At 35.8% G+C, this 144,179-nt stretch overlaps 10 protein-coding genes, 1 non-coding gene and 1 pseudogene across 18 annotated transcripts; 7 read left to right on the top strand and 5 right to left on the bottom strand.

Moving 5' to 3' along the window:
* The first annotated feature begins 8,010 nt into the window (after nt 1–8,010).
* On the top strand, nt 8,011–9,137 carry LOC126702782 ((+)-cis,trans-nepetalactol synthase NEPS1-like). The gene has a single exon (XM_050401636.1). It carries the CDS (start codon nt 8,180–8,182, stop codon nt 8,975–8,977), a length of 798 nt encoding a protein of 265 aa, XP_050257593.1. The 5' UTR covers nt 8,011–8,179; the 3' UTR covers nt 8,978–9,137.
* Nucleotides 9,138–19,808: 10,671 nt separating this feature from the next.
* Nucleotides 19,809–21,670, top strand: LOC126702784 ((+)-cis,trans-nepetalactol synthase NEPS1-like). 2 transcript variants are annotated; one of them, XM_050401639.1, is made up of 2 exons: nt 19,809–19,973; nt 20,767–21,670. In XM_050401639.1, exon 2 carries the CDS (start codon nt 20,778–20,780, stop codon nt 21,561–21,563), a length of 786 nt encoding a protein of 261 aa, XP_050257596.1. In that variant the 5' UTR covers nt 19,809–19,973; nt 20,767–20,777; the 3' UTR covers nt 21,564–21,670. The 2 variants fall into 2 exon arrangements, with proteins under 2 accessions (XP_050257596.1, XP_050257595.1); XM_050401638.1 differs by having other exon boundaries at nt 19,810–19,973; nt 20,752–21,670.
* Nucleotides 21,671–26,027: 4,357 nt separating this feature from the next.
* Nucleotides 26,028–27,124, top strand: LOC126702783 ((-)-isopiperitenol/(-)-carveol dehydrogenase, mitochondrial-like). The gene has a single exon (XM_050401637.1). The coding sequence runs from the start codon at nt 26,267–26,269 to the stop codon at nt 27,062–27,064; it is 798 nt and encodes a 265-aa protein (XP_050257594.1). The 5' UTR covers nt 26,028–26,266; the 3' UTR covers nt 27,065–27,124.
* Nucleotides 27,125–28,659: 1,535 nt separating this feature from the next.
* Nucleotides 28,660–32,593, top strand: LOC126702781 (uncharacterized). 3 transcript variants are annotated; one of them, XM_050401634.1, is made up of 5 exons: nt 28,660–29,140; nt 29,337–29,470; nt 31,197–31,344; nt 31,457–31,563; nt 31,890–32,273. In XM_050401634.1, exons 1-5 carry the CDS (start codon nt 28,825–28,827, stop codon nt 31,974–31,976), a joined length of 792 nt encoding a protein of 263 aa, XP_050257591.1. In that variant the 5' UTR covers nt 28,660–28,824; the 3' UTR covers nt 31,977–32,273. The 3 variants fall into 3 exon arrangements, with proteins under 3 accessions (XP_050257591.1, XP_050257590.1, XP_050257592.1); XM_050401635.1 differs by having other exon boundaries at nt 28,665–29,140; nt 31,977–32,593; XM_050401633.1 differs by lacking the exon at nt 31,890–32,273 and having other exon boundaries at nt 28,661–29,140; nt 31,457–31,680.
* A 16,960-nt stretch (nt 32,594–49,553) lies between these two features.
* On the bottom strand, nt 49,554–51,889 carry LOC126701421 (homeobox-leucine zipper protein HAT5-like). Its single transcript, XM_050399510.1, has 3 exons — nt 51,361–51,889; nt 50,548–50,942; nt 49,554–50,314 (listed from the first exon to the last, which is right to left on the bottom strand). Exons 1-3 carry the CDS (start codon nt 51,503–51,505, stop codon nt 49,865–49,867), a joined length of 990 nt encoding a protein of 329 aa, XP_050255467.1. The 5' UTR covers nt 51,506–51,889; the 3' UTR covers nt 49,554–49,864.
* An 18,270-nt stretch (nt 51,890–70,159) lies between these two features.
* On the top strand, nt 70,160–73,896 carry LOC126702686 (protein NRT1/ PTR FAMILY 4.6-like). 3 transcript variants are annotated; one of them, XM_050401504.1, is made up of 5 exons: nt 70,160–70,315; nt 70,424–70,526; nt 70,983–71,200; nt 72,180–72,620; nt 72,711–73,896. In XM_050401504.1, the coding sequence occupies exons 1-5, from the start codon at nt 70,313–70,315 to the stop codon at nt 73,680–73,682; spliced, it is 1,737 nt and encodes a 578-aa protein (XP_050257461.1). In that variant the 5' UTR covers nt 70,160–70,312; the 3' UTR covers nt 73,683–73,896. The 3 variants fall into 3 exon arrangements, with proteins under 3 accessions (XP_050257461.1, XP_050257463.1, XP_050257462.1); XM_050401506.1 differs by lacking the exon at nt 70,983–71,200; XM_050401505.1 differs by lacking the exon at nt 70,160–70,315 and having other exon boundaries at nt 70,418–70,526; nt 71,074–71,200.
* Nucleotides 73,897–75,530: 1,634 nt separating this feature from the next.
* TRNAA-AGC (transfer RNA alanine (anticodon AGC)) lies at nt 75,531–75,603 on the top strand. The gene has a single exon. It is a non-coding gene; the product is annotated as a tRNA-Ala (tRNA).
* Nucleotides 75,604–85,765: 10,162 nt separating this feature from the next.
* On the bottom strand, nt 85,766–86,911 carry LOC126702608 (uncharacterized). Its single transcript, XM_050401356.1, has 2 exons — nt 86,626–86,911; nt 85,766–86,325 (listed from the first exon to the last, which is right to left on the bottom strand). The coding sequence occupies exons 1-2, from the start codon at nt 86,773–86,775 to the stop codon at nt 85,882–85,884; spliced, it is 594 nt and encodes a 197-aa protein (XP_050257313.1). The 5' UTR covers nt 86,776–86,911; the 3' UTR covers nt 85,766–85,881.
* Nucleotides 86,912–105,568: 18,657 nt separating this feature from the next.
* Nucleotides 105,569–110,036, top strand: LOC126701640 (hypersensitive-induced response protein 1). Of its 3 annotated transcripts, XM_050399929.1 has the most exons (7): nt 105,569–105,827; nt 107,153–107,236; nt 107,520–107,732; nt 108,347–108,467; nt 108,659–108,750; nt 108,828–108,924; nt 109,459–110,036. In XM_050399929.1, the coding sequence occupies exons 3-7, from the start codon at nt 107,544–107,546 to the stop codon at nt 109,815–109,817; spliced, it is 858 nt and encodes a 285-aa protein (XP_050255886.1). In that variant the 5' UTR covers nt 105,569–105,827; nt 107,153–107,236; nt 107,520–107,543; the 3' UTR covers nt 109,818–110,036. The 3 variants fall into 3 exon arrangements, with proteins under 3 accessions (XP_050255886.1, XP_050255885.1, XP_050255887.1); XM_050399928.1 differs by lacking the exon at nt 107,153–107,236 and having other exon boundaries at nt 105,572–105,827; XM_050399930.1 differs by lacking the exons at nt 105,569–105,827; nt 107,153–107,236 and adding an exon at nt 106,617–106,763.
* Nucleotides 110,037–110,219: 183 nt separating this feature from the next.
* Nucleotides 110,220–113,171, bottom strand: LOC126701641 (mitochondrial outer membrane protein porin of 36 kDa-like). The gene is made up of 5 exons (XM_050399931.1): nt 113,059–113,171; nt 112,862–112,948; nt 111,440–111,501; nt 111,052–111,278; nt 110,220–110,859 (listed from the first exon to the last, which is right to left on the bottom strand). Exons 1-5 carry the CDS (start codon nt 113,102–113,104, stop codon nt 110,553–110,555), a joined length of 729 nt encoding a protein of 242 aa, XP_050255888.1. The 5' UTR covers nt 113,105–113,171; the 3' UTR covers nt 110,220–110,552.
* A 4,459-nt stretch (nt 113,172–117,630) lies between these two features.
* LOC126704184 (uncharacterized) lies at nt 117,631–118,189 on the bottom strand. The gene has a single exon (XM_050403208.1). It carries the CDS (start codon nt 118,187–118,189, stop codon nt 117,707–117,709), a length of 483 nt encoding a protein of 160 aa, XP_050259165.1. The 3' UTR covers nt 117,631–117,706.
* A 3,470-nt stretch (nt 118,190–121,659) lies between these two features.
* On the bottom strand, nt 121,660–128,926 carry LOC126704183 (heat shock cognate 70 kDa protein-like; annotated as a pseudogene).
* Nucleotides 128,927–144,179: the final 15,253 nt, after the last annotated feature.

Below are 144,179 nucleotides of genomic sequence, written 5' to 3'. Positions count from 1 at the left end.
CAATGATGTCTCTCTTAAAATAAAATTATGTATGTTTCTCCCTTTATAACTAACTGATTATCCAATTGGGTTTTAGTGTGTGACTTGGAGTGGGACCAAAAGGGACCAATAAGACACTAGTTCCAATGGGTCTTGGGCTTTTCTGTCAACTCTTGACAAGTCCAAAGTTACCATTAATTATATTTAATACCACTATATAAATATAATTGCACTCTAGGCCTTATTAATAAATTATATCCCAAGACTTTATTATACATGCAACCCCTTCATAAAATATTCATAGTAATTCAAAGGCATGAATGTAGACTGCCTCTTTGAAGATTACTACATCTTAATCCTTGAGTACCCAGTTTAATCCTTTAAGTTATTCATTATATATTTATGAAATCCAATTTCATAAATATATATTTTAGTAATTTCTTACTAAAGTGATTAGACCTAACTCTCTGAATAACTGAATCCATGAAACTTATCTTAAGGGAATATTTTATATCTCTGTTAAGAGACTATGAATCTCATCTTGAGAATATATGTTCCATTAATACTAAATGTAGCTGCCCAATATACTAAGGTTTTGACCGTTACTTTAGATCTCACTCCTGATATATCAAAGCAATCTATACTCTATGATCAGGTCCATTTTTCTCTTAGGATTAAGAGTTCATGCAAATAGAAGTCGTGAGATTTATTATTTATTTAGCAGTCGTTAGGAGAATAATAAATCTCACAGCGGTCCAGTTCAATATGTCTTAACTCTTAAAACATATCAACTAGAAGTCTCCACTTGGATGAAGCTCTATTGACACACTTTGGGGCAAATTTCTCTAAAAAGGTATGGGTTTTTCTCATTGAGATTTTAGGGTTTTTTTTTTTTTTTTTTTTGGGTTTCGAGCAAGATTCTTGGGAGTTTCTCTAAACTAATTTTTTAGGGTTTCCTATTAGTTCAAGCCTTAAAAACGGCGTAAATTAAAAGATTGTTCTACTCTAAAATTTTGAGTACCAGGAACTGAATAATGTGAACCTATAATTCAAGTGAGGGCATGCATGAAAGTGTTAATTTTGGGACTCATTGGAATTCTGTTTGTAGTGTGTTATGACTCTGTCTTATTGTTTTGTTCTGGAAGTTGTGGTTTATTATGACTCTGTTTTTTATGTCTTGGTTGATGTCTCTGTGCTACACGTTTATTAGCTATCAATAAAATCCTCTTTAATGAAAAAAAAAAAGTTAGAATTTGTACCGATACAGTTAGTCTTTTTATTTATAATAGAATTTGTAATATAATTAGTTCGTTCAAGGTTTTTTTTTATATATAATAGAATTTGTATAGATACAAAATTTGAAATACAAGAGTATTGTGAAATACAAAGGTATTTGAAAAGGAAACAACTTTATCCTATTTTATCACAATCCTAGAGTTGTTAGGATTTGTATCTTGTATTCTATGTTATCACTTGATCATAACCGTATTCTATGTTATCACCTTCAAGTGGTTTCTTCATTGCTCTCTTATCCATTAATTGTGGCTCTTGTTTTGTTGAAACATCAAGAATTTTAATTCAGATCCATGAGTTGGTGGCTGTAGTTTAATGTCTTAATGCAAAATTGAAAAAAGCCAAGACATTTTTTATATGGACTTTCAATTAAAGTAATGATGTTCTCAATTGTTTCGGTGATTTTGTACTTGATTTAAGGTAGACTTTACTGAGAAGATTGTCAATTGTGAATGCAATCTTAAATTTTCCCTTGCATTATCTAGTAGATAAATTTCAACTTCAATTATGTTGCTTCTAGAAAGTGGTTTGTGATATCTTCACAAAGACAATATAAAGTACTTATGCTATTTTGGTGAGACTGAACTATTGGTAGGTAATGTAGGTTCGTAAGATCTTCTACTATGGGTACCTAAATTCGGCTTGGGATCTGCTGTTATTTTTCTTACTGGACCCTGCTTCTTATATCATTGACTGAATGTTCATTGAGTCTAATGCACAATTTACAACAACTATGCTTTGGCTGCTGTGCTTGACTTTCTTGGCTGCTGTGCTTATCTCGCACTTGATAGAGTTGTGTTATTATATAGTTGGCAATGACTTGATCTTATCTTGCACTTGATAGAATTTTCAGTTTTAGCATTAGATAGTACCCCCCCCCCCCCCCCCCCCAAAATTACTTTGGTTGCTTATTAGTGCTAGTTCTAAATTACTTTGGTGTTTGTTAGGTGATGGACTCGCAAAATCCCTTCTTCCTTGACATTTTACAATACAAGGAACAAGGTTTTGAGTCTTTTGACAAAAGTATTTTGATGTCCACTCCACATTTAGACGTGAATGTCCATCAATCTCCACCCCAAGTTGAAATGGGACAATCTACACCCCCCCCCCCCCCAATTGCAAAAAAAAAATCAACTACTAAGAGAAGTCAACGGAGAAACAACTTCACCTTAGATGAAGACATTAAGCTAGTGTCAGCGTGGCTCAATGTTAGCTTAGATGCCGTGACATCGATGGACCAAAAACACACAATATTTTGGGATAAAATTTGGTCCACCTTCCACAATGACAAGAAATTTAACTACTCCAAGGATTCTTTAAATAGTCGGTGGTCAACAATTCAAAAGGAGACCAACAAGTTTTGTGAATACTTGGCCCAAATTGAGAATTGGAATGAAAGTGGTAAAACTGAGCATGATAAGGTATTTCAACTCAACATCTAATATGTATTGTACATCAATGCACTTTTAGTTTTATGATTCTCATTATTTTCAATTTTTTACTTTTGTAGATTAATTATGCAAAAACTATGTATAAAAGTAATAGCAAAAATGCATTTCTATTGGAACATTGTTGGAGAATTTGAGGAATGAAGCTAAGTGGTTGAATCTAAGATATAATGTGAAGGTCTGCACAAGACAACCAGCCACACAATCTTATCAAACTTTTGCAAACTCAATAAATCTAGATGAAGATAATGATGAGATGAACTTCGGCAAAACCTTGGAGAGACCCATAGGCAAGAAGGCGAAAAGGAGAAATTAAAGAAAAGAAAGAATTGCGATGATGTGGTCCCAATACTTTCCTCCCAATTGGATGAAATCAAGGAAGAAAAGAGGAGAATGCATGAGGAGAAAATGGAAAGTATACGCATTGCATTAGAAGAACGAAGAGAGTTAATGCGCATTGCATCCGAAAAACAAAGAGAGTTGATTTGTATCAAAAAAGAGAAGAATGAAGTAGAAAAGAGGAAAGTGGAAGATGAAATTATAATGAAAGATACAAAAACCATGGATCATAAGCAAAAAGAATATATTCATCTACGTCGTTTGGAATTCTTGGGGAGGTTAAGGTCTAAATTTCCATCATAACTTGTATATTATTATTGACAATATCTAATCAAGTAATTTTTTGTATAGTGCAAAGATACTAGCACATGGTTGACATAGATGATTTGATATTAGACATCTTTTTTGTAGTATTTACTTGTGTAGAGAACATGATTATTCAATCTCTAATCATGTTAGATATATTTTTATAGACTTCACTTGTGCAAGGAAAATAGCAATGTGGTAAATTTTGTATTGTGCACGGACAATAGCACTTGATTATTCAATTTAATTTGTGATTCTGTTATTGTCATTCTGTTTTGGGTGAAGCAATGTCTCTGTTTTTGTCATTCTATACAAGACAATTTGTGTAAGGATAATAGCACTTGAATAATTTGTCATTCTCTTTGCTTGTTGAAGGTGGCTATACTTGTACTTGCTGCCATGGTTTATGGTTTGTGTACGTCTGGCTATACTTGTACTTGTATGTTGGCTGAATTCTTGCAATTGAAGCCATTGATGAAGACTGTTTGTTTTGCTTGTGTAGCCGTTGGGCAAGTGTCCTGGAGATTATCAAAATCTGCTAAGCAGATATATTCCATGCAAATGAAGATGAAAATACATATGAGAACATCAAAGGAATGCAATTTGAAAATTTTAGTCATGTCTTTTTATTTTTTATTTTTTTATGTTGTTGATGGTTCCCTATGTTTCTTTAGAATTAATTAATGATTCCCTTAGTAAGGTGAGGTAATTAAACTTGGCTTCGTGTTAAAGGTCAGCTTGTTTAATTTCTAATCTCATTGACTAATAGCCAGGTGGTGTCTTGAGGATATATATAAGAAATAATGTTTGGGAAAAATAGCATTTTGCATGCATGTGTGGAATAAACACTGCCCATAATGTTTTTTCACAAGTCTGTTTAAAAATTAGAAGTCTCCCCTAACTTGGAAGATTGGTGGCTGAACTTTATTAGTCATGTCTTTTTTTTTAATTTGTTAATGGTTCCCTGTGTTTCTTTAGAACTAATGATTCCTTGTATTTCTTTTATCATTGCCGGCTTGGTGAGGTAATTAAACTTAGCTTCTCATGTTGAAGAATAAAGATAGAAACCTGCCCCGTTCCCAACTTGGAAGAGGTGGCTATAACTTTAGTGATTTTTCTCGTTGATGATTCCCTATGTTAATTTATTTAGAATTGATAACTTTTTTTTTTTTTTGAAATTTTAATGCTATATATATATATATATATTCCGGCAGTCGTCAGAGCCACTATTCTAGCAGTTCGATCACCGATTCTAGCAGTACGATGGTCGAAGACATCAATTCGGTAGTAGTCGTCGAAACCACTATTACAATAGTCGGCCCACTGATGATGACGATACGATGGTCAAACACACCAATCTGCCGATGGTCACCAAAGCCACTATTTTGGTAGTTTGGGCACCGGCAACATTCGTCGAAGCCACTATTTTAACAATCCACCCACTAGTCGGTCACTATTCGACAGTACGGTGGGTGGCAAGACCAATCCGGCGGCATTCATTAGAGCCACTATTTCGGCGATTTGGCCATCAAACCTCCACCACAGGCAGCTTCATTGGCCGAGCCACCGGTGTTGGTAGTTTACTTAAAATGTAAGTTTAAATTAAAAAAGTATAACTATTAGGGAAAATATTAAAAAATTGATGAAAAATGAATATTTTATTGAAATATTTTGTAAAATAGATAAACTGATGTTGATGTTTTATAAAAGTAATGGTATACAATAGAAAAAATAGGTTTTTTGTGTAAAATAAACGGAATTTTTTAGAAAAACTGATGTGGTTGCCCTTAATTATCTCGAATGGGTATATGTGCTCATTGTTGTTGAGATAGGTGGCGGAAGTTTTATCAAAATAGTATATTTAACACTTAAGAAAGAAGAAAGTATCTTTTATCAGATACTTTATAATTAATCTCATCACACTCAAATAAAATACACAAAAAAAAATTCTTAAAGATACTTATAACATTACTCACCATTCATCACTATTTTGCTCTTTTACTTTTCTTTTTCCTTACACGTGCATTTACTTTCTTGCTTTTTGTTGGATTCTATTCTTATGGGATACTTCAACAAGTAAGAATAATTATATAGAATAAAAAGGAGACAAGCTCCTAAATTCTATAAAATTAAGGAAATGCCAATAAAAGCACACGATAATACAAAAATGGAAAACTTTTTGCTATAAGTGTAGAAAAAAAAAATTAAGCTAGCTAAATAGTACAATGGGACCTATAAATAATATCAAAATGTGCAATAGACCCATGAATAATACTAAAAAGAAATTAAAAACTTAAATAAGCTAAACTTTTCATCACATTCCAAACAAACTCTAAGGGTCTGTTTGGATACAGCTTATTACTGAAAACTGAAAACATTGTAGTAAAATAATTTTTAAATGTATTAATAGTGTCGTGGGACCCAATTTTAACTTAACATTTGCGTTTTTCCATACTTTCGGATCTCGTGAACAGTGCATGGGACCCACAGAAAAAAGGTCCAACGCTCCAACTTTCATTTTGCAGTGCAATCCAAACTCAACCTAAGTCTTTTCTTAAAAGCAAAAGAAAGCTACATAAACATTTCAATTTTGATAGTCAAAGATAAGAACTTACCTACTAAAGAAAAAAAAAATTCCTGCAAAACACAAAAGAAAACACACAAACAACATGTTAGTCGATAATGACTCTTACAATTGCGACTTTCACCTCACTGAGAATAACAGATTAACTTCTTTGGAAATGGGCATTGAATCAAAATTTTGAAGGGTCTCTTTGCTTTCCTAGAGAGGTGACCCTTGTTTATATTCTTGTTGCCTTACTTTGTTTAATGAAGAGGTGGCAATTCATGTAAACAGGTTGTATTCAACTATTCATGTTGTATGAAGGTAAGGGTATTCGAATATATAACTTAACTCTAACTTATTTAATAATCATGTCAAAACCATTCATCCTTAACACAACCAAATTTATTGAACGGATGGACACGACAAAGCTCATTCTAACTCATCTAATACATAGTAAAAAAATAAATAAAGTGAAGAAGTTCAATGTGTTTGGTAACTTTGGTTGTGACAATTTTGCTATGGTGATCGCAATTGAACCTGGTAGGTTGTGAATTGGATTGCAAATAAACAAAGAACTTATATGTTCAAGCATCAACTATTGATGCTGCTTGTGGCATGGATGCCTTGGTGTGTTCCAAGATGTCTTGGTCTGTGTAGAAATGCCTTAGGAAGTAGGGCCGGCCCTAGGTTTAGGCCACTTAGGCAATCGCCTAGGGCCCCCTACTAGAGAAAGGCCCCCAAATTTTGGGGCAAAAATTGAGATATATATATATATATATTTTTTTTTTTTTTAAATTGAGATATAGGAAAAAAAATTAATTTTACATTTTTTTTTTTTAACTTTTAAGAAGTATCAAAGAATTGAGTAATGCTAGAGATATTACAATTTTAAATACATAGGGCTTACAAATATGTGTCACTAATTACAATAAATAATTTAGATAGGAAAATACTATAAATACTATAAATTTTACTTTAAAACTTTTATACAAATTGATGTGATAATTAATATGATTTGTAGATGTCAACAACCTATTAAATGCATTTTTAAATTACTTAGTGATACATCTTTATAAGCATCATGTTGTAAAATTTATAATATCCCTAACATCATTCATTCAAATACTTATTTATTATCTTCTTGAAGTGTCATTAATCACATTCATTACTACAGCATTTGTATGTTTTTTTTAGTAAAATTTGTTATAGTTTTAGCATTTCTTCAAAATATATATAAATATATATATATATATATATATTACAACACAAAAAAATGCATTTTTGTTATATAAAAATTATAATATTGAAAACTAGTTAAATATTATTTAATTAATAACAAAAAAGCCCCATTTAAATATATCACCTTAGGCCTCAAAGTTTGTTGGGCCGCCCCCGAGAAAGGCTTCTATTTATAGGAGTTTGGGAGTGGGTGAGCTACACATGGCGGAGTCTGATTGGTGACGTGTTACAATCTGATTGGAGGAACTTTAAGACTTATTCTCCAAGACACATGGCATCTTTCAATTGGCCAAAATGACTTGATTTTGAAGGTAACACATGTCAAAACCCGATTGGACTGTTCATGTCATTGCTTACACACATCAGACTGCTTACGTCATTGCTTACACGCATATTGGCATTTTGCATGCTTTTTATTTTTTATTTCATGACACTTGACAAATTTCAGTTGGTTCTGAATGGTGATGGTAGAACCTAGTTGTAGTACATGGCACTTATATGTGTTAAACTGCTTACGTCATTGCTTACACGCGTATTGGCATTATGCAGCATGCTTTTTATGTTTTTATTTCATAACACTTAGCAAATTTCTGTTCGTTCCTGAATGGTGATGGTAGAACCTAGTTGTAGCTAATACATGGCACTTTGTAATTGACCGTATTTGGTAGACTCGGTAGTATGTGTCAACTTGTCATAGGTTGGAAATTTTCCTCTCTACATATGTGTTCAAAAAACCAATTTTCTTAATTATCTTATTAAAAAAAAAAATTTATTTGGTGACACTAATGTCAAAATAATGATAACATTGAGAGGTTTAGAACTGACTAACTATAAATTATGGATCAAATTTTGCAATTTTACGGGTCCTAGCATTATTCACGTACTATTCCCCATGGCACCAACCATATCGATATTATTGTCCCATCTGATTTGATAGATTGTCCAATATCAATCATCTTCCAATAAAAGCTGTCATCTCACTGGTTTGCCCATTATTGCTAAGTTTGCAATGACAGACTCCTCCAACAAGAAGTTACAAGGCAAAGTAGCCATAATCACTGGTGGTGCAAGCGGCATAGGCGAGGCTACGGCTCACCTTTTTGCCCAACATGGTGCACGCATGGTTGTGATCGCCGATATCCAAGACCAATTGGGTCACCAAGTAGCCATATCAATTGGTATAAACAAGTGCCAATACGTGCACTGTGATGTTTCTGATGAAGACCAGGTCAAGAACATGATTGAATCAACAGTCCAGAAACATGGTCAGCTCGACATCATGTTCAGCAACGCTGGGATTGTGAGTGGCTCTGATCAGACAATCCTCGAGCTCGACCTTTCAGGGTTCGACAAAGTGATCAAAACCAACACGCGGGGCATGGCTTTGTGTGTGAAACACGCGGCGCGTGTGATGGTTGAGAGGCGCGTAAAGGGGAGCATCTTATGCACAGGAAGCATAGCCGCTAGCAAAGGTACTCAGCTACTCACAGATTATTGTATGGCAAAGCATGCAGTGCTGGGTCTGGTTCGATCAGCAAGTTTGCAGCTTGGGCAGCATGGGATTAGAGTGAACTGTGTATCACCCTCTACGGTGGCTACACCAATGTCATGTGATGCATTAGGAATGGATGCAGAGCAAGTGGAGAAGATTTTTGAGCCAACTTCAAGCTTAAAAGGGGTTGTGTTGAAGGTGAGAGATGTTGCCAATGCTGTGCTCTTTCTTGCATCTGAAGATTCTGGTTTTGTCACTGGACTTGACTTGAAGGTTGATGGAGGCAACTTAGGGAGTCTGAACAAGCCCCAATGAGTATTGTTTTGAGATGGAAAACAAAGGATTCAAGTTTTAATAATATTTTCTTGAACAAAATAAGTTGAAGGAAAAGGTATGTATACCTTGTTTAAGTTCTGGGTGTAGGTTCTACTTTATATTTCACAAATATTGAATACAAATCATATGTTTTACTTTATATTTCACCAAAATAACTGATTTTATTTTAGAAAATAGATCATGTAAGAAGAAATAAGTTGTCTACTATTTCTTATCTGGTAAACATTTGTAAATATAAAATTAAATGCTTTAAAGAAGAGCACATGAACCTTTGTAAAGAATAAGGGCAAGCTTTTAGGCAACTTACATGTATGTACGAAAAGATTTCTTCCCTTGCTTGGTCTAAGGTAGTACCCTTCGCGTGTTCAGGAAGTGTGCTTCAGTAGTTTAAATATACATTTGGTCTAAGGCTTGTAACATAAATTATCTAAGTCACGTTTGTCTCCTCATATTTGCTAGTGTCCTCTGACAAGGTCCAAGGCCCAACTCATTACTTTGGGCCATAGCCCCCCCCCCCCCCCCCCACCCACAATAACTATAAGATCTTATTTGTTACATTTTGAAAGCTAAAAAGTTTAATTTGTTAATTATTATTACCCCTAAACAATAGAGTTAAAGTAAAAAAAAAAAAAAAAAAAAAAAAAATCTTTATATATCTTATCATGTAAGATATTAGATTTAAGATAGATCAGATAATAAATATAAGATTAGATCAGATCAGATAGAAATGATCCTCCTATCAAGTAAACGGTCTAACAAAATATATGTTTTAAAAAACCGATTTTCTATTTCTGGTTCATTTGGTGACACCAATGTCAAAATAATGATGACACTGTGATGTCGCAGAAGCCTAAAGATAGCACACACGATACTCTCTTAATAAAACAAAAACTAAACTATTAGTTCCTAGTAGTAAACCTTAAATCCACGAGAGGTTTTCCTAAATCCACAAGGAGAAGAAAACTGGAATCCACTAGAGAAAAAGTCTGTATTTATTGATAATAGTCTGATTTGCCTTTGACGGCTACAAAACATATAAATACTGAGAAAAACGTCTAAAACCCTAATTCATACTAATTTGTTTAGGTGACAAAATACCAAAATTTACCAAAAATGGCAAAATTGAGTTAAATGCAAAATCATAAACTATTGATCTTAAAGGTAGTCCCAAAACAGACGGGACCTTATTCTGACTTTTAAACTAAAAGTTATTAAGGAAAAACAAATATTACTATAAATAGCAAAAAAACTATTTTCGGGGCCTTAATGAAGGAATTCGTCTAAATTTTGGCAATGTTCATGATAACATGAATCTTAATCAGAACATCGTTTCCCTTCAACCTACCAAATTTAATGCAATTTCGACACTGTCACCCCGATTTCCTCTATTGGCACCCCCTTTGATCTTCCATTATGACTTCTTGCGCCCCTGCTGCTCGTTGTCTGTTCTACATCACATTGAGAAGTTTAGAACTTATGTAGAACAGACCTTTATGGCCTTTCTAGAACATTAAGAGTGCTTGAAATCACGGCATAAGGTAGAAAGACACTAGTAGAAATCATTTGGGTGACAGAGTCGGATTTGCATGAAATTTGGCAACCTGTATGGAAACGATTTTCTGATCAACAGTTGTCACTTTGCCATAAGGTGCACCCTAATTTTGGTGAATTTGTTACCCTTTTTAGTAATTTTTGTTTCCTTAATAATTTTTTGCTCAAAAGTCATAATAAGATCCCACTTGTTTTAGAAGGACCTTTAAGGTTAGTAGTTTATAATTTTGTATTTAACTCAATTTTACCATTTTTGGTAAAATTCAATATTTTACCACCTAATCTCATGATTAGTGTGAATTAGGGTTTCCGATGGTTTCCTAGTCATCCTAGAGTTTTACTTCTTTAGTATTTACACGTTTTGTAGTCTCTAAAGACAAATCAGATTTTTAAAAAAATAAAATTTAGATTTTTTCCTTGTTGTTTTCTATTCCATAAAAAAGAGTATCATTTGTACTTTCTTAAGGCTTAAGCAATATCAAAAACTGACCAACTATAAATTATGGATCAAAATTTGCCTATGCTAGATCTTACTCTTTTCCTCAATTATTCTATCTACATAACATTCCACCATCCATATGAGAGCATCCACAATAGTGGAGCTAAAAATATAGCTATTTAGCATCTACAAAAGTCACTTTATCTATTTTACCTCTTCACACCCAATATCAATGGATCTATATTTTTAGCTATTTGATTAAAATAATACAAATAACTCATTAGAATAATAATAAAAACATCCACAGCAACACCAAAAAAATAAAAAATAAAAACCCACCAACCCAAATCCTCAATCTTTTTCCTCAACCCATGACCAAACAAAATCAAAAATACCAATCACAAACAAAATCAAAAATCACCAACACAACACAGACATTACGTGGGTCGGCGGAAACCCAGCTTAGATGAAGATGAAGATGAAGATCAGCGATGGGGCACAGATGAAGATAAAGATCAACGGAAACCCAGCACAGATGAAGACTAAGATGAAGATCGGCGGAAACCCAGCAGTTGGGTCGACGGAAACCCAAAAATCAAGCTCCAATAGAGCTGAGGGATAAGGGAGATGAGGGAGGCACTAGACAGCTAGAGAGAGAAAAAAAATAAGGAGGAAAAAAGAAGAAACAAGGAAAGCCAGAGAGAGAGAGAAAAAGAAAGAAAAGAGAAAATATTTGTTTGATGAGAGAAGAGAGAGAAGTTAATAATATATATATATATATATATATATTTTAGCTTCTTGCTACAATGCACAACCATAAATAGATGTACATTGTAGCAAGAAGCTAAAAAATTTTACCTATAGCACCACTACTCATAGTTTTCAAACACGAACCGTATATTGAACCGTAAAAAGAAGAAGTTCAATGTTTTTAAGGTCGAGCAGAGGTCAAACCGTGATTATATCATAATTAATTTAATAATTATTTAAATATAGATAAATATATTAAATCATACTAAATAGAAAAATTAAATTAAATGACCCAATTAAATATAGAAATCTATCTTTCAAATCTATTTTTTCACATCATAACTTTCCGGAGACAAAAATAAGAAATATCATATCCTAAGCATACATAGATATAATATTTATTTATTTATTTATATGTTGATTAGTTAAACTAGTGACAGTATTATTGTTATAATATAGGAATTAGAAGGACACTTTGTAATTTTAAATTAAAATATTTATTATATACTTAATTGTATGTAATAATGAGTGCACATGCTTGTGCTAAGTCCTCAATAACAAGTGGAGGCCTTATATGTTTTTATTTTATTTTAATTTTTTTACTCAATTTGATTTTCCTTTTGTATTCACCGGTGGGCTGGGTTGACAGTCATCAAATGCTTGTCACATATCAATCTATCAATAGTCACATCACGGGCTCAGCAGCAAAAATCTAATGGATGAAACATTTTGCCATCTTTAATTCAAAAATTAAAAGTTTTCTTCTTACCCAATACATGTCACATGAAAGGGCCTTGGAAATATAAAAAAGAATTCAAAAGAATCAACACCAACAGAAAAAGAGAGAAGGTGAGAAACAGAAACCGCAGCAGTGGCGACAGAAAGCACAAAGAGAAGAAGGATAAAAAGAAGTAAGAAGAAGAAATAGAAGCAAAAGACGAAGATGAAGATGAAGCTGAAGATGAAGATGAAGGCACCTGAGTACACCTGGGTGTGCCAAGTCCTCAATTACTAGTGGAGGCCTTATATGTTTTTGTTTTTTGTTTTACTCAATATCATTTTTCTTATGTATTCACGGGGGGGCTGGATTGACAATCATCAAATGCTTATCATATGAATCTATCAATAGTCACATCACGGGCTCAGTAGCAAAAATCTAATGGCTGAAACATTTTGCCATCTTTAATTCAATAATTAAAAGTTTTCTTCTTACCCAATGCAAGTCATGTGAAAGGGCCTTGGAAACATAAAAAAGAATTCAAAAGAATCAACACCAACACATACAGAGAAAAGGTGAGAAATGGAAATCACAGCAATGGAGACAGAAAGAAGAAAGAGAAGAAGGAGAAAAAGAAATAGAAGCGAAAGACGAAGATGAAGATAAAGATGAAAGCATATGAGTGCACCTGAGTGTGCCAAGTCCTCAATAACTAGTGGTGGCCTTTTCTGTTTTTTTTTTTTTTTTTTTACTCAATTTGATTTTTCTTTTTTATTCACCAATGGACTAGGTTGACAGTCATCAAATGCTTGTCACATATTAATCTATCAATAGTCACATCACGGGCTCAGCTGCAAAAATCTAATGGCAGAAACATTTTGCGATCTTTAATTCAAAAATTAAAGGTTTTCTTCTTACCCAATGCAAGTCATGTGAAAGGGCCTTGGAAACATAAAAAAGAATTCCAAAGAATCAACACCAACACAAACAGAAGGAAGGTGAGAAATGGAAACCACAGTAGTGGAAACGGAAAGAAGAAAGAGAACAAGGAGAAAAAGAAGTAAGAAAAAGAAATAGAAGCAAAAGACAAAGATCAAGATGAAGATGAAGGCACCTGAGTGCACCTGAGTGTGCCAAGTCCTCAATAACTAGTGGTGTCCTTATCTGTTTTTATTTATTTTTATTTTTTACTCAATTTTATTTTTCTTTTGTAGTCATCGATGGACTGGGTTGACAGTCATCAAATGCTTGTCACATATCAATCTTTAAATAGTCACATCACGGGCTCAGCTGCAAAAATCTAATGGCTGAAACATTTTGCCATCTTTAATTCAAAAATTAAAAGTTTTCTTCTTACCCAATGCAAGTCACGTGAAAGATCCTTGGAAACGTAAAAAAAAAAAAAAATTCAAAAGAATCAACACCAACACAAACAGAGAGAAGGTGAGAAATGGAAACCACAGCAGTGGAGATGGAAAGAAGAAAGAGAAGAAGGAGAAAAAGAAGTAAGAAGAAGAAATTGAAGCAGAAGACGAAGATGAAGATGAAGATGAAGACGAAGATGAAGATGAAGGCACCTGAGTGCACCTGAGTGTGTCAAGTCCTCAATAACTAGTGGAGGCCTTATATGTTTTTATTTTTTATTTTTTTTTTTTTTTGTTTTACTCAATTTGATTTTTCTTTTGTATTCACCGGTGGGCTAGGTTGACAGTCATCAAATCCTTGTCACATATCAATCTATCAATAGTCACAACACAGGCTCAGTTGCAAAAATCTAATGGCTGAAACATTTTGCCATATTTAATTCAAAAATTAAAAGTTTTCTTCTTACCCAATACATGTCACATGAAAGGGCCTTGAAAATATAAAAAAGAATTCAAAAGAATCAACACCAACACAAAAAGAGAGAAGGTGAGAGACAGAAACTGCAGCAGTGGCGACGGAAAGCACAAAGAGAGGAAGGATAAAAAGAAGTAAGAAGAAGAAATAGAAGAAAAAGACGAAGATGAAGATGAAGCTGAAGATGAAGATGAAGGCACCTGAGTACACCTGAGTGTGCCAAGTCCTCAATTACTAGTGGAGGCCTTATATGTTTTTATTTTTATTTTTTATTTTACTCAATATCATTTTTCTTATGTATTCACGGGGGGCCTGGGTTGACAATCATCAAATGCTTATCATATGAATCTATCAATAGTCACATCACAGGCTCAGCAGCAAAAATCTAATGGCTGAAACATTTTGCCATCTTTAATTCAATAATTAAAAGTTTTCTTCTTACCCAATGCAAGTCATGTGAAAGGGCCTTGGAAACATAAAAAAAGAATTCAAAAGAATCAACACCAACACATACAGAGAAAAGGTGAGAAATGGAAACCACAACAATGGAGACGGAAACAAGAAAGAGAAGAAGGAGAAAAAGAAATAGAAGCGAAAGACGAAGATGAAGATAAAGATGAACGCACATGAGTGCACCTGAGTGTGCCAAGTCCTTAATAACTAGTGGTGGCCTTTTCTTTTCTTTTTCTTTTTTTTTACTCAATTTTATTTTTCTTTTGTATTCACCAGTGGACTAGGTTGACAGTCATCAAATGCTTGTCACATATTAATGTATCAATAGTTATATCACGGGCTCAGCTGCAAAAATCTAATGGCAGAAACATTTTGCGATCTTTAATTCAAAAATTAAAGGTTTTCTTCTTACCCAATGCAAGTCATGTGAAAGGGCCTTGGAAACATAAAAAAGAATTCAAAAGAATCAACACCAACACAAACAGAGAGAAGGTGAGAAACAGAAACCACAGCAGTGGAAACGGAAAGAAGAAAGAGAACAAGGAGAAAAAGAAGTAAGAAAAAGAAATAGAAGCAAAAGACAAAGATGAAGATGAAGATGAAGGCACCTGAGTGCACCTGAGTGTGCCAAGTCCTCAATAACTAGTGGTGTCCTTATCTGTTTTTATTTATTTTTATTTTTTACTCAATTTTATTTTTCTTTTGTAGTCATCGATGGACTGGGTTGACAGTCATCAAATGCTTGTCACATATCAATCTATCAATAGTCACATCACGGGCTCAGCTGCAAAAATCTAATGGCTGAAACATTTTGCCATCTTTAATTCAAAACTTAAAAGTTTTCTTCTTACCCAATGCAAGTCACGTGAAAGATCCTTGGAAACATAAAAAAGAATTCAAAAGAATCAACACCAACACAAACAGAGAGAAGGTGAGAAATGGAAACCACAGCAGTGGAGATGGAAAGAAGAAAGGGAAGAAGGAGAAAATGAAGTAAGAAGAAGAAATTGAAGCAAAAGACGAAGACGAAGATGAAGGCACCTGAGTGCACCTAAGTGTGTCAAGTCCTCAATAACTAGTGGAGGCCTTATATGTTTTTGTTTTTATTTTTATTTTTTTTGTTTTACTCAATTTGATTTTTCTTTTGTATTCACCGATGGGCTAGGTTGACAGTCATCAAATACTTGTCAAATAACAATCTATCAATAGTCACATCACAGGCTCAGTTGCAAAAATCTAATGGCTTAAACATTTGCCATCTTTAATTTAAAAATTAAAAGTTTTCTTCTTACCCAATGCATGTCACGTGAAAGGGCCTTGGAAATATAAAAAAGAATTCAAAAGAATCAACACCAACACAAAAAGAGAGAAGGCGAGAAACAGTAACCAGAGCAGTGGAGATGGAAAGCACAAAGAGAAGAAGGATATAAAGATGTAAGGAGAAGAAATAGAAGCAGAAGACGAAGTTGAAGATGAAGATGAAGGCACCTGAGTGAACCTGAGTGTACCATGTCCTCAATTACTAGTGGAGGCCTTATATGTTTTTATTTTATTTTTATTTTTTTACTCAATTTGATTTTCTTTTGTATTTGACAGTCATCAAATGCTTGTCACATATCAATCTTTCAATAGTCACATCACGGGCTCAGCTGCAAAAATCTATTGGCTGAAACATTTTGCCATCTTTAATTCAAAAATTAAAAGTTTTCTTCTTACCCAATGCAAGTCATGTGAAAGGGCCTTGGAAATATAAAAAAGAATTCAAAAGAATCAACACCAACACATACAGAGAAAAGGTGATAAACGAAAACCACTGCAGTGGAGATGGAAAGAAGAAAGAGAAGAAGGAGAAAAAGAAGTAAGAAAAAGAAATAGAAGCAAAAGACGAAGATGAAGGTGAAGGCACCTGAGTGTGCCAAGTCCTCAATAACTAGTGGTGGCCTTATCTATTTTTTTTTTACTCAATATGATTTTTCTTTTGTATTCACTGATGGACTGGGTTGACAATCATCAAATGCTTGTCACATATCAATCTATCAATAGTCACATCACGGGCTCAGCTGCAAAAATCTAATGGCTGAAACATTTTGCCATCTTTAATTCAAAAATTAAAAGTTTTTTTCTTACACAATGCAGGTCACGTGAAAGATCCTTGGAAACATAAAAAAGAATTCAAAAGAATCAACACCAACACAAATAGAGAGAAGGTGAGAAATGGAACCCACAGCAATGGAGATGGAAAGAAGAAAGAGAAGAAGTAGAGAAAGAAGTAAGAAGTAGAAATAGAAGTAGAAGACGAAGATGAAGATGAAAATGAAGGCTCCTGAGTGCACCTAAGTGTGTCAAGTCCTCAATAACTAGTGGAGGCCTTATATGTTTTTATTTTTTTTGTTTTACTCAATTTGATTCTGCTTTTGTATTCACCGGTGGGCTAGGTTGACAGTCATCAAATACTTGTCACATATCAATCTATCAATAGTCACATCACGAGCTCAGTTGCAAAAATCTAATGGCTAAAACATTTTGCCATCTTTAATTCAAAAATTAAAAGTTTTCTTCTTACCCAATGCAAGTCACGTGAAAGGGCCTTGGAAACATAAAAAGGAATTCAAAAGAATCAACAACACCAACAAAAACAGAAAGAAGGTGAGAAACAAAAACCATAGTGGTGGAGACGGAAAGAAGAAAGATAAGGTGGAGAAAAAGAAGTAAGAAGAAGAAATAGAAGCAGAAGACGAAGATGAAGATGAAGATGAAGGCCGTGATTGGCAATCTATGCTAGGTTACTAGCTTGCTACTTCAACTTCACACAGCCCCTACTTTGTCATCTTCTTCTTCGCAGTTTGTTTTCTTTTTCTCTCACAAGTCTTTTGGTTCCAAATCTGATAAAAAAAAAAATCCGAAGTGCATGCCAGCCAAATCTTTAATTTCAACCGGTATTTGCTAAAAGAAAGGAACCGTGAGAACTGTTCACGGTTTTAAGAACCGTGCGGTTCAACTACGATTCGCACGGGTCCATGCTTTTCTTGCATAGAGAGGTTCTTAAGGCTAAAAGAACCATAAAAACAAGGGCATGTATGGCATGTTTCTTTAATTGTGAATCGGTTAACATGGTTGGACCGTACCTAATTCACAATTAACCGAGTCGAAAAGTAGAGTCCGGTTTGGGCGGACCGTATGCCATGTATTTTTGTGTTTTTGTGAAACTAAAATAGCTAATATATAAGTATTTAGCTTCAATGCTACTCAGGGGCGGCCCTAGACATTTTGGGGCCTAAGGTAAGAACTAAAAATTAGGCCTTTTTTATACTTATATATTCATTAAATTAATGTTTATTTAATATTTTTATATTATATTTTTCATTATTATTTTCATTTTCTTCTAAATTATTTTGAAGTTCATTATCAAGATTTGTTGTATTGCAAAATTGAACATCATTTTCTTCTAAATTATTTTTGGGAATTTCTTGCTCATTTGTGATATTTTCATCTAAATTTTGTGTTATATTTTGTTTATTACTAATAACAAATTTATCCATTGATCCTTTTTGAGACTCATTTAATTTTTCTTCTTTTCTTCTTTTTTTAAGTTTTTCAAATCTAGATGCATATTTTCTAGTAGGCATTTCTAATCAAATAATATATTTATATAGACTAACACTCTGTTTGTTTTGATGTAAAATATTTTCAAATATAAAATATTTTACATGTAAAAAAATTTTACTGTAAAATATTTTCATTTGAAAACATTTTCAAGTGTTTGGCAAGATTAGAAATTTGAAAATGTAAACAACCACCAACCACCAAATACAAGCACCACCGCCACTACTAACCATCCAAAATCCAAATTGGAAAGAGGAAAAAAAAATAGCCACCATCGCCCCACTACCACCAAAATCTAGTGACTAAACACCACCACTCACACGGCCACACCACCACAACAACAACCACCAACAGGAAGCAACCATACCAAATGAAAACAAAAATTCGAAAATCAAAGATCAATGAAACCCACCCTTATTCAGCCACCATCAAAATCCACAAACCACCACAATTATAGCAGTTCCGACCACCAAAAACCAAACCCCAAACTCAAAACCAGACCTGAAAACACAAAAACCAGCCCACCAAAACCCAACACCCATGACATAGCCCACCAAAACCCATCACTGACGACCCACCCCACCACTGAGAGGGAGACACCGGCACTCAAATTTGACGACGACCCACCCCACTACCCACCTTATCACCGATCTACACCATAAAAGGGGTAGTGGTTGTCGATTTGCACCGGCTTTGCTCTCGTCGGGAACATTGATGACGATAGTCAAAAGTCCCAAAGGATTGCCGGAGAAGATAGAGCCGGTGATGGGAGGGAGACGAGTGAAGGTGGGCTGGGTGGTGGAGAGAAACTGAAAGAGTGTGAGAAAGGGGCTAATCAGGTCTGTTGAGAGTGACAGCTACAAATGTAAAATATTTTACCAATTTTTTAAGCGTAAAATATTTTACACTTATTTGCCTTAGTTGTATTGTTTGACTAAAAATATTTTACCATTGACTAAATGTTTTACTACAAAACAAACACTGTAAAATATGAAAATATTTTCCTGCAAATATTTTACATCAAAACAAACGGAGCGTAAAATAAAAAATAACTTTAAAGTGTAGAGCAAATGAGAAATAGAACCTGATTTATATAAAAACTATTGTTGTAGTTTTACTGAACAATAACAAGTTTTTAGCAATCTCAACCAGCATAAATTAAAAAAAAAAAAAAAATTAAGCACAAGCATAACAAAAATTTAAGCACAGCCATAACATTGACACAAGACTTATTAATAAGACCCACCCAAAAAAAAAAACAAAAAAAACAAAAAAAAAACAAAAACAAAAAACAAATCCTATCTATAACCAAAAAAAAAAAAAAAAAAAAAAAAACTTGAAGGCCCAAACTTAACGCCCAGTCCAGGGAGGGTCCAGGCAGCCATAATGATAAACTGATAGCCAGGGAGGGCCCAAATAAGCAAAGTAATCTTAAGTTCTAAACAAAAAAAATGGCCCAAATATTTATAATTTTATACCTGATTCCTGAACTTCAGAACCTGATACGGTGAGGTGAGCAGTTGAGACTTGAGAGAGGCGGAGAGCAGAGAATCAGAGAAAGGCTGAGGCGGAGAACAGACTGGAGACTAGAGAGAGGCGGAGAGCAGAGACTAGAGAGAAAGGTAAAAATTTTAGGGTTTTGAGTGGATTTATTTGTTTTGTTTTGTGGTTAATCTCTTAGACCGGATTTGTAGTTTATCTGGTTGATTTTTGGTCAATGATTTTGTTTAGAACCAATGTTCAATAGGATTTGCCAAAATTTTTGTTTTTTTTGGTTAAAAGGATGTGACAGATTATTTTTGTAATTCATTTGAAACTAAATTTTTTTTTTTTTCTCTACTACTTGGGGCCCCCTTTTTTCTTTTCTTTTTTTTTTTTTTTTTTTTTTGCAAAGGATTCATTAATTTTTTAGAAGTGTAATGAGAGTGTGTTCCTGTTTTTTTTTTTTTGCAAACAATTATGGTTTATTTTTTCTAAGTTTGGATGACAGCTTCAATAGTAATTTTTCTGGGTTTGGGTTTGCACAAGTTTGGCAAAGGACCAATTTTTTTTTTTTTTTTTCTAGGTTCGACAGTTTTTTTCTTTTATTTATTTAATTTTCTTAGTTTTTTCTTTTGCTTCTTTCTTTCCTGGACAATTGACTTGCCAACTCCAACTGTATAGCAATTTGATTTAATTTTTTTTATCTTCGATAAGCAAGAGAAGGTTGATTTGATTTTGTGGATGATAGGTTTGGGTATTTGCAGTTCTTTTCTAAAATTTTGGGGCCCCCTTCCACTTGGGGGCCTTAGGCAATTGCCTAAGCCTAAGGGAAGGGCCGGCCCTGAATTGCTACTAATGCTCCGAGGCTTATGAGCGCCCATATCAATATTAATGTTATTGTCCTATCTGATTTGGTAGATTGTCGTTGCCCAGTATCTATTGCAATGACAGACTCCTCCAACAAGAAGCTACAAGGCAAAGTAGCCATAATCACTGGTGGGGCAAGCGGCATAGGCGAGGCTACCGCGCACCTTTTTGCCCAACATGGTGCACGCATGGTTGTGATCGCCGATATCCAAGACCAACTGGGTCACCAAGTAGCCGCTTCCATAGGCATAGACAAGTGTCAATACGTGCACTGTGATGTTTCCGATGAAGACCAAGTCAAGAACATGGTTGAATCAATTGTCCAGAAACATGGCCAGCTCGACATCATGTTCAGCAACGCTGGGACAGCGAGTAGCTCTGATCAGACAATCCTCGAGCTCGACATTTCAGGGTTCGAAAAAGTGATCAAAATCAACACGCGCGGCATGGCTTTGTGTGTGAAACACGCGGCGCGTTCGATGGTTGAGAGGCGCGTGAAGGGGAGCATAATATGCACAGGAAGTGTAGCCGCTAGCCAAGGTAGAAATATGTTCACAGATTATTGCATGTCAAAGCACGCAGTGCTGGGTCTGGTTCGAGCGGCAAGTGTGCAACTTGGGCAGCATGGGATTAGAGTGAACTGTGTATCACCCTCTTTGGTGGCTACACCAATGTCATGTGGTGCATGTGGAATGGGTGCAGAGCAAATGGAGAAGATTTCTGAATCAACTTCAACCTTGAAAGGGGTTGTGTTGAAGGTGGGAGATGTTGCCAATGCTGTGCTCTTTCTTGCATCTGATGATTCTGGTTTTGTCACTGGACTTGACTTGAAGGTTGATGGGGGCCACTTAGGTAGTAGGTAATCAAGCTCCAATGAGTATTGTTTTAATTGAGATGGAAAGCAAAGAGTTTTAACTTCAACCATGTAGTCTTGAAGAAAATAAGTTTTAAGGAAAGTTTTTTATGCAAATTTTCTGTTCTATTTTATATTTTGCTAATTTAACAGGTTTCATTATTAGAAAATAGATCATGTGATAAGAAATAAGTAGTCTGCAAATTTCTTATCTGGTGAAAAGTTGTAAATATACAACTAAATGCTGTAAAGAAGAGCTCACTCACTCCCTGAACCATTGTAAATAATGAGGGCAAGCTTTTAGTAGTGAGCGAAACGCGGATCCACGTGCACGTTTTCTGCCTTTTCTTTTCTTTTTTTTTCCCGAACAGTAACATCACATCAATATACTGTATAAAGACAAAATATACTGTTTATATACGGGTCTTCCAATTTTATTTACACGTTGAAAAATTATTTTTCTACAATATTTTTAATTTTTAATTTTCAATTTTAATAAAAGTAAGTTATTTTTAACCGGACCCTTACAAGCATGGAGTGTTGAGTTAGAAGGGACCTTGGAGTAAATTACTGTGGTAGTAGCAAGTAAGCCCCTATGGCATTCTCTGATTAAGATGTCATACTTTCGTTCTATCCAAGACTTGATAGTCATTGACTAGACCAATAAGGCTATGGGTACCATTTATCAATCCCTCTCACTTTCTTTGTATTGTGGTTTGTGGACCACAATTTGTGGTGGGCCCACGCTCATTCATCTTTTTATTTCATAAAAGGGTCCCATTAATAGGTGCCGAAAGGCACCGTTTAGGTAAAATTTATTAAAACAATCGAGCCATTTTTATGAGTCAAGCTACTAAATCTAAAAAAATTTATTTTCATTAACTATTAATTTAGTTTTGAATTTTGATAGAATCTTTTTTAAGCCTCCTTAATGAGTGCATAAAACACCCTTAACAAAATCTTTGATAATTTTATAATTAAAAAAAAAAAAACATAATCTTTAACAAATTATTGGTCTACAAAAGGTGAATAAAAAAAGGGAAAATTTTCCTAAAACGGTGTCAAAAAGACAAAGGAATCTAATTTCAAGTCATTAGCTGTCTTACCATACTAGCAATCAACATAATAAACTAGTACAATAATTCAACATAAAAAAGGAAAAAAATAGCATTGTTATGAATACCGTTTTGGTGGCCGTTCCGGTTTGTCTATTGGAATGAAATATTTTAGTACCAGCTTATTTCGACATACCGTTTTAGACCGTTTCGGAATTACCACTTTATATATATATATATATATATATATATATATATATATATATATGTAAGGACTCGATTTGTAACGACCCGTAATAACGTTGGGTTCGCACGTAAAAAGGCTCAAACAATATCATTTATAGAGCGTGAGTTTGAAAGGTTAGGTCTTGGTCACAAGACAGTGGGTTTTTCATGGTGTTCATATATAGTTAAATTGTGTTCGCCCTAGGAGTCTTTCTCCTGGAGGCGGGCTGGGAGGCTCTGGTTTTTGGCCATTTTTTCCAGCCACTTCCTTTGGATCCTTACTCTTCCTTTTATACTAGCCTGTATCCTTTATCCCACGTCCACGTGTAGGATCGACCTTTCCAAGACTAATACTTGTCCCATCAACCTATACCCAGAGTGGTTGGGGGGTGGTTGTAAAAGCTGAAGGGTATGGCTCTGTCAGGTGCAGAGTATTGAATGGCAGTAAGGGAAGCTTTCCCTTTGCCTTTGGTCGTTAAACTATCCAGCGTGTCCTTCCCTATTGACATAGATATTTTTAGATTTTTTCCAAACTGTTCCTATTCCGTTTTTGTCCTTCCTTCCAGGGGGATCTCGGACATGCCGAGGACTGAATCGTCCTCAGCTGTGTCTTAGGACTATTTTGTACTTGTATTACCTATCCTTGACTATAACCTTCCTCGGCTCGGACCTTGGGCCCTAATGAATAAATGGGCCAGGGCCACAGATTATTGGGCCCCACAATATATATTAGTAATTAATAAAAAAAAATGTTATTACTCATTGTTATTCTTAAGCCAAATTTTATAAATGTAATATCATTATTTAATGAATGTAATATAGTGTTTTAAAATAAATATTACCATAATAATCAAGTGATTAGTTTGATTATTTTAAAATTCAAATTTAGGTATTTTTGTAAATAAACATGTTAATATTTTATAAAATAGGAAGCTTCTAGGAAGCCCCCTTTTACCTTTTCACCTAATCCCATTCCATCACCCACGTGCATTCCTTACACCTTCTCCTCCACTCTTTCTTCTTCATTTTATATTACTCATTTTATAGTACAATAATTTAGATTTGTCAAGATGTTTCACAAAGATCTAAGCATCACAATAATAAATTCAACACGGTAAATTATACAACTTCTTTCACAATATTTGAAGTAACAAATTGTGATTATTACAACATTATATTCATATGGAATTATCTCTAACTTCACTTTTGTTTTACACTGTTTGCTCAATTGTGAAAAAAAAATTATGAAAGTCATTGAATATTTATACTTATTTGCAATTTCAAACATTAAAAAAAATGGCATATGAAAACCATATCAGCATCAAGAACTAACCACCACCACCACTACCACTAGTTGATTCAAATCAAGCATCAAATAGCAACCCATCTTTTTGTCTTCCCTACTCTTTTCTATTTTAAGTTATGCTCCATGCTACAATGAAAAACCTTATGTGAATATAGTTTTTCACAATTTTTCTGTATTTGGTAATATTTGAAAAAATTAGTTAAAGGAAAATTATCTCTTAACTTCCCTTATTTAACTAAGCATGAGATATAATTTTTTTTTTTTCTCTTAAAAATTTATGGAAAACAACTCTATCTCGCGTGAAGCTAAATAAAAGAAGTTAAGAGATAGTTTTCTAGCTAACTCATTTTAAGATTACTACCAAACATTTGAAAATAAGATAGCTTTCCAAAAAATGCTTTTTGGAAAATGATTTATTTTCTAAAAAATGTTAATGTCGAAACAAACAGAGTGTTAGTGTATCTTTTTTACTCTATAAACTTAACATTGGTCTCTGGTTTCATTAAGTTGCCATTTGAGTAGAGTTATTTGCTTCTTAATGGCACATTCTAAACCATAAATTCATTTCAAAGAAACCCTAACCTTGAAATGTATTGTCTCCTTTCAAAGTAAAATGAAAATAATCCCAAGTGCATTCACATTAGCTTATTAAAAATTTCTATATATTTTTAGCATAAAAATGTATCTTTTTCTATTTCACATACTTGCTTTTCAAATTACCTCACATCAGATTATCTATTTTATACTGCATTTCATTAAAATGTCAATTTTTTTTTTTTATTATTTTTCTTTCTTCACATACAACAACCACCATTCATTCTCTTTCTTTATTATTAGGATAAGTATAGAAAGAATAAAAAAGTAAATACAAATTTGTTTCATCCTCAAGGTAAGTAAAGAAAGATAAAAAAATTAAATAAAAAAATAAATAATGCCAATATAAATTTACATAGTTACTGTAGTAATCATTTATTTTTACACAACTTTGCATGACCTAATTTTTTGTGAATTTTAGACTTGGTTTGCTAAAATGTGGTCCTTTTTATTTTAAAAAAAACAATAAAAACTTATTTGTGCAAACAAACCCCTCCATCTCTTTCCTTCTCTGTCTCTTACTTTCCTAGTTTCCTCCGATATTTCACTTCCACTCAACTGAAATATGATTGAGGCCACAAAACATCAAGACCCCACAATACTAGAGGAATGGCTGGAAAGGAAGGAAGTAGCTGGGAATAATGTTACATGGGGCTCACATTTGCCTAAGATTGGGCGTTGTGTTGGGTTTTTCGATGTAATATAAAAAGAATCTTTAAATGAAAAACTCCTCACAATTACATAATTTTTGGATGACGTGTGTTATCATGAAGCCGAAACTGGCACAGTAACTTCATCTTCTACATATTGGTTTTTTTTTTTTTCCTGTTTATTACACACTAGTGTATACAATGTGTGTGCGCCACTTCAACTAAAATTTTGGGTTTAAAACATGAATTTAATTAAATTGTAAAATTGTGTTTTCACCATTTCAAAATTATAATTAAAATCATATTTTCAAAATACAATTTCGTCATTTACATGTATAATTGTGTATAGCTCCATGTGTCCAACAACAATTTCCTTTCTTTTTTTTTCTTTTTTAAAGGGGTTTTCGACACTCAACTCAAGTGTGAGAGAAGGTTTGGGATGACATATTTTATATTAAAAAGAATTATTAAAAATCAAGAATGGTGCGAAGAAGATAATTGTTTAGCTTGAAGAATTTGGTACATTGTACAATAAGGTAGAATAGTATATTGTCACTTTAGCAAACACAAACTATTTAAAAAATATAACTTTGAAATGTCTTATTTGGCCAAATAATTATCATGGAACAAAAACAGCTAGCCTGCTCACAATGAGACAAAGAAAAAGATAAATTCACAGATGAAAATCTGTCAATACTTTCAAACAACAAATCTTAATTATTTCCCATTTGGCCTACAATAATTCCACTAGCGTTTACCTTTTCTACCTAACATTCCACCGTTCATATGGCGCAATAAGGATATCCCATCTGATCTTTTTGATAGATCGCCTAGTATTGACCTTCTTCCTAAAATTTCAATACCAGTTGCAATCTCAATTGCCATGACAGAATCCTCCAACAACAAACTACGAGGCAAAATAGCCATAGTCACCGGAGGAGCAAGCGGCATAGGTGAAGCTACGGCACGCCTTTTTGCCCAAAATGGTGCACGCATGGTGGTCATAGCCGATATCCAAGACCAATTAGGTCACCAAGTTGCCACATCTATCGGCCTAGACAAGTGCAATTACATGCACTGTGATGTTACCAAAGAAGAAGAAGTCAAAGACATGGTTGAATCAACGGTGTGGAAACATGGTCAGCTAGACATAATGTTCAGCAACGCTGGGATTATAAGTGCTTCCGATCAGTCCGTCCTTGACCTCAACATCTCCGAATTTGACACACTGTTCGCCACCAACGTGCGCGGCATGGCGTTGTGTGTGAAATACGCAGCGCGTGTGATGATTGAGAGGCGCGTGCGGGGGAGTATTATATGCACGGGGAGTGTGGCTGCAAGCAACGGTGGGTATAAGGGCACGGATTATTGTATGTCAAAGCATGCGGTTCTGGGATTGGTTCGATCAGCGACTTTGCAGCTTGGGGAATATGGGATTAGGGTGAATTGTGTGTCACCAAATGCACTTGCAACCGGGTTAACGAGCAACTTTCATGGTGAGAGCATAGAGGTACTTCAGAAGAAGTATCAAGCATACGCTAGGTTGAAAAGGGTTTCACTGAATGTGAATCATGTTGCTGATGCTGTGCTTTTTCTTGCATGTAATGAGTTTGTGGCTGGACATGATTTATTGGTAGATGGTTCTTTCATTCATCCCTACTTAATAATGGGTTTGCAATAAAATTAATGTTCACATCTCACTTGTATATCCATGTTAGAAATAAAATGTACAATTTGTCAAGATTTGGATCTAACTTTATACTATTTCTATTTTTTGAGGTTGTGGATGGAGTTTGAATACATGAATGAATATAGTAATAGTTGAAAATCACCATCTGAATAAGAAGCAAATGAAGAGGTAACAAAATTTATAGAGTAATTAATGAAGAAAGAAAATTAGATAATTTCAATGTTTAGACCATATTAGGGAGGGAAAATAGAGAAGTACTCTTATCTTAATTGATGTTGTGGAGACAAGTGCGAATCCTTAATGTATGTTCTAAAAAAATTGGAAATGAGATTGCTAGAAAGAGGTAATACAAAGATAGCCAATTGGTAAAGTTTGTGAGATTCCTATAAATACTAATTAGCTTTTGTGGGGGAGGATTTTGTTCCTGACCCGCCGCAAGCTTGTTTGTCCGCTTTGGGGAGCCAAACCCGCACGGTTTTGTCCTCAAGCGACATGGGAAGACTTTGAGTGCAGTCCCACATCGGCAAGAGAAGTGCCCTACTCATGCCTTATAAGCGCTTGGCGCAAGCATGAGTGTACCACTACTACCCATAGTAGTGGTAGAGGCGTACACTTCGAGGGTAACAAAGCCGTGCGAGTTCCAGGTCCAAGACATGGCCAAGCCAATCTCACCCTACCCCAAAGCAGATAATACTCTTGACGGGTACATCCCCTCAAAAAGCGCCTTTTTTTGTGGGGGAGGATTTTGTTCCTGACCCACCGCAAGTTTGTTTGTCCGCTTTGAGGAGCCAAGTTCGCACGGTTTTGTCCTCAAGCGACAAGGGAAGACTTTGAGTGCAGTCCCACATGGGCAAGAGAAGCGTCCCCCTCATGCCTTATAAGCGCTTAGCATAAGCATGAGTGTACCACTACTACACAGCTTTAAAGAATGTACCTTTTTTTTTTTTTTTTTTTTTCTTCGTATTAATGGTTTTTTTTAAATAAAAAAAATCAATAGTTATAGGCTATAAATAGCAGTCTTCCTGCATGAACTCAGGCTTCAAAGTCATTTGGAAACCCAAAATTCTAGGTTGTTGAACGAGGAAAGAAAGAATAACCACACTTTTACTTAACTAGAAAGATTGCCCGTATTATTGGTTGGTTTCGCTTGGTGATAGATAACGCAACCATACCCTCTTATTCATAGCCCTAGAATTCCAAATCAACCCTTCATACATCGCAGCTTTTCCCAACTTAAGCCGTGGAAAAGTCCATGACCTTTATGGAATTATTGTGGATTTTAATTGTTCCATTACTCTAAATTAGTTGTAGAATAAGGATTACTCTTTCATCCATTAGTAAAAACCAATAATAATTTACCTTAATATTTCTCAGATTATTAATCTTCCCGATCAAATTTTGTGATATTTTATTTTCCTTAATCATTGAGAGGTTGAACTGTGCATCATGCGGCTCTTTCGAGGAAATTCGCATTAAGCACATTTTTTTAATTCATTAAAATTTAAAAGTATAAAAAAAACCAAAAGTCATAAGGGCTGCTTAAAAGGGACTGGAATGGTAGGAACTAGGAAAGCCGAATACCCCTTATCCAAAATTCCAAATGACCTCTCGACATCCCCAACAGGCAAAAGCCCACACGACATTTCCAACCACCAACGGTCACCACTCTCTCTCTCCCTCTCTTCTCGCATGAAATATACATACATAATCAAAATACTTCTTGTGAGAGAGAGAGAGTGGGGATTTAAAAAATGGGCATGCAACTACGGTCTAGCTATTCCCGTATTCATCAAAATGGTTCAATGATACCACCAGCAACATCATCTACATCTTTGCGTTCATTTGCTCCAGCAATTTCATTGCTATTCAAGAACCATTCAATTCAAACCAAAGATGTTGTTTTGGAGAGCTCTCTTGGTTGCAGCATAGGAGGACCAAGAAGAAGAAGAGAATATGGGGTGGTGGCATCAAGCTCAAGCAACGTGGCTGCACCATTTTGGGATGGTTGGAAACCTCTGAAGGGCCCTGCAGCTCCTTCCCTTAGCGACATTGTCTGGCCTTCTGCAGGTTTAAGATATATATTACTTGTTTGAGAGATTTAGGAACTTAATTTTGGCTACACTTAGCAATATTGACTTGGATAAATAGATAATTCATTCACTGAATCACTGTAAAAGTTCAATGATAAAAGGTGAAAGACCGCCCATTAATTCTTGACTCACTGTATGATTTGCAATGTGTGTTTGTGACTTGTTTTTGATAGGGGCATTTGCAGCAATGGCAATATTGGGCAAGATGGATCAGATTTTGGCCCCAAGAGGAATCTCAATGACAATTGCACCTTTGGGGGCTGTTTCTGCTGTTCTCTTTGCAGCTCCCTCCTCACCTGCTGCTCGGGTACTTTTACTTTCTCTCTCTCTTAAGGGCCTGTATTGAAAGAGCCCAAACTGACCTTAATGAGCTGACTTTGATTAATGGCTTGGCCCATATGTTTATCACTGTTCTCTGTGGGCCTTGCCCTGACATGAAGCCCAGTAAGCGATACATAATATTTAGTATTTTAGTTTGGTAAAATAGATGGCTTTTTTTTTTTTTTGATAGATAAAATAGATGGTTGATGACACATTATTTTAGAGTTTATCACTTTATTGGGATTTCTAACTCTTTGACGTGATGTGACTTGGGAGTGTTAATTTGGTGTTTGGACTTTCCACTTCAACAATTAATAAGGATGGCGGATCAAGTTTAGTGTAATTTACAACCCAATTATATATATAGGATTGGCTGGAGCTCACAATTTTAGACTCATTTGGGTTTGGACTTTGGATTTTAGACTCTTTCTATCCAAAGTCCAAACTAATTTCCAGCCCTATTATACACATTTAAATTGTTAAAATATCCTAATTGTTAATTTTATTTGCAAAGAAGATAGGCCTTTCTGTAGCAAATTAAGTATTTCTCTCTCTCTTTTACTTATACGAATGTTCAATTGAAAGTCTTTCTAAAAAGAAAATTGGAAATGAGGTTTTGGTTTCTAATCATTTTTTGGATGGTTTGAACTTAAAGCTATGTGGTTTAAATTATGGGAAAGGTTGCTGCATACTAGTATGCTGCAAAATCTTTCCCTTAAATTATTTAACTCTTATGTTTATTTCATATTTTTGGTGGTTTGAGTATAATGAATTATAACAACTGTTCAATAGTTATAGTATATTTGATTATATTTGAATTATATTAAAATATTTTTTAATTTAGTGAAGGGCTGAAGGCTGCCCACCAATCAAAGAGTAGGGTACAACCTTTTTTTTAATGTAACAGTGCTTAATAATATCTGAGTTTAATTAAGGTTAAACCTGCCAAACCTTAATTTAACCAACCTTTAATTAAGGTTAAACCTGCCAAACCTTAACTTAACCAACCTAACCCCTTTTTAGATAATCTCAACCCAAATTATCCCACCAACCCAAAAAAAACCAATCCATTACCTTCAAGTTGGATTGGGTAGGTGAGATTGGTGGATTAGATGCACACTCCTAATTTCCACGCTAGCGCACATTAAGGTATGTGGGTAGTGGGCCCTTGCTTGCTAATAGGTTTGTGTCCAAATTGTTTTCATGTGTGAATAAAACAAATGTGGCTTATGAATCCTTCATAATTGCCTTTCTATGTGTATGTGTGTACGCATGAGTGCACGTGCGCTCGCTGCATGCACACACGTGCCTATTTCTGTTTTTTGTTGGGGCTGGGATCTGGGGAGTTGGGAAGGCCAAACATGATCATGGATCAGTCATAAGGTTAGCCAGGAAGAATCGATGAGAGGTGCTTAGAATCATCAAATTTTTACCCAAAGTGCATAGCACTATTTTGACCAATTTGCAAATAAGATCTTACTTAGTGAAACATTTAGAATCAAAACAAACTTTCTGATACAATTGACATAATCTAAGCTTACAACTGTTCAATTTTGCATTTAACAATGACAAGTCAATAATGAACATGCATCACTTCAATCCAAACCAATATTGGTGTCATTGGCTGTGTTATCCTTTCAACACTGCAATTCACCACCTTAATAAGATGATAAGAACAAAAATCAAACGGTCTTGCTGCTGTGATTTTGCAGAAGTACAATATGTTCATGGCTCAAATTGGTTGTGCAGCAATTGGTGTTCTTGCTTTCTCTATATTTGGGGCAGGATGGCTTGCTAGGAGCACTGCCCTGGCTGCTTCAATTGCCTTCATGATTTACACAGGTGCAACTCATCCTCCAGGTAATGCCCAAAAGCCATGACAGCTTACACTTGTTCTTTCATTGTTGCTTGCTATCTCCCTAAGAAATCCAGAATTTGGTGCTGAGATGCAAGCTGTACATTCAAAATGCAGCTGCAAGTTTGCCTCTTCTGTTCATTGATGGAGCTAAGTTGCACCACTTAAACTTTTGGTATGCTATGTTTCCTGGCGCTACTGGATGCATTCTCCTTTGTTTGATTGTAAGTTCTTTTATTTTCCCCTGGCATCTACATTTAATCGCCAAAGGTCTTAACATTAAGAAACAAAAGCTCATGGAAGAATGGCCTAATTAATAGAGGCAAATAAACTTCTCTCAACTGGTATAATGATATAATCATCCTATAGATAATAAATCTGAAGATAAATCATTATTAAAATTTAAGTACTGGAAATGCTAGCTTTCCATGTTCAAAATACAGCAAAGTCCTAGCATTTCTGCATTTAGTTTAACATGAAAAAGAAATTATTCTGGTGATCACTAGATGTCATTATTCCTTCAAAATGCTAAAGAATGACCTTATATTAGGAAAATTTCTGTGGCTTCTGTTTCTATGTATGTGTTATTAACAAGAGTGATCGCTGTTCTGTCTCCTTTCCTGTTCAACTGCTATAGCAAGAGATGGTGTTATACTTGAAGGACAACTTCAAATTTTGATGTATAAACAATTCTGTCACATAAATGTCGTTTAAGTTTATGCGGCCCTTTCAAAGTTCAATCCATAAAGCCTGACGAAAGGTGGTGAAAGGCCTAGTCAGCCTTATCATGTGCTCCGAGTGTATCGTCCAAATTCTTCTTCTAGAGAATGGCTCATAGGGTGGAAAATTGAAGCTTGTGGATAGTATGACTATATAGAGTTGGCAACCTTTGTCATTAGAAGGTTGGGATTGACATTATTGGAGATTCAAGTCCTCAACTGGTTGATTTTGTTGAGGAATATCAGTATTGTGTCTAAATTTTTTTGTCAGATCCTATCGGGGTTACACGTTGTTAACACCTTTATGGGTTATTATACGGAGGACTTGTGATTATTTTAGCTAAATCACAATTAAACTTGAAGTTGCTTATTCACGCTTCTTTGCCTTTCTTTGTTTGGTATTTGTTACAGATAGTGATTTCATGTTCTGAATTCTAAGTAACACTGATCTCTACTATAGGGTTTCTTGGAGACTTGTAGTATAAATTCATTGTAAAACCTTATTTTTTATAAGAGTAGAATTCTCATTCACTCATTCCTGTGGACATGGATATAGGCACAAACCTCATAAATTTCTATGTTAATTCTTTTCTATTTCTTTTTTTCCTTTTTTTTTCCTCAACAAATTTTCACTAACATTGCTTAGATTTGAAATCCTCTTATTATTGTACTTGTGTGCTCTAGCAGATGCATATCTTACCACAAGTTTGATTGTTTAAATAGTGAAAATAGGATGTCTTTGCAAAATACAAAAATATAACCCCACGAGAACATTTTTGGTCAAAAGTTAAGTTGACTTTTGTGGAAGACTGAGGTTTAAAATTATATATCTTAGAACATCACATTAGTAATGGACGAGTGTGTTAGGCAAATTTCAACTTAGGAAGCTAATCTTTTTTTAGCTATTCACTCTCAATTCTATTCAAATGCTATCTATTTTAGCTACATCTAACTAATCTATTTTCTATCTCAATTCTATTCAAATACTATCAAATCTTCAAGCTTTAGTATTTTCTTGAATCAATGGAGGCTTCTTTTCCCTATGGCCTTGCGTCAATGCACAGTTGCATTCTGCTTATCACGCTTTACTAATCACAATGAAAACCAATACATCATCTTAATCCTAGCCAAAAACAAATTTAACCAAATGGTCCAAACTCCAAAACCCACATTTTACATACAGATCCTCCCCATCTATCTTTCATATATATATATATACACACACACGCACCCCAACCTACAGAGTCTTTCATTCAGTCCATCAAAATTCTCTCTTAAAGCTCGAGGAGCGAAAGAAAGTTAATTCAAGAAAATACCAAACCTTGAAGATTCTTCCTAGACTACCACGCCCACAACATCGTCGGAGGTTTCTCAACTCAACGGTATCTCCAATGGCTTCTTAGCTTGGTGGTGTGTAAGAGCATCCACAGCAGCCGTGACATAATTTATGCCATTTTGCCACACTAAAGGCCTACTTTATTATTTTACCACATCATTTTACAACATCTCATTTATCAGATGTTTTATCATTAAATTCTATACACTAAAATAATATTTACTACACATTAAAATAAATATTTACAACTCATCAAACACAATCAACAACCACCACATTGCTGCCAACAACCAACAGCCACCACCACACAACCACCACATCCTCCACAACCAAAAACACAACTCAAAGAACACCCAAACAAATCCAACCAAATTCCACAACAAACAACCATAACACCAACCCAAACAACCCATTAAATCCCAACCAAATCCTCCACGACCCAAACAAATCCCAGCCAAACCCCAACCCAAACAAATCCAGCCAAACCCCAGCAAAATCCTCCGCGACCCATCAACTGCCTCAACCAATCACCGACCCAAAACCTTCATCACCACCACCCATTGATACTACAACCAAAGCAAAAGCCCCACCTCCAACTGAAAACCTAGCTTCAAACGAAAACCCATTCAACCAAAAACTCACCTTCAGTCGAAAGCCCTTTCCACCGAAAACCCACCTTCAACTGAAAACCCAACAAAAAAAAAAACTCACCTTTAACTGAAAACCCTTCCACCAAAAACTCAACTTCAACCGCCCCAAAACCCTTCCACCAAAAACTCACCTTCAACCGCCCCACCTTCAACTGAAAACCCACTAAAAAAAACCACCTTCAATCAAAAACCCTTCTCCGCTGATACCTAGTTACAGCTCAATCGAAACCCACCTCCACCGACACCCAGCCCAACTACCTCAACCAAATCCTCCGCGACCCATCAACTGCCTCAACCAATCAACTGCCTCAACCAGTCGGCGTCGGCGTGGAAGAGCAGTGAGGGTTGGGGTTCAGAGGAGAGGATTGGGATGAGAGAGTGAGACTGACGGAGAGATGAGAGAGAAAGAGGAATAAAAAAATAATAAAAGCATTTGCCACATCTGTCCATACAATGGCAAATATGTGAGGATACTGTAGCATGTTGCAAAAATTATAGCATTTGGAATATCTGATAAAGAGAGTTTTTTGTATTTGGTGTGGCAAATGTGCCAAATATTTGGCATTTGGCACATTTATCACATTTGATGCGAGTGCTCTAAGGAAGAAGCTTGGTTTGGTTATACTGTGTTTTAATTTAAAGAGAACCTCATTTGAAACAGGAAGTAGTTAAGAACGGTTAATGTGGTTGTGGTTGGTCCTAATCCTTTATTTGTAAAAATTTGTTGTGAGACAATATATTATTGGATGATGTAAATATGAACTTTTACCTAGATCTTTATTGAATTAAATCTCAAGCTACAATGCAAGCTAAGAGTGCATATGCATTGTAGCTCGCAGTTAGTATGGTAGTTACAAGCTAGCCTAGTTGCAAATTATACTCTCTAACTTTGGAGAAATTATAAGGTCTTCATGGTGGACAAGTGATGTGGTCCACCATTCCAATAAAAGACTCCATTTGTTTAAAACTGTAGAGTTTTAAATAAAAACTGAAGAGTTTTAAATAAAAACTGAATATTGATTCAGTAATTTTAAATAAGTGGAAGTCTTTTACTAGAATGGTGGACAAATGATGTGGTCCATGAGGACTGTATAATTTTTCCTAACTTTGACTTGCTTTCCTTGTCCCAATAGTTTCCAAAAAAAAAATTCCCCTTTTTAATCCTCAAATTCACATTTATTCTCAATGTAGTCCATTCTATCCATCTCTACCCTAACTATGTTGTTAAAACCTATTTATTTCTTATAATAAAATCACATTGTCTCGAGGAATACACTAAAAACAATGTAAGTTAAAAAGGATTGAAAGGAAAATTTTGAAATTTTATTGACAAACATAAAAAATATTAAAATTAGAGAATAACATTTGACACATTTATTAAATAAATGAGTATAAACAATTTTTTTCTCAAATCAAGTTTGAATGGTTAGTAAACAAATCAATTTTTTGAAGGCCCTACGGGTCCCGTTAAATTTTTATGAGAAACTGAAAAAACTGTCAAAACAGTAAATTATCTTTTTGTTTTTCCATAAAATGTTTTCTAAAATAAATTATTAATATATGTCTTAAGGGCACACATTAGTAAATCTCAAATTAATATACCTAAAAAAAATAAAAATTAATGGTGGGTTGATCTTTGAAAGAAACAAGGAATTTCGTGAGAAGTACAAATCTTTTTTTGGAACAAGAAATGCAAATCAAAGATTCCTATATGAGGAAACTCTGTGTTTATTGCGGTCCACACACACACTTATACTAGTCATATGCTAATTGATTAGAAAGAAAGCCCGTATTTCTTCTCATTTATTTTCTCGTTGAAAATCAAGGAACTCAACAGTCAACACAAGTTTTCATTTTGATTACCTTGAGTATTTCTTTTGGTGAAAGATTCTCTTATATATATATGTCACTTTCTTTATATCAAAAACAGCTTGAAAGAGACGTTATAATTATATTATAAAGATAAGAACACTGTAATTTGAATTAAGCATATGAATCCATCCAAACAAAAACTTGCATGTGTTGAGTATTTCCAGCTAGGCATGGGGTGCAATTTCTAGTCAATGACGAAAGCGTTATAAAAAGTCTTGGGCTAGTTTATACAACTTTAGTAGGATTGCACTAGTATCATAGTCAACTCATAAAGGTTGGTTTTGAGAATTTTGTTGGATTTTGAATTTAGACCCACCGAGGAGTATAATTATGTGTATAACAGACCTTTTTTTCAGTGAAAAATGATATAGTACGGCTCTAAACAGTATAAATATTGCTAAATCATAAACACCACACATTCTTCTCAATCTTGATTTAGAGTTTGTTTAGATTGAGCTTATTTTTGTTAAAACTGAAAACTGAAACTAAAAATACTGTAGCAAAATATTTTTTAAATGTGTAAATAATGTTGTGGGACCTATTTTTAATGAAAAAGTTGCTGAAAAGTAGAATTTGTGGGTCCGTAAACAGTGCACGAATCACTGTTCATCATAGAAAAGTCAACATTTACGGTTACTGTTCATGCAACCGTGCATGAACAGTAGCCGCATCACTTTGAAACGCGTGAAAAAAAAAAAAAAAAAAAAAAGAAGGAAGAAGGACGTGTTTACTGCGTTCACTGTAGCGTGGGTCCCATGCTCAAACCGCAAACGCCCAAAACGCAAACGCTGAACGCAATAAAACGTCCAAACCAAACCGGCACTTAATACCCAAAAAAATATCTTTTTTTTTTTTTTTTTGACAAACAAGGGAGAGGGTATTTATATATTTTCGAGTATCTAACTATTTTTTCGGATTTCATGAATATCATAAGATCTTATGAACTATTAAACTAACTTATATTCTTAGTTAAGATCATTTAAGAGTTCAAGATCCCTCTCACTAAAAGCAAAATGTTTTATAATAAAAATATTGTGTAAGGTTCTCTGCTTAGGAAAGACTCTCTCTCTATTCTTAAGTCAAAAAATTGATAGGGTTTATACATGAAAGACTATGTCTAAAAATGATTATAACACCTTTCCACTGAAAATAAATACCTAAAATGTCAAGATGAAAGATAGAGTGGGAGGAACATAAGTGGATTCAACAATATGTGGGTGCTCATTTAGGTGGGTTCAACTGTAACTTAACTTTGATCCTATCATGATCCCAATGGCATTAATTCTTACTCTCAAGGATTTGAACTCATGATGTTAATTTTAACCAAACCACATGGAAGTAAGTATTTGCCATTGTACCACTCACCATCATGGAATCAATATCTCTCTCTCTCTCTCTCTCTGAGGCTAATTTAATTAAAATATAATCTAGATCTAATGCAACTTCACTCCGACATGGGTTATATTTTAATCATGAAAGACAATAATCTTTCTAAACATAAATCTTTTCTTCAATTTTTTTAAATAATTCAATAGTTGCAACAATTGTGAGAGATTCGAACTATGATTCAACTAATTAAGGAGAGGATGCTATCCACTGAGTTGCAAAATACTCTTGGCTTACTTTTTTCTTAAACTTTAAAATTATGTTCTATCTAATGACTATGCTTTTGAATTTGAAATTTTATGTCTTCCTTTCAATACATATAAGAAAATAAATAAACAAAAATACTCAAAAGAAAATTGACTGGCAAAGATGGATGGCTTTTGAGATAAAGGCTTCAGTGGTGATTGAAGCTTCGATTAGTCGACCTCGCAAAGTTATGTGAGTATAGATCTGTGCGGTAGAGTGTGTGTATGTGAGAACTATGAAGAGAACTAAGCATACTAATCTTGAAAAGTGAGAAGAAAATAAAACAATGAAAATAAATAAAAGAAACAAACTGAGATGATTAAATACTTTGAGAATATGCAAAAAAAAAAAAAAAAAAAAAAAAAAAAAAAAACCCACAAAATGAAAATTCCATATATTAAAAATTGGGTCGATACACATAACCCGTGGGTCAAGTGATATGTTAACACGATTCGAACTTACACAGGTCAAGTCATTTTTCACATTTTCAAAAAATCCCTATACATTGTTATATGATATCCAGGGACGGATCTACGTTGGGGCAGAGGGGGGCCATTGCCCCCCCCCCCCCCCCCCCCCCCCCAACATTAAAAAAAAAAAAAAAAAAAAAAAAAAAAAAAAAAAAAAACTAGTATAAAAAAATTAAGATTTACCCTTTTATATATATATATATATATATATATATATATATATATATATTTGTCTCTCCTCCTCTAAAATATTTAAATATTGACCTACAAGAAAATAAATAAAATTCATGCCCATTTAACTACAAAAACAAAATAAAAAAATAAATATGGACTAAACAAAAATCGCACACAAAATAAGAAATACTCATTTTGTATGTTATACTTTGTTGATGTGTTTTATAATATGAAATGTTTAAAAAATACTTATTTTGTATGTAGTATTTTGTTGAATATGAAATAGATGCTAGTTTTTATTTTCATAAATTTTTTTTTGGTTTTAAGCTTTGCCCCCCTCAGGTATGAATCCTGGTTCCGTCCCTGATGATATCACAACCCAAAACTATGACTATTGGTAAAAAGTTTTTAGATGGAAAGATATAAGAAATTTATGATATTTATTGATCAACAAACAATATGAATCTGGTAAATATTGGGTCAAATTGGCATTCCACTAGGGCATGACAATGTGACCTTTTGATAGGTAAGTGTGAGTAGACCCACGGAACCCTACACGTGTATTTCAGGACTTTTTTTTTTTTTTTTTTTTTTGAGAAAGGTATTTCAGGACTTTGCTAGCCATGTCTCATGTGTATCTTTTTAAAAAAAAAAAAAAGGAACCCTACACGTGTGACATTACCGATCTTATAAAAAGGACACATGCATTGTGTCTCCGTCAACAACGCTTCCTTCCCTTCACCACGGGTCCCACTTCCATACAATACATCCCTACATTCTATGCTTATCTGTTTCTCTCTGGAAATACTATACTAAAAACTTTTTATATTCTTTTTAAGAACAAAAAGACATTTAATAAAATTTTAAAACTAAATTTCAAATTTGCATCCTCTAATTTTACCAATTTTCTATTTCGTTATGTTGAGTTTTCTTATTTGCAAGTTTATTTATTTCAGGTTTTTCATTAGTTTCCATAAAAATAAAACTCAATTTAGGAACTTTACAAATGACAATATTAATCCATGTTTTAGAGAGTCTCCAAGAAACCGCAGGGTTTGCTTGGTGGGCCGATACTGCCCCAAATTATCAATTTATTTTGTAAATTATTAGGAGTTCATGTAACTTATGCCGAGTGAATCGTATTTGATGCCTATTATGGGTGAAGAGGTATTCAAATCTTTGACAGTGTTTGACTAGATTTTTTGTGAGAGATTAACTAGCAGATTGAATTGAATAAACTTATAATTTAAATGACTTAGGACCGTTTGGTAGAGGAGTTTGAGTAACGTTATTTGGGTGTTTTTGATATAGGTGTGGGTGAAAAAGCATGTTGTAATATGTGTAAGGTTGTTTAAAATGTGAAAATATGTGTTAGAACTTGCTCACCAAATTCTAAAAAACCACCTCCATCAAGTGTTTTAAATGCCATAATATTTGGCATTGATGAACAATGCAATCTCATATTTGAGACCGCACTGTTCACAAATTGTAAAACTTATATTATTTTTTTATTCAATGGGGCCCACTTTCTTTTCTTCTTATTATTTCTCTTTCTCCCTCATTTTTTTTACTCAATCTGGTCTCAGCCTTCTTCCTTCTCTGTTTTTTTTTTTTTTTTTTCAATGCTTCTTTTCTCCCTCTATGGGTTCATGGTCAACATTCTTGAGTTGACATCGGCCTTTTTGGCTGGAGTTGAGATTGGAAAGGCTAGGCCACTATGTTGGTTATTTTTGTGGCTAGGGTGGGTTTTGACTGGGGTTTTGTGGTGGGTTTTGGCTGTAGAAAACTAATTTGAAGAATGGAAGAATAAGGGAAGGGTGGTGGGTGGTGTTGCTCAATGGGTCTCGCTTTTTTTTTTTTTTTTTTTTTTACTTACTTAGGTTGCTAGGGTAACGGTGGTGGGTTTATGGTTGGTGTGCCATGAGTTGAGGCCCGCAAAATAGATCTTTTTCCCTCTCCCCACCACCAAACCATATCCCCTTTACCTCTTACCTCTGGCCCATGGCCCCATCATGTCCTATATTGGCTGGGTACAGGCTGGAGGTGCCTGGGTTTTGCGCGTGCTTTCCTTTCAGATATGTCCAAGAGTCTGCCTACTGTTCATGCGTCTGCCGTGATCTAGAGACTCTCCATCTGTGTCTCCTGACCCTTCATGTGAGTTCTTCTTTGGTTTCCCGCTCCATTCAGGAGCTGGGCTTCGTGTGATGATGGGCCTTACATTTCTTTGGCCCACTCCTGATTTTCTTTATTTCTTACAACATTGAACTGTTATTCCTGCAGTAATAACTTAATCCTGCTGGACCTCCTTTTGGGCCAGCCGTTTATCCTTTTTCTCAGTGGCTTGTCATGGGCACTGTTTTGCTTTTACTCATGGGCTCCTATGTCCCTTTGGGCATCCATGGCCCGATTGCTTTCTTTGGGCTTCCTTGGCCCGTTTGCTAATTCCACACTCTCATGGGTTTTTTATTAACTTCATTGGGCTTCCCCGGCCCAATAACCTTATTCTTATTTTTGGAGTTCATGGGCCTGCCATAAACCTCTTACTCTCTTAGTTTGCATTACCTTGAGCCTGCGGTGGCCCTTTCTCACTTTTCTACCTCATACTCTGCCCATGAGATGCTATTTCTTTATTTCCTGGCTTCTTTGAGTCTGCTTGCCTCTTCAAGACCCATTTATTTATTTGTTAGGCGTATAATCCATTATTCCTATCGCTTGGGCCTAATGAGTTTTTTGCTATTTATTTTGTCAATTCTTTGTAGCCCTCCTTATTGGGCTTTTCTGTCTTCCTGGGCCTCTACAAATGGCCCTCAACAAAAAGTAATGTCTTAAATGGTATAAAGTTTGGTTTTTTTATGCTAAAGCTAAAATTTTTAAAATTCTTGATCGGAATGTTCTTAGGGTCTATTTGGATACCGCTTATTTTGCTGAAACTGAAAATTGATTACTGAAAGTGCTGTAAATAAAGGTAAAATGTAATTGAAATAATACAATGAAATTTATGAATAGTACAGTAGGGCCCATAAATAATAACAAAAATAAATTATATAGTGAAATAATTTATACTTTTCATCTGTATCCAATCAGAGACTTAATTAAACAAAAGTAAAGTTAAAAGATTTAAAATAAATTTTGATTAGAGTATAACTTGTAATTTAACCAAATTTTAATTAAAATATTAGCATGCGGTTAGGTGCACAAAAAATCATAATTTTGGACTTTGATCATCAACCAATGAGATGATAGATCTAGTGCCACGTTGCAGTAAATGTCCACGAAGGTGGCGCCCGCTACAAATTTTTTTGATCTTTTAAAAAAATTCCATCCGGGTTGCTTGGTAGACGCTGTCTTGATGGTGACGCTTGTTTGACAAGACTCAGCTAAGATGACGAGATCTTTCGATCTGAACCGTACACGTGATTGGAATCTGTCACAGCCCCTCAACGTGGGGTTTTTTAGTGGTCGGCAGAAAATCTGGGAAAGGAACCTCGTGCTTGGAGTTCGAGATGGGATCTTCCACCTGGCAGTAGGTATGTAATAGTAGAATGTATAAAATTTAACCCCTTTTTTTTTTTCAAAAATAACTTATATTAACTAGTGTATAATTATATAAATTTACAAGTTTATTATGGTAGTCACAAGTTTACAAATTTTTACATATAGTTCTTATTATTTCTTTTACGTATCCTAAGAATAAATAAAGAGAGTGGGTTGTGGTTGCTGTAAGTTATATTTGAAGAAAAAAAAACAATTATTCAAGAAAAATTGATATTTTAATTAAATATTATGTAAAATAAATAATTAAGAGCAACCACATCAACTCATGCAAAATCTTGCAAAATAAAAAGAAAAAAAAAACACTTCATTTTACACATTTTGACAAAAAAAACCCACATCAGTGAGTATAAAATTATGCATAAATACACAATTATTATAGTAACCGTGCATATATGCATTGTTACTATTCATATGCAAATGATTTTTTTATTATTTTTCATGTGCAAAAGAAATGATGCTAGAAAGAGGTGGGTGGGGCCATGTGAGTAGTGGTTTGTTTAATATAATAAAAAATTAAAAAAATATTATTATTTAAATAAAATAGATGATAGAATAAATAAATTGATGTAGGTGTTTTATAAAAATGAGTGTGTAAAATAGAAAAAGTATGTTTTTTCTTGCAAAATAAACAGGAATTTTGCACGGACTGATACGGTTGCTTTAATAATGTATTTTGAAAAATGAGTATGTCAAATAGAAAAATTAGGTTCTTATGATAAAATGAATGCAAATTTTTACACAAACCGATGCAAGTAATCTCTAAAAATACAAAAAAATAAATAAGAAAAAAAAGAAAAAGAAAAATGTTCATATACTATGGTATTAGTACTTTCCTAACATAATATTTTATTCTTCCTTTAAGATTTATAGACTCTCTCCAAATATTTGGACATTTCCTCTTTAGATTTCTATAAATGCAACAACAAAATTCATGTCATCTAATATTATTACTTTCCCAACATAATAATTCATTTTTCATTTTTTTTTAATCTTACTAATTTGTACAAATCTCAAGAAAAATGAGTGTCAGAAATGAGAATAAAGTAACTAGGTTGATGGTGTGGCATGTTAGGTCTTATTGTATTGTTAATGTTTAGTTAGACAACTTATCCTCAATTTTCAAGTTTAGCTTTTATCCAATACATTAGAATACTGGACAAAAGACTTGCCCTCAATATTATACTCTTCCTTTCTCTTTTCCCATGCTTCACTTCACCTAAATTTTAAGATCCGCCAATTCCTCCTCCCCTCTTGACCTCTCTCTCTCTCTCTCTCTCCATCATTGTCCCTTGTATGTTCTTGGCCAGTAAGCATTACCCAGAGAGGCTTTTGTTTTTTGTTTTGGTCGGTGAATTTCGAAGGAGGGTTAATAAATTGGTACATTTTATTAAAAAAAAAAAATGCTCTCTAGAGTTAATGGTACGTAGATTGAGAGATACCTTTATAAAAATTCTATTTATGAAAATCTTAATCAAGCATGACGACGAGTTATACCATAATACGTGAAAATGATGTTTTGGCAATGATGAATAGTGCACTATTTAGTCAGAATTCGAATGCAGACACAAAAACTTCTTCAATTACGAGGAAACAATTTTGACTTTGAAAAACATTCTGCAGAATAAACTCCATTGGAGTTTGGAATTCTTTTTGAGTGTCAAAACAAAGAAAGGTTAATGAAAAAACAAAGTCAGCTGAAGAATCCTTATTCCTTAAACCCTAATAATGGTGGCACAATTGGAAGTTATTCTCATTTGCCCATTTCTCAGTTTGTTCTTAGATTTTCAAATATGTCTGCTAAAGAAGTTCCAAATACTAACCTTATTATATGCTATCATTGAACACAAAGTTCCACGTACAGAGAAAACTTACCTTTCTCAGCTATTCGGCTAAGATCAAAGTTCTCAGAAAGAGGACAAGAACATCACCATCTTCATGTACCATCAGTTGGTAGGATTATATTACAATATTTCAGTATTTTGTTGAACGGGACAAAAGCATGTTGATTGGCATGACGATGATGATGATGATGGCCTTTTCCCATTAAGGTTTTGGCTACCAAGTAATTGATCCACTGTCAAAATTAAGATGAATAGTATGTTTAAAATTGGTTTATATAATTTTATTTGCAACACAAGTCAAATTCGAGTAAGTTAAATTATATGTTCGAATGGTTTATTTTTCTTATAAAACAAACTCAAACTTCTGTACAAACTACTTGGTTATCAACTTTTTTTTTTTTTTTACCGTATATAGGAAACACTGTATTAAAAATTTTTTTTATGCACTCACACCTCTATTTTAATAATTAATAACTATATTATAATTGAAAGAATATTATTTGAATTAATTAGAAGAATTAGATTTACCAACCTTGTTTCATTGAAAAGTATGAACTCATTAAAAATTATTACCATGGTACATATAATAAATATTATCAATAAATTAAAAATAAAATTTTGATATCTTATATGAATTTATTTACAAACATAAACAATCTTATCTCAATTATTTACAAGTATATTTTTGTATCCGTACACATAAATATAGAAAAATGCTCTACAATATTTTCACAACAAATTCTAAGTGGCAGGTTGTTATTGGTGGGGCAAAAAAGTAAATTTAGTAATAGATTCAAATTATAACCAACTAGGGTTAGAGACCAGACCAATAGAGTTTATATGACTATTGACTATTGAGGACTTTCTCAAGGCCCAGCTCAAAATACAAATTGCACAAAATTTTATTTATTTATTTATCTATTTTCATGCAAAGGCTTTTATTTTATGCATTACTAGCGGCTAACCTAAAGAACGCACAAAAAAGTTTGACAAAAAAAAATTATATGTGACATATATTTAACTAGTCGCTAACTCGTGCGATGCACGGGAAAACTATTAGAAAATAATAAAGCATGCATATATTAAAAGAAAATCTAAGTTCATATGTGCTTGCAAGAGATACATACCTAAATAGTTCTTGCGGTAAAAATAAAAGCCTTATCTTTGAGATAAAGAACTAATGTAAACAAACTAACCTTACATAAAACAAATTAAAAAAAAAAAAAAAACATAAAACTGATGTCACGGGAAATTCAGCCACATAGTAGTAATATATAAATCTCTTAAAACCTAAACCTAAACATAAGGACTAAATATATAAACAAACTAACCTTACAAAAGCTGAACTTTATAAGCTAAAATCTATACCGTGCATTGTAGATCTTGAAATACCGTGCATTGTAGATCTTGAATGCTTTAGGGCTTCCTACGTCTGGAGAGAGAAAGTTTGCAGAAACCGTGGCTTTATATTTCTTAACTTGAGAGAGGAGTAAGGTTGCTAGGGTTTTGTAGATCTTGAATGCTTTAGGGCTTCCTACGTCTGGAGAAAGAGAGAGTTTGCAGAAACCGTGGTTTTATATTTCTTAACTTGAGAGAGGGGTAAGGTTGCTAGGGTTTTGAGGAGTTATAATTTTTATTTATTTTTTATTTTTTATTTTTTATGCTGACGTGGAAAATTGTGGTGCCAGCAAAGGCTTCGGTTTTATATATATATATAGATAATAAATAACCCCTATGATTTGTTATGAAAATGTTGTGAACGTAATACTTTTCCATATATGATATTATATAAAGTAAATTACAAAAAAAAGATACATGATGTTTGCATTAATGCTAGGTACTGCCAAAACTTTTCAAAAATATCAAATTATCTCTCTAAGCACAAACGTTACTTAATAGCATTTGAAAATATCTTGCTCCTCGTGCTTCCTTCTCTACCTTTGGCTACTTTTTATTTACCGTTAGCTACTTAGACACTCCATCGCTCATATTATTGTCATAATGCAAATACTATGAGACTTGTGTAGTCAAGCCAACAAACGATGTCAAGTGTAGTTTGTACTTAGGAAGAACATTAGATATCTTTTAAAAATCTTCGTAGTACCTGCCTACCTAGTAGTAGCTAGCTCAAACCTTAAGGGTTGTTTTTGTATTTTACCCTATTATATATAATTGAATTGAGTATAATATTCACAACTTTGTTCATAAAACACATTATTATGTTTGCCATTAATTCATTTACTAGTTAAGTCTAAACTTAGGTTTGAACTTGACTCGTCATAGAACATAAAAGTTTTTTCATAAGTTGAACCTAAGCTGATCGATCATAAAATAACTTATTTAAATTACAAGTTACAACCCTAAGCTGTCTGGCTACTGATAAAAATCAAGAAATTATTTTCATCTTTGTAGTATTATGGGAAAACATGAGAATGGCTTTGAGCCCTAATAATTATCAGTGGTTATGCCAATTGCCAAGTACACGCCCTTTCTTCTTCTTATGCCATGTGGCACAGTGTAAATATATTAAAATTTATTTTATGAGCTGTGATGCACTAAGTGGATGTCTTCTCCTTATATCTTTTTTTTCAATCTTAATGACTTGTAGTGCAAATTAACATAATTTAATCTAAGTGAAACTTAATTGCCATATTTTCAATAAGTTTAAAAATGAAACTTTGATCAAAATTTTAAAATAAGTTATATTATTTACTTTATATTATTTTAATAATTTACCATAACTTTTTATTTTAATAATAAAAGTCAAGCCTTCCACAATGTGCTTGCATTGTCTGGCTTAACATAAGTATCACACGTCATACATACTTTATGTATGCCATGTGATTCACAATAAATACATAGAATTGTTGACATAGTTTACTTTAAGTGAAACTTTATCTCCAATATTTTAAAAAATTTAAAGTACTATTTCGATTTAAACTCAATTACTTAAAGCTTCAACAAATCTAAAATATGTTCCATTATTGTTTTAAAATTATTTATTACAATGTTTTTTCTTTGATAAACATATTGATCTTCTAGAATGTGCTTTCACCACAAAACTTCTATAATTTTTTTCTTTTTTCCTCATTGATATAATTTGTTCGTAGCTTGTTATATTTTTAAATTCTCTAACTTTCATGTAGACTTAGGGTCCGTTTGGATTGAGCTTATTGTTGCTGAAAATGAAAACTGAAAACTGAAAGTACTGTAGCAAAATAATTTTTAAATGTGTGAATAGTATCGTGGGACCCATTTTTAATATTTTTAATGCGTAAACAGTATATGAACAGTACGTGAACAATGAACCCATGTGAGGTTACTGTTCACGTGCAGAGAAAAAAAAAGAGGCAAAACGTGGAACTGAAAACGCAAGAATAAGCACAATCCAAACGCTCACTTATAGTTTAGAAGATTGCTCAAATCCTTAATTCAATTGCACTTTTCTACTTGTTATTGATTTCTTTGTTATTTATATTTTCTTTTATAATCGATGTGGCATAACTTAGTAGGCTTAAGTATTGATAAATTAAAAGTCCTCTTCATCGAAGTATTTCAAAACCATATTCTTTTGAACAGAAAATCAAATTATAATAAAAATTGACAGATGGGAAATGTCATCGATACATCAAAAGTTATATTAATACATATATCGATATTCAAAAAATTAAACAATTACAAACATGGACACGTACTAGGTCGAATTAGGCTTTCATAAACAATTAAGTGAACTTGGCTATATAACCATGGGAACGCTTATGACTGTGGAAGTACTGCAGCATATTCAAGTGAAATTTTTTTAGATAATTTGATATTTAGAAAAAAAAAGAATTTAAACTTTTAATAATGTCTTTATTGAAAACACTCAAAATGAAATAGTATAAAAGCATTATTAAAAGAAAATCAAAAGTGAAACATTGCAATAGTGTAAAAGAATAATTCATAGGGAAAAAAAAGGTGAAACATTACTATACGGCACAGTCCCAACCACTAATTTTGATGAGACACCCAAAATATTATGATTAAAAACCTATAAAATCAAAGTTTCTATATAGACCTAGGAGGCTAGGAATTCCTAAAACATGATAAGCAATATTAATGATAATGATTTAACTTTCCACACTAGCTTGAAAGTAGATTATTATGAATCTCAATAGGTTTGAGAATCCGTAAAAAAAAATGGCTTCGTGTGTTTTAAGGCTTTTATTAGCCTAGGGATAAGAGCGATTACGTTTCAAATCTTATCACTTTTAACAGGGTCGAGGAGAAAAATAAGGGAGAAAAAGCCGCCTAGATCCCATATGTTGAGAGAAAGTAGGAAACAACAATTTGCATTTTGCTAAGTCCATCATGAAGTTGGCCCCCACAACAAAAAGAAAGCATAATAGCTATGGATGGTTCAATAACCTCCACAAGAATTTAATATTACAACTAGATTATACACGTAGAAAGATATGTAGGTCAACTCTTTTGCCTATACAAACCTGTTTATATACTTTATTATACTATAGCACATATGCGGGTACTCTGTATATGAAAAAATAAAATAAATTAAAAATAGAAGCGTGTTTGGATGGTGAAGAGGGGATTAGAGGAAAGGGGATAAGACGGTTTAATTAAATAAAATATTATTTGGATTTTTTTTTTTTAGAGGAAGGAGAGAATTTTAGGCGACCTCATTTTTAGTTCTTCTAAATTCAAGGATATTTGAAGGGGGGGAGAGGAGAGTAGTTCCACTATATATTGTCAATTTTTCCTTTTTGACATTGATTTATATCTCTATCTTTAAAATTAGGAAAGATGCTTTAAAAAAATTGCGAAAAGATGGTGTAATTGTCAATTTATATAATCATTTTCTTTCTCTCTCCTCTTTGTACTTAATGTTTAGAACATCCAAACAAAAAGATTGAATTTTTATTCCTCTTTACCAAGTTAATTTTTTATTAAGAGTAAGATTTAGATATAATATATTAAGTATTTACATTAAGTTTTCCAATTAAATTCAAATATATAATGCATTGAATTTAATTTTTTTAAAAGATAATATTATTTGTGTTTGATTGGTTAATACAACCAGATGTTTGAATTTAATCAAAGGAATCTAATGTTTAGCACCTATAATATTATATCTAAGTTTTATCCATTTTTAAAACATCAAAATTCCAAATAATGGAATATTTATTCCAGTTTTCCTTACTTAATTTTTAGATCATTCAAACCATAGAAAACAATAAAAAAAGGTATCCTATAAAACAAATATTTTATCTCATTATTTGGATTTTTTAATGTTGATAAAATTTAGGTACAGTGTTGTAAGTGTGTACCATACTGTTGTGATAGAATTTCAAACATATGACTTGTTTCGTGATGATTGCTTTTATTGTCATTTGGCTGGTGATATTCGAATTTACCTATTAAACTAAAGCTAAAACTGTGTATAGTGCTAAACAGTATAGTGCATGTCCTACTAATAGTTAGGCACTATTACAACACAAAAACCATAAAGAATAATCGAATACACAAATTTCTAGGATTTTGCATGCCAAAGGCATCTTGCATGCTCTTGGCAAAACATTCCAAACTATTTTTGAGGTATTCCAAACCACCTTTCCGGTAATTTCAACAAATTATGAATAATAATTATTGAATGAAATCACTAAGACAAGAAGGTTGTGTGACTTAAAAAGAATACTGTAGCTTAATTAGTTAACATTTTCTAATATGTTCATAACATCTCACGTTTAAATTTCTCTTTTTTGTTATAACTATTGAATTATCAAAATTAAAAAAAAAAAAATATATATATATATATATATATATTGTGACTTGCGAATATCTACCCTTAAACTTTATTTCTCACACTTCTAAGCAGAAAATTGGTTACAATGTCTTTATCATCCTGCCTACCATGGGCTGTTTAATTTACTGGCACTAATTTCTGCGAGACACAATTTAGACCCAATGATGAACCAATCTTACCAATCCCAATTTGAACACAACTTCAAATGCAATATAGCATTGTGCATAAGAAGGTATTATTTAATTACAATCGCAACCAAAAAAGAGTTTCACTTAATACTAAGAAGAACCCCTACTAAAACAAATCACAAATGGGGCGAAAAGACCAACATTTTTCATGGTGCAGCCCAAACCCCCCCAACAACAAGTTGGCTCGAGATGTATATAATCATTGCTCGGATTTATTTGCTTACTTTACATCTTTGGCACCATATTATGCTCTAAACCAAATCATAGGAAATCCATATACCACAGTACTTAGTAAGACCAGGACCAAAATGCATGATCATCAGCAGGGAATCCGAAATTACATGAATTTTCGGACGGGTCGGAGTAATCAACATCTTCCAGCTTAGGAAAGATGTATGCAGGCAATAGGCTCTTACTCAGATTCAAATTATCCTCCTCATCCTGAGATAGATCCGACTGATCAGGTTCAAAAACATTTGAAGAATCACCAGGCTCTAGCAGTGCAGAGTGAACCCCATCAGTGTAATGTGGGCTATCTGAATCAAATATATCACTTTTAGCTGAACTCATGTCTTCCTGCTTACAAGCCACAATTGACACTTTGGATGCTTCACCCTCAGAAACAGATTCAGCAACAGGCTTTTGCAGTGGTTCCTGAGATAATTTGTTGGTATCAGACAGTTCAGAGATTCCCCTCTCTTTCTCACTCAGGAGCAGCTTGTCTTGGAGAACAACAACCTGCCAAAATATTCACTCACTTTCGTTAGTGCAATTATGACCCAAATCCCAATACAACAAAAAAAGAAAGGTAGTGAATTGTGGTTGTGGAACACATTGATTTGCCCAAAAAAGCCAGCTTTATAGACTTTTTTTAGCACATTTTGTTGGATTCCATGCCAAAAATTACTTTTTCCCCTGTTTTCTTTTGGGACAAACAATTAACAAAGGCATCTAATCGCACTAATTTTTACCTGTGCTTTTAGTGTATCCTTCTCCTTGAGTAGATTTTCATAGTCAGCCTTGAGGCTATTGTAGCTATCTTGCAAAACCTCATATTCCTTCTCCATCTGTTTGGTCTTCCACCGTGCACGGCGGTTTTGAAACCAAATAGCAACCTGCCGAGGCTGCAAGCCGAGCTCTTTCGCGAGCTGGACTTTCCGATCAGGTTCAAGCTTGTTCTCCACCTCGAAACTTTTCTCCAGAAACTGAACTTGATCGGTACTCAGCCGCCTCTTCTTCTCGGGTTGATGGAAATAGTCTTCTAAGTCCTCGTCTCCATTGTCATCGTGATCATATGCACGGAAAAAAGGCCTATTCGATCCGTTTCCTCCACGAACATCTGCAAAGCTCACCATAGATCTTGAACCTGAAACACAAACGCACAATACCACACTTCAAAAATACCATCTTCTAATCAAACACCACAATAAAAACTAAATTTTGAATTTTTAACATATTATTGTTTCGTATTGTTACACACATGAACATACAAACACATTGGAAGTGTCCAATTAATTGAGTTACTAAAGAATCTTGTTCAAATTCTCTTTTGCTTGGTCATTCTTGTATAACATATAAATTTGGTTCGGTTGTCTGAATCAATAGTACCAAGGATTTAACAATAAGTATACATGGCTAATTAGTGTAAGTAAAAGCATAGAGTCTACGAATGCAATATTACATAATAAAATGAGGAAAAGCAAAATTAGAGGTAATTAAACAAAATCAAATTGAAGAATACAAATAACCCATTACACAATTTTTGTAAAGCTTAAAGAGAGTACCTAGGAAAGAAGGGGAAGACCCAGAAAGGAAGAGAGAATCAAGAGGCTCAGAAGCACAAGCACCCTTTTGATTCTGAAACAAAACACTCAAATTGGAACCACTATTACCACCAGTACCACTGCTATAGACTCTGCCACCAGCCATAGTATTTTAACAAGACCTGATCAGTTTTTTCTTTTTGTTTTTTTTATTATTTTGTTATTGTTTTTTGTGTGTTAATCAAGCAGCCATGACAGCTAGATTACGCTGATCCACCGGTGCTGGTTTTGTGGGAGAATCTATGGTTTGTGGCGGAAGAAGCTGGTGATGATGATCTCGGTGATGTGAGAAGTATGGGAGCAACGGCTACTCACACCCATCACTCAGAAGAAAGAAACAAAGTTGGAGGACTCCAATCACAATTGAGGTGGAAGTGAAAGAGAGTACCGTTGAGGAAGTGATATTTTTGGTTGGAATCTCTCAGAGCAGCAGAGCTGAGCTGAGCAGAGCAGAGCAGAGCAGAGCAAAAACAGAGAGAGAAGAGAGTTAATTTTTCTCTGAAAGGAGACCCTGATGGTGTTATAAAAAGGCAAGAGTGGAAATGTTCAGAGCCACTAGTTACTATGATGCCCCTCTTAGCTAAAAGAATAACTTTTTTTAAAAGTTTTTATTTTTTATTTTTTTATTATAGCATAAAATAATATGAATTTGGAACTTGCAAGTTTCAACTTTCAATAAGCTATAGATGGAAGGGTTGCCTTGCAACCTGGGATTAGAGCAAGTGTTGTTTAAGTCAAATTCTAGCATAAAAATTCTTATATTTTATTTTAGCTATCAATTTCTCAAATATATTTCACATCAAACTTTCTTCTCTTTTAACCACTATTTCATTTAAAAATTTTATACTCATTTTTTTTTTTTTTCCCTTTTTTCCTATTGTGTTTGGAGGCTATCTTCCATGTTAATTTTTGTCTTTTTAAAATTTTTTTAATGTATCTCTCATGTAGATTTTTGCCAATAAATTCTTCAATTCTGATATGTGATGAATTGATGAGTGTCAATAAAAAAAATCTATAGACACAACTTTTGTGTCATAATACCATGAGTCATTGAAAATAGGTGGTAGGAAAAAAAAAAAAAAAAAAGTGAAAATAGGTTGATGTGAAAGTTATAGGCAATCGGTTAATGTCTTTTGTCGTTAAAATTGTGATGCATAAGTTATGATCTAAGAAGACCTGATGCCAAGTCGAGTGGCAAAGGAGAGCAGCCATAGAAGCTAGTAGGACTAGACGTCCAAAAATTTGGTGGGCTCATCCATCACACTCCCAAGAAGAGCCACATCATGGCCAAATCAGCTGACCACCGCACAGCCAATGACAGTCACCTAAGCCTTAGGCCGGCCACTGTATGCTTCAGGTATGAGACAGAAAGAGAACAAGTTGGAGAGAAATGTTGAAAAAAATAAAATAAAATAGTCATTTTGTTAAGTTACAGTGCCATTGATTTTTTATCATACACGTTGCAACTTGAAGTTGTTTAGGCTAATTATAAGTTAGCCCAATGTTAAGTTTGTTTGTTTGTTTTTTTTTTCTTTCCCCTCAAAGAGAAAAAAAGACCCAATAGAACATGATATAGAGGTCACGTGACAATTTGGTACTCAATTTGACTTATGCATTCGTTTAACCAATTTATTTGATTAAAGGCGAGATAAAAAAAGAATTTAACTAGTAATATAATTTGCAAAATTTTAAGTTTAGTATATGATATGAATAATTAAAACATATATTTGAGTTAGATCTTGGAGTAAGAGTACGTAAGTCTTACATCACAACTAGTTATTTTCAATTTTTATGTGTACAAGTTTAATACAAGAATAATTGTAAGCAAGACACTAAAATGGCATCATATTGCATCTAAATCCATAGAGAAATTTTATAAATACAACAAAATCTCACAATATTTTTACAAAACTCTTGTTTTTAATTATAATAGGTCCCAATTTATTATTTTATTTTGACCTATAAAAATTTGACACTTCAATTGTTGTAATAATTTGTTTTGATAGTAACATAACTCAAATCCATAATAGTGATTGCACTTTAATATTAGTAAGGAACGAATTAAATATAACTTTTTTAGTATCAATATGTGAATATGTTTTTAATTTTAGAGTTTAATTTTTAATACAACTCTAATTTTATTGTTTAATACATAGCATATAATTTCAATCTATAATATATGTTCTATTATAACTGTTCTTATTATCAGATACGATACAAATTAATTTTGGCGAAAAACACATTTTGGTCCCAACATTTTTACCTGATTCCCGTTTTAGTCCCTAAGTTTTTTTTTTACCGCTTTTAGTCCCTCTCTAGAAAAACGGTTCCATTTTAGTCCCTGCCGTTATATCAGAAACGGATATTGCTGACGTGGCAAACGGCAAAGTTAAAAAATAATAAACTAATGTCCACGTGGTCTAAATTAATAATAAAAAATATTTTTTAATGCCACGTCATAAATTTCTTTAAAAAAATTAAATTTAAAGAAAAACCTTAAATCTAATTAATTTAAAATTTTAATTAAAATTTTCTTTTCTTAATATTCATGTTCTTCAACTTGTTCTTCATGTTCTTCAGAGACCAAACCCAGCAACCAAGAACTAAACCCATATCAGAAGAACACAAACAAAAAAAGAAAAAAAAAATTAAATTAAATACTAACAGGAAATTTTATTCATGTTCTGTCCAAATCCAAGAAGCAACCAAACCAATCTCTAGCAAACGCCAAATCCAAATCCAGCAACCAAACCCAATCTCCATCAAATCTAGAAAAACAAAAAATAAATCCAAGAAACAAACCCATAAACACAGTAACTAACCCAATCTCTAGCAAACCCATAAACCCAGAAATTTCCTTGGGAAACAAACACACATAAAACCCAGAAATTTCATGAGTTCCGATCTCTCAAATTTTTGGCCACCACCTCCTTTCTAGCAGCAACAACCTCAACTCCATCACTAGATATCTTCTGCAGCTTCGACCTCAACACCCACACCCATGCCTACTGTCTCTCAATCACAGCCCTCCGTTGCTCTCTTCAACCAAGAAACGCTCTAACAACGCCTCCAAGCTTTAATCGAAGGTGCTCGCAAGAGTTGGACCTACGCTATCTTTTGGCAGAGCTCCTACGACTATTCCAACGGTGTCTCTATTTTGGGTTGGGGTGATGGGTACTACAAAGGCGAGGACGATAAGTCCAAATCCAAAGCCAAGAACAAAGCTTCGTCGTCTGTGGAATTGGGATCCACAGAGGTGATTTTTCAGAGCTCAGATCTGATGAATAAAGTTAGGGTTTTGTTTAATTTCAATTTCTTCTTCTTGATGGCTGGGTTTCAATTTCTTGTTCAAATTTTTTGGGTTTTAAATTTTGTTTTCATGTTTAATTTGATGTGGGTCTGAAGTTTAATTTTGTGTTCTTATTTTCTGGGTTTGTGATTTTGGTCTCTGAAGAACCTGAAGAACAAGTTGAAGAACATGAATATTAAGAAAAGAAAATTTTAATTAAAATTTTAAATTAATTAGATTTAAGGTTTTTCTTTAAATTTAATTTTTTAAAAGAAATTTCTGACGTGGCATTAAAAAATATTTTTTATTATTAATTTAGGCCACGTGGACATTAGTTTATTATTTTTTGACTTTGCCGTTTGCGACGTCAGCAATATCCGTTTCTGATGTAACGGCAGGGACTAAAATGGAACCGTTTTTCTGGAGAGGGACTAAAAGCGGTAAAAAAAATATTTAGGGACTAAAACGGGAATCAGGTCAAAATATAGGGACCAAAATGTGTTTTTCGCCATTAATTTTTGTTGTAGATGAAATTTAAACTTCAAATTTCTTATTTAATTATCAAAAAGATTTTGCTAAACTAGTCAGAACCACAATAAAACTTCATTTTTTTTTCAAATGAAATGATTCAATAAAAATAAGTTTTTTTTTTAAATTATTATAAATGTATTGGACAAGAATATACTTAAAAATGATTTTAATATTTTTCAACATAAAATAAAATAAATTAGGGGCCAAATGGAAATGGCCATCAAATTAGGTAGAAAGATAGTAGGGGTAATTTGGTAAGTGAAGGAGAGAGGGGGTATATCCGTATTAACGGATGGGTACATGACAACGAGGCAAAGAAAAGAAGGGAAAGAAAACAAAGGAATCGTGTCCAATCAGTCGCTTTCGGAGTTGAGTTGAGCGACGGACTGTGACGATCTCTAGAATGAAGGGCTAATAAACGAGTGAACAGGTAAGATAACAGTTCTTCTGACTTTGGTCACCTTCCCGTCAGAATTAGCTAGAACAGTCCACGTTCCCACCACTAAAAACTCGGCTCGGGTTCCAACACGTCGGGTCCTCATTGGACCACGTCGATTTAAGTGTGGGTCCCACCCTGTCGCTTCACAAGATTTTTTTTTATTTTTATTTTTGTTAATAAAAAAATACTACTGCTTAATTTGTATGGTCTTGGCTGGGCCTCAAAGTAGCTTGTATAGTTGGATATATGACATAATTAATTTGTTTCTTTTTTGTCGTTTGGTCTTATTAGCAGTAGCTTGGATAGTTGGGATTTCTACGGATTTGGACTCGTTGGGGGTATTGCAAAGTTAAAAATAGAATGTTAAAAAAATTTTGATCGAGAATTGAGATTAAAGATGATTAAAAAAAAACTTATCTCAATCATTGAAAGTGTAATTGCATAGTAACTATTGCATTGGATTTCATTTGGAATTTTGAGATAAAACTTGACTCGGGTATAGTGTCTTAAGTTGGTGAGATTTGTCCACCTTGCCCTTTAAGTACACTCGGCAAATGATCAATTCAAGTAAAACATGATCAGATTTAACCTATGCTTGTAAGAGTTAAAACAAAATTGAGAAAAATAAATGAGTCAAATTAAAATAAGGAGAAAAAGTTAATGAATGTTCTAAGGGTATTGATTTATAGAGTATTTTAAAAGTTTTTTATGGGTAAAGAAAAAAGTAGCTAATTTTTTTTTTTACAACTTTTTATACTTTTAATAAAAGTGATATCAAAACTTTCTTAAAATTGTCCACTAATAAATGCTCTAATTTGTTAATTGGACCCTTAAAACAATTTATTATTCTTATGATCCTTACTCATTTTCGATAGATTGAGTTAACTCGGTGTGATAATGCACTAAAGAGACCATACCCAAATGCATAGATATATAAGAATAATCTATAACATGTTAGGTAAACAAAAACAAGGAAATAACTAATAAGATAAAATTATTCAATTACAGAAAACTATAAGGTATTAGTAGTAGATCTGGCATTCGAAAAATTCATATTTAAGAATCACACCTCAATTTGATGGGTAATGTCATTAATATTTGCATCAAGATCAATATAGAAAATTAGTCAAATTCCATTAACATCCTTCTAAACTTTTTATGTTGTTGTATTAAAACCTTCTAAAATGTTATTTCGCCAATTTGATACAACAATTTTGTGTTTGTACTTTGTACTCAATAGACCCAAGTTCAAGTAATGTTCGATCCATTTACTAACAAAGACAACATGTGGATTGCACGTGCCTTAATTTCCTCCACCAAAACGTGAAAAAATAAGGAAGCCTAAGGTTTTTTTTTTTTTTTTTTTGAAGTTCCCAAATTTGAAGCTTTGGAAACAAGACTTCTTCTCATTCTCCTTATCCTTCTGCATCACCATTTCATTTTCCCTACTGATAAGGATAAAAAGAGTCTAGCCTCAGACTGACGGTTCTGCGCGACCTTCCATACATAAGCAGACGGAGCCCTAGCAGACGGTCTCCAAGTGTGACGGTCTTAATTGTTGACGCCCTAAAAACTGAAAGAAATGAATTAATGCTGACGGACCAGGTAATATGACTTGTTCCCCACGCTACGAGTAAGGGATTGGCTTGTTTTCCACGTTATAGAATATTCAAGAAACCCCTATAAGGAAAGGATCCCGAAAAATACGCCTAAAAGGACTCCTATAAGGAAAAGACTTCTACTCCAAGGGAATAGGGGATGACCCTTGCTACTATAAAAACCTTAACACCCTCGTGATCCAAGGTACGCGTAATTTTACCCTCTCTAGCACTCTAGAGCAGTGAGAATAGTTCTAACTTGACCTTCGGAGGGTGTTTGGCCGGTACCACACCGGTGCTCTCTGCTAGGTTATTCCTTTTCGTTGTGCAGGTGCCATTTGCGATCGAGTGAGGAGCGTGCGACTCATTGGTGGTATTGTTTTCGGTATCATCACCTACCTAATAATCTTAAAGCTCTATTGCGACCATTCCTAAAGGCAATTGTAACTTGTGTCACTCTCGCCAGTCGCCACTAGCATTTCCTTGAAGCTTGATTCTAGTTATAGTTGTCAAAATGTGAATTATACTGTGAATTGAATTTTAATTTTGTTTTTATGGGGGGCGAAAAGTAGATCGAATGACTAAGGTTGGTTTTAATCCAGTTACTATTCACTCACACAATTAATTTTTAGAGATGGGATGCAAGGTCAATGTTTAAGTACCTATTATGTAACAGGAGATGAAAGAAAGACCAAAAACTATATGTGAAGTGGTAACATTCAACTGGAAATAGCTTGAAAATTGGCTAAGTATTCGTTCTCGGGTTCAGTCCAAGGAGGGAGGTACAGTTGGATGGTATTTCTCCCTTTTTGTTTTCTCTCCTCCTTTTCACATCCTTCTTGATCCAAGTGCTTTTTGGCTTTATATAACTTAGCAAGGATGCATCTGGATCTTACATTTGGAGGGTTGTGATCATACTTTCTTGATACTTGTCCCATCAAGACATTACTAGAAGGTTTTTACTCCAAAATACGAGCTGTGAGGAACACTGTTCATGGTCATTTTCCCATTAGTATGGCCAACTAAGTGGTTGTAGTGCATTTAATGCGGAGGGGATGGCTGCCTTGTCCTTCCTTTTTCTTCTCTTCCTTGTTCAATACCAAGTTACCTTTGTCCCCCTTGGGATTGCACGCTCCCTTCATTCCTAATTCTCGGCCTTCTGAGGTTAAGTAGAAGCCCTCGACATCTTCATCAACGGCAACATCCCGAACTCCTCATTAGTTAAATAAGTCATCTCTGTGAAGTTCTCCTCCTTGGAAATGCCCTTATTTTCTTTATTAAAGGCTTTCGATCCTTGTCCCCCTACAATTTTGTTGGTACTATAAATTGTATCATGTATTGTATGATACACATATACTTAATAAAATTTATAGAAATATATATATATATATATATATATATACACATATATAAAATGTATATTTATTATAAATTTGTAACATATTCATCAAATGACTAATTTAATCATCACTTATGTAATAATATTTTGAATTTTCTAGTGGTTGACACTGTAGAAAATCTAAGACTTTATAAAAAATTTATGTGTGAACAAAAAGTAATAATAAAGGGAAAAGCATTAAAACATTTTTTGGGACGTTATATACTTAATAGACCACGAGTGATGCTATAACTAAAAATTATTTTATAACATTTTTACAAAATGTTGTTGTGGCAAATTTTTATTGGATCTATTATTTATATCACTTTTTTACTTACTAGTATCTACTTACTACATCAATAGTTTGTAATTTAAAAAAGAAAAAGAAAAAATTATCTCAAGCATTTTTCAATTGACCATGAACAAATAAACTCTACACCATAAAAACTTGCCCAATGATAATTTCTCTCTTTTCACCCCTTTCTCTGTCCATAGAGTGAGCATTGATTGGTTGTTGACTCTCGTTGACCTTTTCTTTATATGACATTTTTTTTTTTCTTGCCCATTGCTTTTTCAGTTAATTTTCACCTAGGTTTTGAATTTAGGGGTTTGTTTTTCCCCAATGATGATCCCAAATAGTCCCAAATTAGGAAAATTTTCCCCATTTGGTTTTGTTTTCATGTTTGAAAACTTTTGCTCATATAATTATTTAGAACAATAATAAATATTAATGATTTTTTCGTATAAGGCAAATAATTGAAAATGCTTTTTGGCATTTTTTTTTAATCGCAACTAAACGTGAGTCAATTTTTTAGAAAACAAGTTGATTTCTTAAAAGAAAAACAATTTTATTAATAAAAGAAAAGGGAGCTTTAATTTAATTATAAAACAAAATTTTCAAATGAAAGAGAAAAGATTAAAGGGCACTTCTAATATAGTTAGGGAGATGGGGAGGGACTTGGATCCTTGGTATGTTGGGTTGGAGGTGAAATGATAGAGGGAGAGAGAAAATGGGAGGAAAAAGGTGAGAGGAGAAAATTGGGTTGGGAGAGTTTTCTCCCCTGAGACCCACCATTTAAGAAGAAAAAGTTTTCTCCCTAATTTGGGGAGAAAATTAGAGAGACAAGTGTGGAGAGAGTGAATTTGATATGAAATTATCCATCTATCCTCCCCTTTATTTATTAATGTTGCTTTTTTATTTTTCTTTTTTTAGGAAATGTTCGTGCTTATTGCTGCTACCTCTTTTGTTTGTTTTTGTTTTTGTTTTTATTTTTTTCACTGTACCACGTTGGTTGGCTCTCTCTCTCTCTCTCTCTCTCTCTCTCTCTCTCTCTCTCTCTTTTTTTTTTTTTTTTTCATATCAAACACAACTTTTTTTTTTTTGCTAGATGCTTTATTAGCTGTGTTAGTTTGTAAGTTTGTAGTACTTAAAAAAAATTAATTTTTATAAACTATTAAAAAAGTTGTTTTTTTTATGTATTAGAGGCATGAGAGTAAATTTATACAAACTATATTTTTTATCTTCTCACTTTTCTACTCAACCAAGTAAAAGAGTTTTCCATCTCTCCACTTTTCCACTCCCTCATCCAAATACGCAAAGGAAAAACTAAATATTTTTTATTTATCCACTTTTTTACTTCCTTCCTATTTTCTATTCTTCAAACCAAACAGACCTTAAGATCAAACTATCAATTGCATATTGCCACTCCAATTACAAGGCAGTGAAAATATATATTAGGTTTTTGTTGTAACGGTTGCTATCACTATTAAAAGGGTGCAACAAAAACGGTTGAATTATATGTGTGTGTTTGTTTTTACTGCATAATTGGAGTACAAATTGAAAAAGGTGATATTTTAAAATTTGAACATTAAACTTAATAAAGGGGTAAAAAAGAAAGTGATATGCTTATCGAAAAAGAAAAAGAAAGTGATACTTCTGATTTTTTTTTTAATTTTCTCTTTTGGTGAAAAAAGGAATGTACTGGCCATGACAATTAATAGAAATGGTTGAACACAAATATTATCTGAACAATCTAATTGAAGAAGTGACATAAGTAAAAAAGGCTGCCTATCAAAAACAAGGAATTCATTTTGTTGTGTGCTCCTTTATCCAAATTAAAAGCATCTCTATATATTAATCTACTTCCATGAAGATATCTGGGATTCGAATTCGATGCACCAACAATGATTTACAAAGGGGGCCTAGCAAAGATATTTGTAAGAGTTCAGAGAGAGGTTCACAGTTGGACCATAGATGAAGCATCCAGCTCCACCATTGATTGATACCGTGAGAAGGATATGTAATATAGGTTCTGCTGCAGTGGTGTAGGTTTGATTTCACAAATGAAAAATAGTGGTCCAATGCTTTAAAAGTTTTTTCCTGTTTAGGTTATTTTTTAGCAGTAATCGACAACAGCATCAGTGTGTGTGCATATATGTGATTGCCTCTATCGTTTCCGTAGCACTCAAACTAAAGCATGAAACAATGGTCCAAAGCTACAGGGCAAAGGTCCCCTTTTTATTGGACCAATTCAAATGGGGGGATCTGTTCAATGTTCATTGCCCATCAACACAATGAGCGTTCAAGTATAAAGGTTCTATGCCCCCTCTCCTTTACATATTAAGCTTGATTATGACGCTGAGAATTCCAACTTGTTCCTCTTCTTTGCCACATACATGAAATTGAAAATGGTTAATTAATGCTTTAAAATGTTTAAACTTAGCAAACCTATCTAGTGTGTGTTTGGAATGCACGGAAAACGTGCGTTCCTATGTTTTTTTGAAAAACAGTAAGTCTCGTGTACTATTCACGAGACCCGCAAATACTTTTTTAAACAAAAAAAAACTTTAAAACTGAGTTTCACAATTCATATTCACACATTTAAAAATTATTTTGCTACAGTATTTTCAATTTTCAGCAATAAGTGATATCCAAACAGACCCCTAGAAAATTGTAACCCTCACACATCAAAGCTATTATAAGCTTAAATTCCCTTAGAGCATTCCCATTAAGGATGCTAAAAATGCTAAAAACTAAATTTTACCACCAACACACAAAAATAACCCTTACATCAAAGATTTCAAATGCCAAAAATTTTGACATAGCTACAATGAGCTGTTATCAATAACAACTCACTGTAGCATAAATGTTAAACCAAATATTATTTTTTTATTCCCAACGGTCACTTTTTCTCTTTCATTTTTTATTTTTCTCTTCTTTCTTCTCTATCCTCTCTCACTTTCTTCTTCTCTCTTTCCCGTAGCTTCTATTTCTCTCTATTTCATGGTTTGAGCTCCTCCCCTCCAAGGTTTGTCGGTTGGGAACTTCAAAGCCCAAACGCCATTGGGCACAAAATCTACTTCGCCTTGAAGTGTTGCCGCCGATATGGAGGTAGAACTTAACTGCGGGGTGATTTGATTTTGTGGGTCTGGGTTCATGGGTCTCTGACCGACGTGGGCATCGGTGTTGAGATTGTGGGTTTGGATTTGTGATTTTGGTGGGTTGTTTTTCTTTTTCTTTTTCCGATTGTTGGTGGTGATGAGGTTATGGATTTGTGATTTGGTTGTGATTTTGGAGGGTTGTTTTTCTTTTTCTTTTTCCGATCGTTGGTGGTGAATGGTGATGAGGTTGTGGGTTTGAGTTTGTGATTTGGTTATAATTTTGGTGGTTGGTGGTCATGGTTATGGGTGGTGGTGACAGTGGCAATTGTTGTAGCTGTTGTGGCATCAACAGGTGGTTTTATTTTTTATTTTTTGTTTTCAATGGTGGTGGTCGGCAGTGGCTAACTGTGGGTGTGGGTTTGCAAAGAAAGTGGTGGGTTTTTAAAGAAATGGAGAGACACAGATAAGAAGAGAGAAAGAAACATATAGAGAATAAAAAAATAATATTTAAATGAAGTGGTAAAAAATATAGAATCTTTGATGTATGATGTATTATAAAGTGAGGTTCTAAAAGCTAAAAAGTAGTGTTTTGAAATGGATGCTAAAAATTTTGACTCCCTTGATGGGAATGCTCTTAGGGTCCGTTTGGATAGAACTTATTTTGCTGAAACTAAAAACTGAAAACTGAAAACACTGTAACAAAATAATTTTTAAATGTATAAATAGTGCAGTGAGACCCATTTTTAATGAAAAAGTGGCTGAAAAGTGAAGTTTGTGAGTCCGTGAACAGTGCACCCGTGCACTGTTCACAGAAGACTTGGTCAACAACTGCGGCTAGGAAAAAAAAAAAAAGCTGAAAACGCACTACAGTGCCAAACGTGGACGTGGACTTGTATCCAAACCCACACTTACATTGCATTTTTGCATTTCTTCAATGCTTTTTTTTTTTTTTTTTTTTTTTTTTGATGAAGAAAAAATAGATATGGGAGACAACCTAAGTTGACATCTTTCACCTAAGTGTGACAATAATGTATTGTTCAATTTTACTCATTGAAAAAACTAGAGTTGGAATTCTCCCACCCCATTTATTGTAAGCAGTATACATATATACATCAATTTCTTCTTTCATAGATTATAACTTCCGGGTCTTACTTTCAGCTTGTTCTGTTCACTTCAAATTGGTAGCCACTTGGCAATCAAAATCAACTTGCTTTCTAGATTATAATTGCATGTTAGAATTGCATTTCTCTCGTGTATAATTGCTTTAACAGCCAACTTGCTTGTACATAGAACATTATTGAAACTCAATGGACCAGACTAGCATAATGAACAAGTTCTTGCCTATACAATAGTTAATCGCAGAACAAGATTTTCTGTAAACTAGTTTGAAAGAATTTCCTCTAACGAACAATATAACAATTTATAAAACTATTCATATGTATTATTTAAATATGTTATATAACTCATTAAAAAAGTCATATATATATATATATATATAAAACTAAAAATACATGTAAATAGTCTTCTTAATTATAATTGCCACGTAATTGATTGAAGGAAGTTTCCTCTAAACCAGGTTTGGTGGTTTAAACTTTTTCCTCTTTTAGGAATAGAATTTCAAAAAAATCTCAAACAGCACATACAAACTTTCATTGTCTATGGAGACCTTGATAGTGACCACACAGGAGCTCAAGCACGATAAGGGTTGGTTGGTTCATTCAATCTGAATTACCTTCAAACATTCGAATCTCAAAAACATACTACATTCTAGAAAATCCAACTAAAATAATTTCGTTCTTAGTTCTTAAGTTTAGAAAAATACATGTACTTTCACAAAATAGATTGTCACTTTCAGGGAATTTGTGTAAGAATTTTATCAGAAATCCTATTAAAATCTCACAGGAATACAATTCCCACTATTGGAATAACTTTCATTCGTCATAACTTACATGCTGCTTTTTTTTTTTTTGGGTCTAACTTACATGTTGCTTTTAATTAAAATAAAAATCACTTCTTTTTCTATTTTTAATTCGTTCGAATATGCCTCAAAAATCAAAATCCCCCAATGATCATGACACAATGGAAATAGGAAGTTAGAAGTTAGGTTCACCAATGACATGCAAATTAATTTTGTACAATATTCATGCCATACAAGAGTTACAGACACATGCATCGTAGGTCAAGTGCAATGATTTGATCAATTTCGGGCATCTGTTTAGAATCTTTAGATCATTGCATTCTGCAAAAAAAGCTTGCGTCTATTAATTAATTTAAATTACTAATATTATAAATATTATAAATTTTACTGCAAGAGCCTTTCATTTTGAGTGTTGACTTGACAATCAAGATAAAATACAACATTAAATACTTTATAAACAAATTGCACATGACCCATTTATGGCTTGGGTTGCCCTTTTCCATTTTTGATTTAAAAAGTATCATTTTGTCCATAATTCACTTATTATGTGCCCACCATTAAAAAAAAATAAAACATTAAAAAAAACAACTATTTAAGAAATCAAAATACCTTTCTCTTTGTTCCTTGACGATATTCTAAGAGCAAAAATATATAATGAAAATCACGTTTCTTCATTAAGTTGGTTCTCCTACTAATAAAAGGATTCCAATGATGTGTTTATTGTAAATGCAAATTTGATTTCCTAAAAAATTGTCCACAACAAGAAAATCAAAACTTAATTTCATATTGTCTATAAATAAGAAATATGCATGAACACATAATAGGCATTTCATTGAGGACAACATATAATCAATAATTTAAATTCTACACAAACAAAACCAACAGCTTCAGTTAGCTTTTAAGCTTATCGGACTGTGAACTATGCCACTCCACCTCAAAATTAATTGGTAATGAGAAAAACATACTCAAATCTTTTTATGGTATTCAATATTGCACTTCGCAAGCCTGCTTTCAAAGTAGTTGTAGAAAGTCAAATTGTAATCCCCCGACAATCTCTTTCTCACGATGACACTCTTGTAACTCAAATCTATGACCTTGGCTCTAATATCATTTATCAGACCGTGAGTTGTACCATTTCACTTCAAAATCAATTGATGGCAAGAAAGATACACTTAAATCTTTTATGGCATTGACACTGTACCATGCATTCCTATTTTTAGAGTGGTTTTAGGAATCAAATTGTGATTCCCAATAGAAGTTTCCTCATTACTATAAAGCAAAAGCTCCAAGTTCATCTCCGACTTCTTTTCCTAACTTTAACCCAAAATATCACAAAAACAATCCCAAGACATTCAAACCCAACTAACCTAAAACCACTAGCAACCACTAATCAACCCTACAAATCACATTCTTTTACTTTATTTGTAATATGTGAACACCAAGTATGAAAGTGTGTATATTGTGTGAAATATTTCACATTAGAAAGTGTGAAACAATAATTTTCCAATAATATTAAGTTTTATTGGGTAAGCATACTCCCTTGGATCTCTAAACGGAAATGAGTTGATCTATGGTGAAGTAATTGTCGTCTAGAAGATGGTGACCATGAGAAATAATCAAATAATAGGTTTCCAAAAAAAAAAAAAAAAAAAAAAAATTAGAGGAAAATTTGGTCCCCCTAACCCAATGCTTTACTAGTGGACTATAGATTCACAAACCTACACTTCTATTGCCCACTGGCCATGACCCTAAACTTACTCTCTCGATCTCTTACGAATGGTCCATGCTTCCATGGTCAAAACAAACTGGACTTCTTTTAAGGTTGTGTCCCATATCGATAAGTTCCTAAAATGTGTAAATGCGAAATATCTTCGTGCATCTAAATCGATTTAATTAGTTTAATCTAATTGTAAAAAACCCTTAACTGCTGAACCCTTGCATTTCTGTCTCTATAAATAATTCAGAAATGATAGAAGAAGTTTGGCAGTAAGCCACAGCAGAAAAAATGTATGTAAATGTAAAACTCAAAATTATATACTATATTTTCAATATAATGTGGGATAGTCTACCAATGAAATTGACTTATCTTTTTTCTTTTCTTTTTTTTGGGGCGAAAAGAGGACTAGCAAAAGCCTCTCATAGACTCATAGTACATACCAATATTATTTGTCATAGTACAAGCAAAATACAAATGTGCTCAAGAGGATTATTAAAAACAACTAATTCTTACTAAAGATTAGTTCATTTTCTAGTCAAGATATCAGCACATTTGCTCGCGTCATGAAAGCGTCTCATTTTCATCTGAGGAATTTGTTTGAGAATCTTGTTGCAAAGTTGCAATCCAATATAAAACATGCATGGTGAAAATTGTTTTTGAGAGTAGTATTAACCCAGTCATGAATTACTTTAGCATCAATTTTTATTTCTACTACATATTTTTTTCCTTATAAACAAGTTACAGGCGTGGAGGCTTCGGTCAGGTGCAATGCTATAATGATGCATTTTACGTTTTATTTGTTTACATTTTTACATATGTAAAGTAAGACGATAGGCTCAAATGATGATTTTTCATATAGCCCGAAGTCCGATATAATGGGTAGCCACAATGCTAGCCCATTCAAATTTTGAAGTAATGTTATTCGGTCAACCCATAGGCAATTCTTTACCCATAAAACAATTATATTAAAAAAAAAAAATGGAAACCCGGTACCCAGAAAAGAAAAAGAAGCAATTTGGTGGCCATTGTCAATTAATAGGCTTCTTTAGGGTTGTTATCAATTCGTAAAAACAATCGGCCCAATCGGGATCGATATGTTAAAGTTGGTCAAGAAATGGGCCAATAAGCATCGGGCCTAGCAGCTTAAAAATTCTAGTTTTACTAATGGAGTTTTGGATTAAAAAAAAAAAAATGACCAACTAAATTGGCCAAACCGTTTAGAACACGTTTTAAGAAAACAAAATCCAATTAGTAAAAACACAAATATTTCCTTGGAGTCATTGATAAGAACACCACAATTTCACAACATTCTCAAATTAACCTAGTCACTTAATATATAAGTCATTAAAAAAAAATTATAAACTGTGATGGACCCATTTGTAAGGTTGTAAAGTTAATTTGAGAAAGTTATGAATTTTTATGTATTCTAACTATAGTGGTTTTAGTTGTCTAGATTATCAAGAAACTTTAATGAGAGAGATAGCAAGCGAATATTCTTAAATTGAAGGGACTATTGCAAGCATTCATATTCCCATTGCCACAAATCTATTTGGGGGAGTCTAAGGCCTTGTTTGGATTTTGCAAAATTGAGTTAACAAAACTTAGTTTTGTTAACTCATAACCCAAAATCCGTGGAACCCACATATATAAACATTGTTTGGATGATTTTGGATCAGTTCACTCAATTAACAAAATTTAGTTTTTTGAGATATGGGTTACCAATTTTGGAAACAGCCCAAGCTTGTTTTCAAGTTATGGGTTTGTTAACTCAGTGGCAAAAGTGTAATTATGGTGCACTGGTGGCCCCCAATGGTAGTGTATTGTCACATCTACTTCTTATTACCGTTGGCTTTTTTTCCTTTCTTTTTCTTTGTTTCTTTTTTTTTTTTCAAACCTTCTTCTTTTTTTTCCTTTACTCTTCCATAAACTTCTTTCTTCCTCCTTTCACTTCTCTTCCTCTTAAAAATCTGTTGCATCCGAAGCATATGGCTAGCCGAAGAGAGCCCATCCAGCTGAGGAAGTTGCTGACTGAAGAGAGGCTTGATCCAAGGGAGGCTTGATCTGTGGCCGGCGGGGCTCTCTCCCTCAAAACACTATGATTTCTTTTTCTTCTTTAGGCAAAAAATAGAAGTGGGTTTGGTTGCCAAACAAGGGTGGGAGTGTTTTCAGAATTTTTGAGTTATGAGAAATGAGTGATAAGGTGATGAGATTTAAATGATGAGTGATAAGTCAACATTCACTTAGCAACCAAACAAGGCCTAAATCTTCAGGAATAAAGAATCAAAACCTAACTTAAAAACAATAGGCCCAATCTGGATCGTTAAATTAAAGTTTGGTCAAGAAATGGGCCAATTAGCATTGACCCTAGTAACTTAAAATTTTTAGCTTTATTGACAGAATTTTGGATTAAATAAAAAAAAAAAAAAAAAAAAAAAAAAAAAAAACTACTCATCAAATTCAAAACCGATTTGACCCCCCAAATGAGCCAAACTGTTTTGAACACATTTTGAGAAAACAAAATCCAATTAATAAAAATACAAATATTTCCTTGGAGACATTATAAGAATACCATAACTTAGAAATATTCTCAAATTAGCCTACCACTTAATATAGAAGTCATTAAAACAAAAACAAAAAATTGCAAACTGTGATGGACCTTGAGGTGGTAAAGTTAATTTGAGAAAGTTGTAAATTTTTATGTGTTCTAACTATAGTGGTTTTGATTGTCTAGATTATCAAGAAACTTTAATGAGAGAGATAGCAAGCCAATATTCTTAAGTTTAAGGAATTATTGCAAGCATTCATATTCCCTACCACGGATCTATTTGGGGGGAGTCTACATTCTTCAGGAACAAAGAACCAAAACCTTACTTTAATGGATTTTGAAATTAGTTGGCTTTAGCTTTAACTTTCTTGGCGTAAGAAAACCTATCAACCACATAAGTGGAATTTTCAGATAAGCTTTCCAGAGCGTGAGTGTAGCCAAATTAGAACTTACATTATGTTCTATATCATGATCATCACAAAAAGACAATAACTCAACCTGAAGTAATCCATAAACTTCCATCATTTACTTAGACAACTTGCATTCTCATCCATGGTTAGAATGTTCTCATTCATGCAAGTTGCAACCACACCATGACAAAAGATGAGTACTTTCTCTTTCTCCCTAGCTTCATTGGTTTTTCCAATCAAACAAAGTTTTCGACGTTTTTTTTAAAAGTAAAAACTGCGGGTTTGCCTATCTGTTTATTTATTTACAAATTTTATTAGGGTCGTCTGGATCAAATTCAAATGAGGAAAAGCTATAACGTACTGACAAATTGGCAACACATGGGGGAGTAAATCATGCTGGACCCATCATTTATAGGCATATATAGCCGTCCAATGTCGAAATCTCATTGACCATGCACCCACAGTTGTGTGTGTAGATTACATCCACATGTTTAAATGGCCTGTGGACATGGACTTAAAGATAGGAAAGGAAACCTGCACTCTCGGGCAGCAGTGCAGCACCATATACTGAGTAGGCACAATCAGATGACTCTAGTAGTACCAAGCAAATTCAATCCAAGCTGAGTGCTATACCAGAACATAACACAAATGTCACATAAATTGTTACAAGTCATAAAAGATCTAATGCCCATGCTTTCACAGAAGCAATGGCTATTATGTGTAAGCATGATGTTTTCAATGTTAGGAAAAGGTCAGGTTAGGATAATACAAGAAATGGTTCAAGCACACAAAGCACTGATCTTTTTAGATTAATGTTAACACAGTGCTCTCACCACTAGTAGTGTGAGTGACTATGAAATGAATGCGAGTGTAGCGGTGGGGCGTGTCTGAAAAGCTAGAATCCCCAGTCCCCATGCCTTCAAGTACATTATTCCATTATGACCCCCCATTTAATCATGCAGTCCACTTGCTTTTAGAATTTGATTCTAGTGACATGAACTCCCTGATACTTTTAAATGTGTGGACAAGTGAAGGTCTATTCGGGTCTTCAGGCAATCATCTTACACCACATTTGGTTTCCAACTAGCAAGTAATATCTGCACTTCAGAAAAATCAGATGTTTACATTTGTACACTCACCCTTTTATTTTTGATAAGTACTAGTGTATTAAACTTCAAACTCTTCAATATGTTATTAAATCTTCAGTCTGATTCAAAAGTAACAATAAGATATTAGAAGTCGATTAGTACAAATGAGAACATCAAAACTCATACTCATGGGACAACTTAATTGATAATTCCCTATTTTACTTTGGTTCATCTCAGATATAGCTTGTTATAACAAAGAGATCCTGGATAATAACCTCTCTCTCTCTCTCTCTCTCTCTCTCTCTCTCATTATGTGTGTGTGGTAGAAAATGTCAACACTAAACAATCCACAGTTAAAAAGGGTTTGACAAATGAATTGTCACTTTCATGGCATCTAGATTCTAGACCTTTCTTCTTGGTTGGACCATCACTTTTTCTGTCTATAAATAAGAATCCATTTCTCACTCCCAATCTGACTAAAAAGTACTCAAACAAGCTTTCTACCAACATTCAGGCCCCAACCAACCCCCCCACCTCCCTTCCTTTCTCCTGTCTGAAGGAAAGAAAAATAAATATTTGAAGTCTTCTATCACTACCATCCTTTGTATTAAGAAAAGAGATGGTGGAGTTCCCATTCATAATTTCTTCTTTTTCATTCATATATTATATCTTAGTTTCCTTGCTTAATTTATTGTTTTGTTTTCTACTTTCATTTGGCCTATCACTGTAGGATGAAGCTCACTTAAACACTTGGCAAGGCTATGTGGATTGGAGGAACAGGCCTGCTTTAAAAGGTCGTCATGGCGGCATGCTCGCTGCTTCCTTTGTCTTGGGTTAGTAAAGCTTGGATTGAACTAAGCACATTTTTCATTTGAGCAGATGTTATGGACACAAAAATTTCACAGCCTTTTTCTAAAAGGTGGCAAGTTGTGATTGGTGAAACATTATTTTCACATAGGCTACAACTAACACCACTTTTATTAAACACAAATCATAACATGCTAATTCAACGGTTGTAAAAAAAGTTGTGAATTATTATTATTATTTTTTTTGTCAATGAACTTATTTTTTTCATATTTCTTTCAAATGCTTGTTACTATAATATTATAAATCGGTTGTTAGAAAGGGGGGAAAACCTTAAGTTGTGAGAAATAAAACATCCTAAATATTATGTTAAGAAAAACAACTTCTTTCTTTGCAGTAGCATATAAATGTAAATTGATTAATAAAGTAGAGGTCATGGCAAATAACACTTATTATGTGTGATTTTGTTGTAATGCAACCCTTAGTTGTGGAGATATTGGAGAACCTAGCATACCTTGCCAATGCAAGCAATCTTGTGCTCTACATGTCAAAATTCATGCATTTTTCTCCATCCAGTTCTGCCAACAACGTTACCAATTTCATGGGAACAGCCTTTCTCCTTGCTCTCCTTGGTGGCTTTTTGGCAGATGCATTCTTCAGTACTTATCGCATCTATTTGACTAGTGCTGCAATAGAATTTATGGTGAGTTTCCAACAAAACCTTCATAGCTTCTAACAGGCATGCAAAATAGCAAAATAATGATATATAGGAGTTCTGTTTTCAAGTTGTGTGGTGGTTGTCACTAATTAGCTCCATGAGTTAGGCAAGAGATCACCAAGTTGGCTCTGTCAGGTCCTTCTTGAGTCTTGACAACACTGTTTAAGTAGGGCATGAAGCATAGGTGGTAGGACTCACCTTTTTGAATATCTAAATAGTATTTTACAGCAGGATGAACCACACCATAACTCATCCATGCATGTGCCAATGGTATGGCAAAGATGATGTTGGAAAATAAAAGGGAAAAATCTAGACCCACCTGTTAATGCCCCTACTATCTACGTCAAATAACATCAATGACTTAATTGAAATATGAATGTCAGAATTCAGAAATAAGGAAATATAACATAAAGACAGTCAACAATGACATTAGAGAGTTACATTAAAAAATAAAAAACGTTTTCCCATAGTGTCAAATCTCATTCAGTTGTGACCTGGCTTGACCCCATAGGTGATCTGCCATTGGTTCTTTGAGAAGTTTCAATTGGTGGAAAGAAATCGATCTCCCATTTAGGTGGTACAGCCCAGTACAAGAGGACAATAGACTGTTGTCATACCATGTGATGAGTTGAAAAAAGTCAAGCATAATTAATGAAATTAACCATCCAATTTGGCCGTGAGCACCCAAAAAAAAAAAAAAAAAAAAAAACAATTTGGCAATAGAGAAATTCAAGTACCAAATAGAAATCGGCTCCGTCCAACTTTAGGGTATTTGGTTCTTTAAAACACATTTATATTAACTTATATTAAGCAAAATCCGAGGACTGTTGGTGTCACACCCTGGTTAGTCCACCCTATAGACTTTGAGAATTGGATGATAGAAAAAAATTTATTTACTCCAAAGATCCTGCAATAATATTCCACATTTACATGTCTTATTAACAAACTCTGACCAATGAAACAGGGTCTGCTAATACTGACAATTCAAGCTCATGTTGCATCCTTGAAACCACCACCATGCATCTTAGTGAACGCTAATAGTCCATGCCAGGAAGTTCATGGTGCAGAAGCAGTGATGTTATTTGCAGGCCTATATCTAGTGGCTCTAGGTGTTGGAGGGATAAAAGGTTCTCTTCCACCACATGGAGCTGAGCAGTTTGATGAGACCACCACACAAGGAAGGAAACAGAGGTCATCATACTTTAACTACTATGTGTTCTGCCTCTCTTGTGGAGCTCTAATTGCAGTTACTTTTGTAGTGTGGATTGAAGACAATAAAGGCTGGCAGTGGGGTTTTGGAATTTCTACTGCAACAATACTGATGTCCATTCCAGTGTTCCTCCTAGGTTCTCCAACTTACAGGACTAAAATTCCTTCAGGAAGCCCCATCACAACAATGTTCAAGGTAGAGTTTAGAACAACTGAAGTATAATGCACTACAAATTTGTAGAGCTGGAGCTGACAAAAGATAACTCTTTTCATTTTTGTCCAACAGGTTCTTGCTGCGTCAATTTACAACACATGCAAATCTAGAAATTCTAGCAATGCTGTCATGATCACAACCTCAAGCCTAACCTATATAACAGAAACAGGTGACAAAGAAGACAGTCATGGAAAAGAAAAGGTGCCAAGTCAAGAACCAACAGAAAGTCTCGACTTCCTTAACAAAGCAGCAATCAAACAGAATGCCCCCCCAATGCTAGAATGCACAGTCAAGGAAGTAGAAGAAGTCAAGGTAGTATTAAGGATAATCCCAATCTTCATGTCTACCATAATGCTAAACTGCTGTCTTGCTCAGCTCTCTACCTTTTCAGTCCAACAAGCTGCTACAATGAATACTAAGCTTGGCTCCTCAAAGATCCCACCAGCTTCTCTCCCTGTCTTCCCTGTTCTCTTTATCATGATCCTTGCTCCGATCTATAACCATGTAATCATTCCACTTGCCAGAAAAATAACCAAAACTGAAATGGGGATAACACATTTACAAAGAATAGGGACAGGGCTATTCCTCTCTATCATAGCCATGGCAGTGGCAGCATTGGTAGAAACAAAGCGAAAAAAGGTGGCAGCCAAACTGGGGCTACTAAATTCTGCAGAACCTCTACCTATAACATTTTTTTGGGTGGCTTTGCAGTACTTGTTCCTTGGATCAGCTGACCTTTTCACTCTGGCTGGCATGATGGAGTTTTTCTTCACTGAGGCACCATCAAGGATGAGATCCTTAGCCACATCTCTCTCCTGGGCCTCACTGGCTATGGGATATTACCTCAGCTCAGTGCTTGTATCCATAATCAATCATGTCACCAGTGCCTATGGACACACACCATGGCTCTTTGGCAGCAACTTGAATCATTATCACCTTGAGAGGTTTTACTGGCTGATGTGTATATTAAGTGGATTAAATTTCCTGCACTACCTCTTCTGGGCCAATCGCTACAAGTATAGATCAATGGGACCTGATAACTGAAGCCAAAATTTAATTGCACGAGTCATTAAAGGTCTAATTATCCAGTGAGCTTTATTTCTTGTGATCTGGTCTTCCTTCCCAGGTGCAGAGAGAGAACTTAATTACTTCTAGTATTATGATTCTTGGGGTTTTATTCTTCATCCCCAATGGAATGTTGTACTAATATAAACTAATATTATTAGAGTTGCACATGTAATTCTATTTTGAACATTCATGTAGCTGTCTTAATGTTTTCCACTTTGGTTTAACTTGAAACCCGTCTTCAATTTTAATATCTTCAACATGTTAATCTCAACAACAACAGTTGCACAATCCTTTAATGAAGCCAATTTAAGAGGAATTTCAAATATGGAATGTTATTGTTGTATTACTGAAAATGGTGAAATAAATGAAAACCATAGCTGCATTTTAAAGTCAAAAACCAAGTTCACATCATCCACTTTTGCACTTCTAAAACCATCAGACTAACTTGGTTTTCCCTCTTTAATTAGACATAACTTCACAAGGTAAGAGGGTTAGAATTTTGCCATAAATACCAATCAGGCAAGGAATCAGTCTTTCAATATCTAGTTCCAGTGTTCAACACAAAAACACCAAAAGATGCATACCTCATTATCTGAAGCATAAGACCAGATAATAAGGTCCACATACAAGTCCACCAGGTAAGAAGAGTCAATAGGTATGAGCTCAATACTGTGTGGGCCTAGTATACGCAGTTCTATTGCTACGAGTTAATGATGCTTAAACTTGTCAATAAGTTGAGGATTTGCTTCTTCTCTACTCTCAGTTACAGGCAAACAAACCTATTCTAATGAGCACTACTATCCAGACAACTGAATAATTATTATTATTAATATTTTTTCAAATCAACTACCATACTGCTTGTTATTTGTGGATTTTCTAATGAAGTAATGGCCTGGAGAACTATCAAATTCCAGGATAGAAAAATTCATGTTAGAGTTATGTTATGAATAATCGGTTTAAGCAAAGATTAAAGTAAAGAAGAGAAAAATCAACACAGAAATTTTATGTGATTCGAGTGTGTGCCACATCCAAGGGAGTGAGCTACTATTAATCCAATATATGAGAAATTAGGGTTATAATAATATTTATACATAGCATAACATTATCATGTACAAATATTCAAAATATCCTTGATTTTATCGTACCGTACTACAGGGCCCCACAACCCCAACATATTATTAAACCCACAAAAGCCAATTGGCCAAAAAACAAATATGAGCCGACTCTAACAAGTTAGATGCTGTTCTAGGTCTTGTAAAGATCAACTCACCCCAACAAAGCCAAATAGTTTATTTAGTATTTATTTTCTTTTTCTAGTATAAGTTAAACACAAGTCTAAGGATGAGTATTGTCTTCTCGTTCCTAAGTTATGACAAACTCAATGTAATATCTACTTTCATCATCCTCTTAACTTTTTCTAAGCAAAAAATCAGGAAAATAAGCAATTCAGCAAAATATAACAGTGTACTAGCACTACCCCACAAGGGAAATAACAAGAAACACGTTAAAGAATACTTTGGTTACTTCAAGAGAAATGGGATGATTAAAAAAGACAATATATTGGCAGTGTCATTTGTTTGAAATGCGTTTAATTATATTATTCTCAGCAACCAAGAATAGGCCACAGCCACCAAGTCCAGGCTTATAGCAATGGTTGGATGTACATCAGGACATGTCAGTGCCATAGAAAATTGGAATTTTTGGTACACTGACGAAGAGAATGATAGTGATGGTGAGATAAAGAAGAGGCTGACGTTCAAGTTCCCGCATCAGTGTGCGTTTTCGTTTAGTCTAGACTTTTGCTTTGTCTGACTATCAACAGATGGGGATGTAGCTCAGATGGTAGAGCGCTCGCTTAGCATGCGAGAGGTACGGGGATCGATACCCCGCATCTCCACTTTTCTTACTTTTTTTTATTCTTCCGAGATTCTCTCATTTAGCGGATTGCACTTGCTTTGCTATATTCAATTTTTAGTAAAAAGAAAATTCTAAAATAGCTTTACCTTTTTGCATTTGCTTTGCTATATTCAATTTTCAAAACCAATCGATTCCATGCACCTCTTATCTATTTTAAGCAAGAAAAGGAAAAAATAAATAAATAAATAACAAAAGGCTTGTGTTGTCGAATTTTCCATTAAATAAATTATAAGTTTCGAAGATTTAAATTTAGAAAATCAATATTCTTTAGGTAATAAATAAAACACCTTGTATCATCATTTTAACTTTCCAAGCATTACTACCATCTAAAACTCAAAATACGTGAAGAAAATTTTTGGAATGTTAAAATTTAGTGAGAGTATTTTAAACATTACACAATGTAATATTTTAAGAATCATAAGCTTTCATTAGAGTTTAACTGAGAGAATAGCAATATGACATATTTGCTATTTTCCAAAATATTAAGGGGAGAATTGCTTGATTTTAAAGTTTAAGCACAAATTATGAATTATCCCAAACATAAAGGATAAAATGTGTTTTTATCCAAAGTTTTGTGTGTGTGTGTGTGTGTGTGTGTGTGTGTGTAAAACTATGTGTTTTTACTTAAAATGGTGCGTAAAGATAAAAATATAATAAAAAAAAGTCAATCCATGAAAACAATACATGAAATAGTGAATTTTGGCTAAACAAAGTTGACTAAACAAAAAAAAAAAAAAAATTAAATTAAATTATTTTTTTTGGAAACACAATATAATGGTATAACATTGTCATAATACCTTTATAATTTTGTTATATTTTATTTTGATTCGTAAAAAATTGACACTTTAGTAGTTGTGAAAAAATATTATGACAGCAACAAAACGTCTTAATATTTTCATAAGAAAAATACTATATCCACAACATTTTCACAACAAATCATAAGTAGTGTAGAGATAAGGGCCCAAATTATATATTGGACCTTGGGCCTTAGCCGAGAACGTGGGGTGATCCGAGGACGAATAAATAGTAGTGGGTGGGTTAAGCTCAGAGTTCCATGAGTAGGTTACAAATGGGAAGGTAGGCCGAGAAGGAATATCTCCTCGGATAAGCCAAACACAGGTCAAATGTATATCATAATGTCAAGGTGACCTTTCAGCAGGGACAGACCCAGGATTTTAAGTTTGGGGGGGGGGGGGGGGCGAAGATAAGCGAAAAAAAATTTCAAATACGCATCTATATAGTATTAATAAACTATCAACCAAGACAAATATCCAAAAATCATTGTTTCTTAATATATTAAGATACAATCATCTACTAACAAAAACAAAAGACACGAAACACTATTGTTTCTTTATACAATCATCTATGAAAATGGAACTCGACGCTCTTTCAAATCTTCAAAATTATCTACGATTGAATCCAAACTAAATGTCGAAGTTATATCCTTTTCAATGTATAACATCAATGAGTCCGTAAAAAAATCATTTTCCATTTTGTTTCGAAGGTTAGTTTTGACAACTTTTATAGCTGAAAATGCTCGCTCTGTAGTAGCAGTAGAAACTGGAAGAGTAAGCACAAGTCTCACCATTCTATAAACAAGTTTATAGTGTTCTGAATTTCTAGTTCTCACTAACTATTGAGACAACTCAGATAAACTTTTCAATTCTTTGAACTCTGGATCCTGGACTACATTATGCTCAAAATGATAAAGCTCCTTCTTCAACACTTGTTTGTCATAATCTGTGAAATCTTGTGGATAGAAATTCTCTACCAACAAATAAAGATCACTACTTCTGAAAGATTTTAATGCCTCTCGAGGTTCTAAAGCTGAGCTAAGCCTAAGTAACTCCATTGCATCTTTATTAAATCGATAATTTAGTTTCTGTAGTTGAGAATCTATTGTAGTATAAAAAATATTTACTCGATAATGATGTTCAATTGTAACGTTATCTTGCTAATTATGAGCTCGACCTCGCCTCGGAACATAACGAGCATTCATATCCAGGACATCAATGCAATGCTTCTCACAAAATGATATCACAGTAGTGAGTAAGCCATCCCATCCATCATTTCTAAATTTTTGGATAAGTGCTTTAGTAGATGAAACTAAATGCATGGCATTTAAAATGTCTTGAGATTGGCTTTGCAAAGCTTGACAAAGTTTATCAGTAATCTCCATAGTTTCCTTCTCAAGATGAAAGAGGAAGACAAATTCAAATGAAGTTAAACCCTCATAAGCTGACTCTGCTTCTGCCCAATGTTCTCCATCAACTACATCATCAATTATATTTTGTAAAACTTCAATAGTTGAAGCAAAACATCCTTAATAAGCTAGAAACTGATTTAAAATGTGAACTCCAACGTGCTTCTACAGGTCATCATAAAGTGCCAATTTGATTAAGTCCACTTCCAGTCTCAAGCTCTTCAAGGTCAATCAAACGTGCTATTTCATTAGCATTGACAACTTTCAATTGATCATTGCGCTTGCATGAAGCATTAACAGTTTTGATCAGAAAAACAATGCAAGAAAAAAATGACTAATGGCATCAACTTATTTTGATGCTTTTACTAATGCCAATTGTAAGTGATGTACAAAACAATAGATGTAGTAAGCATATGGGTAATCATTCAAAATCAAAGCTTGTAATACATTCCACATACCTCGCATGTTGCTTGCTCCATCATATCCTTACCTTCGAATATTTTGTATATCTAAGCAATGTTGAGATAACAAAGAATATATCCCTTTCTTTAGAGTCAAAGCCGCAATGTCAGCAACATGAATAAGTCCAAAAAAACGTTCTTTGACAAAGCCTTCTGCATCAACATATCTAAAAACCACAGCCATTTGCTCTTTCATGGACTCATCACGAGCTTCATCAATCATTTTGCAAAACTTTGCATCACCAATTTCTTCCCGAATGGCCTTCTTCACTTTGGCTGAGAAAACATGTAGAATTTCCTTTTGAATCCTTGGTGATGCGTAGGTTGCATTTTTGGGAGTTTTTTCTATTATTTCAGCAACCTTCTCATTCCAAAAAGTCACAATATCCAATGATTCAAAAAAGTTTCCACGATTTAATGAACTACAACTTTCATCTCGACCTCTAAAAGCTATAGCTTGAAAGGCAAGATATCGAACAATAAAAACTATGGCTTTCAATTGCAACCGATTATTTGCAATTTGTTTAGTAGTGAAATGATTAACTACCCTTTGTAAATGCTGCCATTGGTTCATCAAATTCTTACACTTTTGCTTGGCAACTCTATGAGTTGAGTTAGGATCTTTTCCTATATGACTTTGAAAACAACAATCTTTGCCCCCAACCTTTTTCTAATTTCTAAATCCACCAACAGTGAATGTATTTTGTCCCACAATCCCATTTGGATTATTAAAGACAAAGCAGGGTAGACAATAAGCTGCATCTGTCATAGGAGAATATTCAAGCCATGTTGAATGATATCCATACCAAGAAGCTCGAAAGCTACAATTGCGCTTTCCACTTTTTTTGTATGTCTTTAGAGGAAGTTGGTGCAAACCTTTTTTAATGTAAGCCCATCGAATTTCATCACGTTGATTAACATGATATTCTCATATTTGTTTGCGTGTTCTGGGATCATAATTCAAAGAATCAAGATCGATTCTTTGAAATTGTGTTTGAGAAATTGGAACATCAACATTTTCCGGAATTGGGAAATGCACATTTTCTAGAATTGGAGCATCCTCCACATTTTCTAGAATTGGAGCATCCACATTTTCTGGAATTGGAATAGCAACATTAGTTGTTGGCAATCCCACGTTGACTTCGGAAGAATTTGAACATTTTCTTTTGAAAAAATCAAGCATTGTAGTTGATTTTTTCATGATCTACAAATAAAATAAGAATCACCGTTATTTTCTTAAAATTGTGTGACAATTTTCTATAATATATGATTTGTTTTTTTCTTTTTGTGTTTGATCTGCCTTTATTTATGTCTTTGTGTTTGGTTTGCCTTTATTTATGTCTTTGGATTGTCTCATCTTTTTGACACTGACCCACTAACCTAATGAATCCCATTACCGACACTATAAATTTATTCCCTGCACTACTAACAAAAACTTTTCTTAACTTTACCCTTTGTTTTTTCTGTCACTTGCCCGTTGCCTAACTCCACTTGTCCCTATTATGCCTAACTACCAATCAACAAAGAAAAAACTAATCTTTACAAACTCTACTCTCTGTCTCTCTCTCTATCTCTCTTATCTATATAAACAAGAGAAAGAGTCACAAACACATAGTGACAGAGTCACAAAGCCAAAAAGCCAAAAAAAAAAAAAAAAAAAAAAACCACAAGCAACAACACAGAGTCAAATTCTCAGTCAATTCACAAGGCACAACACAAGTCTGCAAGGCACAACACAAGCACAGTTTCTACTTTCTATGAATCACAGATTCTCAGATCACAAAGTCACAAACATTTTATTAGGTTTTGAAGGAAAAGATAAGAGTAAATACCTGTGAATTATGAAGGCTGGAGCAATGAAGCTGGGCCGGGCAGATCGAGCAACCAGCGGCGGCGGCAACGGCAAGTGGGTCTCGCGTGGGTGGCGGCAAGTGGGTCTCGCACTCTCGCCGGCGTGGGTACTAGGTAGCAACTAGCAAGATCAAGATGGGCTCGCAAGCGTCACGGCGTAATGGACTCACGGTGACACGGTGTGGGCATGGGCGGCGGCGTCGTCGGCGTGGGTGAGTGGGTCTCTCTCACTCTCTGTCCCGCCTCTCTATCCTCTGTCTCACCTCTCACTCTTACTTTCCTTTCTTTCTTTCTTTTCTTTCTTTTTTTTCTTTTTTTTCCTTGGTTTTTTTTGCTTTCTCCATTCGATGTTGGACTACTGACTACTGAGAGTTGAGTTTTGTTTTGTTTTGTTTTTTATTTTTTATTTTATATATAGATTTACTTGGGTCATGGGCTGTTGGACTGGCCGGATGATGGGCTGGGGGGTTCATGATTTTTGGGAGGGGGGCCCAAGCCCTTTTTTTTAGAGCTGAGTTTTGTTTTTTTTTTTTAAATTTTAATAGATTTACCTGGGTCATGGGCTACTGGACTGGCCGGATGATGGGCTGGGGGGGGTTCATGATTTTTGGGAGGGGGGCTTGAACTAAAAACTAAAGGGGGCCCAAGCCCTTTTTTTTTTTTTTTTTTTTTTTTTTTTTTTTTTTTTTTTTTTTTCTGAAAATTTTACCTGCTCAAAGGAAGATGATATAAATTAGAGGGAAAACCCTGAGAGGAGGGGATTGGAAAATTGTAAGAGAAAACAGTGTAGCAGCTTGAACTATATCTGTAACCATTTTCAATCAATATATACTAGAATATACCTCCTCGGATTGTGCCGAGGACAAATTTACTTAGATAAATCTAGTCCATTTCTGTCTGATTATCTGTTAAAATCCATTCTAACTGTTAAGTCATTCATTAGAGCCTAGTTCTCCAGCCCACTTTCTACAAATTCATTGTATTGGGCTTATTGGGCTTGGATCCAATCATATCTTGGGCCAAGGATCCAAAACGTGCTCTTACAAGTAGTATGTTGTTACAGATTGTTATTGGTTGGCAAAAAAATAATTGGTAAGTTTAAATTAGAACCAATAACAATCTACCACTTATGATTTGTTATGAAAGTGATGTGAAAAATTTTATAGATGTCACACTTTTGTTTTTCACAATACCTTTATTTTTAGTTATGGTTGGTTCCAGTATGATAATTTATTATTTTATTTTGGTTTATAAGGAATTAACACCTCAACAATTGTGAAAATATTGTGGCAATTTGTTGTGTTAATATTTTATTTTTTTAGAGTAGCTCATATGAATATAAAAGAATCTATATATATCTAAAAGTTAAAGCATATCATTTATTGTTGCTACGCTCCTATTGAGCCACATCAGCCACCACATCATCTACCTATTTCTCATTTCTCTCCACTACTTTCAATCATAACTTCCATTTTACCTTTTCATTTCTCCACTACTCTCAATCTTAATGCCATTCTTCATCTATCTCTTCCTTTTCCTTTTATTTTGACTCTTCTTATCCCCATTTTATTACTATAAGTATGACACTCTCTCTCCCATTCTATACATATTTTCTCACATGAAAAAGGTTATTACTCTCTCTCTCTCTCTCATATTTTATTTTTGTGTGAATTTTTTATTTTTTGTATCTCTATTTTAGGTTGATGTATGTATGTGTTCTTTAGAATTTTACTTTGAGTTGCAATTTGTCTTTGTGTTTTTAAGTTATTATCTTTTTTTTTTCTTTTCTATGATTGTTAAACATTATTCTATTGCATATAAAGATAGTTTACATAAATATAATGTTATTCTATTATATATCATGGCTTGGATAATTTGGTTTTTGACTTATGACTATAGTTCTTATTTTGATGCTTCTTTTTCTCATTTTATTTTCTATTTCTCTTTCGAAAAAGGTGATTACTCTCTCTCTCTCTCTCTCTCTCTCTATATATATATATATATATATATATATAATTTATTCTTTTTTGCAACCTTACTTTAGGTTGATGAATCATTGTATTTTTTTTATATAATACTATTTTGGGTTAATACAATTTGGTATTGTGTTTGATTTTTTAAGTTTTCCGTCACAAGTCTTCACTCTCCCTCTTTTAACTTTTGTTTGATTTTTTTTTTTTTTTTTTGGACATAATACTTTGTTATTTTGGAAGTGAGATTTTGAATTTATATCAAAATACAATGTTGGCTATGTATTTGAATGTGTCTATCAACTATTAAAATTAAACCGTCCAAGATGAATATTGTAGGGTCACGATTTGGGGCCCAAACCCAAGAGGTATGGGGTCTTGGTCCAACGAGCCCAAAACAATGAATTTATAGAGAATAGGTTGAAGAACTAGATCCTAGCGAATTGGACAACGGTTAGTATTAGACTGAACTACGATTAAACACAAATAAAACACGTTGATATTCATAGACTTTCGGTCCGAAGAGGCAAAATGATAATGTATTAATCACCGTTTGGACAATATAACAGTTTAGATCGCTATAATGTTCTCTTTCTACTCTCCGTCCTCCCCTCATAGGGACTCCTCATATTATATAGCCTTCTTGAAGCCATCTTGGTTCTACACTTGTTGACCATCTAGATCTCTACTTGAGTGCTTGTCCCATCGGACACCCCTCTTCAGCATTCTGTGAGTTGTGGTGGCCAAGGCAGCACTATTCACAGGTCCTCTCCACATAAATGCGGCCAGAAAAGTAGCTGCAATGCATTTAATGCGGTAGCAGCAATCTTTCCTTGGATATTTTGCGTTTCCTTCTTCCCCACGGGTTTATGAGGCACACTCTTATTGCTAGTGCCTATTGGAGGGTCCCTCTATTTGCTAGAGTGCACGTTCAAGCTACACTCATCACATTTGATGAGGTATTCCTCCTTGGATCGTCTTCCATATGTTCCTTGCTTATGTGAGTTTAACTAGGAATCCCTTAGACAACCATTTGCCTCTCCTTGGACTTGCCAATTGTCCCAAGTAAAGCCCCGAAGCCCACTATACGAGTTTGAGTCTTTGTCCACACAAATATGTATAGACAATATTTTTATTTTTATTTTTCATTGATTTATTATTTAGTTATAACATCAAAATTAAAGTAAATGAAGATGTAAAGTTAAAATTGCCTAAGATGAATTTGTAAAGCCAATATATTTATATATTTAATATTTTCAAAAAATTAAAAGTAAAAAATAAATAATAAAAAGAATAATGATGTAGCCAATAATGTGACGGATGAGAAGGCTCAACAGGTGCATAGTAAAAAAAAGGCGATATGAAGATCCAATTAAAGGCAATTAAATCTTAATAAATAAAAGTGTATGTAGTCAAAAAGATAATAATAATAAATCATGTTCTATTTATGTTTTTATATAGATTATTTTCTTTCATTTCGATAGGTGAAGTGTTCAATTTTAGACATAAAGTCTACTTTTTTTCTACATATTATTGTATATATTAAATTTATAATATGGTATAGTCTATTAGGAATGTTTAAGAAATATACAATTCCAATCTCATGTATCTATATTAGTAAACAAAACTCAATCAATAGTTCGAAACTACTCCTACGACAGGAAAAATTATAAATATAATAATAACATTTTTAAGAGAATGAAAATTTTGAATAGTATATTTGAAACTCAAATAGTTTAGTTGTATAGGAAAAAAAAATAGGAAAATATAACGCACGATAACATAATTTATCAAAATATGAACCGCCTAAAAAATGAATAATATCAATCGAAATAAATCCAAATAATGATGTGGCCAATAATATGACAGATGAGAAGGCTCAACAGGAGCATAGTAACAAAAATGCAATATGAAAATCTAGTTAAAGACAATTAAATCTTAATAAATAAAAGTGTATGCAGTCAAAAAAAAAAAAATTAAATCATTTTCTATTTATGTTTTTATATAGATTATTTTCTTTCATTTTGATAGGTAAAATGTTCAATTTTAGACATAAAGTATAACATTTTTCCTACATATTATTTTAAATATTAAATTTATAATATGGTATAGTTTCTTATGAATGTCTAAGAAATATATAGTTCTAATCTCATGTATCTATATTAGTAAATAAAACTCAATCAATAGTTCAAAACTAAACCTACGATAAGAAAAATTATAAATATAATAATCTCCTTTTAAGAGAATGAAAATTTTGAATAATATATTTGAAACTCAAATAGTTTAATTGTACAGGAAAAAAAATTAGGAAAATATAACGCATGATAACAAAGTTTATCAAAATATGGTCCGCCTAAAAAATGAATAATATCAATTAATTAAATCCAAATAATAAAATAATGATATATTTTTCATGATAGATTAATGAAAAATAATTTTAGAAATTATTTAAGTTTTTGGATGAATAGATTATTTTCCACAAAATTTATAGAACAAATTATATATGTGGGGGCCGAATAGTCACTGAAATTATTAAAGTCAAGTTAATTGGGCCTGTGGCCCATTTGAGGACACAAATCTGTCCGAGGAGGCCCATATCAGGTTGTTGGGGTAACCAAACGAAAGGAAGAGTGAATATCACGAAAGGTGAGTTTAGTATTCGTTCGAGGACAAAATCCTTCTCGGCGATATGAGTCTGAGGACGATCAGGACGCCATCTTGTTACAAACATACTTCGGAGTTACGTCACCACTAAAGGTGGGATAAGGGACCAAAGGTAAAAGAGAGAGAAGGTAAACAAATATTTATGGCAATAGCTACCTCCACATTAATTGCCTCTCAACCAACTCTCTGGCCGTATTAATGTAGAAGTGATGCCTGAACAGTGATGAAGCAGCCTTACAGCTATTAGAAGGAAGTTCTAGAAGGTGTTAGATGGGACAGAAAGGGATCCCTTGAACCCAACCTACACGTGTGTGGTGAAGATGGAATGAAGAGGGCGGTATATAACATGAAAGAAAAGCACGCAGAAAGGGATCGGAACATAGAAAAAAAACACAAAGAACACTTAGGAAGAAAGCTTGAAAACCAAAGAACTATATTTGTTTCAAAGAAAAACAGATTATTACATCGATTCTAATCCATCTATAAACGTGAGGTTGAATCTTTTTACTTTTAAAGAAGTTAATCTAGTTCTTGAACACCCACGCTCTACAAATTTTATTGTTTGGGCCTTTTAACGCGTGAACCCAAGACCGGTTTGGGATCGTTACAAATAGAGTCCTTACAATATATTATACCATAACTAAAATATAAATATTTATTCCCACCTATCGCGTGGATATGTGACTAATAAAAAATAAAAAGCGTGTTCAATAGGCCATTTTACTTAAAAAAAAAAAAATTAAAACAAAACAAAACAAAACAAACTAGTGAAAGCGGAAATAGTGCAAATTAAATAAACCAAATTTACGGTTGCTTTAGGCGACACTTTTTTATATATAGATATAGAAAACATGGTATAATTACTTATTTTTAGTGCATATCTGCGTCCCCAAAGTTAGCAGATCTTAGAAGATAATTACTTACATATATCTAATCTTTTATTCACTAATCTAGTGCATATCTGCGTCCCCAAAGTTAGCAAATCTTAGAAGATACAAGGAAATCATAATTTATACATTTCTCTTATTGATTAATGCCAAATTATTTTCCCTCTTCTAAAAATTAAAATACAAACAAGTAAACAAAAAGAAGCCCCCAACCAAAAAAAATCAATCAGCTTCTTGTAAGCTATCCAATACAACAGACCCAACAATCATGCCTGTAGCCCCAACCCCAAGAGCCCCGGCCAACACAGCCTGCACCGCCACCAGCCCCACCGAGTCATCCGGAATCAACACGATGGCCGCCACCGCCGCCACAAATGTTGGCAGCGCCGCCGAGGCTAGAGCCGAGGGAGAGAAGCTCGCAACCTTCTCTAGCAAGCTGAGCAAGCCAAGCTCCTCAGCCTTGGAGAAAACACCCAACTTCTCTATGGATGAGAGAGTAAATCCCAGTTCCTCAGCCTTGGATAGCAAGCCAGCCTTCTCAACGTTGCTCAGCACTTTTCGCTTCTCCAGCTTCTTGAACACGTCCACTTCCACTACCTCTGACCCTTCGTAGAATATCCCTTGTCCAAACCACTCTTTCTTCCAATTATCATCGTACTTGTTCACCTGTCATTATTTTTGGACTACTATTATCATTACAATGCATAAGTTGAGATAACTCTGTGTTTGGATGCCAAGAATAGAAAAGAACCCAAGTGTTATATATGTTTGGTTGTCAAGAAACAGGTAGAAAATGATGGATACAAACAAGTCTTTGAGTTGAACAGGAAGGACCCAATTAATGTTTTCTTCTACTTTATGATGTTTTCTTAGCAAACCAAGCGAAGGGAATGTCGCATATGTGTCAATCTAATAGCACAGAACTATAAAATTACAACATACATGAATCAATTATCAAAGTAGTACCTTCTTTTTGGGTGCCATAGCAAGGACTGTGAATGATTTTCTGGCTGGAACTACTGGAGCAAAGGGAGATTTAGAGGAGAGGAAGTGGTGTGAGTTGGATTGGTGTCCTCGAAGATAAACCGAAGCTGAAAATGGTGAAGTGACCGCCATTGGGATCAGAGTGATACAGAGTTTCAGTAAAGGTTCTCAGCGCTCTCAGCTGATGATCTCTCTGTGATTGAGAATTCTCTTGGTGAAGCTAACTGCCACGTGGGATGGTGGACGGAGAGATGAAAAGTCAGAGTCATGCTGCGGCTGTAATCTGTAGTTGTATGATATCCACCAATCAAAATTCTGATAGCTTTATCCTAGAGTTATTAATTATTGTGAAATTGTAGATGGTGGTTACCCATTGTTAAAATTATAATTTAACTCCTATGATTCAGCCTAATTACATTTTAAGTTCGTGATTTTTGAAAGATTATACTAAAACATTTTATAGTTATACATTTTATTAAATCAATCAAATGATACCACACACAGTCTCAATGGGTTGGTTTGGTAGTTCTTAAAATCATCCTTATAGGATTCTTCCTTGCAATAGCAGATGTGTAATTAGATAGGGGACTCTAGATACTCTCATTTTTCAAAATCAAATGATATCACACTATTATCTATTGAACACTCTAATTACACACATTGAACACTCTAATTGGTGAATCAATTTAGTGAAATCACATCATCATTTTTTTTTAATAATTCGATAGTTACAATAAGGGAGAAGGGGCGGAGGGGAATCCCTAATTCACATCATCAAAGAGAGTAGACAATACTCTAAATTATATTACTCTTTTGATTACTTCATTCTTTATTTATTTATTTTTTCCTCATTTCATTCCAAGTGTTTGTTAAATTTTTGTGTCAGAAAACAAAGTGTTATAAGGGTATAATTTAATCTAATTTTATTTTTATAAATAGAATTATGTTTGGGCTAAGTTTGGGTCACAAGTTGTTTAAATACAACGATGTTTTGATCTTTTCAAATAGGACAAATTTTAGTTGCAAAATTGGTTGTAGCCTAAAACTACAATATTACTCAATATCTTTTTATTGGAGGTGAATTTTGAGAATTTCACTGTAGGATTACATCTTCTTCTTATATCCTCCATTCTTGCAAAAATTTTAGAAAATTAAAGATCAATAGCTATGCCATCAATAAATTGTTTAAGTTTTTGTGGTTTAAAATTATGCATAAAATACAATCTTATAGATCATATGGTATATAATATCTAATTGACATAAAATTTAAATGTGTATTAAGAGTGTAAAGAACATGCAATTTAACGGTTAGATTTTCAAAATATGTAGTAATGTTTATTTTATTGAGTAAGGTTATAGCCTTATACTACAACCAATTTTGTAGCTAAATTTTATCCTTTCAAATATGAGGAGTTATTGATATAACTCCTATCATAATTTTTTCTATTTAAAAAATCACAATTCCAACAACCCACCACCACCACCACCCAAAATAACCCACCACCACTACCACCTAGAATCACAAGCTAAAAGTCGTCTACAACCAAGTCGATCCACCATCTTTGCTGCCACTAGAACCAAAACCACTACCACTACCATTAGTGACCTAGATTTGCATGTGATAGCATGCAAGAGGAGAGAGACAATAAAAGAGTGAGAGAATCAGAGAGAGGAGAGTGGAGAGTGGTTTTGGTTGGAGAGAGAGAGAGAGAGAGTTGAAAGGAAAAAAAAAAGTAATATTGCTACTGTTATTTGCTAATGCAAAAAAAAAAGAAAAAAAAAAAGGCACACCAGATGATGGGGTTATTTTGCTCTTTGGTGTGCTAAATAAAATTTTGGGTGTTTTAGCACACCCAATACTAATGCTTTACTCTCTACCCTTTTGAATTTGCCTCTTAAGAAATTGAGAATCTTGTTTATGACTCATGAGGAATGAGAATCTTACTAGCTTGTTAGGCTATGTTTGGTTTGCTCAGTTTTCATCACTCATCACCCAGAAATCGTGGCCCCACTGATGCAATTTTTGTTTGGTTTGATTCTCATCACTCAATTCTCATCACTCTAACTCAATATTTTGAGTTAGAGTGATGAGAATTTGTGTTTTCAAATTTCAAGTTATAAGTTAATTGGCATTTTAGTAAATACATGAAAATAATGAGATCTACTGGAATGCCTCATCACACTCACATGACAGACAATGCTCTTTTTCTTTCTTTCTTTTCTCTTTGTTTTTTACCTTCTTTCTTCTTTAGTTCACGCCTCTCTCTTTCTTCTTCACTTCATGCTTGTCTTTCTTATTTTCTCTTCTTTCTTTCTTCTCACCACTCTCACATTTTCATGGTACTTGTCTCTTTTTTGCTTATTGAATTCACCCAAATATTACATATCACAGCAAATTGCAAACCCATAAATACATGTGTACTGATCAAACCCAGAAATACAAACCCACAACCATGTTCATCCACACATAAATCCAGAAATTTCTTCCCTCAAAACACACAAAACCCAAAAGTAAGAAACCCACCAAACTCTTAGACGAGAGAAACTGAGAGAGAGAGAAAGAGAGAGAACCCACTTGAGGAAATCCACACTACAACGAAGAGAGAAAGGATTGTTGGTCTAGGGAGAGAGAAAGGTCGTCAATCTTTGGATTTGGGGCAGAATACTCAACGAGGTTTTATGGGTTTCAATGGCTTCCTCTTCTTTGATTCATGTGGGTTGTGGGTTTGTTTGCTATATTGTGATCTATGGGTTTGGCTGATGTGGCGAGGAGAAGCATTGGTTGAGCTTCTTCCCTTATTTCATTTTTATTCTTGGGAGTGTGGAAGAGAGGAATGAAAGAGGAGTGTGGGAAAGAGAAGAGTTTGCAGGTTCTTAAGGCAAGAGTACTATAGCTGTTCTGAACCAATAAGACTAGTGATATCCACCATTTTGAGTTAAAAATTGCTAAAAACTAAAGCCAAGCTTTGAGCCAAACACAATGAGAGTGAGTTAAAAGAAAATTTGGGAATTAATATATGAGATATAAATTAGAGTTTTGAGATATAAAAATTAGATATGAGAATTGAGATATGACTAACTAGTGAACCAAACATGCCCTTAGCTTTTGGAAAATTCACTTCAAAAATTGAGCATCTTGTTATGTGAGATGAAATTTTTGTTATGAATAAGACTTTATAATTTTGTAGTTTATAACTTTTAGTAGCTTGGGTCACTTCTTGTAATGTATATAGGCCCACTCTTGTATTCTCTCATCTATATTCTTTTAAGTTTCCTCTTAAAAGAAAACTTATAGGGGATAGAAAAAATAGGAGAGAAAAGGGAAGAGGAAGGAATTTATTGGGGTATTTGGTTGGGTGGATTAATGGATGTAAGATTGATAGGGTCAGGTGTTTTCTTTTTAGATCACCAAAATGTTTTCTCCTCAAATTGAAGAGATAACTAGAGGTGAAAAGATAAATGAACAAAAGAACAAAAAAACCATGATCTTACCCATCTATTTTAGTTTTTCTTCTTTGGCCTTTCTTTTATTTTTTTTCCTTTGATTTTTGTCCTTTTTTTTTTTTTTACTTCTCATTTGTTTTATTTATTTATTTTTTAAATTTGGATCTTTTAGCTTGTGCTCTTAAAAAAAAAATATATATATATATATATATATATTTTTTTTTTTTTTGAAGTGTCTATACAAAATTTTTTAATAAAAAAATATGTTACTTTTTGTTTTATTTAATAAGGACATAATTGTAAACCTATAACAACTTCATTTTCTATCATCTCATTTTTCTTTTTAACCAAACAAATGAGTTTTCCGTTTCTCTTCTTTTCCATCCTTCCAACCAAACACATATGAGATAAAATTAAATATTTTCTGATATTGCTCCGAATCAGTAAGGTGGAATGGCCTGGCTTCGGTGGGCTGTTCAAACGGTTGATGGCCTGCAAGGAAGAAAACGCGATCAAAGAGGAGACCGGAGAAGACCGGTCGAACCCCCTCCGATGGAGAAGTTAGACTTGTAGAGAATGAAGTTCCAAGTGTTTTGGAAATTTGTCTGAGAGAAAATCTTACCTTTGTCGGGTTCAGACCGGTCCCTTATATAGGGAGCCCGGGGCGGTTATTTGTCCAATAACCTCCCTAGGATTTGTGGAAACCAACAACTCCGGAGTTAACTACCTCAACGGATATAAAACGGTAACTGCTAATGGAAGTTAACTTATTCGGAAGGGTTTGTTGAGATAGTAGCGGGTTGTCGAAAGTCTAAGTGTTGAGCTTTCGTCCGTCTGGTGTAGGGTGGTTTAGTCGTCCAAGGATATTTAACGATTTCTCATGGACGAACCTCATGGACGATCCTGTCGTCCATGGGAGACTTAAACTTATGGAGTGGTGCTATTATTCATGGACGTTTCTCTTTCTTCTGGATAAACTCTTGGATCAACCTGCGCTGTAGGCTCTGGACGATCCATTTGGACAATCTGGAGATGGATTGTTTTCCACTTCTCTATCAGTTGCCCCTTTGTTCAAAGGGTCGTCTAGGACATTGTCGTGATTTTAACAAAATTTCGCTTTTTCGTACGCCACGTGTCGCGAAACTGTTGGTTGGCCAGTCGTGTCGATCTCGTTTCCCAAAGGGATCGCCACGTGTCAATTTCTGAATGGCGAGTGTCGTTTCGTTGACTCTGTTGCTGGGGCCTATAAATAGCGCATTCTCTTTCATGCCCCTCACTTATTTCCTCATTCTCTCTTCTGCCAACTCGTCCAAGATTCTCGTCTAGCTCTCGTCCTAGTTTCATCAGGTATTTCCTCTTTTCTTTTTTTTATTTTTAGGCTCTCATTTTAAGTCCTCTACATTTCAAACATGTCTTCATCTTCTAGTTTCGAGAGAGAGATAGACGACTACCAGGACGGCTCTGAGAGTGAGGGTAGTGTAGATAGTTCGTCCTGTAGTGATTCTTCAGACGAGCATTACTCGTCTGGGGTTCCTGGCATTCCCTTAGAGGAATTTCAGGAACAACGACGTAGGGCGGCTTCTGGATCTGGGGCTAGTTCGTCCAGACAGCCGTCTAGTTCTCCTCAAGACGAGGAAGAGGACGAAGAAGATGTAATCTATAGTTGTGCCCCAGAAGTAACATCCACCTTAGACGGTGCTAAGTTAAAAACTCTTGTAGATAGATATCAAATCCCTAAAGAGCTTAACCCTCGTCTACCCAAGGTTGGAGAATGGTGTTGTTCCCCTTCCTCTGGCTTAGGGGTATATGCTTCTTATCTTTTAGCAGGCCTTAGGTTTCCCCTAAACTCTTTCTGCAGAGACCTCTTCCAAAGGTTGGGTATTGGGCCTAACCAGCTCAATCCCAATGGTTGGAGGACGATTGTTGCCATGCAAGTATTATGGCGTGAGGCATTGGAAGGGGACCGTCCAATTACAGTGGACGAGTTCCTTTACTGCTATAAGCCCTCAGAGATCAAAAAATCTGCTGGGTTCTACCAATTCTCGTCCAGAGGTTCATATTACAGTTTAATAACGGGCCGTAGTTCGTCTGACCGACTTTGGAAAAAAGAATTTTTTATTATTTCTGGAAATTGGGCTGGGGACCCAGCTGATGTGGGTATTCCCCTCTTCCCACCTTTTACCAGCCCTCTAGGTCGTCTTCGTCCTGAGGGTATGTTTTTCTTTCCATTTTATCTTGTTTTTCCTTTAAAATTCCTTATCTGTCTCTCGTCTAACCCTTTATCTTGGTGATGCAGCTGTTGTTCGTCCACACTTGGACAAGTTTTTCTTGGACCGGATAGACGTGGTTCGCACCTTCCCAGGAAGGACTTTCCACGACTTAGTTACCCTTAGTCGTCTAGCTACTTGGGGACTTGGTCCAGTCCCAACTGCTGAAAACTTAGCTCACGAAGAGCTCACTCGTCGAAGTAAGTGTCGTCCATTGTACTTTGTTATTTCAGCTCTCCTTTCTTTTATTTATTTATCTATATATATATATATTTTAATTAATTTTCCTCGTCATAGGGATAAGCACGATGAGGGAAAACAAAGAAAAAACAGTGGCTAGCGGGGACGAGGATGCTGCTGCCCCTACTGTCAAAGTGGCTTCCGTCCAGGCTGGGAAGAGGAAGTCTAAACCAATCTTAAGTACTGTGGACCGAGACGACCTTCCCAGTCGTCGTGGCCACAAGAAGCAAAAGTCAAGTAAGACTTCCCTTCCCAAGGTTCCTAAGTTCGTACCACCAACAGTGAACTTGGACGAACCTGTGGTGGACGTGGAGCCCGTCCAAACAGTTCATCCTGTCCAGTCTGATCCTCCACCACCTCCCAAAGCTTCTCAAAAGCCAAGCCCTTCAGAGTCCTCTGATCGTCCACCTAATTTGGTTCTGGACGAGGGTTATGCATGGAGGACGTTCAAAGGAATCGTCACTGATCATGAAGTTAACGAATGTTACAACATGTCAGTGAAGGAGTTTGAACGCTCTGGCATCCATGACCTTTTCAAGGTAAATTTATTCCTCGTCCTTGTGTGTAAACATTTTATCTTGAATGAAATGTCTAACTCTTTTTCGTCCAAATGCAGGCTATGTCAAAGTTTTATACAGCAACCTGTCAAGCCAAGGAGCTTGCTTCAGATGCTAAGACGGCCAAGGAGAAGGTTAAGGAGCTGAGCCATGAGATTTTATCCAAGAAGGGGGAGGTCATTAGGTTGACCGAGGACTTTAATCGTCTGCTGGGAAGCGAGACGAAGCTGAAGAACGATGTGGAGGAGCTCAAAGCTGACAATTTAGAGAAGGATACCCACATCGTCCATCTCGAAGGACAAGTGTCAGAGCTTACCTCGTCTTTGGAGAAGGCACGTGAAGAGGCAATTGCTGCCTTTAAGAAGTCTGACGAGTATAAGAATCGTCTAGACAGTCATTATGCAGCTGGTTATGAAGACTTCCGTGCTGATGCCAAAGAGGCATATCCTGATTTGGACTTCAACTCCTTCAAGCTTCCTCTTGCTACAGAGAGTTCCGTGTTGCAGACGAGTTCCGAGGACGTTAACATCATGGACGACGCTAACACTGAAGTCACTCAGGACGACCCTAAGACGAGCTTGCCCAAGTGAAATCTGTTTCCTTAGAAAATCTACTTTTATTTGCCTTTTCATGGAAGTGCCAGTTGTTTTGGGCCTTTTCTTTTTCTTTTATTTTAAAGCTCAAGCAAGTACAATCATCTCGTCCAGGATTATGGACGAGTTTTATATACATTTTCATATTCAAAACTAAAGGGTTTTTGGACGTTGGTTGTCCACCCTTTGAATTTCATGAAAGAAATGAATACTTTTATTTTTACTTCCATTGTGTTTGAATATTTACGTTTCCATCTTTATGTATGAAATTTTTATTTTCATATCAGTGTAGTTCGTCCATCTAGGAATTCAGTTCACCTCGTCTTGGGCATGGGGGTGAATTTTATTACATCACCAAGATAAAGTAAATTGATTCCTTTTGGCTAGATTTTTCATCATTCCAAAATTATGGACGATCATTTTGTCGTCCTTGATGATTAGACTTTTTAGCGATTTCTCGTCCAATGTAATGGATTATTAAGCTAGTTTCAAAGTCTTTGCTCGTCCGCATCTCGGACGAACACTTTCGGGAAGTCATCTCGTCTTGAGGTCTAGAGGAGTATGCCCTTTTCATCTCGTCCCATGTTCTGGACGGATGAAACTTTGCTTTATTTTTAGCTTGGGTTTCATCTCGTCCTATGTTCTGGACGGATGGACCTCGGTTTCATTTTCAGGTTAGGTTTCATCTCGTCCTATTTCTGGACGGATGGACCTTAGCTTAATTTTCAGTTTAGGTTTCATCTCGTCCTATTTCTGGACGGATGGACCTTAGCTTAATTTTCAGTTTAGGTTTCATCTCGTCCTATTTCTGGACGGATGGACCTTTTCATCTTTCCTTTGGAGGAAGGCTTATGGACGATATATCCTTGCGTCCAAGGATTTCATTCGTCCATGCTTGCTTTCTTTTTGCGGATCAATCTGAATGAACATATAAGGATTCCAATAAGATACTTGAAAACAACATATATATATTTGAAAATCCAAACTTATGTAAACATTCGTCCACAGGCATGGCACATGCTCATTAGCTAGTGCCTTATTGAATTAAAAATACAAACCAACTCATCCATGAATAGTACAAAAGTGAAAACACTAATGTACTTTCTAGGGGATTATTAAAATACTTAAAAACACTTGACAGTAGTAAACACTTCTGGTCGTCCATATATCTCGTCCAAGGACACTGGTGAAGAGTCAGCACTTATTGATGGTACTTCCTGAGGTGCTCAACATTCCAAGGGTGTTTCAGCCTCCGCCCATCCAAAGCTTCCAAATAGTAGGATCCTTGCCTTTTGCAGTTGATAACCCTATAAGGTCCTTCCCAGTTTGGGCCAAGTTTCCCGTAGGCCGGGTTTTTTGTTGCCAAGGTAACCCTCTTCAAGACGAGATCCCCGATGTTGAAACGCCTAGGCTTCACCATAGCGTCATATTGTCTTGCCATGAGATTTTTGTACCTTGCTGTCCTCTGTTCTGCATCCATCCTGACCTCGTCCATAAGGTCAAGGTTAAGACGGAGCTGTTCCTCGTTTTCTTCAGTTTGATACTTCCTCACCCTGTGGCTCGTCATGTGTACTTCTGCTGGTATAACTGCCTCGCTTCCGTAGGCTAGTTTAAAAGGAGTTTCTCCTATTGGAGTTCTCACTGTCGTTCTATAAGCCCATAAAACACCTGGTAATTCATCCGGCCATATTCCCTTTGCCCCTTCGAGCCGAGTCTTGATGATCTTCAGCAAGGATCGGTTTGCTACTTCTGCCTGGCCATTGGCCTGTGGGTGGGAGGGTGAGGAGTAATGGTTCTTCATTCCAAGCTGTTCACAAAATTCCCTGAAAGGTGTGTTGTCAAACTGTCGTCCATTGTCAGACACTAGCACCCTAGGTACTCCGAATCTGCATACAATGTTCTTCCAGACGAAGTTCTTGACATTCTGCTGCGTAATTTTGGCCAAGGGTTCGGCTTCCACCTATTTTGTGAAGTAATCTATTCCCACCACCAGAAACTTCATTTGCCGAGTTCCAGTCGGAAAGGGCCCCAAAGTGTCAAGTCCCCATTGTGCGAAAGGCCAAGGGGCCATCATTGGCGTGAGATATTCTGCTGGCTGTCTGGGAATGTTGCTAAAGCGTTGACATTGATCACATACTTTGACATATGCTTTAGCATCAGCTTGGATGGTTGGCCAATAGAATCCGCTACGGATGACTTTATGGACGAGTGATCTGGCTCCCGAATGGTTCCCGCATGCTCCTTCGTGAACCTCCCTCAACATGTAATTTGCCTCGTCCGGAGCCAAACATCTTAAGAGAGGCTGGGAAAAACCTCTCTTATACAACACCTCGTCCATAAGTACATACCTGGCTGACTTGACCCTGAGCTTCCTAGCTTCGTCCTTCTCTTCTGGAAGCCTTCCGTCCTTTAAGTATGACACTATTGGGGTCATCCAATTTCCTTCTCCCTCTATTTGCATTAGTTCTGGAAGGTCTATACTAGGCATGTAGTGTACATCATCCATTTCGTCCAACGCCTCATTCGCAGATGCTTCATTCGCCAGAGTATCTGCCTCCATATTCTCTTCCCTTGGGATTTGAACAAAATCTGCTTTTTTGAATTTCTTCACAAGGCGTACTACCTTCCTTAGATATTTTTTCATTCTGTCTTCCTTGGCTTCACATGTCCCATTGACTTGGCCTATGACCAATTGAGAATCTCCCAGGACAAGTATTGAGTATGCTTCTACGGATTTGGCCAGTTCCAACCCCTTTAAAAGGGCTTCATACTCCACTTCATTGTTAGTAGTCTGGTATTGCAGACGGGCCTTGTATTTCAATTTGTCCCCTTCTGGCGACCGCAAAACAACTCCTATTCCTCCAGCATATAATGTAGACGATCCATCTACATGGACGACCCATTTGTTGTTGTACTCTCCTTCCCCCAGGTCTTCGTAACATGGAGTGAACTCTGCGATGAAATCTGCTAGGGCTTGAGCCTTTATTGCATTTCTCGGTTGGTACCGAATGTCGAATTCACTAAGTTCAACTGCCCACTGAATCAGTCGTCCTGCGGCTTCCAGCTTGTTCATTGCCTTCTTAAGCGGATGGTCCGTCATGACATTGATGACATGAACTTGGAAGTAATGTCTTAACTTCCTAGAAGCCGTTATTAGTGCAAAAGCCAATTTCTCCATGAGCGGATATCTTCCCTCTGCTCCTCTGAGTGCCCGGCTAATGTAGTACACCGGCTTTTGTATTTTCCCCTCTTCTCTGATTAAAGCTGAACTTACGGCGTGTAGGGACACCGCTAAGTATAGGTACAGTTCTTCTCCTTGCACGGATGGACTTAATAATGGGGCAGTTGTGAGATAGTCTTTCAGGTCTTGGAAGGCCCTTTGGCATTCGTTCGTCCACTCAAATGCCTTCCTGAGGAATTTAAAGAAAGGTAAACACTTATCTGTGGCTTTCGAAACAAACCTGTTCAAAGCGGCAACTCGTCCTGTGAAGGATTGGACTTCCTTGATACTCTTCGGTGGCTCCATGTTCAATATAGCCTGGATCTTGTCCGGATTTGCCTCAATTCCTCTTTGCGAGACCATGAATCCCAGAAACTTTCCCGACGATACTCCGAATGCACACTTGCTTGGGTTCAACTTCATCTTATATCGCCGAAGTGTTTCAAAGGTTTCCTGTAAGTCGTCTAGATGGCTTCCCTTGTCTATGCTCTTCACAAGCATGTTGTCGACATAAACCTCCACATTCCGTCCTATTTGTGGACGAAACATGTGATTCACTAACCTTTGATAAGTTGCCCCTGCGTTCTTCAAGCCAAAGGGCATCACTTTGTAGCAAAACAAGCCTTGGCTGGTAATGAAGGAAGTTTTTTCCTGATCAGCTTCATCCATCTTGATCTGATTATATCCTGAGAAGGCATCCATGAAGCTCAGCAACTGATGGCCAGCAGTAGAGTCCACCAATTGATCAATGCGTGGCAGAGGATAACTATCCTTGGGACATGCTTTGTTCAAGTCAGTGAAGTCTACGCACATTCTCCACTTTCCATTAGCTTTCTTCACCATCACCACATTGGCTAACCAATCCGGGTAATAGACTTCCTTCATGAATTTTGCCGTGGTCAGTTTTTGAACCTCTTCCTTGATAGCTTTGTCCCTCTCGGGAGCGAATACCCTCTTCTTCTGACAGATAGGCTTAAAAAAGAGGTATACATTCAATCGATGAGTGATCACACTTGGGTCGATTCCTGGCATGTCGTCATGACTCCATGCAAAAACGTCGATACTTTTTCTCAGGAACTGGATGAGGTCTTCTCTTGCCTTCTCCTTCATACATGTTCCAATTCTGGTAAATTTCTCAGGATCATCTTCTTGCAAAAGAACATCTTCCAACACTTCCGTGGGCTCTGCAATAACTCTTCTTTCCTCGATGCTCATTGTCTGCACCTGTTCGTCCAAAGCCATCATGGCTAAGTAGCATTCTCTAGCTGCCAACTGATCTCCTTGTGCTTGTCCTATCCCGTACTCCGTAGGGAATTTGACTGATAGATGGTAGGTCGAGGTTATCGCCTTCCAACTATTAAGAGTGGGTCTTCCAATAATGGCATTGTATGAAGAGGTACAATCTACCACGAGGAAATTGACTTCCTTGGTTATCTGTTGCGGGTACGACCCTACCACAACTGGTAATGTAATGGTACCTACGGGCTGCACCTTCATTCCTCCAAATCCTATCAGTGGCGAGCATACTGGACGAAGTTGATCTCGTCCAAGCCTCATTTGTTGGAAGGCGGGGTAGTACAATATGTCTGCTGAACTTCCATTGTCAACTAACACTCTCCTGGTTGTATAATCTGCAATGAGCAGTGTAATGACGATCGCATCATCATGCGGGTGATGGATCCTCTCAGCATCTTCGTCGGTGAAGGAAATGGTTGGCTCGTCCATTGATCTCGTCCTTGGTGATCGTCTAGAGAGCTGGACGTTTTGTACCGCTTTGAGATACGTCTTCTTCGACTTGGAAGATTGCCTCATCGAGTTCCCTCCAACGATAATCCTTATCTCTCCTAATGGGGGCCGGGATGACTCCTCTATTTTGCCTTTCAGCTTCTCATCTGTACGATCCCTTCCAACGAAGTGCTTCAACTTTCCTTGTCTGATAAGGTTCTCAATTTTCTGTTTTAGGTCATAACATTCATCCGTGTCATGCCCATGGTCCCTGTGGAAGCGACAATATTTGTTCTTATTGCGCTTGTTGGGATCCCCTTTCATCTTCTCTGGCCATTTTAAAGAAGGATCGTCTTTGATTTGCATGAGCACCTGATTAAGTGGAGCGTTCAGGGGCGTATAGTTCTGGCTTCTTCCCAAGGGACCTGTCTTCCTGCTATCTCGTTCCTTCCTATCTTCCGTCCGTCCCTTCTTTGGACGAGGGGCTTGTTCTGAGTGTCGAGCTGGGTGCGCTTCCATCCTCTCAGCTCTTTTCCTCTTCTTGGCTATGATTGCATCTTCTGCATTCATGAAGTTCTGAGCCGAATGGACGAGCTCGGCCATGGTTTGAGGCTCCTTCTCGTATAGCTTGTGGATAAATAAATCCGAATTAATCCCGTTGTGGAAGGCTGCCAGTAGAAGCTTGTCGTCCACCTCGTCCACACTAAGGGCTTCTCTGTTGAAGCGAGTGATGAATGACCGCAGGCTTTCGTTCTCCCCTTGTTCTATGGTCAGTAAGCTGGACGAAGACCGCTTGTGCCTTTGTCCCCCGATGAAATTGTTAACAAACAATTTGCTTAACTCTTCGAAAGAACTTACGGAACTTGGGGGGATTTTACTGAACCAAACTCGTGCCGGGCCTTTAAGGGTAGTAGGGAAGGCTCGACACATGATTTCATCAGAGACCCCTTGAAGGTGCATTGTTGTCTTGAATGTTGCAATGTGATCAAAGGGGTCACGCGTCCCATTATACAAGTCCAGGGAAGGTAGTTTGAACTTTGATGGTAGAGGGTGGCCATTGATGGAAGCCGTAAAAGGAGAGTCAGTCCTATGGACCAAATCCTCTATAGGATTCGTTCTCCTTATGTTCTCCTTCATCTCCTCCGTGACTTTCTTCATTTGGTCCATCTCCTCTTTCAAGTGTGGCACTGTCCGTGAAGTGGTGCCTCTACACTGACTTCCAATCTCAGTATTCTGTGTGTCACCATGGCCTTGTGTCTGCCCTGCGTGTTCCTCACGTGTCTGTCTCCTCTGAGTGATCTCCATCCTTAACTCCTGGTTTTGGCGAGTCAATTCCGCCATTGCAGCCGCCATGGATTGCATATTCTGAACGAATGACGTCTGCATGACTGGTGCAGATTGGCGATCACGCTGGGGATCACTTGAAGCGCCTCTGCTTCCCTGACGGCCAGGGCTAGTAGCCCTCAACCTGGTCCTGACCATCCTAACCCTTTGTCGCGGAAAAGAAAGTCGCAAAACAACCTTCGCTTCCCACAGACGGCGCCAACTGATATTGCTCCGAATCAGTAAGGTGGAATGGCCTGGCTTCGGTGGGCTGTTCAAACGGTTGATGGCCTGCAAGGAAGAAAACGCGATCAAAGAGGAGACCGGAGAAGACCGGTCGAACCCCCTCCGATGGAGAAGTTAGACTTGTAGAGAATGAAGTTCCAAGTGTTTTGGAAATTTGTCTGAGAGAAAATCTTACCTTTGTCGGGTTCAGACCGGTCCCTTATATAGGGAGCCCGGGGCGGTTATTTGTCCAATAACCTCCCCAGGATTTGTGGAAACCAACAACTCCGAAGTTAACTACCTCAATGGATATAAAACGGTAACTGCTAATGGAAGTTAACTTATTCGGAAGGGTTTGTTGAGATAGTAGCGGGTTGTCGAAAGTCTAAGTGTTGAGCTTTCGTCCGTCTGGTGTAGGGTGGTTTAGTCGTCCAAGGATATTTAACGATTTCTCATGGACGAACCTCATGGACGATCCTGTCGTCCATGGGAGACTTAAACTTATGGAGTGGTGCTATTATTCATGGACGTTTCTCTTTCTTCTGGATAAACTCTTGGATCAACCTGCGCTGTAGGCTCTGAACGATCCATTTGGACGATCTGGAGATGGATTGTTTTCCACTTCTCTATCATTTTCTATCCTCCTACTTTTATATCTCTTCCCCAATTTCTTCCTCCCACTTTTTTACCCTTCTAACCAATTGGACCCCTAAAAAAATTGAGATTTTTTTTTTAAAGAACAACCTATAATAATTTTTTGGATAATTTATGTTGAGGGTTCTTTTTACGTTTCTTGTACCTAAGACATGCGTCTTGGTGTTATTAAACAACGTTTAATCTAGGTTTTTTCTAAGAAGGAAGTTGGGCCTAATGCTCTGCAGAATGGGCTCTGAGGTACCATTCTGCCGTTGCCAGCTTGTGCGCAAACATTGAGTCCAAAGTTCAAGAGAAGACGCTACAAAATGGGCTTATTCTCCATTTTTTCTGGAGAAGAAACTTTTCTCCAGTTTCTGCCACAATATTGACTCTTCTTAACTTTCTGCAATGTGGTAATGTCTTCTGCATTTTTCTACAATGTGACATTTCTGCATTTTTTGTTGCAAAGCTGGCTTTTCTTAACTTTTTGCTATGCAGTAAAGTGTTCTGCTGTGCAATAAAGTTTTCTACACTTTTCTGCAACGTGAATGACTACTCTTTATTTTCCACTGTAGAAAATATTTCTCCACTTCCTGCACATAAACAACTCTAAAATCCAAAGAAAATACCCATCAAGCAAATGTTAGTTTACGTGGGTTAGTGTATTCTCAAATATATACATACATATATTCGTATATGTACTTATACGTATTCACATATACATATATAAAATATATGATAGAACATGAGCTACAGTGTATACATGTACGTATGACAGAATAATGATTGGTTTGTGTCAAGAGTAAAACATGTAATAACAAAGAAATAAGAAAGTTTCAGCAGAAAAGATTTAGCTAGTATAATAACTAACACGGTAAATATAATAAAAAGATGCTACAACAGAATAACTAGTATAGCAAATGAAGATACCGCAATAGGACAATTGATGCAGCGAATGTGATAAAAAGTTGCTACAACAGACTGACTAAATACAACAAGTATAAGTTCTAATGAGTGAAATCAAATATATTTGTGACCAAGATCAAATATTGAATCTTCTCGTAGAATATGTAAACCAAGAAAGAACCCAAACCCCAACTTGAACAATCTTGTCAAAGGCTTTTGCCAACAAAGTTGTGTATTTTGGAGAATGTGCCTAAATGGCTACTTGTCACTACTTTTGGGATTCCAAAGAGTGGGTTTGCTAAGAGGGAAGGAAATGATAGTCTATTGATGCATCCCTCTATTCCTACCATGTTTTCTATTTTCTTTTTATCACTTTCTTTCTTTCTTTCTTTTCGATCTTTTTACTCTTAGTTTCTTACTACTCTCTTGCCGTGGGTTGTTCCCCCTTGAGTCTTTCCTTTTCTTGGGTCCCTCTCCTTGGGTGCCTCCCCCTTTAAGTACTTCCCCTTTCATCCATGACTACCTCTTCCTTTTATAGTGAACTGATTCAATGAGATTTCTACCTTTTACCCCTAAGGCTTCACCAACTGTTTTTGGCTTGTTATGGGCATTCCTTCAAGACTGCCCACCAACCCATTGGTTGCCCGACCATTACCTTTGTTCAAAATACATTTGCTGCACCACTACTCATTTCAAGATAAAATTCTATTTTATTTGTTCTTGCAGTATACCTCTACCTTTGGGTTCAAATAGATAAAGATTGAGCTACCTCACTACCCACCTCTATGGCATGCATCAGATGGTCCCAACCATCTACTACCTCTTTTGGGTAAGATTCTATCCCAATAGGGTATATTCCCAAAAGAAATCACGACTGGAAACCAAATATAGACCCATTTTCTCCCTACCACCAAACCACACCCTCTAAATTCCTTAACCGTGGGCCCGCCTCCCTTGTATTGGCTTGCTACAGGTTGGTGGTGCTCCGACCCTTGCGTGCTTGCTCCACTATCATTTGTTTTTGTCTTCTTTCATTCCCACGCCATATCTGCTATAACAGATAGATTTTGTTTCGTCCTGTTGCATGTCTCCTGTGTTTGTCCTCTGTGGAAGAGGGTATAGGCTTTTAGTCTTGCTTTGTTTTCTTTTGTCTTTTCTCTGATTTTTTTTTCTTTCTCCTGCACGTGTTTTCTGTTGCTGGATTTGTCTTATTTCTTCATGCATTTCTTGCTGTATTTGTCATTCCCCCTTTTTTTCTTTTTTCTTTTCCTTCGTGCAGTGCCTGCTGCTGACACTTTCTGTTGTTCCTCATTTCTTTTCATCGTGCTTCTTCATATTAGTTTTCACTCCTATCCTTTTATACAAAAGAATTTGGGCCTTTATGGGCTAAATAATATTTATTGGACTAAAAGGGTCTTGGACCCAATTTGCCTTAGTATGTCAAAGCCATTCTGCTGAAGAGCTGCATTTTGCAGCACATCTATATTCTGCTGCAGATTTGTATTCTATTGCAGATCTGTATTTTGTTGCAAATCACTTCCCTTTGCACTTCTTTTTTTTGGGCCCTTCTTGCTTTTCGGTCTTTTTGGTGGGCCTTTGGGCCATACTTTTTATTGGGCTTTCTTCCTTATGGGTTTTGGGTATGAATTTGCAAAAACGAGCATCGACAATTTAATATTTACAACATAATGGACTGATTTGAAACATAAAAAAGAAAAAAAGAACATTTATTATGTGGACTAGGGTTTTTGTTCTGTACCTTGGCTTTATTTATAATCTTGAAGTGTTTTTTTTTTTTTTTTAAAAGATAAAACATGCTTTTGTAATTTATAGCCTAGTAGTTAGTAGTTTGGGTTACTACTTGTAATTGGTGGTTCTAAAAAGCTAAATTGCTATTTTTAGTACCACAAACTACAAAATTAGGGCTGAATAGTGGAGCCATATCTAAAATTTTTAGCTCTTGAGCTACAGTGCACAACCATCTATAGCTATGCGCTGCAGCTCAAATGCTAAACCAATATATTATATTTTATTGCTCCCTCCAATTAAATAATGTTTTTTTTTCCTTTCTTTTTTTCCCTGTTTCCTTTTTCTTCCTATTGGCTCTCTCTCTTCAGTTCAGTCTCACCCTCACCCCTCACCCTCTCCCTTTTTATTTCCTCTCTCTTCCTCACTCTTTCTCTTCAGTTCCTCATTCTTGCTGATCCAAGCCCCTACCCAACCCCTCCCCTTATAGTCACTGCCACTGCTTATCACCGCCTCCCTTTGTCCATTTGCTCATTGTCTTATCTCGCAGTGGCTTCGTGGATCGATCGGTGGTTTTATGTTGATGAGTTTTTATATTGATGAATGAGTTTTTTGTTAATGAATGAGTTTTTATTTTTATGAATGGGTTTTCTGTTGATGAATGAGTTTTGATTTTGAGGTTAATGGATTTTGTTTTGCATTTTTTTTTCCTGGTTAATGGGTTTTGTGGTGGATTGTGGCTGGGTTTATGGTGGTGGATTGGTGGTTGATGGTGGCTGAGTTTGTGATGGTGGATTGTGGCTGGTGGTGATGTCGTGAGTGGGTTGGGTTTGAAGAGAGGGAGAAGACAGAGAGATAGAGATGAAGAGAGAAAAAAATAATAAATAAATGAATAGTGTTTAACTTTGATGTGAAAATAAGAGTATTGATGTGAAGTGAGTTGTGAAATGATAAGTTAAAATAGATAAATGGCCTTTCTGGTGTCAAATTGCTAAAATTTTGACACCACCACTGCTGATGCTCTTACACCCATTTATCCAAAATAAAGGATAGTTTTTGGAGGCAAAAAGATTGTAATCATTAGTCACTTATTGCAACTATAATTTTTGGACTTTATTAACAGGTACCGGCCTGCACTTGTTAATGAACCAGCTGTGGTTCATTTATGATCTATCACAAATTCCACCTGCATAGGGAATTGGCAAAATTTTACTTTTCAGTTGTGATTTTGCAAAATGATTTAACATTTTTCATCTAAACTGACACACATTTAATGCATATTCAGTTTTTTCCAAATTCCTAAAAAAAAGGTGAATAGTTTATTTTAAATTTTATTACATTAATGGGTGCTGTACACCTGTTAACAGCACCCATAATTTTTAGGACTTAATTTTATTATACATATTTATACTATTTAAAAGAGGATTTTCCTCTTTGAATTGAATTTTTATGTGGATAACCTAGTAAAAATATATCTCCAATTTCACTTAAAATGTCTACAAAATAGAACACCCTCCTAGTAATCCATGTTTTCAAAACAAATTTATCCAAAATTAAAAAAAAAAAATTATGACACTAGGCAAAAAAAAAAAAAAAAAAAAAAACCTAATAGCATGCACAAAGCTTGTGTGATGAGGCTAGTAGTATATAATTTGATTTTTTTTTTTGTCCCATTTAGACATATGTTATGTGAGTTCATTGTACTTATATCTTTTCTCAAAGGATATTTATAAATTCCTATTTTTCACTAATTTTATGTTCTTCTACATCCCTATGTAATTCTAGTTTGCAAGAATAAATAGATGGAACAATCCGATTATCCAAAAAAAAAAAAATAAATAAATAAATTCTATCCTAAAAAGAAAAAGAAAAAGAAAAAAAAGGAACAAAAGCGACGACCAAAGTCATTCTTATCCGAAAAGAAGGAATGTAAGCACAAAGCGGGTGCGTTTGCCTAAAGCACTTTTTTCCTTTGCGTTTTAAATCTTAAGTCCTACGGCACTGTCCACACTCCACATATCAGTTAACTTGTAAAAAGACGCACCAATAAATTTGCTTCAATATTTTATGTTTTAAAAATTATTTTATTATAATAATTTCAGTAATAAATTTTTAATTTTCAATCAAATAACTGTATTCGAACAGTTGGCCACATGGGTTGGGGCACTTTTATGGGAAACGCCGCCGGCTTGTGATTTGTGAACCCACAGTTTGAGATTGCACCAAGAAACGCACACCTTTTTCTGGGTACCATAAAAACACAGCTCTCTCTCTCTTCATCTACTTGAAAAGAAAATTCCTGGTAAGAATTTTTTCTGTCTCTTTCATTGCAATTCAATATCTCAACTGGGTTTCTATGACCCTTTCTTTTCCTTCACAAATTTTATTCTTTGTCCTTGAAAAGTAGCAAAGTCACACTCTTGTGTTCTGTTTTGGACTAACACTGAATGATTTTACTATAAAAATGAATCTTTGTTTTCTAGGACGGCAAAAGATGCCTTTCATGGTACAAAGTTTCTTAATTTCGTTTGATAATAGTGCTACTTTTCTGGGTTGTATCACGATGGAGACTATATGTGATGCTGCAAGCATTTCAAGTAATGATTGGCGAGTTTTCTGAGGTTTATCCTAGTAGTTTTAGCTGTTAATCCAAACAAAAATTTTATACTAAGTTTAAATGCTTATATAATATATTATAATTTGTAACTTTATATTTTAACAATTCTGATTATGATAAGCATCCTAGAGTCTTCCTGGCATCATTGGGTACAGCTCAGACTATTTAATTTTAATGGCTGTTGATGTCAGAGAAGTATAAGGGTTTTTAAACAGTCTTTTAAAAAAAATAGTTTTCTGTTGTTGCCTTACTAAAATTGGTTTATAAAATATTATTACAATTACATGGATTTTGGCTACTGTTAAACGGGGAAGTTATCGGATGCACTAAGTGCATGGTTTAACAGACCGTTTTTTTATAGGAAAAGAATTTTTTTTTTTTTTTTACAGCTTTTTATGTTTTTTATGAAATTTGTATCAAATTTTTTCTAAAATGGTCCATTAACAAATGTACTAAGGCACCCGGTAACAGGATCCTTGTTATAAAAAGTCTCTTAAACCATATTGTTGAGGTCTATATAAGTGATCATAGTTTGGTTTGTTTGAGTTGTCGGCTTGTCATCCTATCTAGTTCACACTCATTTTCATCTCTTGACCTGCCTTTTTGTTTGTCTATTGAATTGTAAGTCTTTCTTGTCTCTCTTCTGTTTTAGGTAAATGAAATTTGTGGTTACTGTATTCTTCCTGTGAAACTTTTTAATCCTAAGCTTTAAATTGTCTCTTATGAGGATGAAATGTTCTTGATGTATGTGTACTCATTGCAAAGTTTATTTAATTTTTTCTGTAAATACTTTTTGCCTAAATTTTCATTTAATTTCTGCATGAAGAAATTCTCAAAGGAAAGGTTTAGATATCAATTTATGATAAATTGTATCTTTTTATGAATGGTTTATGAGATTTCTATGAACAGCATAGTATTGGTTTAGCATTTTTTGTTCCAGTTTTTCCAAAGAGCAGTGTTTATTACTAATTTAGTGATATCACAATTTCAGTTGTTTTTTCCAAATATAGCTTTGAGCTTCATCTTAGGAACTTTTATGGGTGCATAGGTTGCAATTTGCTATCTACACTAGTCTGTTGTAGAAACAGTTTTAGGTAGTATATCATAACTCTTGTGCTTATATGTTTTGATCTCTTTGGGTGCCTTAGTAACTATGTAACTAGCTTTTGAATTCATTTTGATACCACTAAATTAGTAAAAGGTTACTCGATCAATCATATAGCCTTTTTTCTCTCCCCCTTTGAAAGTATATCAATAAAAAATGATGACTAGAAATCATTAGTTATAACGAGATGGCAAGCAAAAGTCATGGCTATTCCTGTTCCTTTTTTTCTCTGTTACCAACAAGTTGCTGAATATGTGCATTTTCTTTTTCAGATATAATAACACAGTATACAGAAGATGGGTAATCTGCTTTGTTTTGTACAAGTTGACCAATCCACTGTGGCTATCAAGGAGAAATTTGGTAAGTTTGAGGAAGTTCTTGAGCCAGGATGCCATTTCTTGCCTTGGTGCCTTGGAAGTCAGCTTTCTGGTCATCTCACTCTTCGGTTACAGCAATTGGATGTGCGATGTGAGACTAAGACAAAGGTATGTAAATTTCTATAACTATGTAGATGAGTGAACCTCTCTGTGGTCATCTGTTGCTTGTTTGTTGCATTTGTCATTTGGCAAAGGCAATTTCGTCTCTTGACTTTTTAATTTTTCCTTGTAGCTTATTTATTTATTTCTATTAAATATCCATCTGTATTGCCTTGGTGCATTCATATTGAGGCAGCAGATTCTTTACTTCTAACTCTTCCATATACTCATTGAAAAAAGAAAAGAAAAACTCTCCCTATAAGTTGTCAGCCTTAAAAAAAAAAGTAAAAGAAAATTTTTCATTATGAGCTTGACCAAAGAATATAGTAAACTTTCCAGAGCCATTAAACATGCTGTTTTATTGCAGATCAATTTTTTTTAAAATAATAATAATTTTTATCAAAGCATCTCTTGTACCCCCTTTTTTTTAACCTTTGTTTCTTTTTTTCTTTTTTTGAGTTTTGAGTTTTGAGTTTAGAGCAGTTAAGGGAGGAAGTATATTTTTGTATTAAGAAAATGATAAATTTAGTGAACGTTATTTTGGCAAGTCTATTGTTACCTGTAACCTGTGCCTGGGCACTAGCATGTAGGGTGATTAGATTTTGTGATGGTTTTTTCTCCAGGACAATGTATTTGTCAATGTCGTTGCCTCTATTCAATACCGTGCCCTGGCAGACAAGGCAAGCGATGCCTTTTACAAACTCAGCAACACAAGAAGCCAAATCCAGGCCTATGTGTTTGATGGTATAATCCAAATACCCTCCTGTATAATATAGAGACATGCATATTGCATAATATAATATCTTACATATATAAACATATGAGTATATTTGTAATTAACTATTTTGCAAATATATTTCATCTTTTCCTATAGTTTAATTATTTTTATCGTAAGTATTATCAACTAATTGGTGTTGCCTTGTCCGTTAAACTAGTAATCAGAGCAAGTGTCCCAAAGCTCACCTTGGATGAAGCCTTTGTACAGAAAAATGACATTGCCAAAGCTGTAGAAGATGAACTTGAAAAGGTAGACTATCTGATTGATTCACGGTATCATAATATCAAAGGGTGTATGCTTAACATGTGACACTGTTTAGTTTACAGGCTATGTGTGCTTATGGGTATGAAATTGTACAAACACTCATTGTTGATATAGAACCTGATGAGCAGGTCAAGCGAGCAATGAATGAAATCAATGCAGGTATGTTATATCACCAATTTGATTTAATTATTAATTTGCTTCTGTTTTGCTCAATTGCTCTGGATGTGTGGATTGTTGCTTTTGCTATAATCTCAGTGTTTATGTTGAGATGCTAAATCTCAGTATCACCTGATACGTTTCTCTTCGTATTTAAGTTGTTGGACTGGAAGATTGCCAGAGTGGTAAACTGTCAAATTGTCATTCTTACATCCCCATGTCCATGACTACCAAGAAATGGAATCAGTATAACTTACATAGAGTAACTATGTTATATTCTAAATTCTTTTGTAAAATCAGTAATGATTATAGAAGATGCTGTGTCCTGGAAGTAAGAGTGCTCAGATTTATGAATTTCCAGGATTTTGACCACATATGCAAATAAAAAATATTTTACTGAACTCGTCTGCTGACTGGTTGGTTGTTAATGCTTTCTGATATACTTTCAAGTCAGTGTACTCGTTTAGGAAAGATGGTATTTTAGTTTCCCTTTATTATATAAGCTTAAATTTTCTGAAAATTGTTATATTTTATCAGCTGCAAGAATGAGGGTGGCAACCAATGAGAAGGCAGAGGCTGAGAAAATCTTGCAAATTAAGCGAGCTGAGGGTGAGGCTGAGTCGAAGTATTTGTCTGGGCTGGGTATTGCCCGCCAACGTCAAGCAATTGTTGATGGATTGAGAGATAGTGTGTTGGGCTTCTCTGTTAATGTGCCGGGGACCACGCCAAAGGATGTCATGGACATGGTTCTTGTTACCCAGTATTTTGACACAATGAAGGAAATTGGTGCTGCCTCAAAATCCTCTGCTGTGTTCATCCCTCATGGACCTGGTGCTGTTCGTGATGTAGCATCTCAAATTCGTGATGGACTTCTTCAGGGTTCTGTTCAACATTAGGGTTACTTTTCCATTTTTCCCCCTTTGTGTATTGAAACGAGGTCTATGTATGTTGATGTTTCTCTGCAAGTTTTTCAGCGTGTTATGTAATCTATCTTGATGCAACTGTCATGTCTGTTTGTGAATTGATAATTATTGTAAATAGGAGACTGAAAAATGTCTCAAGTATGTACAGATCTTCAAACTTGAATATGACACAGCTAAAATTGCTTCTGTTAATATTTCTTCCTCAACCAGAAATTCTCATCAACTTCGGTTCATTGCTTAGCTTAAAGCCTTTTGTGCAACTTAAGTAATTTGAACTTTCAGGGTTTTATACCTCGAGCTCAACCCTTCTTATCTAAAAGGTGAAAACTTTTTTCAGAACATCTCATCCTTGATCTTATTTTAGGCACTCAAAACAGCCAAAAGGTAGTAATTTCCATTTATTTTAAGTACTAATATTTTCTGAAAAACTGTATACATATATCCTCATTTTCTCAAATAAATGCTGTGTGGAAGTGATACATGTGTACCCCGACTTCTCCTTTATTTTTACCTAGTTTTTACTTGGACAGTACCTGTTACTTACTAAGTATTTGCCTTAATATTATCTGAATGCTGGACGAACTAGCTTGAATGGAAGGAAGATGACCATTGTCTTCTATGACATGCACAAATTATTTGACGAAAACCATATGCTCCTGAAGTTGTTCTCCATTGTGTGAATAGAGAAGCTTTTTCCACTAACTTGTTCTAAAGCCTGAAAGCAATAGACAGGCCAATCTTAGGAGTTTCATTTATGTCCATAAAATCCACTTCTCCAGCAACAGTTAGAGCAAGCTTTTCCCAAAACACTTGCTGAATAAGAGCTCCTGCCCTGCCATATGTGTTTATTCGAGCCTTCATCAATGTAGAAGGAAACAATGCATGCTGGCCGCCAACTGTGATGGCACTGTCACTGTTTGAAAAGGTATGCTTCAGCTCAGCTCCAATGGCAGTGTTGGTCAGGGGATTCATCACGTAGTAACAAGAAGCTTTCCAAGAGTCAAGCTTGTCATGCCTGCATTGTGAGGGGAGCTTAGAGAATCAACCATTTGTGTTTCAGGTTCATAGTCAGTTGAAATTACTTTAGAATCATAGTGTGGTGGAAAATTTGTCTTGATAATTTCTTGAAAGTCTTAACAGTCAGTAAACAATTTTTTTTTTTTTTTTATAAAAATTTCTTCCTCCAACTTTTCATGGGAATACTCACAAGGTCAATGAAGCAATAAGAAAGTCACTGCTGATGCTCAAACCAGCATTGAGTTTGTTCAATGTTCCTGTTGATATGTCGAAGGCAACATCAGTTCCAAGGGAGAGAAAATCACTTCCCAACACGCCTGAAAAATTTATGAGGGGGCTAATTCCTGTAAGAGGGTCTGCTATCAATCCAAGACCTCCTGTTATCCCAACATACTTTTGCAAGTATTGCAGTTCCACCTGTTACCACAATCACTGTTGGCTAAGAATGGATCTCCTGTAATGTATCACATGCCACAGGCTCAACAAGGAAATCGAAAGTAAAAGAGATAGAAAAAAAAAATATTGATGTAAGAAGTGTTCAGGTTTAAGATGGCAAGAAAGTGACAGAAGATTCTTACCTTGGCAGAATCAGGAATGGACAGTTTAAAAAGGGTCCTCAGTCCAGGCACAATATCTCTAACTGTGAGAGTCATGGAAAACCAAAGTTCAAGCTAAAGTATCATATTGAACTAGATCAGTTTCCAACTATTTGCAAACAAATGATTGAGCTCAAAATTATAATCAGAACTACTATTCTTGCTTATGGGGTTTGCTTCAAATTCTTAAGTAAGTTAGCTCAGAGTTAACATTATAGATTGAGCTCTTAATTATTCAGTGTGTTAAATTGTCTTATTGTTGGCCGGCAAACAACAGCTTCATTAGGAGCACAAAGAACTGAATAGCATGACAACTAAGTCATCACATTACCATAACTTTTATTTAAAGGGGAAAACAGCATTCTTCTTGACTGCAATGAGACTGATCCAAACCAAAGAACAGATGCCAGAGCAGTCCATTTTTAGATTCTGGGAACTAGTGATCAATGTATTATATGATTGACCTCTTCAAGCGTATTATTATCTCAATGAACGAAATCCTGACAAAATTTAAAATTTTCCTTGTGATGGTATAACTGTATAAGTATATTACCTCATATAGTTATCAAGATATTTAATGTTACCCAATCCAATAGTTAAATCATTCTTTGAGTCTTTGAATATTCATTCCAATACCAGTTTTGGAAACCCACATTTATCATGTTCAGAATCTGAAATTACTACCATGACCTATGCATAGCAAATAAGAAATACAGAAAATGGATATTGATAATTAAAGCAACATCTGTCTATTTAGTTGTTATATTTTTGAACTCTAAACATAGCAGGCATAACATGACAAATGTGTACTGAAGTGATCAGGTTGCTTTTTTTTTTTTTTTTTTTTTTTTCCCATTATGATCATGTCTTAGAAACATGATTTCAATTCTACATATTAGTTCTGATATCAGACATCAATTTGAATGCCTTTAAGGCAAAAATTCAATAGTATTCATGTGATACAAAAATAGTGTTTTAGAAACATGATTTCAATTTTAAATATCGGTTTGGATATCAAACATCCAAACATTCAAAGTTTGGATATCTCTAAGGAAAAAAATTCAATAGTATTCACATTGTACAAAAATCGTTACTTAAAAACACGATTTCAATTCTATTAATCAGTTTAGATAATATCAAATATCCAAACCTTTAAGGTTTGGAAATCTCTAAGGCAAAAAATTTAAATAGGAACCTAATTCTACATATTAGGTTGTTTATTTTATATGCAATACTATGAATTTTTAATCTTAGAGTCTAAGAAATAAATACACATGTAATTAACCAAGAAATTGAATTCTTTAACACAAAGATAAAAATATTCTTTAACGGAAAAAAATTACATGAGAAGAAATTAAAAAAGAAAAAAGAAACAGTAGCTTTATCCATTGAAGAGACAATTACATTGACAGGAGAGATCAAGATTGCAGTCAAGGCGTTGGAAGTGAAGGTCCTTTGGTGGTCGCTGAACATATCCATTGTATAGAAGATCTAGCATAGAAGTAAAAAAATCAATATAAGTATATTACAATAAAGAACCCAGAATTATCTAATAAGAAATCATTCTAACAATAAATGAGAAACCAAACAGATGAGATAACCTCTGGCCTTTCTGCCAATATCAAAGTATAAACCAGGGTAGTACATGCTGGTTTGTTGTTAAACCTTAAAAAAAAAAATGGAGATCAAAATTTTTGTTTTTAGCTGATTGCATTGGTTGGCGTGAAGATTTATTGGAACTGGAAAGAAGCAGCCAAAGAGGAAGTTTCCTATTGTACTGACAAGCAGAAGAATTAGTAAGAGAAATTTCCAAGAACCCGTTTGATAAAAAATTTAGTGGCCTATTAGAGCTATAGTTATACAATGATCTTTGACAAAGCTGCAGTTTAGAGTGGACTTAGAACAGCAAGAAAGAACAAAAACAGCAGGATGATTTATTATACTCTCACCTGACACACATTTGCTGTAGCACTAAAGAGAATAGGTTGCTCTTGATTTGGTTCCTCTACATTTTCAGTCCAATAAATACATGTATAGGTTTCCAAATCTCCACCAAAGTAGTTGAAATGCACCAAAGAGTCATTGAGGTTCGATGGTTTCAACCTTTCAGTTTCATCATACCTTTCAAAACCTTGGCATGCACTTGGTAAAATGCATGGCAATTTTTTTTTTTTTTCCTATTTTTGGGACTTGGGTAATTATTATTACAGTTACTATTTTTGTGGTAATATTTCATTCCTTCCTTGAATAACTGGAGGAATTAATTTGCCATCAATGTTCTGTTCTGTTCATATCAAATGGGCAGAAATTCCAGGTAATTTGTAACTAGTGTTGATTCCTCTAGGCTTCAATAGGTGATTGCCTACTTTTTTTTGAGATGGAGGTGATTACCTATTTTGGAATTTAGCATTAGCACAAAAGAAAAGGAAGGAGTAATCCATTTTCTTTTCTTTTATTAGTGGGAATCTTACTAGTTATCCTAGGTGTGATTGCTCCAGTGAATGGTACATAAGTACTAAATCACACATGAATCAGCTCAGTATGTTGCATTCTTGTACCTCTTGAGTCTTGGCCCTTTCTTCTTTAATCAGGGTGGCACCATTAACAGAAATTAACTTGGGAAAGCCCGATGTTTCCTTTGAATCCATCAATATTGTGCACTGATGTTGAATCTGTGCAACTTTACGATGATCTAGATAGTAAGAAAATTGCTACGTTCACAACATTTCACAACAAATCCTACATCCACAACATTTAGTAATTACAATTACAGCAAATATCAAAACCATATGAGTAGGCTCAAGCTATATGATAATTAGGTGTTATTCAAGATCAATGCACATTATAAGCTATTGCAGGCTTGCACCAAAACAAAAACAAATGAAGAACTTGTTCATGTATCAATAACTACTCCAATCACCTTGCCTTGAAGTTCCACCCCGCTTTTATAATAATTTTCAGAAAGTATTTAAAAGTTGCATTGCCATCGTTTAGATTTTAATAATTTGACATGAAATAAAAAAATTAAAAATAAAACAAGCAACTAAACGCAAAGATATATAACTTTTTAAAGTTTTGAAGCATGCATCACATTTATTTTTTCACTGGTTCATATGTAAACATTATTTAATTTATTCATTTATTTTTTTTATAAACATGTGAACATTATTTTCATATTTTGACTTTTCCCCACTTGTGGATCTTGAAAATTCATATCATGTTAGGATGAAAATTCCAAGAGTTGGCTTGACATATACTTCACGTAAAGCGTTTGTACCCGTATGGCGTTAAAAAACCAGATATGCCTTGTTGGCCTGTTGCCTATCTTTTTAGCTTATACGTAATTGCAAGTTTGCAACATCTCCTAGTACACAATTTTTTTTTTTTTTTTTGGTGGCAAACGACCTGCAGCATAGGTGTTAATAAAACTATGCTCCACCAACTTTTTGTTGTTGTTGTTTGTTTTCATCCCAAAAGGTCATACCATTCTGAATTTTTCACTTAATACCCCACCAATCGCAATTGCAATCTATCATAATTCACATGTCACTTTATTTTTCCTCATAAAAAAATAAAATTAAAAATAAATAGATAAATAAAAGGAGGAGCGGTCAATTAAGTTACAAGACTTTTGACACATTCGTATTTCCAATTGAGAGTTTGAGACATTCACGGTTCAAAATCCCCCCTCCTTAACGAGAGAATTATTTAGAAAATCATAATCGAGTTGGTGAAGTATAAAATAGAACCACTAAAATTATTCTAAAAAAAATACAAAACTAGAGTGGCTCATAAAATTTTCATTGGTGTGTATTGATGGAGCATAAAATGGATTCTTAAACGTGCAACTGATTTTTATTCTTTCTTTTTCACCAAACGTCAAATCCAATCTCCATAGTCCCAAACATTAATGTCCATTGTAGTTCAAATCCATTTTAAATTTTCGTAATTGTGGAAGTAGCTTCTCCAATATTAGTTGTTGAAATTAAAGATTTCTGTTGGTAGCCATGAATTAAAAGAGGTTACAATGTCTATTCCATAACATGTTGCATCAAAGTTCTAGCACTGATTTTTTAGCTGAAAGTCATTTCCAATGACCATGACTCCACTTCATGGATGTTGGCTTTCGCTTACAAAGCATTGACTCTTGTGCTTCATATAAATGGCAATGCGTTCTTGAAATGTTCAATGACCCCATTGACTGTCTAGAAAGAGACAATGGGATTACATTTTCATGCGTCAACGCTTGATCATGAAATAGGGCTTCTCTCAAATCAAGGATGTTTTGATTGATAAAAAGCATTTTATACTAGGAAGCTCGACATGACGAGAGTCTAGTGCTGAAGAATCTCTCCAAGGCATTGGTCACTAGCCCAAATGCTTGTACATACTATTATATTACATCCATGAACATCTTAGAGATATTGAATTTGTGGCACTCGTCGTGAGAATGGGTTCCACTTTTACATGGAAATGATTTTAATTATAGATGATATGATGGGAGAAGGATAGGGCTCTGGGGCTATTCAAGTTTGTGGGAAACAGCAGGAATCAGAGGAGTTTTGTTGCTGCAAGGCCATCTATTGTGTAGTGTAAATGTGGGACTGAAAGCAGGATGTTTCACATAGGGAAAACACGTTCATTATACATGGGATTACTGTTTGATCAAAGATTGTCTGACCAAATTAGTTCAGATTGAAAGATACTTTATGGTGATTCACATTCAGTTGTTAATATATTGCTTAAATGTATATTTCTTGATCACGTCCTCTCTCTTTGCAGGACATCCACACAAAAGTTAGGCTGTGCACCCCAGAACTTGGAGGGATAACTTGGAGTATAATTCTGCATTCAACCACAATAATTTGAACTAGTTTTTTTGGAATTTTTTGGCTATTAATAAGAAAGACTAGCTCCTTTGCATCCATGTCCACTAATTTTGGGGGGGTGGGGGGGTGGGTGTGGTTGCCAAAGGACTTGTGTAACACAAATGTTTACTCCAGATTAACTCCCATTTCCTTTCCTTCTATTTTCCCTCCAACCAATTTAGCCTTAACAATGTCCAAGCTCTGAATCTAGAGCCAATGAAGTGCATACCTACAAGAACTCCATCCAAAGTCTGCCTATTGTCCACTACAATATTTTGAAATGGTCGAAGTAATTTCTCCAAAATCAGTTTTTGAGATTATAGGTTTCTCTCATCTAAACATGGTTGCTAATTATGATAGAGACAATAACTTCAACCACTCAACTTACAGGAAGTAGAATAGTAGCCAGTATATATAATGGCATAAAAAATCATACCATGTCTCCATTTCATTTTAAAGGTGTTTTGTCTATTCTATGGTAGTAATTTGTAAGAACAAGTTTCTCAAATTGAAATTTAAATGCAGCGGTCCATTAAATTATTTTCAAGAAAACAATCATATTGTGAAATTCTGATTGCATGCCATGAAACTGATCTGATCCTTGTTGCAAAGATGGTTGCTTAGCTTGTCTCCGCGTGAATGAATGGTTAAATCACTAGACGACATATGAAAACCAAATTTTCATTACCTTAATCATCTCTTTTTAAACAAAAGTGACATTAGTGGTTTACCATTTAATTTGTGATTGGCCAATGTGTATGCGCTCTTCTGACATTGATTTGCACAGACCTTGTGTAATTTTTGCACCTCTGCAGGGGAGCAAAAACCTAGTGGAGTGCAATGATGTCTCTTAGAGCTCAAATCATATAAGATGAACCTATTAGCCAGTGGATAGAACCATGCCAGAGCCTTTCTGCAGTGTTTTGGCTTAAAAGCACAAGGCATTGTTTGAATGTTCAGTAATATATTTCTATCAAGTTCTATTATCAGTAAGGAGTGATAATTATAATGTCTGGAATAAAGTTTGGTCCGTGATCAATGCAACTTAATGTTCTTACTGTATGCATTGCTTCCGGACCAAGCTTCATTCCTTACATAAGTTATCAAATCAAAATCCAATCTATAGTGCCAATTTTCACAACAGGTTATTCTTGCTATATGACTTATTTTCTCTTCCCATTTGTTATTTGTTATTTGAGTATTTAATTTAATTATTACGTTTATGAAATTATTTTGCATTGACATAAATTAGTCAAGCATTCTTAATTAAATGCCAACTGCCTATGCAGAAGATACACTGTCATTTTCACAAAAATCATATACAGACTAAAAATTCCTAATGAAGCATTTGCACTTTTCACATAAGGGACATAGACTAGCCTCAAGAGGAGGTGGTGGGGGGGCCGGATGCTTCACTTGCATTTGGGGCACCTTGTTCAACTTCTTTTAGCAGTTTCAAAATTTCTTCTTTCTTGGCCACCAGTGCCTGCATTTTGGAATCAAGCTTTTCAAGCTTTTGCTTCAGTTTTGCAGGGTCTTTCTTATCTTCAGGATTCTTTTTCTTCTTCTCCTTTCCACCTTCTTTGTCCTCCTTACCATCCTTGTCTTTCTTTTTCTTATCCTTATCCTTTTTTTTCTCCTCTCCCTTCTCTTCTTTTGCATCATCATCCTTCTTCTCCTTTCCACCTTCTTTGCCCTCCTTACCATCCTTGTCTTTCTTTTTCTTGTCCTTGTCCTTCTTTTTCTCCTCTCCCTTATCTTCTTTTACATCATCATGGCCGTGTTTCTCTTCCTTTTCTTTCTTAGCCTTCTTTTCAACTTCACCTTTGTCTTCATGTTTATTGGAATCCTCCGTCTCTCCCATGTTTAAAATAAGGAATGTTTCAGCTTTCGGTTACTGAATTCCCTCTGAAAACATAAAATTGGTGAGATTTAGAATGTTAAGGAGCATCAAGGAAAACTTTTAAATGCCTACCAACACTAATAAGCCTTCTTGTATAGAATATTAGTATAACTCTTTTTTTCCATTTTAAGCAGACACTACTATATATAACTTCAATATGTTATGTGATGTTGGTTTTCTCAATTAAAGGATTCAGATCCTCTAGATTTCCTAAGGTACTCTACCAGTAGATTTCCTTAAATCCTAATCACTCTTTAATAATTTAATGGTCAAGATTCTACCATGTCAGCATTCCACTAAGAATATTCTTAAAATAATAAAATAATGTTACAAACAAAATAATTAAGATTATTGTTAGTGGATTGCTGATATGGCAGAATCTAGACCATTATATCATTAAAGAATGGTTAAGACTTAAGAAAATCTATTTTGTAGAGTACCCTAAGAAATCTAGAGAATATGAATCTCTCAATTAAAATATCGGTTGACTATTACATCCAATGATTATGTACATTGTAACAGGTATATAAATTTGACATGTTGATAAAAGAAGTCATAGCATCAATGCAATGAAGCTGGGAACTGAAGTGACCATTAAGTCATGGTGATGACAGGCATTTTTGCTTAATGCCTCCTTTCAATATGTAACATGGTTCAAATTGAACTCTAAAGGGTTGGCTTAGTGGTTCTTAAGGCCTCATATTATCCATGAAATTTTAGGTTCAAAACCTCTTGCCAGCATCTTGGAGCCACCTCTAAAGGATTCATTTTTGTAAATATCCGATGTGTGTAGAATTGGGGGACTGCACATGCACAAGGTAATAGTAAAAAAAAAAAAAAAAAAGGTCCAAATTAGATCGCATCTTTGCTTATTTCTACATGCATTTCACTATGCTATAAGATGGCATGAGTAGATTTACCATGATAGAGAGACACATTAAAGGTTTTGCCTCGAGTGAGGAATGGGTTGCTGATATATATTATGTAGTTAGAAATGTACTCTAGCTAAAGCCATCTCTTCATTTCAAATATCATGCCTACATCATTATGTTACAATGGTTTCAGCATTACATCATTTAGCACTTAACTATTTCCTCCTATCATCAATCTGTATCACTGTATTGGCCATCAAAAGAGACCATGTACTAGTAGATTGAAGAAGCAGAAGAAATACAAAGATGAGGAGAAGATCAGAGGGCATGATGATATACCTGGAGTCTCAATCACTTGGGCTATTGCAATAAGATATGTAGAATCTCAATTCTTGTGTTGTTTACAGTTTGCACAAACTACAGGGTGACCTCGGTATTTATTCTGTGATCCTGACAAGTAATATATATATATATATATATATATATATATATCTAAATAATTAATCTGGTTTAGCGAGAAATATGAATGCCCACATGTTTTGTTCTCAATTCAAACACTTGGTATGTGCTACTTTTGAAATTAATTCTGAAAATAGCATCAACTTTCCACGCTAAGCCACAAACTACTTGTAAATAAAAATTCTCTGGACTTATTTCTCGGCAAATATTGTGAATTTGTGATATGTTCTCTCTCCAGAAATTATTCCATGCATCCAGTTTATCTATTAAAAAAAAATTCATTATTCATGCCATTTATATTTTCTATCTATGAATAGTGCTAAGTAATAAACCTTTGATTGGGTGGTTCCTCATCATTCTCTATAAGCCCTCTCTTTTTGGGCATAATTTTTTTTTGGGCAGTGTTTGTTTTTATGACGTGTGTCTTATGTCTTTTTATAACTCGAAAACGTGACTTTAATTACCTTGATAAAAAAAGAAAAAAAAAAAGTGACTTTAAACCATTTTTTCAGTTATAAATCACTGAAACAGTGTGTCAAACAAGTTTTTGCCCTGTTTTTTGGATACACTAGACAAATGTCATAGACAAAGACAGAAAAAGTCAAGCGAGCTCTATGAATCTAATTTAAATTAACTAGTATTGGATAAATAATTTTATTCAAATAAATTGGTTTGGATTAGGATGAGTTATGATTAGTTTTATTGACAGATATATTTATTTGGAAGTCTATCTTGAGTAAATTTATACGTTGATAATGAATAAATAGTAGTCATGTATAATTAAGTTACAAATTGTTAGCTAGTCTACCACAGAACCTAGACTTCTTCAAAATAGTTCACTTATCAATTTAAAGATTTATGTGGAGTGTGGGGGACAAAAGTCGGGATTTAAGTTTCTAAGAGGGAGCTTCACACATATATACATTTAAATTAGGTTAGAGTAAAATTTATATTTTGTATTAAATATATATTTATATATATATATATTTAAAGATTTTGGTTCGCTTCCTAAAACAATTGTGTCCAGTATGAAGGTGAAGTCAGTAACATAGTTTCCTTAACTTTAGGACAGCTGATTAATAATCTAAGAGATGCAACAGATGCTCGCTGCGATGCTTGCCTGTCTTGTTCAAATTGAAGGTAACCAAAATGCAATCATGCAGAAAGCTCATACAACTGAGGTGAGACGAAGAGTTCAGTGTTATCGTTCCAAAGGTAGCAAAACTCTTTTCGTGTTTCAGTGGCAATGGAGGCTTACAAAATATTGGCAAGGATTGCAGCTTCGTGAACCAAAAAGCAACTAAAATGTCTGAAAGGGTGGACAAGTACGGCCTTAGAACAACAAAAGAGTTACAATCTATATCTCTACATCGTTCACTTTTACGAAAGCTAAATGCATGTCATTGCCAAAAAAAAAAAAAAAATCTTGAGGAATGCGAAAAAGGAAAGGCGATTAAATCCAAAAGGTTGATATGTGAAAAACTAAAGAGAAGTACTTGGTGGCAGAGGAAGAATAAAACCTTTGAAGATCCTTAAGGACAAGGGTGTTTTAGAGGGGATGAATGTTTTGAGTCTAAAATATCAAAAATACTTCTAAAATACCCCAAAACCTCTAAAATGACCAAATTGGTGTTTAGATGAAATCCACATAATTTTCTTTGGTTGGTTCCGCAAGATTCAGGAAGATTTTACTTACTCTGTTTGGGTTTTATTATGCCTTGATTTTACTTACTGAACAAGGCCCAAAAATTGTTGGTGTTTTATTTGGTTCCCAGTTCATTTCATTTTTACCTGTTCACACTTCACACCTTCGATGGCGTGACTGTACTGAAACTGAATTCAATGACCAAGCTATGTGTTGAAGGCTTGAAACTAAATCCTTATCAGTGGACATGTCTTGAAAATTTCCAACCGTTGCCTTATAAAGCCAAATAACTAACAAGAAAACAATAGAACCAAAAATTATAATAATAATAATAATTTGTAGTCACATTCAAAATAGTAGCACTGGAAAGTGGTAACATAGTTTGAAGTTTGAACCATTACATCCATTGAAATGATAGGTTGCCACAACAGACTCCATATCCAGCATCAAATTTATTATTGCTTTACACAAATCCTGATGGGATTGCAAATGTTCTCGAGCCATTTTAGCTTGTCATGATACAGTTCCGAATCCACGAGCTGGAGGTCATCTATCCATTGAATTGTCTGTTCAATAGCATCTAGAATATTTTTCTTAGCTGCAGGGGCAAGCTTGGAACCAATCTTCTCATCATTGATAGTATTCCTCATGTTGTAAGCATAGTTCTCCAAAGCTTCCTTAGCCTTAACCTTCTTCCTGTGTTCATCATCTTCAGCCTTGTACGCCTTTGCATCACTAACCTAACCATCCTGTTGATCTCTTCACTGGACAGTCTTGCCTTATCATTAGTGATGGTCATTTTCCTCCTCAAACCAGTGGAAATCTCCTCAGCAGACACATTCAAGATACCATTGGCATCAATATCAAAGCCAACTTTGACCAGAGCTTCACCCCTGGGTGCTGGAGGAATACCATCAAGCACAAATTCCCCCAAGAAGTTGTTATTCTTAGTTCTTGCTCTCTCACCCTCATACACTGAGATGGTCATAGAAGTTTGATTGTAATATATAGTGATGTAGTTGCCCACCTTTGAGGCGGGAATGGCAGAATTCCTTGGAATCAAACAGACATATCGCCCATAGAATTAATTGATATGCCAAGAGGCAAGGGGGTGACATCTAAGAGCACGATATCTTGAAGTTTCCCATTACCTATACCAGTCAAGATAGCAGCCTGAACAGCAACTCCATAAGCCACAGCCTCATCTGGATTAATGCTCTTACAAAGCTCCTTCCCATCAAAGAAGTCCTGCAACAACTGCTGCGCCTTAGGAATTCTGGAAGAACCACCCGTAACAACGACATCATGGACAAAACTCTTGTCCATGTTAGCATCAGTCAAGCACTTCTCCACAATATCAATAGACTTCCTGAACAAATCCATATTGAGTTCTGTAAATTTGGCACTGAGTAATAATTGAAAAGAAATCAATACCATCATATAAAGAATCGACTTCAGCGATAGTCTCAATTGCAGAAAAAAGAGTCCTTTTTGTTTTCTCACACTTAGTTCTTAACCTTCTAAGAGCTCTGGAGTTTACACTAATGTCCACCTTGTGTTGCTTCTTAAATATTTCGACAAAGTGCTTTATCATTCTGTTACCAAATTCCTCTCCTCCAAGGTGAGTGTCTCCAGCAACGGCCTTCACTTCAAAGACACCTTTCTCAATAGTAAGTAGTGAGACATCAGCAGTACCACCACCCAAATAAAAAATCAACACATTTATCTTGCCAATGCTATCTTCAATCTTGTTTAGGCCGTAAGCAATGGCTGTAGCAGTTGGTTAATTAATTATACGCAGGACATTAAGGCCTGCAATGCCTCCAGCATCCTTTGTAGCCTTACGCTGGGAATCATTGAAGTAGGCGGGGACAGTAACAACCGCATTCTTCACAGTTGTGCCCAGGTAGGATTCGGCTATCTCACTCATCTTTTTTAGGACCATAGATGAGATTTCCTCGTGGGCAAAATGCTTCTCTTCGCCCTTATAATTGACCACAACCATAGGCTTATCACCCGGACCTTCAATGACCTTTAATGACCAAAGGTTGATATCGCTTTGAACCAAGGGATCACTGAATCTCCTACCAATCAACCGTTTTGCATCTGCAATATAATTAGCCTTTTAAGGAATTGATACTTCAAACAGTAGATGTAAAAACTATTAGACAATAATGAGGCATAAGAAGCAACAAGATTATATGTTGACTCTCTTTTTTATAAGTATATTTTTTATTCGTGAATTTTAGTAATGGAAGCGGACATTTTTTGCAGCTCATTACTCTAATAATGTAGAGTTACCACCGACTCTAGAGCAATAGGCCGGAAGTAAAAAATTTCAATGTTTTGCATTTGTGACAACAGGTAAAGAAGAGTTCAAGATAAAGAAGTGTTTCATTTCTTTAGGTGAGAAGGAAACTTTTCAACCAATTTGGCAATTTGGCTTCACCGTGTGAATGTAGAACTAGTGTAGGTTTTTTTTTTTCACATAATTTTAAAACCATGACTAGAAGTTATGATTTCCTAGTTCAAAATCATGACTTCATGTTACAGTTTCAGTTCAAAAATGGGATGTGTAACAGTTTGTGTGTAAGAAACACTATCATTGAAAGATGCTATAACAACCCTAGCAAGTATTTAGAACCATAATGTAATTAACGCCCCAAAATTCATAAATAATAAAAGTCCATTCAATCTAAATAATCCATAAAAATATTAAATAAATGAAATCAGCAACATAGAATCTCATCACAAATGTCAGAGCTCTAATCCACCAAAGACAAAACATCCTTAAAATAATCCTCCAATACAATGTTTAATGCCATAAAAATAATAATAAAATCCTTAATTCCACAAAATAGTTCGTAACTGCTGTCTCCCAAGAATTTCTACTCCAATAATCCCTCTAATGTATCTGTAAGGGGAAATAAAGGAGAGTGAGATAACTCAATAATTAGAATTCACTAACATTGGGGTGTGGGAACAAACCTTTCAAATAAATAATTCTTACAACAATTCATAACTTGTAACTTATCAATATTTTGTCATCAAATATTTCATTAAAAAAAATATCTTTATATTGTGAGCCATCGTAATATATATATATATATATATATATATATATATATATATATTTATATCAATACCATTATATAAATAATTTCCTAGGCTTTTCTCGTGGTCAGCGTTTACGCCCCGTTGACTGGGTTGTGCTATCCCCTTTAGGGACTAGAATCTCCTTTTCATCCATTTTCTTAAGGATAGCTCATTTGAAACCTAAAGGTGCACTCTCTTGCTAAGGAACTATCAAATGTAAACTGTCTCCTTTTCTGGGACTGTCCCTTGCTAAGAACTAGCTTCAGTATGAATGTCTCTTGCTAAGGACTAAATACAATACTGAGCTTTTAATCACAACTGGCCATAGGTTTTCAAAACACATTCAATATGCTCACAAAAAAAAATAATTCATTCATAATTCTCAAAAATATAAAGATATAGTCACGCATATAAGTTTAAATAAATTCAGGTTGTCCCACAAGTTTTTCATAAAACAAATAGTCAATATGCACATCAAGCATTTATAATATATCAATTTACATATAGAATATCAACATATTTATTTGATATAAATAGTTTAATAATCAAGGTTGTTTTGGAAAAACCCCAAAAATTAGTAAACACCACTTACCTCTTAGTCGCAAAAATAAAGGAAATCAACCTCCCTTAAATGATAAATCACAACAATTCAATAGAATTAGAACCTAGCAACACCAAAAATAGGTTCATCAATACACAATTTCCCACTTAAAAATCTATTTTCACACTAAATGATTTTATCCTAGACAATATTGATATATCCAAAATCCTCTATTTATTCACTTAACTATCCAATACACTTTCAGCTTTGATAAGATTTTTGGACTTAAAAATACTGCTGCCTAATCTGATTTTTCCATTGATATAATCATGGATATTCAAGACTTCAAAATGGCCGAATAAGGGAAATCTCATCAATCTACCATTCACATCCTTTCTTGTCATGTAGCTATATCCATCACTCCTAGTCTAATATAATAATAACTGTAGGACATCCTTTCCCATGATATAAGGATAAGTGAGGGTTGTTGAGATCAGAACAAATGCTTAGAATTTCCTTTTTCCTTTAATATATTGATAGGTTAGATTTTATGAAGTCATGCCTATTGTCCTATTAGCTACTAAAGTGATTTCAAGAACAACTCCTTCCCGAAAACGTGGGACGATTTTCTAGCCATAATAAATTTTTTTTTTTTTTTTTAATTAACAAGATGACAATGTTGATTTCCCTAGTCCACACCTAACCCCTATGTTCTATGCAGCACAAAGGCTGATATACATAGAACTTCTCCATCCTAAGTGTGTGATATATCAATAGCCCTTAAACTAGATAGACACTTGCTAGGTATCACATAAATACAAGAACCCAAATAAAGAGGAGAGCTGACCTGATTCTCCTACACAGCCGCAGAGAAGAAAAGAAACAGCTCACTCGCATGTTGCAGCTGAAAACAAAAAGGAACTTCTTATGTACATACACGTGTAACTTAAAAGATAAAAGGCTAAGATTATCAAGGCTCATATATTTACTTATGCCACCTCACTTGAGATTCATATCCCATAGTATTTATCTTATTTTTAATATCTTAGGCCCAAATCAATTTAATCCATTTAATTGTAGGCCTCCTTTATAATTTACGCATAATAATTAAATTGGTATCAAAATTATGGGGTGTTACACATAAACCATGCTTTTTATGGCTTAATCTCCTTTTAAACTGAACTAATGATATTAGTCCAAGTATAAATGATTAACCAATTTCCATTGAACAAAAGCTATACTAAACAATGCATAACAAATATAAAGCACAATGAAAATAAGGGAAGAGCAAGCAAACCAAACCAAATACCAAGAAGTGTTTAAGAAAAGGAAAACCCGTAACACTGGGTGGAAAACCTCTTGCCCGACCACCTGTCAGAAATCTCCACTAGACAAGATAGTTGTAGTACAGAAGAACATTATGAACCGTCTAAGCCCACAAGTCTATATGTACTTGAGCCCTCCAAGCTCCAATTAGCAACTAACTACTCCGAGTCCTTTCTCTTTCTAGGTTATCGGAGAACCTCCATTGAAGCACCAATGAAAACACCACCAAAAAAAAAAAAAAAAGGATTTTGAATGTGGCTTCTCAAGTTTCCATGAACTTTCACTCAACTCACAAGGCCTATGTGTTAGGGTGAGATGAAGGAATACAATATCTCAATCGAAGATTGAAAGAGATGAAAAAAAGATGGCGGAGTTGATTTTTCTTAAAAACCAAAAGCTCTCTCTCTTTTCTTACATAGAATGGCCTTTCTTAGAATTGTATTCTATCAACTAGGGTTTGTTAAGACTCTTATTTGAAGCCCTTGCCACACACACTACTTGTGAGTGTGTGTACTAGCACATATACACTAGCCAGAAAATGTACAAAGAGCAAAGTATAGAGATTGTGCAACTTGCAAGATGGTTGCGACTTGCCCAATCATCACTCTGATCCTAACATCCTACCATGTGTGTCTCGCAGGCTCCGCAAGTTGCCTGAGGTCGCGAGATCATTGAGAATGCAATTTTCCAAAATAGCTGGGAAAAAAAGAGGCTCAAGTATGTCTACCCCTAATACAATTAAGTCCCAGAAAGATACATTAAAATAATAAATAAATACATACAAATTTGTAACTAAATAAAGCCAACAAATATGGACTTCTCAATCATTTTTTTTTTTCATTCACTCTTAGGTGGTAGCATTTAATGTTTTTTTCATCTCCTTTGTATTCTCTATATAAGGCTAGCTACTGATTGTATCAAGGTATCCAAGAATAAGTAGTGAGAAAGGAAATTGGTGTAAGGAAATAAGCCGTGAATGAAATAGTGAAGAGTGGTGTGTAGTAAAGTGTGTGTAATGTTATAAATATCAATGAAACTTCTTTTTATGATAATTTCTTTGTGTATTTTATTTGGGTGTGGTGAGATTTATCACAAAAATATACGACAATATTTGTAATTATCTAGATTTTAATTAAAGTTCTGATTATAAAATTCAAACTTGTATTATCAGCTCTAATCAAATTGAAGATTTTAACGTAAATCACAATGTTATCAAAAGCAACTTCATGTGCTAATGGTTGATTTTTGTCTAAATTGCAAAGTGCCGTGATACTTAACGATAAGGGAGTATATAAAAAATTCGAAACTTTAGGGAACAAATTTGAAATTACTCCGAACTTTACGCTTGTAATTTAATCTTAAATATTTTTTCTCCCTCTTTTATACTATTTTATTTGTTGAGATTTGCTACTATGAAAACTTTGTCAAAATAAATTTGACACTTAAAAAGAAAGAGCAATAAGTTCGTAATTGATGCCGGAATGTAGAAAAGTTTCCTAGTTCTTTAATGATTTCTATTATTGAAGTTGCGAATTCGTATCCTGACTTCGAACCCTGAATAGATGACGTTTTGATATATGAATGCTATTATTAAGATTTCTAAAATTGATTTTTTTTTTTAATGAAAATTCTTAAAGGGATTTTTTTCTTTTTTCTTTTTTGAGAAACAAAATATTACAGTGAATACAAACAGCTCGACATATAATGATACATCCAATTATCTTTTGCTTTCCACAAAACTCGTTACCCAATAATCCATACCAGCATCTTCACACTTTCTCTACGCGAGTCCAAATGGTAAGAGCAGATTTGTTTTCCCTTATTAACCTTTGCAAATCACTTTTATGAAAGAGATCATTTATTTTTACAATATTTTTACAACAAATTTTAGGTGTTAGGTTGTTACGGATTTTTAATTTAAATTCATCATTGAAATTACTTTCTTTCCCACAATAACAGCAAGTAACTGGCTAACTTGGAATTGTTGTGAAAATATTGTTGTAATAGCATTTCTCTTATTTATCTAAAAGAATATATGATAAATTTTGTATTAAGAAATGTAAAACTATCCACAATCCATTAAATTCTACTCCTACAATAACTGCTAACAGTTTCAAATTAAAAAGAAAAATAATATCTCCATAATATTTTTTTCAATACTTTCAAAATTAAAATAAAACTAGCTACGGTAAGATTAAAAGGTTTTCAAGAATATAGTTTGATAACCACCGCGTACCCTTGGAGCGATGGTCACTCTACAAGTATAAGTGATTATAGAATGTAAGGGGAAATGGCTGAAGTTTAAATCTAAAAGAGGAAGTTTCACGCATGCATACACTTAAATTAGCTTAGAGTGAAATTTCTAACTTGTAAAATAAAATATAAAAAGAAAAAGAAAAACATAATTTGATATTGGTAAGTGGAAAAACAAGATTTTAAGAAATTTTTTTTAAAAAAAAATCTCTTTCTTCATTAAAAGAAAATCTTTTTATTCATCTATTTTATAAAAAAGGAGAGAGGGGGAATTTCATTGTAGAGAGATTACCAAAGACAGAGTTGGTGGCGTTCCCAGCAACTTGGTTCTTGGCTGCATCACCAACCAAGCGTTCCGCCTGAGTGAAAGCAACAAAGGAAGGAGTTGTCTTGTTACCTTGATCATTCTCTAGTATTTCTACTCTTTCATTTTGCCACACTACCACACATGAGTACATTGTACCTAGATCTATCCCAATCCCTGAACCCTTTCCTTTGTTGGCCATTGTCGTCGGGACAAGAAGCTCAAAGTCTTTTTTAAACCGAAACTAAGTAGATGAAAGTAGACTGAATATGAGACACGGTTAAAGACGGTACTATATAATATACATATGCCTTGACCTCACGAAGGAATTTGATATCAAATGATACCAAGTCAACAGTATCAAAATCTAATAAGTGTGAGATATGACCAAAAAAAAAAAAAAACTAATCCACTAACAATTGAAAGACATATATTGGTGGGTAGTTATTTTTGCATACATGCCTCTTATTTATTGAATTTTGATACAAATAACATGATATCATTTGATACAAAATGATGATGCTGAAAAAATCATCAGTAAGCCACACAGTCCTCGCACGCTCGAAATAGCACCTGCACAAAAAAGAGAGGACCTCACAGAGAGCACTGGTGTGGTACCAGCCAACTACCCTCCGAAGGTCAAGTTAGAACTATTCTCACAACTCTAGAGTGCTAGAGAGGGTAAATTATGCGTACCTTGGTTTGTGAGGGTGCTTGGGTTTTTATAGTAGTAGGGATTGACCCCTTTTCCTTGGAGTAGAAGTCTTTTCCTTATAGGAGTCTTCTTGAGCGTATTTTGCGGGATCCTTTCCAAATAGGAATCCCTCTTAGGTTTCTCAAAATGTGGAGGGCAAGTCATTCCCTTACACACGCAAACGTGATTGGCAAGCAATCTTTGACTAATGTCATCAACTTACCCTATGCCTTTAGTCTCAATCCCATCAGCTTCAGGATCCCTTCAGCCTTATGATGCCGTCAGCTTCATTACTCCGTCAGCCTTAGGGTATGCCTTGTCGATGCTTCTCCCTACATATCCCTTTCGTCGATAGTCTTCAGATAAGGGCTGATGGGTTCAGTTGTATCCGTCCACTTTTAACCGTCGACTTATCTTATTGTGAGTAATCTTTATTTTATCCCTATCAGTTGCCCCCTACTCCATATCTCTGTCACTTTCTATACTAACGGGTTATGGAGTTAACGTTCTTATTGACTGATCATTGTTATATTCTTTAAGGGAGAGGGAAAATTATTTATGAGGAATTCCTCGAGCCGCCGTGCATTTAATGCTTTGGACAAATGGTGCTTTCTCATTGGCTTTGCTTCTGACGAGGGCGTCGCTTCGTCTTCCGCGCACTTCCACTCTATATATATAAGCGGCTCCTCCTCATTTCCTCTATTTCTTCTTTGCTGATCTTTGAAAGAGAGAGACCGTTGCCTTGATTTTTGTCAGCTCATTCCTTACTTCCGTCAGCTTATCCATTACTGCCATTGAAGCCGTTTTTCTAAGAAAGTCAACTTACAAGTAAGTTCTATTTCCTCTTTCCTTTTATTTTTGCTTATACCTGAATAATTCTTTAGTGAGAACGTCAACTTAGGTACTTAGATTGGATCTGTCACTTGTAGGTAGTCAGATGTCAAGTGACGCATCGTGTGAGGAGTTGTCAGTCCGCGAAGGAGCGGGCTACGACGAGGCCTTTGGTTCTGGTGATGAGTCAGAGGACTTCTCACCTCCGTCAGAGAGGGAAATGTCGGCCCAATCTCCCGACGGTGATGAGAGTTATACTGAGGGGGGTAAGGATGAAGTAGAAGAGGAAAGAGGGGAGAATGAAAGTGACAGGGACGATGTTGATGTTGACGGGGATGACGATGACGGTGATGACGAATCTAGTGGAGGGACCTCAGAGGGTCTAGGGGATAACCGTCCTTTCATTTTTCTTGAGGACTAGGCCGTCAACAAGTTTTTTCCCATGATGAGTGATAAGGTTTTTAGGGAGTTGCGCACCCGCTACCAAATTCCGGACCATATCCCGATCTATCTCCCTAGAGAGGATGAAAGATGTTATTCAAGGAGAACCGCTGACATTGGCATGTATGATGCCATGTGTACGGCACCGAGATCCCAAGACCCATATGGGCCCTGGGCTCAGGCCCAATGGAACAGCCCCATCGCCCTAAGCCCTTCTTGAAACTGCCTTCATAAAGAATGAGTTTTGGACCTCGGATCTTGAGCTGTGCTCGGCATGAAACTTCCCAAACAATCATATAAACCCTATCCGGGCAAGTCATGGGATGCTCGGGGAACATCATTACAGAGCAAATTCGCCTGAGCTGGAACCAAGTTCCAAGGCCATAATTGTTACATCCCACTCTCACCTAAACACCCACATAAAACAGATAATATTGGACCTTCAATTGCACTAGCGATAGCAATAATCATGATCTCCCCACTAACCTAAGCTATAGATAGTAGAAGTTGGGGAAGATGAAGGGGTTCAGAAAAAAGAGAGAAAATAGTCATTTAGAGAGGGGAGGAACGTTACTTTAAGTCTCTGTGTCGAGAACGACCCAAAGTAGGAAATCTTGAAGCCCACTTTACAAATAAATTGTGAGCCCAAGTGAGGTTGAGCCTAACAGTCTCGTTTTAGGCTTGCACACCATGTTTGTTGCGGGTCTAAGATTGCTGCTGACAGCCATACACCGTCAGCTAGCGGATTTTCTGGACCTATTTGTCACTCAAATTGCCCCAAATGCTTGGAGAACTTTCATAGGTGCTAAAATCCTGTGGGGTTGCCTTAGCAGAGGAAACCGTCAGCTTACCTTAGACGAATTCTTTTACTGCTACAGACCCCATCACATCGCCTCGTCCAAGGGGACATATCATTTTAATGCCCGGGAGAAAAGTTTGAGGCTAGTATCAGATATGCCAGACTCCAATAGGAACTGGAAAAGTAGATATTTCTTTGTTGAGGGGACAGATTGGGTTTGCTGTCAAGAGGAATGGGCGACGATGCCCCATGGTTATTTTGACAACACTTGGGCCTTTGTCAGGGATTCAGGTTAATCCCTTCAACCATGTTTCTTTAGTTTTAAATTGACGCTGCTAACATTCTTTCTCTTTTTCTTCTTTTCAGCTAATACCCGTCCCTACATAACCGACGAACAAGAGGAGTTCATTTGTCGGGTTCTAGAAATCCCTTTGGAGTAACATAAGTGTAGGGATTTGATCACCCTTGACACTATTCATTTATACTGTGGGGGTCCAAAGACGTCAGCTGAAGCCCGAAAGTTGGACGAATTTTCTCACCGATGTGAGTGGATTTCTTATTACCTCCGTCAGTCTACTCCTCCGTCTGTTGTTCTAACTTTTTTTTTTTTTTTTTTTTTTTGGTCTAGAGATGGAATCTAAACAGAGAGTGAGGGCCGCCATAGCCCGTCAGAAGGAGGAGAAGAGGGCAAAGGAGGCAGGGGGGAAAACCTCGTCAACCCCTAAGACCGTCGCTAATCCTACAAAGAGGAAGCCCGACTGGAGTGACGGCCGTCCGTCTAAGAAGGCCGCCGTCACTCCTAGGGATAGTGCTCCAAAGGAAAAATCCCCTCCTAAGTCAAGCCATGGTGCGGGCAAGGGGGTAATGACTTCCTCAAGTCCCGTCAGTGAGGGTCCCTGCCGCCTTCTGACCCATAAGGACTATGCCGTCGAGGAGGTTGGATCCTTCATAAAACCGACAGACATAGAGCCTTGTGATTTGTTGGGGACGGATGATTTAGGGGCGTCAGCCCTTTTTGATCTCACTAGGGTATGCTTGCTATCTTTTGGTCGAATTGGTTTTATTTTATTTTGATAAACTCTAACTGACGTCTGTGTTCTCTTCTCAAGCCTTGGTACACGTCAAGGCCCTTCAGGATCGTTGTGTTGCCAAGGAGGGAGTTGTCACCCGAGTTCGGAAGCATACTACCAATCTGATGAATGAACAGGGGCAGTACAAGGATGTCGTCCGTATGCTATACCAAGAGCTAAAGGAAGTTAGAGAGAAGCTGGCGGAGGCTAACCGTCAGAATGAAAAGCTCCAGAAGGAGGTGACAGATCTAGGCCGAAGGGTGTAGATGGCTGGGGCTGACGCGGTTCGAGATTTTAAAGCGACGCAATCGTTCATTGACTCTTGTGCCGAGTATTATGGCACTGGGTTTGACGATTGCCTTAAGTAGGTCGCGTCAGCATTCCTAGAGCTGGACCTGTCTGGAATTACAATGACTGACGGTGTTGTTGTTCTAGCCCAGCCTGCTGCAAACCCTCCTACTCCTGCTTCCAATACTCCAACTGTGATTGTAGATGTTGAAAATCAACAAGCTGACGGGAATCCTGCTGACACTCCAGCTCCTTAGTTCTTTTTATTTGTATTTTAACCTTGTATTTCAATCATTTTGCAAACAATCGTTTAATGTGTATTTTAATTACTTTTCAAACAATTGTTTGGGTTTTTGTTTGTATACAACTGCATTTATTACATGGCATGTTATTCCTGTTGTTTTCATATTTTTTAATCAGTGGTTGTGCTAGGCGAAGTCCTGGTAAAAATTCCCGTCTGTTTTGGGAACCCCGTCAGTTTTTTGAACTAGTTTGGAGACTCCGTCGGTATAGCCTTTTCTGCGATTTATGAGCATGTCCATCTTATCCTTTTGGGTTGGATAGTCTCGTCAGTTTCACGGGCTTTCCCCTTGGGTTTAGGACCATGTTCATTATTTTTCAAGGTTCGTCAGCTTGGTTGCATTATCCAAGTAATGGTTCCGTCACTTGTAGCCCGTCGGCTTTACAACCTTGCCCGTCAATTGTCACCATTTTTATTATTTTACTTACTTTAATGTGATCGTCAATTTTATAATTTCCAGTCATCTTATGGACTTAATGTAAGCCCGTTGGCTCTACAATGGCCTCATCCGTTTGGTGAGACTGTCAGCTTTTTAGCTTTAGTTTGTCATGGACTTGATGAGCTTGTCATCTTTGTAGGCCCGTTGGTTTTAGAACTTGTCCATATGATGATAATCTCATCTATTTGGTGGGACCGTTAGCTTTTTAGCTTTATTCTGTCATGGACTTGATGAGCTTGTCATCTTTGTAGGCCCGTTGGTTTTAGAACCTTGTCCATATGATGATAGTCTCATCTATTTGGTGGGACCGTCAGCTTTTTAGCTTTAGTCTGTCATGGACTCGATGAGCTTGTCATCTTTGTAGGCCTGTTGGTTTTAGAACCTTGTCCATATGATGATAGTCTCATCTATTTGGTGAGATTGTCAGCTTTTTAGTTCATGCGTTATGGACTTAGCCGTTTACTTTTGTTGTTCACTTTTGTGAACTTAGTCGTCCACTTTTGTGAACTTTAAACTGTAGATTTCTAAAATAGATACTTCAGCTATTTTGAATGAACTCCTCTTATTGCCATGCATTTGTAAATAAAAGTAGTTCTAAAACCAAATCCTGCCTTTTGAGATTAAAACGAAAAAGAGGTATTATTGCAAAAAACTAAAGTAAATGATAAAACTGAGAAGTAAGACTAAAATTTGCTGAAATGTAAATAAAAAAGGTTGGTCTTTATGTTGCCGCTTCTACTGATAATACTTTCGTAAGTGCTCGGTGTTCCATGGATGTGGCAGCTTCTGTCCGTGTAACGTCTCCAGGTGGTAAGTGCCTTTCCTCTGCTACGACGTAACTCGGTAAGGTCCTTCCCAATTGGGGCCGAGCTTCCCTTTGGTAAGGTCCCTAGCGGCGCCCATGACCTTTCTAAGAACGAGATTTCCAACTTGGAAGTCTCTGTGTCGGACCCGAGAGTTGTAGTGTTTGGCCATGCGGTCCTGGTACCTAGCGAGCCTTTGTTCTGCTGCCGCCTTGATCTCGTCCACTAGGTCAAGCTGTAGTCACATTGTCTCGTCATTTTTGTTCTTGTCATAGTTGTGCACCCTGTAGCTCGTGAGCCCAACTTTGGCCGGGATGACTGCTTTGCTTCCGTACGTTAGCCGGAACGGTGTCTCTCCTGTGGGTGTCCTTGCCGTCGTCCTATATGCCCATAGTATGCTTGGCAATTCTTCAGGCCATATACCCTTTGCCCCCTCGAGCCAAGTCTTGATAATCTTGAGCAAGGATCGATTCGTGACTTCGACCTGGCCATTAGCCTGAGGGTGGGCGAGGGAGGAGTAGTGGTTCTTTATTCCTATCTGTGAGCAAAAATCCTGGAAGGAGTCGTTGTCGAATTACCTCCCGTTGTCTGAGACAAAGACTCTAGGAATGCCAAACCTGCATATGATGCATCTCCAGACAAAGCTTCGTATGTTCTTCTTCGTAATGGTGGCCAAAACTTCAGCTTCCACCCATTTTGTAAAGTAGTCAATGCCCACTACTAGGAACTTCAACTGTCGTATTGCTGTAGGGAATGGTCCCATAATATCTAATCCCCATTGTGCGAACGGCCATAGGGCCGTCATCGGGGTCAGCTCTTCGGTTGATTGTCTAATAATATTGCTGAACCTTTGGCATTTGTCATAGGTCTTGACATTAGCCTTAGCGTCCTTCTGCATAGTGGGCCAATAGTACCTTGCTCGCACAAGCTTGTGCACCAATGATCTTGGTTTCCGCAGATTCCTTCGTGTACCTCCCTCATGACGTAGTCTGCTTCTTCCGTACCCAAGCATCTCAGATATGGTCGGGAGAATCCTCTTTTGTACAAGACGTCTTTTATTAAGACAAACCTTGCCGCCTGGAGCTTCAACTTTCTTGCAGCCCCCTTTCGGTCTAGTAAGACCCCGTTTTTTAGGTATGAAATTAACGGCGTGGTCCAGCTACTGTCATAGCCTATGTCTTGCACGTTGCTAGAATCTATTAGTGGAGAAAGCTGAAAAAAAGAGAGTACATTACCAGGGATAACCATATGTTCTGCTGAAGTGGCCTTTGCAAGGCAATCGGCTCGCTCATTTTCTCCTTTGGGGATTTGGACGATTTTGGCTTCTAGGTCATCTACTCTTGCCCTTACTTGATCAAGTACCTCTTCATCCTTTCGCCCCTGCACTCGTAGTCTCCATTTATTTGGTTAGTAATGACCTGAGAGTCGTAGTAGATGACTACCCTCGCGGCTCTTGCTGCTTTGGCGAGGTCGAGTCCTGCTATTAATGCTTCATACTCTGATTCATTGTTGGTAGCGGGGAAGTCGAGACGAACCATACATTCAACTGTATCTCCTTCAGGGGATAGTAGCACGATGCTGGCCCTTCTGGCTTGTCTGTTGGATGACTCGTCCGTATATATGCTCCAATGAGGGGACTCTTCTGCCCCTTTGTCTTCATCATGAGTGAATTTTGCTATGAAGTCTGCGACGATCTATCCTTTGATGGCGGTTCATGGGCGGTACTGGATATCAAATTCGCTTAACTTTATAGCCCATAACGCTAGTCGACCCGCAGCCTTAGGATTGCTCATCGCCCGTCACAAGGGCTTGTCAGTCAGGATGTTCACCGTATGGGCTTGAAAGTACGGTTTGAGCTTATGGGCCGCCGTAACTAATGCAAAGGCAAGTTTCTCCATAGGAGGGTATCTTTCTTCGGCACTGCGAAACGCTCGGTTCGCGTAGTATACGGGCTTTTGTACTTTTTCTTCTTCTCTGACTAAGGCAGCGCTGATGGCTACAGGGGAGACGGCTAGATAGAGAAAAAGCTCTTCTCTTGGCTGTGATGGGCTCAGCAGTGGTGGGGAGGAGAGATAAGCCTTCAACTCCTTGAATGCTTGCTAACATTCGGCAGTCCACTCGAATGATCTCTTCAGCGTGCGGAAGAAGGGCAAACATTTGTCCGTCACCCTTGACACGAACCTATTTAGTGCTGCTATTTTTCCGTTGAGACTTTGTACCTCCTTCACATTTCTTGGTGGCGCCATCTCCAAAATGGCCCAGATTTTGTCCGGGTTTGCCTCGATCCCCCCTTGGGACACCATAAATCCTAGGAATTTTCCCGCCGTCACCCCGAAGGCTCATTTTCCTGGATTGAGCTTCATGTTGTAAGAACGAAGGGTGTTGAATGTTTCTTTGAGATCTTCCAAATGATCTTCCTCCCATCGACTTTTTACTAGCATGTCGTCAACGTAGACCTAGACATTCCTCCCAATTTGGCGCGAACATTTTGTTCATAAGTCTTTGGTACGTTGCGCCCACATTCTTCAGGCCAAAGGGCATTACTTTGTAACAGAAAAGGCCTTGACTGGTCACGAACGAAGTTTTCTCCTGATCAGCTTTGTGCATTCGGATTTGGTTGTACCCCGAGAAAGCGTCCATAAAGCTTAGCAATTGGTGTCGGGCCGTTGAGTTTACTAGAACGTCGACCCTTGGGAGGGGATAGCTATCTTTGGGGCAGGCTTTGTTAAGGTCGAAGAAGTCCACACACATCCGCCACTTTCCGCTAGCTTTCTTAACCATTACTACGTTCACTAGCCAATTGGGGTGGTATACTTCCCTAATGAAACTTACTTCCTATAGTTTGTGGACTTCTTCTGCTATGGCCCGATCTCGTTCGGGGGCGAACACCCTCTTCTTCTGTCGGATAGGTGGAAAGGAGGGCGATACATTCAACCTGTGCACCATGACTGAAGGGTCTATTCCTGGCATATTTTCATGGCTCCAAGCGAATACGTCTCGATTGCCTCTGAGAAAGGTTATGAGCTCTTAATGGATTGCGGGGTTAACGAGTGTTCCAATTTTGGTCATTCGGCCAGGATCGGAATTGTCAAGGAGTATCTCTTCTAGCTTCTCTACTGGCTCCGTCACCGTCCGGTGCTCTTCTATATTCAAGGCCTGAACCTGATCCTCCATCTCCATCATGGCCATGTAGCATTCGCGCACGGCCATCTGACTTCTGCGCAGCTCCCCTACTCCGTAGTCGGTAGGGAACTTAATCATCAGGTGGTAAGTTGAAGTTACCGCCTTCCACGAATTGAGCGTGGGTCGTCTGAGGATAGCATTGTAGGCAAACGAGCAATCAACTACTAAGAATGTTACGTCCTTGGTTATCTGCTGGAGGTAATCGCCTACCACAACGGACAATGTTACCGCGCCCAGAGGGAATACCCGGCTCCCTCCAAAACCCACGAGCAGGGCATTTGTCGGAATCGATCGCTCCCTGTCGATCCTCATCTGCTAGAACGCTGGGTAGTATAGAATATCTACTGAACTGCCGTTGTCGACCAACACCCGGTGTATGTTGTAGTCTTCTACCCGTAAGCTGACGACGAGCGCATCGTCATGTGGATGGTGAAGGCGTTGCGCATCCTCTTATGAGAACTCGATAATGGGGCCTTCTCTTCGTGCTATCTTTGGCATGGCCCCCGTCAGCTGAACATTTTGTACCATTTGAAGGTAGGTTTTGCGGGTCTTTTTGGATGACCCGGTGGCAGCCGTTCCTCCTACGATCATCCTTCTGTCCCCTATCGGGGGTCTCAATCGCTCATTATCCCGTCGGGGGTGTTGGTCTTGTGGGGGTGGATTTGTTTTCTCCTTGCTAACGAACTTCTGTAATTTTCCTTGTCTGATAAGGGTCTCGATATGCTTTAGGTCATAGCAATCGAGCGTATCGTGACCATAGTCACGATGGAAGCGGCAATACTTATCCCTAGAACGTTTATTGGGATCACTCTTCAACTTTCTAGGGAACGTCAAAGCCTTCTCGTCCTTGATTTGCATTAGGACTTGATTTATCGGGGCGGTCAATGAAGTGAAGCTTGTGAATCTTCCCCCCAGGGGCTTAGGGCGTCTTTCATCCCTTCAGTCTCCCGTCCTTGCCTTCTTTCGGCCTTGGTCCTACCGGGTGTCCTCCTGCCTTTCTCTTTTCTTGGGCCTCTCTTCTCGGGCCAACAGAGCATCTTCGGCATTCATATACTTGGTGGCCCTATAAAGCACTTTCGATATGGTCTTTGGGTCATTTTTGTACAGGGAGAACAAAAACTTACCCTTCTTCAACCATTCGTGAATGCTGCGACAAGTATCTTATCGTCGGCTTCGTCGATCGAGAGTGCCTTCTTATTGAAGCAGGATATGTAGGCCCTCAACGTTTCCTTCTCTCGCTACTTGATACTCATCAAGCAAGCCGTAGACTTTTTATACCGATGTCCTCCAATGAAGTGTGCAGTAAATTGAGTGCTTAACTCCTTGAAGGTGCTGATGGAGTTGGGTGTCAGCCGACTGAACCAAATTCTTGCCGCACCCTTCAGCGTCGTAGGGAAGGCCCTATACATGATCGCGTTTGCTACTCCTTGAAGGTGCATCAGGGTTTTAAAGGACTCTAGGTGGTCTAGAGGGTCCTCGACTCCGTCATAACTATCTATCTGTGGCATGCAGAACTTACTTGGCAGAGGGAAAGAGTTGACGGGCGCAGTGAACGGTGAGTCAATTCGGTTAATGAGGTCGTCAAGATCGCTGAACACTCATCCCTTGAGAGCGTTTATCATAACTTCCATTTGTTCCTTCATCGCCTGCATCTCTGCGATAATAGGTGGCGGAGCCGTATCCGCGAGGGAAGGAAGGCTCACGTTTTGACGCTCTGGTCTGCTTGGGGCGTTACTGGCCTGGGGTCCCTCTTAATTCCTTCTATCAGCGCTGGTTCCTTCTTGATCTACTCCTTGGTTGTCCGGTGCTGCGTTTTTCTGGTGCAGCTGTTTTTCCAAGTTGCGATTTTGCCTGGTGAGGCGTTCCACGGCAGCAGCGAGAGTTTTAACTTGCTTCTCGAGGGCAGTCGTGGGTGGTTCCTCTTCTTGAACGTCATTAGTAGTTGTCATTGAGCGAGTGAGCACCATGCAACTTTTTGTCCGGGAAGCGGTAATATGGCTTACACTGTGTTCCCCACAGACGACGCCAACTGATGATGCTGAAAAAATCACCAGTAAGCCACACAGTCCTTGCACGCTCGAAACAGTACCTGCACAAAAAAGAGAGGACCTCATAGAGAGCACCGGTGTGGTACCGGCCAACTACCCTCCAAAGGTCAAGTTAGAATTATTCTCACAACTCTGGAGTGCTAGAGAGGGTAAATTATGCGTACCTTGGTTTATGAGGGTGCTTGAGTTTTTATGGTAGTAGGGATTGACCCCTTTTCCTTGGAGTAGAAGTCTTTTCCTTATAAGAGTCTTCTTGAGCGTATTTTGCGGGATCCTTTCCATTGAGCGTATTTCTTGACCACAAAAGTTGACTTCATTTCCACCCACTTGGAAAAAAATAAAGAAGAAAAGGAAAATGGAAGTTTAAAATGTAACGGGTCCTCTTGTCAAAAAAAAAGTAACGGGATACTTCAAATAGAAGAAGACAAAAAATATAAAACAACAATGAAGCAGAAGAATCAACAGCAATTGAATTTAGATGTTGGAATTTAAGCTTCTGTTGTAGTCTCTCTCTTTTTTTCCTGATTTAATAGAATTGAGATTTCCTTCAAAAAAGAAAAGAAAAAAAGAGGCACAAGAACCAGAAATTAAGTATTGATTCTTTGTTGACAACTATATTTAATTCATGAATTAAAGGAATGAAAGAGGACATTTTGTAGTTCACATCATAAGACTAATAAAATAACAAGGGAGGAAACAAATAAATAAATAAATAAAAATTGGCACATCATGCTACGCTTGATAACATTGTGATTTCACTTTAAAATTTTAATTTTATTAGAGCTGAATCAGCTGATTACACTTTGGAAATTTTAAAACGGTGAACTTGTTTTAAGATCTTGATACTTACAATTACTAAAGGACTTAATAATTGATGCATATAATGGAGAACTTTGATTAAAATCTTGAAAATTACTTTCTTTCTCTCTTTCTTTTTTTTTTTTTTTTTTTTTTTTTTTTTTTTTTTGTGTTGAGGAAATTGAAAATTACAATTACTAAAGCAAAAAAGACTTCATAGTTAATGCATATAATGGAAAAAGTTATTAGTTCTCTAGGAAGAGTAGACACTTTATTTAAGGGGTTGTACGTGACATGTGTTTATGCGTACTTGTGCTTCATAAGTAAATGCTAACATCTTAAAAAACTGTTGTGTCACTATATTGTTCTGGTACCCATACCCTTCGTTGTTAGTTCTCCACTTCTTTAAATTATTTTTACTATAGAAGTTGTGAAGGCTATTAATAACATTTTTAGGAGGGTGTTTAGTTTGCTATGATATGCCTTTTGATGTGATACACATTATCTTAATGTGACATTAAGGTATTTGGTTCATTTGATTTTTTTTCTAACATTACTATAATCTATAATTACAAAATATATCATGATGGGAATGACGAGATTACGTCTCCTAGACGAAGCCAACACTCATGACAAAGTCGTCCTGAACGACGAAGAAATCAGTCACCACTGACAATGATAGGGAAATCATTTAATATAGTCAATCGATGACTTGGACAGTTACAAAACCAGTCAGGCAGACCATTGGGTACCTATTAAAAGCCTCATTATTAGGCAGGAGGCGTTACTAAGAAAGGCATTAACGACCACAACGGCTAGCAACCAAAGCCACACTTATAAAGCCCCCATACTATCAACAGAAGGTACATAGCTACTCTGGAAAACACTTGTTATTGTCTTATTTATCTATTTCGTTTCATAGAGCATTTGCCTATTCTAACTTTGGCATTGGAGGTGTCGTGGTAGGCACCACACCGGTGACCATCTCTGAGGATACATTCGTACAAACTGGAGGCTGGTTCCATCTGCCTACTTCGATTGACGAACTCAAGCTTCATCAGTTTGACGTCGTCTGTTGGGACGACATTTTCAGATTCATATTTGAGAACGTAGTTTCCATCAAACCTCTACATTCAAATGGAACCCAATCCAGATTCTGCAGCCTTGGCCCAGCAAGTTCAAGCTCTTGCAGCCACCATTAAAGAACTCACCAAGCAAAATCAGGAAATGAAGCTACGGGTTCAAAAGGTCCAACAGGCTCAACAGGAGGAGAACCGGTCCAAAGATAACATGGAGGGAGAAAGGGATAGCCATAGGAGGAGTATCCATCAGAGGCCAACTATTCTGGATGAGCAGAATTTTGATCTCCTTCGAGAAATGAGGAAGGAGATGGACGAACTAAGGAATGCCATTAAGGAGAAGACAGATCGAAATATAGACAGAATGGTAAGGGCCACGGATTCGCCTTTCACCTCGGCGGTGCTTGAATGCCCTGTACCGTCGAAACTTCGCTTACCTCAACTTGAGCTGTTTGACGGACTTAGAGACCCTCAGGATCACCTTAATACCTTCAAGACGACTCTAGGTCTTCAATAGCCACCTGACGAGATACTGTGTCGTTCCTTCCCCACCATTCTTAAAGGAGCTGCAAGGGAATGGTTCACAAAGTTGCCGACTTCGTCCGTGGACAACTTCGAGCAGTTGAGCAATGCCTTCTTACGTCACTTCATAGGGGGGCAACGTCCAAAGAGGCCGGCAGACCACTTACTCACCATTAGACAGGGAGAGAAGGAAACTCTGAGGTCGTACGTGAAACGCTTTACTTGGGAGACTCTGGAGGTGAACGAAGCTGATGACAAGGTGCAGCTGACGACCTTCAAAGCGGGATGAGATCCAGAGATCTCGTGGCCTCCCTCGCAAAGAATCCATCAAAGACGATGACAGAAATGCCTTTGAAGGCACAAAAGTACATGAATGCTGAAGATGCTTTAGCAGCCATAAAGGATGTAGAGAAGCCAAGAGACAAGGCAAAGAAAGAAGACGATCGTAGGGGTCAAAAGAGGGAGCGCCCAGATCGTCGAAACAATGACGGGAATAGGAGGAAAGATGATAAAGGTCCTCGGATGGTAAGATTTACTCCTTTGGTTATGCCTGTTGACAAAATTTTAACGCAGATCAAGGACGAGCATTATCTCAAATGGCCAAGACCATTACACTCATCCCCTAATGTTCGTGACAAGAACAAGTATTGCCGATTCCATAAAGATCATGGCCACAACACAGAAGATTGTAGAGACCTAAAGGAGCAGATAGAGGAGTTGATACGGAAAGGGAAATTATAGAAATATGTAAAGAAGGGAGAATATAGTAAGTTCAGGGACGGCAATAAGAGCCAGAATGGGACCTCTTCCAAGAGTGGCAACCGCTCGTCCCAGCCTCCACAGGATGTGATCAGGGAGATAAAGACGATTGCAGGAGGGCCCTTCTTGGGAGGATCATTTAAATCCCTTAAGAAAGCATACCAGAGGCAGGTGAATAGTGTCCACGCGATACCTCCGTTCAAACAACAGTGAACAGACCGAGATATGTCCTTCAATGAAGGGGATGCCAGGGGAGTGAAGTAACCCCATAATGACCCTTTGGTTATAATGCTAAATATAGAGGAATTCAATACCAAAAGGATCCTCGTGGACAACGGTAGCTCCGCGGACATCATCTACCTCCCTGCCTTCTAGCAGCTAAAACTAGATCCAAGGAGACTGCGCCCATTCGACTCTCCCCTCGTCAGCTTCAGCGAAGATAGGGTATACCCTAGGGGCATAGTGACGTTGACAGTAACAGTGGGGACCTACCCGGTGCAATTAACCCGTCAGCTAGACTTCCTGGTGGTGGATTGCCCTTCATCTTACAATGTCATCATTGGGAGGCCCACGCTCAACAAGTGGAAAGCAGCCACGTCTACCTATTGTCTGAAGGTGAAATCCCAACAGTTAATGGTGTCGGCGAGGTAAAAGGAGATCAGGTCCTGGCCAAAGAATGTTATCAAGCCGTCCTGACTACAAAGGAAAACCACACGTGGATCATTAAAAGGAAGGAAGAAGACAAAATGGAAGCCCTGAAAACAGTGGAACTGACTGAAGGAGAAGCAAGCAAGACGACTAAGATAGGGACGATGCTAAGACCCGAGATGAGAATGAGACTCATCCAATTCCTCAAAGAAAATCTGGATGTCTTTGCATGGAGCCACGAAGACATGTCGGGCATAGCTCCAGGAGTCATCTAGCATAAGTTGAATGTGAACCCAGAACGGAAACCTGTCAAGCAAAGATGAAGAGTCTTCGCCCTAGAACGAGATCAAGCAGTCGCAGATGAAGTTACCATGTTATTGATGGCAGGGTTCATCCGGGAAGTGTATTATCATGAGTGACTCTCAAACGTCATCCTAGTGAAGAAAGAAAATGGAAAATGGAGGATGTGCGTAGACTTCACAGACCTGAACAAGGCATGCCCGAAGGACAGTTTCCCTCTACCAAGAATAGATCAGCTTGTGGACTCTACAGCAAGACACAAGTTACTGACGTTCATGGACGCTTTCTCGGGATATAACTAGATAAGGATGGCTAAAGAAGAATAGGAGAAGACTGCTTTCATCACAAGTCAAGGACTTTATTGTTACAAGGTAATGCCTTTTGAATTGAAGAATGCCGGAGCTACGTATCAGAGGCTGGTGAACAAAATGTTCAGCCAACAGATTGGCAGG

The sequence above is a fragment of the Quercus robur genome, chromosome 10 (genome assembly GCF_932294415.1).
Source record: "Quercus robur chromosome 10, dhQueRobu3.1, whole genome shotgun sequence".
Classification (NCBI taxonomy): domain Eukaryota; kingdom Viridiplantae; phylum Streptophyta; class Magnoliopsida; order Fagales; family Fagaceae; genus Quercus; species Quercus robur.
The sequence above is the reverse complement of the archived record's forward strand: the minus strand, read 5'-3'. Positions and strand labels throughout refer to the sequence as shown.

Excerpts from the sequence above, each read along its gene's own strand:
- LOC126702782 (XM_050401636.1), top strand. The coding sequence starts at position 8,180 with ATGACAGACTCCTCCAACAAGAAGTTACAAGGCAAAGTAGCCATAATC.
- LOC126702784 (XM_050401639.1), top strand. The coding sequence starts at position 20,778 with ATGACAGACTCCTCCAACAAGAAGCTACAAGGCAAAGTAGCCATAATC.
- LOC126702783 (XM_050401637.1), top strand. The coding sequence starts at position 26,267 with ATGACAGAATCCTCCAACAACAAACTACGAGGCAAAATAGCCATAGTC.
- LOC126702781 (XM_050401633.1), top strand. The coding sequence starts at position 28,825 with ATGGGCATGCAACTACGGTCTAGCTATTCCCGTATTCATCAAAATGGT. Across the intron at positions 29,471-31,196 it reads CCTCCTCACCTGCTGCTCGG|AAGTACAATATGTTCATGGC; the intron begins GTACTTTTACTT and ends GTGATTTTGCAG. Across the intron at positions 31,345-31,456 it reads AGGTGCAACTCATCCTCCAG|CTGCAAGTTTGCCTCTTCTG; the intron begins GTAATGCCCAAA and ends TTCAAAATGCAG.
- LOC126701421 (XM_050399510.1), bottom strand. The coding sequence starts at position 51,505 with ATGGCTGGTGGCAGAGTCTATAGCAGTGGTACTGGTGGTAATAGTGGT. Across the intron at positions 50,943-51,360 it reads GTCTTCCCCTTCTTTCCTAG|GTTCAAGATCTATGGTGAGC; the intron begins GTACTCTCTTTA and ends TTTGTGTTTCAG. Across the intron at positions 50,315-50,547 it reads AGGATACACTAAAAGCACAG|GTTGTTGTTCTCCAAGACAA; the intron begins GTAAAAATTAGT and ends ATATTTTGGCAG.
- LOC126702686 (XM_050401504.1), top strand. Across the intron at positions 71,201-72,179 it reads GTGCTGCAATAGAATTTATG|GGTCTGCTAATACTGACAAT; the intron begins GTGAGTTTCCAA and ends CCAATGAAACAG. Across the intron at positions 72,621-72,710 it reads CCATCACAACAATGTTCAAG|GTTCTTGCTGCGTCAATTTA; the intron begins GTAGAGTTTAGA and ends TTTGTCCAACAG.
- LOC126702608 (XM_050401356.1), bottom strand. The coding sequence starts at position 86,775 with ATGGCGGTCACTTCACCATTTTCAGCTTCGGTTTATCTTCGAGGACAC. Across the intron at positions 86,326-86,625 it reads CTATGGCACCCAAAAAGAAG|GTGAACAAGTACGATGATAA; the intron begins GTACTACTTTGA and ends AAATAATGACAG.
- LOC126701640 (XM_050399929.1), top strand. The coding sequence starts at position 107,544 with ATGGGTAATCTGCTTTGTTTTGTACAAGTTGACCAATCCACTGTGGCT. Across the intron at positions 108,751-108,827 it reads TAGAAGATGAACTTGAAAAG|GCTATGTGTGCTTATGGGTA; the intron begins GTAGACTATCTG and ends TTTAGTTTACAG. Across the intron at positions 108,925-109,458 it reads AATGAATGAAATCAATGCAG|CTGCAAGAATGAGGGTGGCA; the intron begins GTATGTTATATC and ends ATATTTTATCAG.
- LOC126701641 (XM_050399931.1), bottom strand. The coding sequence starts at position 113,104 with ATGTACTACCCTGGTTTATACTTTGATATTGGCAGAAAGGCCAGAG. Across the intron at positions 111,502-112,861 it reads TCTTGATCTCTCCTGTCAAT|TTAGAGATATTGTGCCTGGA; the intron begins GTAATTGTCTCT and ends TGACTCTCACAG. Across the intron at positions 111,279-111,439 it reads CCATTCCTGATTCTGCCAAG|GTGGAACTGCAATACTTGCA; the intron begins GTAAGAATCTTC and ends TTGTGGTAACAG.
- LOC126704184 (XM_050403208.1), bottom strand. The coding sequence starts at position 118,189 with ATGGGAGAGACGGAGGATTCCAATAAACATGAAGACAAAGGTGAAGTT.